The sequence below is a fragment of the Pristis pectinata genome, chromosome 11 (genome assembly GCF_009764475.1).
Source record: "Pristis pectinata isolate sPriPec2 chromosome 11, sPriPec2.1.pri, whole genome shotgun sequence".
NCBI lineage: Eukaryota > Metazoa > Chordata > Chondrichthyes > Rhinopristiformes > Pristidae > Pristis > Pristis pectinata.
The window spans coordinates 73,722,449-73,866,627 of record NC_067415.1 but is presented as its reverse complement, the minus strand read 5'-3'; positions in this window follow the sequence as shown (position 1 = coordinate 73,866,627).

Sequence of the window (144,179 nt, the reverse complement as noted above, 5' to 3'; positions counted from 1 at the left end):
AAGAGCTTCAAAATAATAATGCATATTTTGTTGCAATGACAATGAACACATGTACTTATGCCACCTGTATAGTATGTTATTACCTTTGCATACAAGGTTCACTTACATATTTACACACAAGTATATCACAGAGTTTTTCCTCTTTGAAAAAGTGTTTCACATCTATACTCCCATTGCAGGATCACTCTGTTAATCTGCTTTCTCAAGCATGTAGACATTCTCTGGGTCTCTTGTGTTGTTCTTACTTCTAGATCCAAAGAATGTGCAACAGCCTGACTACAGCCATTGTTGACCTGTGTCTTCTCTTTAGTGGGTGGATCTATATAATTTTTGTAGTAACATCAAATTCACATATTTCTTCAAAATATCCCAGTGTGTCTCTCATTGCATTCATTTGGTCAATACGGATAATAACATTTCCTCCAATTTGCCCAAGGTATTGTTTGATACTGCAGACTTTTATTACCTCACCAATATCTGCAATTTGTTTTGTTTGCTTCAGTCTTAATAGTCTGACTCTCTCATGTTGTTTAAAATACATCTCCTGAATACCTTGGTACAATGCAATTATGAGTTTTTTTTCTGTACCAATTGCCATTTCTCTTTCAAACTCAAACATATTCAAATTCTGAGATGCATCAACAGCCCTGTTGGAGTGAATCCTGTGGTAAAATGTGGCATTGCATGATACTTGAATAGTCAGCTAGCTGAACGATGATACATGGTTAAACTGGTACAACCTTGGAAAAGTTGTCTGAGAAGATGGACAAGGCTCATCAGTTGCACTGGATGGTGTGGAAGAGTTGAGGATTTCTTGAGACCATTGCACCTCATGAGTTATTGCAACAAATATGACATTAATTGAGGTCTATTAACTGACATCATCTACTCAGGTACTTACCATACACCTGGGCACAAATTCCAACCTCGGTTCTTCAATTGTACTTGCTATGATCCTTCATGATTGTACTTGTCGAACTTCAATCCAGTACCAATAAGGACTTGAAAATTATCATTGTTGACTCTCTGAAGTGGTCATGTTATCTACCTCTATGCCATTGGTGGGGTCATTCTGCACTCTAAATATTCCAGATCTTTACCAACAAGGGGGAAGTTTCTGGCAATAGCCTTCATGTTTACAATGCCAGTATGTTCTGGGTGTAATTTAACTAGGATTCATTTTCTTGGTACATCAGCGATGACTATTCTATGTCCCCAGTACAGGCACCATGGATCAGTGGACAATTTGAACTTTTTTAATGCAACACATCATTTGGACACTTCTCTCTCAACCCCGGAGAGCGTAACTCATTTACTAGTATTGTTCTATGTTGTCTCAGCAATTTTTGTAGCTTTGACTGGAGAGTGACTATCTGTGGGCTATAAGGTGAAAATCATGTTCTTGTGACCAATATTAGAATCTTCATATAGTAGTCTGGATAAAATATCAGCAATTGCATTCTGTTCAGGAAACCAATGTTCAATAACAAAATCCCTCATCTCTGCAATCTGCCATGGTTGGGAGACAGATATTGGACGAAGAATAGGTGAATGGAGTTTGTAACTTGTGACTATAATAATGCTATATAAACATGAATGTTGGAAGAGATGGTCCAAAATTTAAACTAGATTAGCTAATCCATCTCTTCAAAAATCATATTATGTACATTCTCTACAAGTGTAAATTTAAGGATATGTATAACTATTACAATGATTAACATTAATAATATTTTCTCACTTCCATCATTGTCACAAAATGGATTTGCAAATTCAATAAGCCCTTGTACAAATCTACATGCTGATTTTATAACTAATCAAAATTTTCTAAACATTTTGGAAAGTGATGCTTTTCCTTGAAAATTCAGGTTTGGAAGTGATAAAGAACGATGATACTTCTACCAATGTTAATATTCATTGTCAGCTTTGATCTGATGTTCTTGCATATGGCTAAATTCAAACTAATGAATAAGATAGATGAGAATCATGTAATAAGGTATTTTGGGTATAATCTTCAAGTTTGTAGCCTGGATTTTTGAGCAGGATGTAGATTAGATTGGTTCCAATGCGGCATTCAATTTCTGTGCACACTTGTGTTATGAATCATGGAGGTCCCTACATTGGTGAAAGCATTTTTAGTGTGTATGCAGCTAATGGGTATCTGATTAATGCATGTTTTAGAACAATTGGCTCTTGCAGGATCTTGAAGTCAAGTCAAAATCCTTCAACAGCACTGATTGTGCTATTAGCCAGCACACAATGCTGATTTGCAGCAGTGTCATTATGGATCTCAACAGTCCATCTAATGCTCTCTCTTAATCTTGCAAAGCTGAACATAGTTACAGAAAAAGGGAAGACCTTTCAATAGAAATATTCAGAAGGGGCCAGCAAGCATTTGCTGTTTAATTTCTGCTGACTGTTGCTGCAACCTAACTAGTTTCTGGCGCATTCTGAATTTCCTTTTAGTTGCTAATGTCCAGTTAGAGTGGTATGACTGGTGCTGAAAAACTTGGTCCTCATTTCAAGTTGCTCCAAGGTACGGGTTCCTCAGCAGACATTTCACCTGGAAAATAGAATGACTTGGGGGAATGAATCAAGGGCAAACAGACCAGAACAAGTAATTGGGAGAGGGTCAAAGAAAGGAAGGATAAGGCAGTATTTTTCTTGGATGTTCAGTGAGCAATAGGTATGTGAGATGTCTGTGGCTCAATAAGGATGTTCCCTGTCATTTGCCATTTGCCTCAGCTGCAATCACATCGTCACAGCAGTGTGAGGACTGTATTGCCAGTAGCTGCCAAAGTCATCGTGGCTATTATGCTTTATACATTGGTTTTCATTCAGGGTAGGTAATTTATAAGATGGGGCATTCCTTCCATCATTTACACTGGGCTTCAGTGTGCTCCTGACTCAAAGTTCTCAATGACATTCCAAATCCTCCATTTCCAGTTGGAGCAGTCATGGGTCAGGAATTCCTAGGAATCGGTGGGTTGTTATATTTTTCAAGGAGAAGATGGTAGAACCCTTATTGAGAAAGTAACAAAGATGATGGACAAAGGTTGGGCAGTGCATGTTGTCTACATGGACTTTAATAAAGCATCTGACAAGGTCCTTCCTGGTAGTCTGGTCCAGAAGAGTAATCCACATAGGATCCATGATTAATTAGATGTAAAACTGGCTTATCATAGAAGGTAGAGGGCAGTGGTGGAGGGGTATTCTTCTGACTGGACATCTGTGACCAGTCGTGTTCTGGAAGGATCAGCCTGGGACCTCTGTTTGCGATAACATACAAATGATTTGGATGAAACTGTAGGTGGTCTAATTATTAAGTTTGCAGACAACACAAGAATTGGTGGAGTTGTGGATAAGGGAGGAAGGTTGTCAAAGGATAGAGTAGGATATAGATCATTTGGAAGTGGCAGATGGAGCTTAATCTGGACAAATGTGACTTGCTGCATTTTTGGAGGTCAAATGCAGTAAATTGCAGGACACTTAGGAGCATTGATGTACAGATGGACTTTTGGGGTGCAAGTCCATTGCTAGATGTCCCTGAAAGTGACAAAACAAGTTGAAAGAATGGTAAAGAAGGCATAAAGCATGCTTACCTTCATCAGTCGGAGCACTAAGGATAAAGGTCGGGATGTCATGTTGCAGCTGTATAAGATGTTTTTTTTAGTCAGACCACATTTGAAGTATTGTGTGCAATTCTGGTCACCACATTACAGGAAGGATGTGGAGGCCTTGGAGAGGTTCACCAGGATGTTACCTGAATTAGAGAGTCTTAACTTTAAGGAGAGGTTGGACAAACTTCGATTGTTTTCTCTGGATTGTCGGAGGCCGAGGGACAACCTGATAGAAGTAGAATTATGAGAGGCATGGATAGGGTAGATGGTCAGAGTCTTTCTCTAAGGGTCAAAATGTCATATACTAGAGGGTATAGGTTTAAGGTGAAAGGGGAAAGTTTAAAGGAGATTTGTGAAGCAGGTTTTTTTACAAGGGTGCCTGGAACATGTTGCCAGGGAAGGTGGTAGGAGCAGATAAAATAACAATGTTTAAGAGGTATTTTGACAGACACATGGACAGGCAAGAGATAAAGGGATATGGACCATACACAGGCAGAGGGGATTTGTTAGTTTGGTATCAGGATCAGTGCAAGTATGTTGGGCCGAAGAGCCTGTTTCTGTGCTGTACTGTTCTTTGTTCTATATGTTCTATGTTTTCAAGAAGTCAGTGCAGGGACTGAATCAGAGAAGTGCATGCTAACACTTTACAAATTAGAAGAGATATTGGGATGAGGGGAAATGGGATGTGGAAAAGAGGATTAATAATAAGATTAAGCCACAAAGGATCCATGGTGAGTCCCACTTTGGAATTCCCACCACTGTAGGATTCACTGTTTGAAGATACACTCATTAAATTCAACAAGTCCTGTGAGACCACTGATCTGTCAGTGGAACTGCATCCTGATCCTTGGGTTATGACTTTTGGCATTGGCCAGCACTATTAACAGTCCACACTGTTTTGCAGAGCTTGCCTGGACGGGTTCCTATCCCTTGCAATTAGACCACATCTCTTCTCTCTCACCACCAAGGTCTCCAGGGCAAAATCCAACAACCATGGCGACTACTAGCTCCCATCTAATTCTATACCTCACAGTTAGCTTAATCATTTAATCGTAGTACAACCAGCAACACCACAATACCCCTCACCTTTAAGTAGTCCATTACCTTTACCTTTAAATAGTGCCATTCTCTCATGGAAGTGGTCCCCGGCTGAGGTTTTCACGTTGGCTGGCCATAGCAATTCTGTTAGTGAACAGGCAATATAAATTTGGCATCTTGTCTGCATCGGAAGGAACTCGTTAACTGTGCATAACAATCCTTGCCCATGTTTCTGGGGACCGTTGAACTGAGTCCTCATTGAAACATAATTATTAAATGCACATTTCCCTGCATTAATAATAATCCCTGAATTGTGAAAAATAATTTCAATTCTAGAATTAGATTTTAAAAGCTTGCATATTGGATTTCTTCTCAGCAGCAAAGTGAACTGATTGCATTTTTGTTATTCAACAGTCTCATATTTACATAATTTATTCAGCCCCATAAGTTCCAGCTATTTTCCTGTATTTTACTCGGCTATCAATCAGTCAACAGAACACTTTAATATTCTATGATGTGGGTGAGTTAAAATTCTGTCATAATGAGTCATTTGCCTCATAAATGTTACACAGCTACAAACAAATGTTAACACTGAGGTATAAACACTAATTAGTGTTCTATTTCCAAAGGTGATGAATGGCTTGAACAACTTACTGCAGATTCTGTGAACTTCAAAATCAAAGGATAACCATCAAGAGCATTTCCGTCACCATAGTGCCTCAAAGCCAAAGTCAAAGTTGAGTTTATTGTCACATGCACAAGTACAAGTGCAATGAAAAACTTACTTGCAGCAGCATCACAGGCACATGGCATCATATAAGCATCATACAGAAGAAAAATGTAAATTAAACATAAATTATACACAATTTTTATAGGAAAGAACACAGTTAGAACAAAAAACACAAACTGATCAAAGTGATCATAGTGATGCTAAACTGTGGTGATTAGGGTTGTGCCGGTTTGTTCATAAAACAAATGGTTGAAGGGAAGTAGCTGTTCTTGAACCTGGTGGTGTGGGACTTCAGGTACCTCCTGCCTGATAGTAGCTGTGAGAAGATGGCATGGCTCAGATGGTGGGGACCTCTGATGATAGATGTTGCCTTCTTGAGGCAGTGCCTCCTGCAAGTACTACCGATTGTGGGAAGGGATGTGCCCATGATGTATTGGGCTGAGTTCACTACCCTCTGCAGCTTCTTACATTCCTGAGCATTCAAATTGCCATTCCAGACCATGATGCAACCAGTCAGGATACTTTCAACAGTACATCTATAGGAATTTGTTAGAGTGTTCAGTGACAAGTTGAACCTCTTTAACCTCCAAAGAAAGTAAAGACACTGGAACGCCTTCCTTGTGATTGCATCTATGTGCTGGGCCCAGGACAGGTCATCTGATGTGTTAAAGCCCAGGAATTTAAAGCTGCTGACTCCCTCCTCCGTAGATTTCCCCCAGTGTAGACTGGCATATGTTCACCCTCCTTCCCCTTCCAGAAGTCAACAATCAACTCTTTAGTTTTATTGGTGTCGAGCAAGAGGTTGTTATTGTGGCACCACTCAACCAGGCGTCCCATCTCGGTCCTGTACACTGACTCATCACGACCTGTGATTTGTCCAATAATAGTGGTGCCTGCCTCTGCCTCTGGTGAAAGTACAGGGATTACTTAAGTCATAAGGAAGAGGGAAACCTGCACAGTCACACAAGGATGTGCAGCAGCTGTCTCAGCCACTGGGAAGTGAGGCAGCAGGTGGGCGGCGGAAGGAAGGGAATTGATGTGAGTGCCTATTTCTTCAGCCACTTTCACCTCCTTTCACTTCATTCAGCTCTCCTGGATGACTGCAAGAATGAACACTTTATTGCACATTAGTAGGACAATGAAGTGGTGGCATTCACGGTCTATTGGAACCTGTCGAGTGCCTACACGCACTTAGTCAATTGCTGTGTTCCAATCTCTGCAAAAGTGTAAAGTATAGCCATGACACTAATGCAATCAGTGTTCTTTTAAGTATCCTGCTGCTCTGAGCTGTGCCCATCTCAACAAAGATTGGACAGTGCTGTGCTCTCTGATACAGGCTTTCCAGTGTTATCCCTGCCTTCATCACCTTATCTTGCTTATTCATGATCTGTGAATGACTTCTACTAATTACTTATCAGGCCTATTGAAGTGAAGGTAGCTGAGCTGGTTGAATGTAGGCATGAACACTGCAGCAGAACACCCTCAGAGCAAGAAAACTCCTGCTATGAGGAGTCATTGTTATCAACCTGCTGCATTTCCTCCAGAGTGTATGGGGCCCCCCGTAGGAGATTAACCACAGAAATTAGAAATGCCAAGGACATCTAGAGCTATTATTATGTACATTATCATTTTTTCACTCACAACTGACTTATTCACATGAATATATCTGCATGCAGTTTGTCAGGCTGATATTAAATTCCATTACTGGGTAGCTGCAATGCCCTCATTTTCCTTCCTCTGATGACCATAAGTTTTGTCATGTTGTTTATCCCAGGATCTCCCCTTCTGTGGCCAATCATTGTGAAATATCTGGAGGTTCCCATCATCTTCTCTGCCTCTCCCTGGCATTGCCTGCTCCCTTCTCTTGCCAAGATGAAGAGGAAAACCTGTGCAATAGAAGAAAGTGATGCTTTCAGCCAAAAAAGTGGAGTGTTTATTGATGCTGACCAATAGACAAAAGGCTTGACCTTACATAAAGGTGGTTGCAAATGTTACAACTGGAACTTCAAGTTCTTTTCAAGTTATCCCTTGCTTGAGGCATTGTGTGGACCATCGATACTGGGATGTGAAATCTGCCCCAGCCCATTATACTTCAAGAGCATAATTATGCATTTAATATGATACCTACAACAGAATCTGTCAAAATGAATTGCAGCAAATGAATATTTGATACTGTCATTATTATCAATAATTTTCCTATTGTAAATACAGAACCTCAAGATTGAATAAGTTATTTGATATATATGATTTTATACTCAGGAAATAAATTCTCCATTAAATATTTTTTCTCTCTTGCGGAAGACCTCCCATTGTTTATTATGGAGAACAGAAAATTATCTTAGAAAATGAAAAACAATAGAACTGCAACCTAAGAAAAATCTGACTGTATATAGAGCAGATTTTGAGCACAAAGCACACTGCAAAAAAAAAGACTGCGTCAATTGAAATAACACACTGTAAATATGAGAAGAGAAGACAAGTCTGATGTTGGGTGGAAATTAAACATTGACCTACCACTACAAGACTCAAGAGTTCCTCACAAATAAATCAGCAATGTAGTTCTGAAAATCTTTCTGTCACACAAGAAGCTGTTTGGTTCAAAAGCCTTGAATGCCATTTTATTTCGATCTGAAGCATCACCATCAGATACTTAGTTTGGGTAACTTATCTTCCATCTATTTAGCACTGCAATATGTTTAAATGTTTGTAGCATGTGAAATTCAAATCAATTAAGAGTAAACTATTATTATGGAATATTTCCCCTAACAACCTACTTTTTCAAAGTCATTTTTTTCTTGTTTTACGTCAACCAAACACTGTTTTGGCAATGTATATCACAAAATCTGTGAAGCATTTGGCTTTAAGGACCCAGCTTTCAAAATGCAGATTTGTGTTTTGACTGTTGACCAATGGTGTTTGTTTGTAGAAACAAAATAAGTTAGTTGGCAGCATGAATGTGTAACTCAGGAATAACAAATATGCAGGAAATATGAACAACTTTGAATGTGCAGATATTATTATTTTCCTTACCAATTTGATTGAAATTTATTATAGAAACCATGATTTGACATGTTTATCTACTTTTTAATAACAGAAAATACCTGCTTTTATTAAATGATGAAATAATTGCAAACAAAACACCCCCAAACCAAACTGAAAATTAAAATTTCAAGCACTAACCATAATTCATTTGTGTTCAATCCCCAGCTGGATAAACTAGAAATTATTGTCACTAATTAAACACCTACTGGTAGCCACAATTTTAAGACTTCTCGCTCTGAAGATATAAATATTTGCTTGAAATGGCAGAAGAGGAACTTAACAATTAATGCTACCACAAAATAATTACTTGCTGGATTACCACAATATTTTTGAGATATTTTAAAATGTAATTTGAAGTGAATAGTATTCAATAATTGTTCTAATAAATAAATATAAATCAGTGGAAAGATACTAATTAAACAAATTCTGACAAAACAATGCTTTTTTTTAATACAATGCTTTTCATATCTTTAGGTCTCAAAATGCTTCATAGCAGATGTTTAAGCTATTATAATTTATTGTAATTATAATAACTATTATAATTTAGGAAAGGCAGCTCAACCTGTGTACAGCAAGATCCCACCAACATTAGTGAAATAGTGTTCAGATAATCTGTAGAGAATTCTACTATTCACCTATCCACATTTCCACAAGGCCAAAGCAGGAGCCAGAAAATGCACAAATATACCTGAAATGCGTAGATTGGCCTGTTGGGTAAGGACAAACAAGAGATGTCCTTTAACTTTGACGAAAGTCTTTTGCAATTAACATACTTTGCAATACAGCTTTGTGTTGAGTGGCCACAGACCAAACTCTGGTGATCTGTAGTGATAAAGGAAAAAAAACAATTTACTTATCCATAAACAGTGCCCCTTCTTCTCAATATTTAACTATCTGCTTAATCACAACTGATTCTTATGCTGGTTCCCAGCTCTAACCGTGACTGGTATCCTGACTGGTTGCATCATGGTTTGGGTCGGCAATTCGAATGCATAGGAATGTAAGAAGCTGCAGAGAGTAGTGGACTCAGCTCAATACATCATGGGCATATCCCTCCCCACCATCAGTAGTATTTGCAGGGGGTGCTGCCTCAAGAAGGCAACATCCATCATCAGAGATCTCCACCATCTAGGCCACGCCATCTTCTCGCAGCTGTCATCGGGCAGGAGGTACAGAAGTCCCACACCACCAGGGTCAAGAAAAGCTACTTATCTTCAACCATTCAATTCTTGAAGCAACCTGTACAACCCGAATCATGACAGTTTAGCAACACCATGACACGTTGGTCACTTTGCACTGATAGGGACCTTGTATTTTTTTCTTCTAATTGTGTCCTATCTTGTAAAAATTGCATATAAGTTATGTTTTTTTTTGTGAATGATACCTGTGATACCTGTGATACTGCTGCAGGTACGTTTTTCATTACACCTTGCGTACATGTACTGTGCAGATGACAATAAACTTGACTTTGACTTTAATCCCAATTAGTACTCTCATATTTCTGACCATCACTCGATACCACCCCAACCCCTGTGAGAAATCACAGTCTTCCTGTCCTTGAACTTAATAGAGTCATGGAGAGATATAGCACGGAAACAGATCCTTCAGCCTACCCAGTCCACACCAATCATCAGCCACCCATTTACAACAGAACACAGAACACAGCGCATAGAACAATACAGCACAGGAACAGGCCCTTCAGCCCACGGTGTCTGTGCAGAACACGATACCAGATTTAACTAAATTTCTTCTGCCTGCACATCATCCATATCCCTCTATTCCCTGCATAAACATATGTCTATCTAAAAGCCTCTTAAATGCCACTATCGTATCTGCTTCCATCACTATCCCTGGCAGCCCATTCCAAGCACCTACCACTCTCTGTGTAAAGCTACTTGTTCCACACATTTACGTTAGACTTTGCCCCTCTCACCTTAAATGCATGTTCTCTAGTATATGACATTTCTACCCTGGGAAAAAGATTCTGATTGTCTACCCTATCTATACCTCTCATAATTTTATAAACTTCTATCAGGTCTCCCCTCAGCCTCTGATGCTTCAGAGAAAACAACCCACCTTTGTCTAACCTTTCCTTATAGCTCATACCCTCTAATCCAGGCAGCATCATGGTAAACCTCTTCTGCACCTTTTCTAAAGCCTCCACATCCTTCCCGTAATAAAGTGGACAGAAGTGTACACAATACTCCAAGTGCTGCCTAACCAAAGATCTACATAGCTTCAACATGACTTCTTTACTCTTATACTCAGTGCTCCGACCAATGAAGTCAAGCATGTTGTAAGCCTTCTTTACCACCTTATCTAAATGCATAACCACTTTCAGCTATGGATTTGGATTCCAATGTTAAGGGTCCTGCCATTAACTGTATACTTTCCCCTTACAATTGACCTTCCAAAGCACAACACCTCACACTTGCCTGGGTTAAACTCCACCTGCCATTTTTCTCCCCAAATCTGTAACTTATCAATATCCTGCTGACAACCCTCTTCACCATCCACAACTCCACCGATCTTTGTGTTGTCTGCAAACTTACGACCCACCCACCTACAGTTAGTTATACGTAGAACACCACTGGTCATGGACCTCCAGCCAGAATAACACTCTTCCACCACTGCCTATAGTCTTCTATGGGCAAGCCAATTCTGAATCCAAACTACCAGGTCACCATGCATCATAACCTTCTGGATCAACCTTGTCAAATGTCTTACCAGAGTCCATGTAGACAGTATCCACTACCTCATCAAACATCTTTGTCACCTCCTCAAAAAACTCAATTATCTTTCCCAATCTTCTTCATCCACTACAAATCCAGTTCCTTAACCTATTCAACAATAAAGAGACTGGACCTTCTCAGTGACACAATAAACCCAATCGAACAAAATAGCAGTGTTGTAACAGAACATAGAACAGTACAGCACATTTAAGGTGACACAGGAACAGGCCTTTCTTCCCACAATGTTGTGCCAAATTAAATTTATGACACCTAATTAAACTAATCCCTTCTGCCTGCATTTAGTCAATATCCTTCCATTCTCTGCATATTCATCTGCCTATCTAAGACCCCCTGACAGTGCATTCCAGGAACCCATCAATCTCTGTGTAAATAACTTGTCCTGCACATCTCTTTTGAACTTTCCCCCTCTCACCTTAAATGCATGCACTCTAGTATTTGACACTTTGACCCCAGGAAAAGATCCTGGCTGTCTAATATTTCTTATTTTTTTGTGTGTGTGAGCAGTAGAAATTGCAAATCCTAATGCATTTTATAAATGACATGCATTCAAATGATGAGATTTTAATAAGTGCAAAATGTAATTAACAAGCTACATTCTGAGCTTATAAACTATAACATCTGTAATTAAGGAACAAACAGACAAACCCTGAATTGCAGATAACAGTTGCTCTCAGAAATGTATGCTCCACGAAAAGAACCTCAGTGGAATGGATGGCCTTGTATAGATTAAAAAGGTTCTTCTTCACTAGTTCTTACATTAACCAACAAATCAGGCTATAGTCACAAACAATTATTTCTCATATATTCTTACAACACAGGGAGGCCATTTAGTTCATCAAGCTTATGTTGGCTCTCGGACTATCAGTCCCATTCGCCCACTTATTTATTGCTTCTGGTGCTCCCGGTGCGGCCTCCTCTACATCGGTGAGACCCGACGCGGCTTGGGGGATTGCTTCGTCGAGCACCTTTGCTCTGTCTACCATACCAGCCGGGATCTCCTGGTGGTCAGCTATTTTAATTTCACTTCCCATTCCCACACGGACATGTCTGTCCACAGCCTCCTCTACTGCCAAGTGGAGGCTAGACACAGATTAGAGAAACAGCACCTCATATTCTGTCTTGCTTATCTCCAACCTGAAGGCATGAACATTAATTTCTCTAACTTCTGATAACTGCTCCCCTCTGTCCCCCTTTTTTCCCCTTATACCACTGGCCACATCTCCCCATCTATTTCCCCTCCCCTGCCCTCTCAATCTGCCCATCACCCACACATCCCTCCCTCCAGTTCCCCTCCTCACCTCTTTCCTTTTATTCCATGGTTCACTGTCCTATCAGATCCCATTTGTTCAACCCTTTGTCATTTCCACATATCACCTCCCAGCTTCTTATATCATTCCCACTCTCCGTGCTCCCCCTCACCTGGATTCACCCATCACCCGCCAGCTCTTGCTCCTCCCCTTCTCCCCACCTCTTTGTACTGGCTATCTCCCTTCTTTCTTTCCAGTCCTGATGAAGGATCTCGACCCGATATGCTGCCTGTTCATTGCCCTCCATAGATACTGCCTGACCTGCTGAGTTCCTCCAGCATTTTGTGTGCTGCTCCCACTTATTTCCCTCAGCCTGTTCTCCCATCAATTTCCCCTGGTTCTTCTGCCACCTACCTGGGATAATTTGCAATTGTCAATCACCTTATAAACACACTAAAACATGTATTATCACCTTCCTTACATATCAGATTCCAGCACTGGTAGCCTTTGTGTTCCTGCTCATCACCCTCCAAGCTATCTCCACCTTCACACTTCCTTTTCTCCACCTGGATCCATCTGCCATTTGTTTTTTTTTCTAGTCTGCTTCCACCTATCACTAACCTGCCTCTGTCTTCCAACTAAAGCCCTCCTGCCCTCTGACCTGTTCCATTTACCCACCATCCTTCTCCTTTCTTTGGTCCACTTATTACTCACCTACCCCGTCTTACCTCTCCCCCTCTTCTCTTTCTACTAGGTATCTCCCCTCTACACTCTCAGTCCTGATGCAGGATCTCGACCCAAAACGTCGACAATTCCTTTCCCTCCGCAGGTGCTGCTCAACCTGCTGAGTTAATCCAGCATTTTCTTTTTGCTCCAGATTCCAGCAAGTGCAGTCTCCTGTGTCTCCAACCCATAAACATATCTTTGGGAAGTGGACGAACTCCAGAGTACCTGAGTGAACCCACACAGTCACAGGGCAAATATGAAAACACCTAAGATTAGGAATCGAACCCAGGCCTCTGGATCTGTGTGGCAGCAGCATGATCTGGACATAGAACATTACAGCACTGTACAGGCCCTTCTGCCCACAATGTTGTGTTGACATTTTATCCTGCTCCAAGATCTATCTAACCCTTCCCTCCCACATAGCCCTCCATTTTTCTATCATTCACGTGGCTATCTAAGAGTCTCTTAAATGTCCCTCATGAATCTGCCTCCACCACTTCTGCCAGCAGTGCATTCATGCACCCACCACTCTCTGTGTAAAAAACTTGCCTCTGACATCCCCCTATACCTTCCTCCAATCACCTTAAAAATATGCCCTCTCGTGTTAGCCATTGTCACCCTGGGCAAATGTCTCTGACTGTCCACTCGATCTATGCCTTTTATCATCCTGTACACCTCTGTCAAGTCATCTCTCATCTTCCTTCTCTCCAAAGAGAAAAGCCCTAGCTCGCTCAACTTATCCTCATAAGACATGCTCTCTAATGCAGGCAGCATCCTGGTAAATCTCCTCTGTACCCTCTCTAAAGCTTCCACATCCTTCCTATAATGAGGCGATCAGAGCTGAACACAATACTCCAAGTGTGGCCTCACCAGAGTTTTATAGAGCTGTAACATTACCTCGTGGCTCTTGAACTCAATACCCCGACTAATGAAGGCCAACACACCATTTGCCTTCTTAACAACCTATGAACCTGCACGGAAACCTTGAGGGATCTATGGACGTGGATCTCAACATCCCTCTGTTCCTCCACACTGCTAAGAGTCCTGCCATTGACCTTGTATTCTGCCTTCAAATTCAGTCTTTCAAAGTGTATCACTTCACACTTTTCTGGATTGAACTCCATCTGCCACTCCTCAGCCCAGCTCTGCATCCTATTAATGTCCTGTTGTAACCTACAGCAACCTTCTACACTATCCACAACACCACCAACCCTCGTGTCATCTGCAAGCTTACTAACCCACCCTTTCACATCCTCATCTGTTGCACATACTTTCTACTCAGTATACTTACTGAATTTTAAATGAAGACTAATCCTACCCACCAAGTAAAGTCATTGTGTACTGCAGGATGTAATGAAGGAGGTGAACAAACTGGAACTCATTCACTCTTAAATGTCCTTCCAGTGAAATGACACAGCCCACATATTAGAGCACTAGCAAATGACGCAACTAATCTCTCCACCTGAACTGTGCAGCTTTGCAGTTTATGCTGAAATCACATTAAAATGATGTGAGTGGTCTGGTGTCGCATTATGAGTAAACCACCCACACTCCCAAACACAGGTGAACTCAACTTCTTGCAATTGCTTTTGGTGTCAAGTTGCATTATTATTCCAAAAGAGTTTTGTCTTCTTCTACTTATACAAACTTGAGTGTTTCAAAGCCAAATATTAGCTGACTAGATGCACTGCCAGCAACAAAGACTAGGTTTTGTCGCACGGCACCACAGGATATCTTAAACAGCTTCCATGCTCCATCTTCTTTTCCTGTCCAATTCCATCATCTGCGGCCCTTTCTTGCCTCTGCCTATCATCTCTCAGCCTCTGTCGCTATTCCCACTCTTCCCTCCCCCACCTGACTCCATCTGCCAATCTCCCCTCCTCACCGGGATCCACCTATCGCCTGCTAGTTCTTGCCCCACCCTCCCTCCTCACGTCTTCGTACTGGATATCTCCCCTCTACACTTTCAGTACAGGTGAAGGGTCAGTTATCTACTTCCCTCTGCAGATGCTGCCTGACTCATTGATTTCCTCCAGCAGCTTTTTTTTTAACTTCATAAATTATGTAGCCAAGAAAACGGCCTGATTTTCATGCACAAATTATGTGTAATGGGTACATTGCCCAGGTTAGATCACACTGGCAATCACTTCCATGGAAGTTGGCCCAGGAATTTCAGGATACCATTACTGGCCTTCCCTCATCAAATAAGATCACCAGTTGGATCACGGGAGGATCCAGCAGAGACAGCCATGCAGTGCTGCTCTGAGGAAATAGATGAGCTTCTGCATGACTGCATTGTGTCAGTGGACTGGTCCATGTTCAAAGACTCAGCTGCCAGCCTTGATGAGTATGTCACCACCATCACGGATTTTATCAGCAAGTGTGTTGAGGACTGTGTACCAAAGAGGACAATACAGGTGTTCCCAAACAGGAAACCATGGATGAACTGGGAGATCCAGTCCTTACTGAAGTTGTGGACTGCTGCATTCTAATCAGGTGACCCCAAGCTTTATAAGAAATCAAGATACGACCTCTGTAAAGCTATCAGGAATGCCAAGAGACAATACTGGTTCAAACTAGAGTCCCAGACCAGTTGTCAGTTCTGGCAGGGCTTTCATGCTATAATGAGCTACAAAATGAAGTCTGGCATCAGAGTCAACAACGGTGCATCCCTTCCTGATGAGAACGCATTCTATGTACATTTTGAACAGAAGAGCAGTGGATTGTCACCACCCACCCTGACAGCCTCCAATGCAACTGAACCTGTGGTCACCATTGAGGACATAAGATCAGTCTTCCAGAGAGTGAACCCGAGGAAAGCATCTGGCCCAGATGGTGTCCCTGGCCATGTGCTCAGATATTGTGCTAATCAGCTGGTGGGGGCATTTGAGGATATATTTAAACTCTCCCTGCTTCAATCTGAGGTTCCCACCTTTTTTAGGAAGACCATTACCATCCATGTACCTAAGAAAAGCAAGGTAACATGCCTTAATGACTACTGACCGGTGGCTCTGACATCCACCATCATGAAGTGCTTCAAGAGGCTGGTCATGGCACACATCAACTCCAGCTTCCCAGGCACCCTTGACCCACTGCAATTCACCTACCACTGTAACAGGTCTACAGTGGACGTCATCTCACTGGCCCTACACTCAGCTCTGGAGCATCTGGACAGTAAAGGCACCGACATTAACTATTGTTTATTGACTACAGCTCTGCCTTCAATACTATAATTCCAAGCAAGACAAGCTTTTCACTGTACCTCGGTACAAGTGACAATAATAAACCAATACCAATACCAGACTCCGAGACCTGGGACTCAACACCTCCCTCTGCGACTGGATCCTTGACTTTCTGACCAACAGACCGCAATCAGTGAGGATAGGCAGCAACATTTTCAACACGATTATTCTCAACACTGGTACCCCACAAGGCAGTGTCCTCTACTCTACTCCCTATACACTCATGACTATGTGGCCAGATTCTGCTCTAAATCCACCTACAAGTTTGCAGAAGATACCACTGTAGTAGGCTGTATCTCAGATAACAATGAGTTGGAGTAGAGGAAGGAGACAGAGAGCTGAGTAAAATGGTGTCATGACAACAACCTTTCCCTCAATGTCAGGAAAACAAAAGAGCTGGCCATTGACTTCAGAAAAGGGGGTGGTGTACATGCACCTGTCTAAATCAATGGCGCTGAGGTCAAGAGGGTTGAGAGTTTCAAGTTCCTTGGAGTGAACATCACCAATAGCTTGTCCTGGTCCAATCACTTAGATGTCATGGCCAAGAAAGCTCACCAGCACCTCTACTTCTTCAGGAGGCTAAAGAAATTTGACATGTCCCCTTTGACACTCACCAACTTTTATCGATGCACCATAGAAAGCATCCTATCTGGATGCATCATGGCTTGGTATGGCAACTGGTCTGCCCAGGACTGCAGAGAGTTGTGGACACAGCCCAGCACATTACAGAAACCAGCTTCCCCTCCATGGACTCTTGTCTATACTTCTCGCTGCCTTGGTGAAACAGCCAGCATAATCAAAGACCCCACCTACCCAGGTCATTCTCTCTTCTCCCCTCTCCCATCATGCAGAAAATACAGGAGCCTGTGGGCACATACCACCAGGCTCAAGGACAGCTTCTATCTCATGGTGATAAGATTATTGAACGGTTCCCTTACACGATGAGATGGACTCTTGACCTCACAATCTACCCTGTTATGATCTTGCACCTTATTGTCTATCTGCAATGCACTTCCCTGTAGCTGTGACACTTTACTCTGTATTCTGTTATTGTTTTAACCCTGTTCTACCTCAATGCACTGTGTAATGAATTGATCTGAATGAACGGTATACAAGACAAGGTTTTCACTGTATCTGGGTACAAGTGACAATAATAAACCAATACCAATACTAATACCAGTTATGCACCACACCTTTGCTGCCTCCTATGTAAAATGAGGATGTTGCCAGGACTCGTGGGACTGAGTTATGTAGAAAGGTTGACCAGGTTGTGACTTTATTCAATGAAGTGTAGGAGAATGAGGGGTGATACTATAGAGGTGTATAAAAGCATGACAGGCATAGACAGGGCGAATATACACAGTCTTTTTCCCAGGGTTGGGGTGTCAAGAACTATAGACTTAGGGTAAAAGGGGAGAGATTTATTAGGAACCTGAGGGGCAACATTTTCACCCAGGAAATGGAATGAGCTGCCAGAGGAAGTGGTTGAGGCAGGTACATTAACTTTTAAAAGTAACTTGGACAGGTATATGAATGGGAAAGGTTTAGTGGAATATGGGCCAAGTGTGGGCAAATTGGACCAGCTTAGTTGGGAATCTAGGTCAGCATGGATCAGTTGGGCCAAAGGGCCTGTTTACATGCTGTATGACTCTGCGACTTTAAATGTTGGAGCTGTTTGGGTGAAACTTGTAAGCTTTGTAGAGCACTTACAAACAACCAGTCGCACCTTGTGCTAAAATCACAACGAGATGCCAATTAAGTGATATCCACTCTGATATCGATGTCTTGAACACAGCATCTGCCAGTCTCTTTTTCTATTATCAGCTCATGATAATAGAAACACCATCACTGGCTGTTCCATCACTGATTGCAGCTTTTCTACACAAATATCATCAAAGCTGCATGCTGCAGTCTCTGAACCCTTGACAATCCAGCACCTTGTAGTAGCACTTTGTAATTCATTGTCAAAGAGGGCCGTGGAGGCTCAGTCACTGAGAAAAGTCAAGAAAGGTATCAATAGATCTTTCAGTATTGAAGAAATCAAAGAATATGGGGCTTGTGCGGGAATGTGACACTGACGTAAAAGAAACAACTATGAACTTATTGATTGGCAGAGCAGAGGCAGAGGACCAAATGGCCTACACATATTTCTTATTTTCTTAATATTCAGGAACGCTGGAAAGATCAGAATTCATGGCCCTTCCCTAATTCCTGGGAACTGAATGGCTAGTTGTTTCGTTTGTTGCATGAGTGACCATTGGTATGAGAAATCCGAGAACTAGTCCTTGAATTTGTTTAAGGTCCATTACTTTGAGTTTGGAGTCAGGTCAACCTGAAGCATTGCTCCACTGCACTTTGTAACTGTAACACCTTATTCTTCATTGTGTTATTGTTTTACCTTGTACTTCCTCAATATACTGTTGTAATGAATTGATCTGTATGAACAGTATGGAAGTCAAACTTTTCACTGTACCTCGGTATATGTGACAATAATAAACCAATTTACTAATTTAATTTATTTCTCTTTTCACAGATCCTGCCTGACCTGCTGAGAGTTTCTACATTTTCAGGTGAACTCTACATAGACAGATTTTTAAGCCAATTAAGAGCTTTATGCTTGCCGTGAACAAACTTCAGATTTAGTTCATTAATTCAATTTCAATTCCACAGCTGGTAGAATTTTATTCCACATCTGCAGATCATTAACAAACAGACCACTGGCAACTATCATTCACTCACCAATATCCACATCCAATGAGAAAGTGTGTAATAATCTTCTTTGACATTGGATGGAGTTATTGTCTGAGCTGCCAAAATTCTGGGGGAGTCAATTTAAACCAGAAATTTACTGAACAAACCAAGTAAAATTTCAGCAACAAACTTATCTCGATGACTGAGTATCCTGTGAATAATTTAAACTGTCGAACACACATCCATCCACCCACCCGTCCTCCCACCCAATCCAACAAACTGCTTTTGCCATCCGCAAGATGTGAGTCAGGAATGTGATAAAATATTTTCTGGTGTAGCTCCAGCAACAAACAAAGTTTAACGTCATCTAAGACAAAGCAGTGTGCTTGATAGACATCCCATTTACCACTTAAACATATACTCACGACATGGCCTCTTCCGGAGGAGGTACAGGGGCCTGAAGACCCACACTCAACGATTCAGGAACAGCTTCTTCCCCTCTGCCATCAGATTTCTGAACGGTTCATGAATCCATGAACACTACCTCATTATTCCTCTTTTGCACTATTTATTTATTTCTGTAACTTGTAGTAATTTTTATATCTTTATGTCTTGCACTGTACTGCTGCTGCAAAACAACAAATTCACGACAAATGTCAGTGATAATAAACCTGATTCTGATTATGATTCTGACACTTCTTTCACCACAACTTCTCCAAGTCCTAAAATGCCCTGCAGCCACTTGTCAGGGATCTTTCAACTGTTTGTCCCAAGCCTGCAACTTCTACCACCTAAATGGTCAAGGCCCTGGGTTAAGATCCTTGAACTCCCTCCATAACATCATGATGGAAGGATTGCAAGGAGGCAGCTTACCACTACTTTCTCAAGGACAATTAGAAGCAGTCATTAAATTCAGGCTTTGCCAGTAAGACCCCCCTTCCATGTATGAATATAACACAAAGCTACCATCAGAATGGCCTCTCACTTACATAGCTTCATTTCTACCGTCCAGAATTGTTTGGACACTTGGAGCAACAAACAATCACCTGGAGGAACTCAGAGGGTGGAGCAACATCTGTGAAGCAAAAAGAATTGAATTAGGACTGAGAATGGAGAGGGAATATAGCCAGAATAAAGAGGAGAGAGAGGGTGGAGAGACAGAGGAGTTCGAGGTGACTGATGGACTGACGGGGTGGGGGAGTGAAAGTTGTCAGGTAGGTCAAGCTAGGTAGGGGAAGGGAAGGGTGGAGTCAGGAGACAGAGGCTGGTGGGGCAAGGTAAAGAGAGGGGAGGGTAAAGGTGGAGACAGCTGCTGGAATCTGATGAGTAAGGGAAGTGATATGAGAACCATTAGGGGAGAGGTGAAAGGCACATGGAACCAGAACCAGATGGGGTGGTGGTGGGGAGGCTGGCGGGAGACCGTGGGTGAACTGTGTGTGTAGGAAGGGGAGGGAGACAACAATGGGTGATGGGGTCTGGAGAGGGGGTGGGAAACGATACAGAAATGGGAGGAGTGAAGGAGAATCAGGAGGAGAGAAAGAGGGTTGGGGGGGGGAGGGTTAACTAAAACTGGGAAACTCAAGCTTCATGTCATCGGGCTGTAGACTACCCAGGCAGAATATAAGGTGTTGTTGCTCTAGTTTGCATTGGGCCTCACCCCAGCAGTGGAGGCTTGAAGATGGACACTTGCTGAGCTTACAATCAGTCTGCTCATTGAACCGCCAGGTTCAAGAACAGCTACTTCAACCATTCGGTTCTTGAACCAACCAGTACAACCCGAATCACTACAACACTATGGCCACTTTCTTCATTTTGCATTAAAATGGATGATTTCTTGTTCTAATTGCATTCTTTCTTGTAAAAATAGTGTATAATTTATGTTTAATTTATGTTTATCTTGTGAATGCTGCTTAGATAATGCTATGTGCCTGTGACGCTGCTGCAAGTAAGTTTGTCATTGCACCCGTGTGTGCATGTACTTGTGCATATGCCAATAAACTTGACTTTGACTTACAATAATTCCCCTGAACACATTTTAAAATATTCTAACTTCTATGCCTTGCAGACTGACTTTGTTCCAGTTAGTGATAATTAACGCAGTTAAAATCTTCAATTTTAACCATCCTATTGTTATTTCACTTCCCAGAATTTGCTAACATGTTTCTCTTCTATCTTCGTCTGACTGTCTGGGGGTCTATAGTACATTTCCAGCTGTGTGATTGGCCCTCCTCTAGTTCTTCAGTTCAAGTGACATGGCCACATTATCCTCCTCACAGCTGTCTTTGCTTATTAAACCAACGCCACTGGCTTTTCCTCAATCCCCATCCCCCAAACTGTTTCATCCTCCTCTCCATCTTGTCTGAAAATCCTGCAGCCAGGGCTGTCACTCTTGCCCTCCTTTGCAATGTGTAATAACTGTGACTTTATACTTCCATCTGTCCGTCCATGCCCTCAGAAAACTTGCTTGATTCATGAGGCTCTTTGCATTGAAGCCGACACCATTCATAAATGCCAAATGCCTTTCTTGTCTGTTTGCTAATCTTTGTTTCCTCTGCCTTCCAGTCATGCTTACTAATTCTCTGCCTTGCATTTCCAGCTTTGTTCATCTCTTTTATGAATTTATGTAGGGGATGGGACTCCCCACAAGCATTTTCTTTCAGTTTTATATTATCCCTTACCTCTATAGTTATTTAGAAAGATCATTCACAGTCTGTCAAGCTCTTAATCATCTTGTGAATCCTTCCACTGCTTCACAATATTCTCCAATGAGTGAGTATGAAGGTGTGTAAAGCAAATGAACTTCTACCAGAAAATGGATATTTCATGCTCATTGTTTCTTCATACAGCTTCAAATCTCCAAGGTGAATGCTGCCAAATCTCTGCAAATAGACACATGCAATACAGAATAACAACTCTCCTGTTTTCAAATAAACAGCACCTTAGTATGTACAATCTGAAATAAATTTTACATAAATTTAAGGTATAAAGTAACAAGCACCTTATACTGAATCCCAGTGGGAAGCACAAATCAATTTAAATTTACTAGAAAATTCTCCATTATGCAGATGACTGAATAAGCTGTATGACTGATACCAGAATTTTATTAACGTAATGAGTTTCCTTCGGATAATTTTAAGACGTTATAAAGATTTTGTAAAGCATGATAAGTCTGTTATTCAGTTCAGTATTTCTTATAACCTCTGACGTCAAACCACAACTTTCAATCTCAACCAGTTAATTTTTTTGTATGGGAATAACTTAATACCCCTTTATTTTGAAATAAGTATCACTGATATGTTTATAGCACATAGGTTTTGAATCTTTATTTATGGACAATACGCTACAATAAAGAGATTTGCTTCTGAATATCAGTACCTGCAATGAAAATGCAAGTTTTTTCTCCTCTGCAGCACAAACAAGAGACTATTTATTCTGGTAAAAGTGGTACATGAAATGAGAAAATGCATTTTCTACTTCCAATCTACCGGAATGTTCTGACTGTTGGAGTTCACCTTCATGATAAGCTCTCGCTAAAAGTCTCAGCTTCATTCTTTTACTCAGCTACCATTCCCAAACCTTGCACCACCCACCCCCACCCTCCATACACATCTCAATGAATTTTAAAATAAAGAAAGAGACTGCTGGAAATGCTCAGCCAGCATCCGTGGAGAGGAAAGCAGCTTAAAAGTTTCAGGTCGATGGACTTGCAAAAAAATTGAAAAGAAGTTCGAAATCAAACAAATTGCAGGGAAAGGTGGGAGGGGAGGGGGGTGGAGAGAACAAGGACCAGAGGCCAAGAGAGACTGAAGGACATGATGTTTGATATGCTGGCTGCATGTGGCTGTTGAAGTTTGTTTAATGGCAGATTATTTGTCTGAAGGACATGTTAGTGGAAGGAGACAAAGGAAAATAGAAGAGGGAGAGAGTAAAAACTCTATCAGTTTTGAGCTTGACAAAATGCTGAAATTTTGCTCTGTTGCCTTCACCTTGAAGCCTTCTTGTTCTGCTGCTAACCTTCCACAACTACTAGTTCGCAGTTCTTTCCTTTTTGGATCCATCCCTTTGACTATTTACTGAGAAATTCCGTCCTTAGGTGTAATCCCAGGCTCTGGTTGCTGTTGCTTTGATTCTCCATCTTACATTCATTCTGTTCTCAATCTAACACATTGTACCAATGAAGCTCAGGTAACCTCAAGGAATAGTACCTCATCTTTCCTTTTATGCACATTAGCCTGAAAAGTATGGAACATTCACTATTGGTTCAGTAGAGAACTGCCAATGTAGTCTTCTTCATGAGTTAGCTTGTCTCTGTCAACCACAACTGCGCATTGCAGTGCAGAAGTCAGGGGTGAGCTGATGGTCAGATGTTGGTCGATCTGATCTCTCGCTCTGCCTCTGAGCTCTGCGCAGAGTTCTGAGCAGAGGAGCTGGATGCAAATCCAGCCACAACTGCCATGTGTAGCACGGCCTCAACCATCTGAATGGAAAGATTGACTTGGATTGAAAAGGGTAAGTGTAGACTTTTCTGCCTTGTGGAGCAATCAAGGCCTCCAGTTACAGTCAGACTTGTGGGGGTGCAGTAAATGAATGTGGCTGTCGGGATAGCATAAGAAGCAAGAGCAGACAATGGGCCAGATCAAGCACAATCTGGACATTCTACGTTCTACACTGAATTCAACAGTTGTAGATAATTATTCTGCTATTACCAGTTATGTCTCCTCGAACCTGATAATTAATTTTATCAGTTGTTCAATTATCATCAGTATTACTTTTGTCATTTAATTTCTCCCTTGTGCTGCACTATTGGACACCTTCCCTGTTTACCTTTCCTTCTTTCCCTTATTTCTTCAATCTTGAAGCCTATTACAAAAAGAACACCAAACATAGAACAGTACAGCACAGGAACAGGCCCTTCGGCCCACAATGTTATTGCAAACTAATTAAACGAATGATGCCAAATTAAACAAATCCCTTCTGACTGCACATAGTCCATATCCCTCTATTTTCTGCATATTCATGTGCTTATCAAAGACCCTTTTAAACACCTCTATCACATCTGCCTCCACCACTAGTCCTGGCAATGCATTCCAAACACCCATCACTCTCTGCATAAACAGCTTGTTCTGCACATCTCCTTTAAATGTTCCCCCATCTCACCTTAAATGCATGCCCTCTGATATTTGACATTTTGATCCTGGGAAAGAAATACTGGCTGTCTACTCTATCTATAACTCATATAATTTTATAAACTTCTATCAGGTCTCTCCTGAGCCTCTGCCACTCTGGAGAAAACACCCCTAGTTTGTCCAACCTCTCCTAAGAGCACATGCCCTCTAATTAAGGCAGCATCCTGGTAAACCTCTTTTGCACACTCTCCAGAGCCTCCCCTGAAAAATTTGTATGTTCTTCTAGTTCTTATGAAATGTCAATAAGCTACAGTTCTGGTTCTCTCCTGATTGATGCTGCTTGACTAGTTGAGAATTTCCAGCACTTTGTATTCTTATTTCAGATACCAGTTCATTTTGTATTGAGTTAGTAGCTGTTCAATGGGCCAATTGGGATATTTTAAGAGTGGAATCTATTGCTCTTGTTACTTGTACAAATGTTTCTGTTGAAAATACCACAGATGCCATTGTCAGTTATAGGCATGGATTAATATTTTCATTTAGTATTGCAGCACGAAACAACTTGATTTTGATAAAGAAAACAGTCCCTTGTTTACTTAATTTCTGTGTAACTTTAATCATTTTCAGCTGTCATTTCCAGGAGTCTACACTGTTTAATATTTCAGGTTATGATTGGGGAGATTAATGAAGGAGGCTGCAGGTTTCCATTCTGTCTCAACACAGCACATTTTTGTGAGGTTTGAAAGGATTCACTGGTAATGAGTCCCTGTCCATCCATATACCTATCACTGCATGAGTAATCGCCCTAAGTGACATTTGTATTAAATAAAAATTGCAAACTTACCTCAGAGTAGCTGAAACACCGACACAGAATGCCTGTCAGCCAACACATTACAGGGTGGTAATCTAAGTGAAGAGTGCCAGCTTATAAAGTGCTCAAGTGTACATCTAAGTGGCTGTCAGGCATCAGAATTTTCTGATTATCTCTTCACAGAAAGGATCAGAAAATAATTGTTGCTTTTATTTTTTTTGGAACCGCAGTGTATCTGGTGAGTCCGGTTCAATCTAAATCCAAAGAAAAAAAGCAATCCTTGCAATAGTCTTTCTTGAAAGTTTATTCATCTTCAAAATACCTTCCTCTGCCAACTGCAATGATAACAGCAGGGCCTCTTCTTTTCATAGATTCTTAGAGCAATACAGCAAATAAACCAGACAGCCCATCTTACCGAGGCATCTCTTAGAGAATGCTATCCAATTTGTTCCATTTCCCGCGGGTCCTGCAAATATTTCCTTTTGTGTATTAATTTTATCTGAGGGCACTCTTCATACAAATACATATAAAGTAGAACTCCAGTTCCAGTCACCCCCATTACATAAATTTAGATGGTGTTCCATGAACATGAGTACACAAAACAAGTAAAGGCTTCAGACTTCAATTACAACTGCAACACAGCAACAACTGTACAGAAGGCAGAGAGAAAACAGAAAACTATAGGCCACAAAGCTGTCATTGGGAAATTGCTGAAATCTATTAATAAGGGAGCAATGACAGACATCTTGAAAATCATGAGATGGACAAATAAGGTCGACATGGAAAAGGGAAATTGCATTTGACAGACTAGTTAGAGTTCTTTTAGGATGTAGCAGATCGAGTAGATGATCGAATTTTGACCTGAAATGTCGACAATCCCTTTCCCTCCACAGATGCTGCTCGATTTCCCCCAGATTGAGTATATTTTAGTTTCCAGAAAGCTTCAAATAAGGTGCCATAAAAAAATGTTATTGCACAGAAGAACACACATAGCTGAGGGAAATATTTTGGTATGGATAGTGGATTGGCTGTCTGACAGATAACAGGTCATTTTTGGATCCATTCATTTACATTAATTACTTGGCTGGAGGGTCTGAGTGTGCTATTGCCAAGTTTGCTGATGACACAAAAGTAAGTGGGTTGGCAAGTTGTGAGAAAGACACAATGAGACTGCAAAAGTATAGGAATAGGATAAATGAGTGGGCAAGAAGATTTCAGATGAAGTACAATGCAAAAAATAAATGTGAGGTTATCTACTGTGAAAGGATGAATGAGAAAGCAAATTACTATTTAGATGGAGTAAGATTATAAAATGTTCCAGTATAAAGGGATCTGGAATTCTTGTACATAAGCCACATAAAGATAGCATGAAGATACAGCAAGTAATTAAGAAGTGATGAACTAATGGAATGTTGGCTTTTATTGCAAGGGATATGGAACATAAAAGTGAAGAAGTAGCAAGGAACTCGATGGGTTGAGCCGCATCAGTTGGGGGGGGAAGGGATTCTCAACAGGTTGCATCAAAACCCTGCATCAGGACCTGTCAGGAAACCTTGCATCAGCACCAGTCCTGATGCAGTGTTGTGACCTGAAATGTCAACAATCCCTTTCTCCCCACAGATGCTGCTCGACCTGTTGATTCCCTCCAGCAGATTGCTTGTTGCTCCAGATTTCAGCATCTGTCGTCTCTTGTGTCTCCATAAAAGAAAGAAAGCTTTGACGTCACTTTACAGAGCACTGGGGAGTCTGCACTTGGAGAGCTACATGAAGTTTTGTCTTCTTTATTTAAGGAAGGATATACTTTCATTGGAGGCAGTGCAGAGAAGGTTCATTGGCTTGAGTTCTGGAATGAAGGAGCTGATGTATGAAGAATGATTGAGGAAATTGGGCCTTTACTGATTGAAATATAGAAGAATGTGAGGTGATTGTATTTCAAAATTCCTTTTGGCATTGAAAGAGCCCATTTCAAGCCATAGAGGCACACAGAGCAGTCCCATTCCCCCACTAATTCTTCATGTAACCTATTTTTCCCACATTCCCATCAACTCTTCCCAAATTCTACCACTCATCTACGCAGCTAGGGTAATTTAAAGTGACCAATTAACCTACCAACCCACAAGTCTTATGGATGTTGGAGGAATGCAGAGCACCCGAAGGAAACCCCTATGGTCACAGAGAGAACGTGCAAACTCCACGTAGTCACTGGAGTTGTGATACAGCAGCTTCACTAACTGCACCATTATGCCTTCCATTGAAACAGATACACTGAGGAGACTGACAAGAGTGGATGCTGAGAGGATGTTTTCTGTGGCTGAGCTATCGAGAACAAGAGGGGGAGTATCAGAATAAGGGGCTGCCTAGTTAAGATGAGGATGAGGAGGAACTTCTCTCAGAGGGTCGTGAATCTGGGACAATCAGGAACAAGGTGACTAGCTACATATAGAGGGCCAGCATAGACTCAATGGGCTGAAATGGCCTCTTTGCACGTTGTAAGAAAATATACCATAGAACCATAGAACAGTACAGCACAATACAGGCCCTTCAGCCCACCATGTTGTGCTGACCTTTAAACCTCACCTAAGACTATCTAATCCCTTCCTCCCACATATCCCTCTATTTTAAATTCCTCCATATGCTTACCTAGCAATCTCTTGAATTTGACCAATGTACCTGCCTCCACCACCACCCCAGGCAGCGCATTGCATGCCCCAACCACTCTCTGGGTAAAAAACCTTCCTCTGATATCTCCCTTGAACTTCCCACCTATTACTTTAAAGCCATGTCCTCTTGTATTGAGCATTGGTGCCCTGGGAAAGAGGCGCTGGCTGTCTACTCTATCTATTCCTCTTAATATTTTGTATACCTCTATCATGTCTCCCCTCATTCTCCTTCTCTCCAAAGAGTAAAGCCCTAGCTCCTATAGTCTCTCCTCATAATCCATACTCTCTAAACCAGGCAGCATCCTGGTAAATCTCTTCTGCCCCCTTTCCAATGCTTCCACATCCTTCCTATAATGAAATACCATCACCTCTCACTCCTCTATATTTCAATGAGTAAAACTGAAGTGGGTGGAAATTTCTTCTCTAGAGAGTAGTGAATCTCTGGAATTCTCTGCCCTTGAGGATTGTGGAGGCCGGATCATTAGAGATATATACATAAGGTGGAGAAAGATAAATATTTGAAAGATCCAGGAATTGAGGGCTATGGGGAACTGGCACTGAGAAGTGTTGAGGCCAGCATAAATCAGCCATGCTATTGAATGGTGGGGCAGAAGTGGGGCTAGTGCCCTACTCCTGCTCCTATTTTCTTGTGTTATTGCAGAATTCATAATCCCAGAAAGCTCTGGAGGTGAAGTGAATGAATGGCCATAAACGATGACTGATTGCCATTTAACCTACAAGAGATTCAAGGGGTATTGGAACTAGAATTGGAATTAGTATTGTTTAATTATCATCACATGTGCCAAGACACAGTGAAAAGCTTTTGTTTGCATGCTATCCAGGCAGATCATTCCATACATTGAGGTAGTAACAAGGAAAACAGAATGCAGAATATAGTGTTACTGTACAGAGAAAGGGCAGTGCAGGTAAGCAAATAAAGTGCAAGGGTCACGACGAGGTAGATAGGGAGATCAAGAGTTCACCTCCTAGTGTATGAGAGATTCATTTGAGAGTCTGATAACAGTGGGATAGAAGCTATTTTTGAGTCTGATGGTACATGCCCTCAAGCTTTTGTATCTTCTACCTGACGGGAAGGGGGAGAAGAGAGAGTGAGCAGGGTGGGAGGGGTCCTTGATTATGTTAGCTGCTTTCCCGAAGCAGCGGACTGCAGATGGAGTCAATGGTTGAGGGGGGGGGGGGGGGGTTGCTGGTATTTAAGGTATGTGGAGAAAGTGGTTTGGAGGTCAAGGTTGGATCATCAATGATCTCACTGACTGGCAGAGCAGAATCGGGGAGCTAATTGGCCTTCGCCTGCTTCTGTTGCTTATCTTCTTATGAAAACATTTGGCCTTAGTTCAGAATTAATGTGCCAAATCTTAAGAAAAGGATCCTGCTTCAAGGGAAATTAAAACCACTTACTTCCGATTTATCAAAAGTAAAATACTGAAGATACTGGAAAGGAGCAAATGGTGAAACTGCTCAGCGAATCAAGCAGCGACTGTGAAGAGAGACTGGAAGAGTTAATGTTTCAGATCAATTATGTGTTATTAACTTGAGATGTTGTCTCTTCTCCCTCCACTGATGCTGACTGACCTGTTAAGTATCTCCAGTGCATGCTCAGCTTTCCATTAAAACCAAACAATCTGCAGCCAATTTTACTCACATGAGCCTCAAATCTATCTCCGGATGGTGGGAGAAAAGAATATTGGTAAATTAAGGAAGTTTCCTAAAATTTTATGCATACCCTAATTATCACACTTAAACATTTATTTAATTACCATATTTCTTTATTATTTCCACAGTCCAGAATAGCCTTCCAAAGGACAGCAGCCAGTGAAGTTTAAAAGGGGTTAATGCAAGAACACATGCTAATGAACAATACGGAAAGAGATGGGCACAATCATTGGGCAGGATACTGACTAGAAACTGTGTTGCTCTCTGGTAGAATATTTTTGTGTCATTTTAGGTACCAAGGGATTAGACAAATGAATGAGAGAACATGGCCATTAATTTTCCAAGACAATGAAAGAAATAAAAGACCTATTAAAAATATTTAAATTGAAGGGAATATGTATTTGAGCAGCAACATTTTGAGGTAGTTATTATGACTAAGGAGGCTTATGAACTGTTTGAGTCAGATCTAAGCCTATTATGATTAATCCAATCAAGAATAATGGTTGAATATTTTGAAAGCAAAGTTGGCAAAATAAACTTTAACAACAGCATTAACGTCATTGCAGATGGTATTTACATAAGGACACACACAAAATAGAGCATTGTACAAAAGATAAAAGAAATACCAGTAAAATTAATGAAAGGTAAAATAAAAGATTTATAAGCATGATTGTCAAGGATGTGTCATTATTATGGTTAATAAGGGCTCCTGGGCAGTAAAAATATATTCTGCTGAGTAATATAAATGACAGGTCATGCTAATATTGTGAAATGTGGATAATTAGATAAATACTTTTCTATTCAATTTTTATCATAAAGCAGAATTTTTGAACAAGGTGTGAAAAGAAAGGCTGGTGAAACTAGATTACAGACTATTCATCCATTTGTAGATGCTACTTTAAATCCTTACTCCTAGGAACACAGAAATTGGCAAATAGATTTCACATGCATGAGTCAGTGAGTCTCATCAAGATTCCTTTCATCTTGGAGACAGATGAGACAAAAGGCTGAATTGACAGGAGCTCGCCTTGAGGAATGCATTTAAGTTCTGAGCAAGAAAATACTGATGAGGAAACATAGCTAAAGGTACTATAAATAAGTGTCAACAGTACTAGGTAGTTGGGAACAGCCATTGCTGGGAAGCAGACAAAATATGAATGGACCAAGCATAAGGAGCAAAGACATTTGAGAATTAAGGCATCTGACACCATCATAACGTGGAAGTACCAAGAGGAGTCCTTCTTCTCAAAGTTATGGATACGACAGTTGAAGATCCTAGATAGCTACCTGTCTATCAGACCAACCAGCAATGGTCATAGTCACATCTCATGGGCTGTCATTCACCTATCACACATAATGTATTTAGATCCTTGAGGAGACTTTTTCACTTAATATCTCCTGCCTGTATGCTTGTATTGAGTTTGAATAGAGATTTGTTGTATCCACTGCTCTGGGCAATGAGTAGCTCTTCACATACAACATCATTTGCAGAATATTAGATGTACAATTACCTCAGTGTTCAATCAAGGGTTTGTATACTCAGACTTATATTGTGAGTTCGGCCAATAAGCTACCTTGCACTCCATAATTGATTTTCCTCAATGATTCTTCAAGTAAGGGTTAATTCATTCACTTCATAACTTGAGAATTTTGTAGATTGAACTAAAATTTAATCCAAACAAAATCAGTGAGATGATTTAGACATCATTCGTTCCTGACCAGTACTAAGAGGTAAATCACTGATCATTCCCAGTTGGTTGGAGCAGGGGAAATTTATTGATTAATTTTAAGTGTAATTTTATTTGCCACTTTCCTGTGCTCTACTTCTAAAGGCCTTGATTTCTTTTAGAGTGATAGTTTGATTGTTATGTTTGTCCCTCTTGTTATTCATTCAAATGACAAATATTGACAAACAAACCTTGACTGTCTGCAGACTATTTAACCAGTTGAAGCCCAGCTGATTTTACCTTTATTTGTTTATGAGGATTCACAATAATTGTTAATTGCTGAAATCTTGCTTGCCCAGGACAGATCAAGGAATGTTTCTGGGACATGTTGAACTTAAGGCTTATTTTAATGAGCTATGGAAGATGGCAAATTTCCACTGTTTGAAATTGCCCCATTCCACCCCATTACCACTTATGCATAAAGTTTTATGTCTTGAAACCCTTCAATGCAAGAAAACATATGTGGAAGTGATGCTCACTCAGTGAGGTTTTGGGAAAATGACATTGACATGGAAAACATCAAGAGTGTTTGAATTGATCTGATGCACTCGAGCCAGCAAGAATCCCAAAGCCAGATGCAAAGACCAAATTTGCCTTCATAATTTCTTGCCATGTAGAAGCTCTTAAAGTGGCAGTTCCTGCTGAAACCCACTGCTTGAAGCAGCCAGGTTGTTTGGGAAGATAGGCCTCAAATAACAAGACAGTGAATAAATGCATGGCTACCACCTCTTCTGATGTCCATGTTCCAACCACCATCAGGGCTATACACCCATGACAGGGATGGAGATTATTGCACTGCCCCCCAACAGGAATCCAGAAAAAAATATACCTTTAACTAAAGGAGGAACTCCTTATCTGTGTCAAATTGTCACCATCTGACTCTCTAAGCAAAGGTTCATTAAGTAAGACAGGAACAGATCTTAATCCTTTGGTGAAAGCTTGCTGTGACAGTTGAGACCCACACGACTTGCATATGAGATTTTTGTGGTAGAAACCAGTGAGAGTGATGACAATCATTTATCCCGATTGATGTTATTAAAGTGTGCTTATTAGTATTAGTACATGTTATGCTTACAGAGCACTATGACTGCATATCAAAAGTGCACATCAGCAAGCAGCTTTTATATAAAATTCCATTATTTAGCATGGAATGGAACCTGACTTATGTGTATATTTCAGTGTTAGACAGTCTAAGAACACATCTAGCAGTTCAGAATGATGCATCTATGAGGCAGAGGAACTGTATACCATCCCATCTGCAAAATCATAACCCAGCCTCAATCCCCATTACTTTCCAGCCATGGGACCAAACATGCTTGAATGCCAATTGCTGCAGAGTTTCCAAGACCTGCACCTGGAATACCTTAGTGCATTGTATGAACTTATCTGCAGCGTAACATCAACTGTACCTGGTTACAGACACTTTAAAAAAAATTAGTTATTTATACAGCACGGTAACAGGCCCTTCAGGTCCAATGAGCCTGTGCCACCCAATTACACCCATGTTAACCTACTATCCCGTATGTCTTTGGAATGTGGGAGGAAACTGGAGCACCCGGAGGAGACCCATGCAGTCACGGGGAGAACGTACAAACTCCTTAAAGACAGCGGCCGGAACTGAACCCTGATCGCTGGCTCTGTAATAGCGTTACGCTAACCGCTATGTTACTGTGCTGTGGTGATTCCATGGCAATTGACACAACAAGCTCCTGCAGCCTTCCATATCCAGTCAAAAACGATAAAAGGCTATTAGGCAATTAATGTCAACCTATACGAAGGCAAAGTCCAATTTTTTTCAGTACAGAAGGTCAAAAATAGTGTCAGACATCTGAGAACATTCGATTGAAGGGTGAGATGAAGCAATGCTCTTCCTCCCATCTTCCTGCTTCTTTCATGTAAAAATGGAGGGTGTCTGGACAAGATGACTACAATGACCCCTGGAAATAGCAACAATTGTGCTGGAATCCTGAGCAACAAATTATTACCCTTCTTCCAGTTCCCAGCAGATGTCTTCTATAGAACTGTCATATGACATCTCCTTCCCAATAATCCATTCATTCCCAATTATGTTTCTACCAGGATTACTTAACTCCTGATGACATCACAGCCATGATTTCCAATATAAGTTGTCAAAATATTCTCCCAAGGGACATTAGCGAAACTGAAATCAATTGCAGATAAAAGGTCAAACATTTCAGTCCCAAACATTCCTGCAGGAGTTCCTCACTTCAGGCTCCTTGGACCAGTCAATTACATTATCTGTGACTTTCTCTCAGGCATGAGGTGACTTGCATATAATTTCAGTGTTCAGCCCCATTCACAACTTCTCCAGTGGTGAAGCAGCTTGGGTAGGAAATAGCAATGCTGCTTAGAAAATCATCTTTACTTTAAAGTGCTTAGAAAATATAATGCTACAGTGGAGGATAGCATGATACTTCAGTGTGCAACCAATGTATGTCACTTGCAATTGAATGTAAAGATGCACAGGGAAAAGTCAGATAGGAGGGACCATACTGTATGCCTATAACAGAGACCATTCTATTTTCTGTTAATTGATGAATTTTAACGGACAATAAATCAGTTAAACTCATTGTGTAACCCGCTCTGCTTTATTTTTCTTCACACACTCCGCTCAGGGGATTTTTGTTATGCTTTCTCTGTCCCATTCTATTTTATTTTATAGAATTAACGTAATGAGACATTTTAATTAAAATTGGGCATAAGACTGTGAGAGGTCCTGAACCTCAATTTCAATTGAACCGTTATGGCTCAGGTTTAGCAAACAAGAGGTGAAGGGGCCTTACACATTTAAATAAAACCTGGCCTCAAATACTTGAATTAAATTGGTGTTTACATTAATGTGTACTGCTTTATATCAAACAGATAATGCAGATCAACAAACATTACTGGATGACTGGCAATTGTGAAGAGAGATTGCATATAAACACTTTGACACACATAATATGAGGTAATCTTCCAAATTTCTCCGTCATGAAAAGTATTTACTTTTGCAGAGTAATTATTGCATGCAAAATAGCTATGTTAATGTTCCTATTTAAAATATTATAATTTTACCTTGCATGTTGGACTAATTAAGTGAAAACCCAGGAGAATATTCTAACATATTCTTGTATCTTCATTGCAGCAGTTTAGATCTGCTTTGTTCTTTTCTGTCATTAGCAGTGGTGTTGTGTTTTAGGTTATGGAGACTGGATTCACCGAAAGACAAAGGTTTGTTCTAACATTACTTTAAATGACTCAAGTCTTACCCGTGCTTCTGTCAGGGAGTCCGGCTGTGAAGAACCATGAGGACAAGCAGTTCATCCTTTAAGTAATAAGCCGTCATCTTTCTTTCTGGATGATTGGAGAGGGTGGGGGTTGCCACTGCCAACCATCCCACTCCTCATTGAACACTGCTAACAGCCAATGCTTTAAGTTGCGCTCAGTACATGACTTTGGGATGGTCGTGTAGCTGGTATGCAGAAGGCCCATGGTTGTCTGTTCAAACACACATGGTACAATTGAAGATTGATTTAGCACCAAATAAATTGTGACAGTTTCAGGGGAAAGCAGGCCAATCATGACGTTCAACTGGGCAATTTTGATCATGAATCACCTTTGTAAACCCAAGTGATCTTTATGTTGAGGATGCTTGCAATGGTGTTGGTCCTCACTCAACGCTCCTTTTGGACAGTTCTAGGATAATATGGTCTTAATCCCACCGTGTTGCCCTGAGTAACCAGCAGGTATGTGACAAATTTACCCAAGCATCCCGCACTCCAATCCGCAATCCACAACACTGGATGATCTCTCCAACAACACATTTGATCCCCCAGCTTCCCTCCCTCTGGTAGCCCTACATTTCTCCATGCTCTTACAGCTGACTCCCATTCCCATTTTGATTCTGGCCTCTTCATTCTCCCCTTCCCAATTCTTCTGGCCAAGCTACCTATTGTGTCCACAATGATGTGGCCAGTATCCCATAATGAATGGTCAGACTCCCTCTTCTATTCTCCATGCTCAGACTAACTTAACTCACCCACCCACCCACAAAATACTGCACATGGTGGTAAACATTGAAGGCTGTAAGTTTCCTAATAGAGAGATGAGGTGTTGCTCTTTGATCCTACTTCGGTCTTTATTGGAACAGCACAGGAGACTGAAGGAGGAAAGATCAGACTAGGAGTGGGATGGTGAATAAAAAGCAGAAGCAACTTGATCCTCAGAGATCATGCTTGTACATTAAACAGCAGAGTTCTCAAAACAATCATCCTATTTGGTTTCTCCAGTGTAAGGAGTTGATATTATGAACAATGACTGCAGGGAACTAAAATGGAAGAAGTACAAATTGTCTCAGATCGAGGTAACTATTGGGTTGCTGAGTGGAAGGGAGGAAAGCGGTAAAAGGGAAAGCACGAGTACACAGAAAGTTTCAGTGAAAAGCTGCGGAGGCCCGATCATTGGGGGTGTTTAAGGTGGAGATTGATAGGTATCTAATTATTCAGGGTATCAAGGGATATGGGGAAAAGGCCAGGAACTGGGGCTAGATGGGAGAGTAGTTTAGCTTATGGTGAAGTGGCGGAGCAGACTCGATGGGCCAAATGGCCTACTTCTGCTCCTTTGTCTTGTGAAAAGGGAAGTGGGTGTTGATGGAAAGTGAATCAGGAAAGACTCCCTTCAGAAGGCCAGAAGACGAGAGGGAAGAAAGATGTGTCTGGATGTGGATCACATTGAGGGTGTTGGAAATTATAGAGGGTGATCTATTGAATGTGGAGGCTAGGGGTCGTGATGGGGGAAAGGTGAGGATAACAGGAACTCTATCCCTGCTCTGCGTGTGAGGAGATGGGGTGAGAACAGAAATGTATGAATTGGAGCAGACGAGGTGTGGGATCTGTCAACGGTTAGTGAAGTAGGAAGATACATCAGAAACACCACAGAAGCAGATAGAATTACCAGAACAAATATGATAGAGATGAAAAAGAACAGGAGAATGGAATGGAGTTATTTCAGGATTTGCCATCAAAAATCTGAGTTTTCTCAGGGACCTGACAGATGTTAAATCAGAAAATAAATTAAAACACACCCATTCTTAAACTGAAATTTCAGCCCAGAAATAAATGAGTCATGGTTGAGATGTATGTGGTCATTATTGTTTACCTGCAGCCTCATTTTTTAAAGCAATATTCCAAATGTTTTGGAATTATTGCAGAAAATTGAAGGATGCTTGATTGCTATAAATTGGTACAGAATATTATTTTATTAATGTATGGGATCCTGTAGTTGTATACATTTACATCATGAAATAGCTCACCAAAAGTGAGGTTAATGTTAGAACGCAGACACAATTATACTGGTGTGCAGAATCCTGCAGTTGGTTCAGAATAGTTCAATACAAAAAGAATTTTGTTGAAATTTTAATCATTTATTTTTTGCTCTGAGCTCCACAAGGATTGGGCTACTGTTTACTCCCAAGTTCATCCCTCTCCCCCACTGAAAACTTCTCAAAACCTTTCTCCATCATTCAGGGCTTACCCAACTGCCCAACTGTGGTCTCTGGGCTATCTGTGGGCAAAAGAACAGCAAGCTGTTCCAGATACCTGATTCAGGCAAGCAGTGAGTCAAGAGAATATTAAGAAAGCTTAACCATTTCAAAGGACAACCATTTCAAAGGACTAATACACCAGGTGTTTAAAGTTCTCCTGTACAATGTCGGACAGCTTTGACTTGTCATACTATTCATAAAACCAAAAGAAATAGTCTGTTAATGACCACATCAGTTGTGAAGGAAAACACCAGATCACTGGGATAAGTGTCTTCAATTAGTCATAGCAGAGCAAATAAAGATCTTTAGTTAAATTTGGCATTGAAAAATTAGCATTAATGAATGAGAAGAAGTCAACAATGGCAGGTGTTCATATATCAGGAGCACAGCGGAAGAAAAAAATTATTTCTTTGTGGGCAACCCAAGTTATTAAATTTCTTTTCAACCAAAAGTTCTGGGAATAATATTCACAAACCACAGTGCCACACATTGAGTGGAATCAATAAAAAAGACAAACAGTGGAATGCAATTGAAAAAGAAAATCCTGGTTTGTAATTATTTCATTCAGCTCTGCAGCAGAGGCTGTTTATTATCTATCAGCATTTGTTGTGTTCACCATATGAGGTTTATTCATCAGGGTAAACAGAGTAATTATATGATCAATTTTTTTAGGAAAACTAATTAAAATAGGAAACAATGTCTTAACTGGTGTGCAGCAGCGTCTTAGACTGATTGCCTGAAATTAGAACAAGTTTCTTAAATGTTATTCCACCTGGAAAAATGTCAGGGAGTAGCCCTGGGAGTTTTGAGCATGGATTGCAGACAATGTAACATGTCATCAGATTCAACATATACAAAGAACATCTTCTGGACTACCACATACCATCCTCCCACAGCTGATGAATCACTGCTCCTGTATGTTGAATGACTCTTGGAAGAAACACTGAGAGCAGAGGGCAGTGAAAGTGCTCTTGCTGGGGGACTCTTATGTCCATCACCTGGAGCAGCTCTGCAGTACCGCCACTGACTGAGCAGGTTGAGTCCTGAATAACATAACTGTGAACCTGTGGCTGGAGGTGAACAAACCAACATCAGGGATAAACCTACCAGACTTCATCCTCACAACTGTATCTGTCTATGTGATTCGTGGTAGGAATGACAACTGCACAGATCCTGTGGAGACAAAGTCCTGTTGTGATTCTGGGAATATCCTCCAGTTTGTTCTGTGGCAATACCATTATGTTAAAAAATTAGAACAGATCTGGGCTCACTTTTCACTCATTTTCCTCTTACCTGAGATTATTAAATGAGTGTATCTGCCAACATTTTACTCCCATGTCATTTGCAGAGATGGCATGTTAGCAACATGCAGATGAGATGGGACTGCAAATTCTGTTGGTATCAGCCCCACAAGGCATTAAAATGTACTCTATTTGTGGAATTATGGAAAAGAAAGGTTCAGTGAAGATTTATGCCGCCCTTCAGATAAAAACTGCTTGATCAAGATCCCAACTACATGATTGGATAATGGATGCCTTGAAGATAAACACTGAGTTGTCCCTGTACGCTGGGCATTAGAGTTATTGACAACGCTATAATCACTGAGAACTACAGCAAATAAACCGTCCCTTCAGCCCAATGGGTCTGCACCAATCATCAACCACTCATTTACATGAATCCAACATTAATTCCATTTGTTTTAGTCCCCCACAATTTCACCAACTTCTCTCTAGATGTTACTACATGCATGCACAGCGGGAAATTTACCACAGTCAATTAACCTGCCAACCCGTGAGACTTTGGGGTGTGGAAGGAAAGCAGAGTACCTGGAAGGAACCCATGTGGTCACAGAGAGAATGTGCAAACTCCACATAGACAGCACTCAAGGTCAAGGTTGAACTGAGGTCTCTGGTGATGTCAGCTGTGCCACTGTGCCACCAATGGCTAACACGGCATTATTGTTCTCTCAGTCAGTGCACTAAAAATAACTTGGACCCTCTCTTCCTTACGGTTTGTGTAAGAAATAGCTGCTTGCTTGATTATTTAACAGTCACTGCACTGAAGAGTAATAAGTTTTGCTCTGAAGCATTTTGACAAGAAAAGGCACTATTTAAAAGCAAGACATTCCTTCTAGCCACATAGAGGAATAGTACACATCACATTCAAAGAGGGTGTTACTCAGTGCCCTGGTTAATCTAATGCGTAGTGTTCTTCATATATGGTCGCAGATCTTTATCCCAGAACTATCTATCTCTCAAATCCGCCTGCCAGAGTTGGAATGAGCTTTGTCACTTCTTGCTCAGATGCTCCACAGAATGCCTCCTGTCGGCTGAATTGTGATGGAAAACAAAAACAATCGCAACAATTCCCTTCTGGAAAGAAGAGCTTATACAAGTTTCATTAATCTTTTCCTATGCCTTAGAGCTCCAATGGATTCTGTGGCTCCAGAAATTTGCATTGTAGCAAACTGTGAACAACAATGATACAGATGATTTGTTTCTGATTCATTATTCAGGGTTTGAGATTCACAGGGAAGACCCGCATTTTTTACCCATCCCTCATTGCCCTTGAACTGTGTAGCTTGCGAGGACATTTCAGACTCAATCATATTGAGTCTAAGGTCACAGAGATGACCATTACAGATTTCTTCCTCTGAAGAATATTAGTAAACCAGATTTGTTTCTGCCATTTGGTAATTGTGATTATTTCTGCATTCAACTAGTGTTTTTTAAGTAACTTTTACAGCTTCCATGGTTGGTTTTCAATTCACATCTCTGGATTACTAGAGTGGTAAAATAACCTCTGCACCATGCCTACTGGATTCAACTCCACTATATTCAATTATCCCGTTCCACCTGATGCAGGGTTTTGACCTGAAACATCGACAATTCTCTTCCCTCCACAGATGCTGCTCAACCTGCTGAGTTCCTCCAGCAGATTGTTTTTTGCTGCAGATTCCAGCATCAGCAGTCTCTTGTGTCCCCATATTCAATTATATTATTGCACAGATCTAAATGTTAGAAAAGGAGATATGGCTGATCCACCAATCAGCACTTAATCAAAGCATTCTATGTTCCAGTGTTTTTATGTTTCTGATTAGAAGATTCCCAGGAGTAAGTATTTTGGGTTCAGCCCCCTCCTGTAAAGCATTTGCATTTCCAGAAGACATAAGAGTCTGATGCACAAGCTAGGAGCTCAAAGGATTGAGGAGTGGTTTTCACATAGAGGAAAGAGAGTCAGAATAAATTAACATGCTGGTGAGGCAAGTAGGAAGGCAAATGACATATTGGCCTTTGTTTCAAGGAGGTGGAGCGTAGAAACAGAATAATTTTACGAATGTAAGGGTATTGGCATTGCCACTCCTGGAGTACTGTGTACAGTTTCACTTTTTTAAGAAAGGATATACTGGCATTGCAGGCAGTTCAGAAGAGATTTGCTTGGGTAATTTCTCAGATAATTGAGGCCGAACAAGTTAGATCTGCATTCTTTGGCAGTTAGAAAACTGAAAGACGATCTTATTGAAAGATATAAGATCTTAAGGGGGAATGACAGGGTAGACATTGAGATGTCACCACCAGTGAGAGAGTCTCAAATGAGGGAACATAGTTACAAGGTTGGGGACAGATACGTAAGACTGAGGTGAGTATGACTTCTTCATGCAGAGGGTGGTGAATCTCTGCTACTCACTAAGTCATAGGGTTAAGATATCTTTATTAATAACATGTACATCGAAACAGACAGTGAAATGCATCTTTTGCGTAGAGTGTTCTAGGGGCAACCTGCAAGTGTCGCCACGCTTCCGGCACCAACATAGCATGCCCACAACTTCCTAACCCGTATGTCTTTGGAATGTGGGAGGAAACCGGAGCACCCGGAGGAAACCCACACAGACACGGGGAGGACGTACAAACTCCTTACAGACAGTGGCTGGAATTGAACCCAGGTCGCTGGCGCTGTAAAGTGTTATGCTAACCGCTACACTACCATGCCTGCCCTGTGGGCTATTATCATTGGAGGCATTTAAAGAGGGGATAGACACAGTTTTAAAAGATTGAGGAATGGAGAGCTATGCAGGACTGTCACAGAAGAGGAGCTGAGAACTGGGGCAGATCAACCGTGATGTATTGAATGGTGGGGCAGGCCTGAGGAGCCAGATGTCTTTCTCCTGCTCCTATTTTCTTGTGTTCTTGTGTTGAGTGGTATTTTTCAGTTATATTTCATTGATGTGTGAAGAAATTATGATTTATGGCTACTCTCAGCGTACTCACATCAGCAACATTAAACAATTAAAATAGTGTCAATAAAACACTGACTTTGCATAATCCTTCTTTAGTTCCTTTCCCCTTTCTTCTTTGGAAACCAGTTATTGTTGCTGAGGTAAAATTCAATAGGTTTCAATCAACGCCTTGCTGACTGGCTGTTATTCAAGAATGAGCCTTGACCAGGACTGTTAACAAGATTTTCAACTCATTGGGGCAAATCATAGCAAAGACCCATTCTTAACTCACTTAAAGGCACATGAAATTCTGCAGATGCTGGAACCTGGAGCAATACACAAAGTGCTGGAGGAACTCAGCAGGTCAGGCAGCATCCATGGAGGGAAATAAACAGTCGACGTTTCGGGCCGAGACCCTTCATCAGGACTGGAAGAGGGCAGAAGCCAGAATAAGAAGGTGGGGTGAGGGGGAGGAGCACACGCAGGTAGGGGATAGGTGAGTTCAGGTGATAGGCGAGTCCAGGTGAGGGGGGAAGGTAGTGGGTGGGGGAGGGGGAGAAGATGTAATAAGCTGGGAGGTGATAGGTAGAAGAGGCAAAGGGCTGAAGAAGGAGGAATCCGGTAGGAGAGGGCAGTGGACCATGGAATAAAGGGTGGGGGAGGGGAGAGGAGGGGAGGAGATGGGCAGGTCATCAAGGCGGGGGAAGGGAGCTACGGGAATAAGGGAAGACAAAGGAGTTGGGGGGGGGGGTGAGGAAAAAGAAGGGGTGGGGTTACTGGAAGTTAGAGAAATCATTGTTAAGAGCAGCAGGTTGGAGACTCCCAAGGCGGAATATGAGGTGTTGTTCCTCCAACCTGTGCCCGGCCTCAACGTGGCAGTGGAGGAGGCCGTGGATAGACATGTCATAATGGGAATGGGATTAACTCACCTAATATGTGCAACTAGCAGCAGGAGTTTGACTGAAATTATTATTATCAACCAAAGAGGTCAAAAGTCAGCTGCTGCACTGCAATTGAGATTAGTTAACTTGTGACAGACTAGGGATGTTTAATATTCTTAGCACTGAGTTACACACGAAGTTAATGTGTCAAAACATGGAGAGGACAGAGAGGACAGTTTTAGCATGCCCAAAGTACAGCATTACTTGTATTCAAATAACATACTTCTTCCGCTTGAGAGCTTTATGGTAAATATATAACTGGATTCTCCCACTATGGAATATTCCCAGTGAGAACTTGATCTACTCAGTTTTTACTAACACTTGAGAAGGTTGATGGGGAAGACTGCAACAAATACCAGGACTTCTCCCTCCTGAATATCACTGGAACCACTGTGGCCAGAATTATCTTAAAAAGGGCTCGTCTGATAGGTTAGCATGAGTACAATGCAGCACAATGTGGCTTCACAGTGGCAAAGTATATTGTAAGCACATACTTTTCCCCTACATCACCTCCAAGAGAAGCCCAACCACCATGCTACCTTGGAGACACAAGAGACTGCAGATGCTGTAAGATGGAGCAAAAAACAAACTGCTGGAGGAACTCAACAGATAAGGCAGCACCTGCGGAGGCAGAGGGATAGAGACCCTGCATCAGTCTCGACTGGAAATTTCAACCATCCCTCTACCTCCACAGATGCTGCCTGACCCACTGAGTTCCTCCAGTAGTTTGTTTTTTTATACTATACCACCTTGTTTTTGTGGGTCTCATCACATCAAACTGTTTGACACCTTGAACAGAGCAGGTCCTTAAAAGATATTTTGGAAAACTGGCTTTGGAGCAAAACCTTTCTGTCTCATTCACTCTCGTTCTCTGGCCCTACTCTGTTTGGCATCTTCTTCACTGTGCTGCTGATTTCTACTTTCTCTGCAGACCTGGTTGGTGTACACCTTCACACATGACCAGACAGAAATCTTTTCAATCTGTTCAGACTGAAAGCTAAAAGAAGTGTGATCAAGAAACTTCTCAGTGTTAATGAAGTTACACCAGTTGCCCAGTCAATGTGTCATGAATAACCTTTCCCATGTCTGCACCATGTTCTCCTTCACTATTACTGTAAAAAAATGTAGTTATGGGATGAGAAGTTGTGTCTTTGCCTCAGCACAACATTCCACTGGAAATTCTCCCTCATCTATAGTAACATTGTGTTGTTCATTTCACTCAATGAACAACACAATATGTGCATTGGAAAGGCAGCCACCAACTTTGGTTGATCAACAAAATGCTATGGAAGAATTAAGAATGGATATGGATGAAGAAGGTGATATATAAATTCTGCTTTCTGAGCAGTGGTAAATGGACTGCAGGCAGCTGCCAGGAAAGAAGACTCAAAGGTTTCCACCTTCAAGGTTTGTGGCATATTATTCTTAATTGGCAGGAGGGAAAGTCTCCAACACAATAGTCCCCTCAGTGGAAGGCAGCCCAGCATTCATCAAGCCAAACAAGACCTTGATTCTTGGACATGTACACAGGATGAACAGTGGCTGCATCCTTGAGGATATTTCATATGTGGACGTGGCCCAAGCCAAAGGACTAGTACGATAGAACATAGAACATAGAGCACTACAGCACAGTACAGGCCCTTTGGCCCACAATGTTGTGCTGACATTTTATCCTGCTCTAAGATCTATCTAACCCTTCCCTCCCACATAGCCCCCTGTTTTTCTATCATTCGTGTGTCCCCCAATGTCCTGTTTTGAGGATGATACTGAGGTATGAATAACTTCAACATTGATTAAAATACGTAAAACTGGCCAATAACAGAAGTGATTAACGGCATTGACTGTGGGAAAGGATCCATCACATGACAACCAGTGGCTTCAACAGCATTATGGTGATGACATCACTTCAATCAAGACTGTGGAACTATAGATCACTGTACATGATCAGCCAATTAAACTTCCACTTTTGACACAGGTTCAGACTCCAGCTTTCTAAGATGAACTTATCTAATCATCCACAAAAATGTAGTGCATGATACGGTTGCTCCAATTTGATAACTGCGTGTAGAGTCATTGATTCATATAGAGTTATGTAGTCATACAACACGGAAGCATAAGATCTTTGCCCCACCCCCACCCTCCCCCTCACCTGCGCTCCCACAACCCGTGGCCAGTTCAACCATCAAGTACCCATCTACACTTACCAGTATTTGGTCCATTGCTTCTATGCCTTAGCAATTCAATTGCTCACCTTGCTACTTCTTAAATAGAGTGGCAATACCTATCTCCACCACCCCTTCAGGGAGTGCATCCCAGATTCCAACCATCCTCTGGTGAAAAAAAAATCTTCCTCAGATCTTTTCTAAACCTCCTACCCCTTACCTTAAATGTATGACCTCTGGTTTTAAACACTTCTGCAATGGGGAAATGTTTCTTCTGCACAATTTTTGTATAATTTGCATACTTTTATACAATTTTGTACACCTCAATCAGATCCCCTCTCAATATTTTCAACCTGAAAGAAACAAACCCAGCCTCTTCTCATAACGGAAGTGCTTCAGCCTAGGCAATCTTTTGGTGAATCTCCTTTGTACCGTCTCCGGTGAAATCATGTCCTTCCTTTTGTGTGGCACGCAATACACCAGCTGTGACCGAACCAATGTCTCATAAAGTTGTGGTATAACCTCTCTTCTATTCTATGCCTCAGCTAATGAAGGCAAGTATTCTGTGTAGCTTCTTCACCAATCTATCTACCTGTGCTGCTCAGGGGTCCTTTGACTTGTACACCAAGGTCCCTCTGTTCTTCAGTACTCCCTGGAGCCCTCCCATTTATTGTGTATGCTCTAGCCTTATTAATCCTTCCAGAATGCGTTACTGCACATGCATCTTCCCACGTAGATGAAAAGATGCCAGCCAACCATTCAGTTTTGCAGAGAACATGTATTCATAAAATTTGACCTCTTAACTAATTGCTGCTGCAACATGCCGTTGGATTGGTGATAGGACACCGGCAATATACTTCTGTTGTTTACAATTAATAATGTAGCATTTTGCAGCATATCCAATCACCACAACAGCACTTCTGGCTACCACATTTACAGCCCTCTTCTTAATTTAAAAAAAATCTGTTGTAAATGGATTCTCACCTGCATTGACACATGCAGTTGGCTTATAATACTTTGAAAAGATGTGATATCACCATAACACTCCACTGTTTTCGTTTTTTATTGCCACTTGTGTACTGCTGCAGATTGGCTTCTGAGGGCTTTGTTGTTGAAGTCACCTGACATAAGTCACAGATGTCGAGAAATGTAACCCTGGCCTGCAGCACTGAATATGTTATATGGTAACATCAGTGCATTGGAATTCATAAATGGAATAAACAGGTAAAACACTCTGATCCAATTACTTCCCTTCAATCATTCGGTTTTTGAACCAACCTGCACAACCTTAAACACTACCTCTGTATAGCAGCATTATGACAACTTTCATCACTTTGCACTACAATGGACTTTGTTTTTTTTGTTCTAATTGTGTTCTTTCTTGTATAATTTATGTTTTTATCAGTTATAAATTTATCAATTTTATCAATTTATGTTTGTGTATCTGATGCTATGTGCCTGTGATGCTGCTGCAAGTAAGTTTTTCATTGCACCTGTGCATATACAGTATATATTCATGCATGTGACAATAAACTCAACTTTGACTTTGACTTTTATACATTGCATTTAACGAGGAATAAAGTTCCAGGCAAGAGGTTTGTAACTTGTTAGTACTCTCTCTGCAGAAAGCAATTGATTTTTGGGCAATTGTTAATATTAGAGCTGTAACTGATAGATTTTTGTAAAGCAAATATCTTTAGGGAAATAGAGAGAATATGGGTGCATGGTGTTAAGTCACAGAAACATTGTGATCTAATTGTTCGAATAAGAGTCAATCTTTCAATCTCTCTGTGATCTGAATGGAAAGGTGACATGACCTTCTCTGCTTCACATGCTTCTGTGTTTTGATATTTTTGGAGCTTGACAGGGATTTCACTTTTCTCTCAGCTTTCTGTCAAAAACATATGATACTGTGACCAGAGCTCCCTTTTGTTGTTGAGCCTTCCATTCTTCTTAACCATTCTTTTAGTCAGCATGCATCTGGAAATTTTCAGATCTCTGCCCTCCAAAGCTTTCAGAAGCTTGAGGAGGTGCAACAGCCTTTATAATGAGCATGTTGTTGTCCTGTATAAAAATAAGCATGGAAGAGGAGCAGCAGAGTGAAGAGGCTCTGAGTATTAGCCAACAAGACAGAAGACAGCAAATCCATCCCTTCTGCTATTGGGTCAACTGTGTTTATTCACTGCTGGTTTTTACTTCCTTGATGACTAACTCATAACCTCCACCAAGAAGAACAAGGGTGATAGGTCCATGGGAAGACCACCCACCTGCAGCTTTCTCTCCAAGTTGCACACCATTCTGACTTGTAAATATATCACTACTACCTTATCATCTCCAGATCTAAACCTGTAATTCCTTACCAAACTGAATAAGGACACCGGCAGTTCAAAGGGGTAGCTCACCACACCTTCTCAATAGCACTAATAATGGGCAATAAATGCAAGTTATACCTAGGTTCTGAAAATGAATTAAAAAATAAGCTCTTTGTGAAATTGCACTGTAAATTCCTGTCAACAATATAGGTGCAGGAGACAGTAATTTGGTGTCTGATTTCAAGCACTAAAATTATTGGCTAGTGCATTGCTATTTTTATCAAGCTGACAGGTTACAAAACTTTATCTTCAGTGAACTAGCAGAAAAATAAATGAATTCAAACTATCCATTTCTTGGCAACCACTTGCAGAATCTCAAACGGCTGGTGCAGGTGACAATGTGTTTCTCCTTAACACTGACACTAATGGTTGACCTCATAAAGAAATGCAAAAAACATTCTTTTTAAAAATTGCTTGAATGGGCACAGCTCGTTAACACTTTGGAAAGTATATTTTTCTGTTGTAATTTGCATTAATATGTTTTGACTGGAACTCTGGAATTCTACTTAATTACAAGATGTTCTCTTTTTAAATGGCAGATAAAAACTATAAGCATTCATAAGATTGTGGAACATGTTTAACAGAAGAAATTCCCTCATGACTTAAGTGCACTTGATGCAGGATGCAAGATACTTCGTCATACTTTCTAATGAATTTAGATTAGTTTACTGCCATATACACCAGGGTGTAATGAAAGTCTTTGCTTGCATGGTGCTCACAGAGTAAACAGCATACATGGTAATAATAAATACAAAAACAAATACGATGACAAGTGCAACACAACAGAGTAATGCAAAGATAGCAGTGCAATTTGAAATAGTGCAAAAAGAAATGCTAAAGTGATAAGAACAAAAGACCAAGAGAGGTAGAATTAAGAGTCCGAGAATATGGCAACACCATTGAGAATGGGATGTGAAAGAGGTGATTGGTTCAGAAGTCTGAAGTGGGGAAGAAGTTGATCTTAAGCCTGGACATCCTGGCTTTCAAGCTCCTGTATCTTCTCACAGAAGGCAGAAGTAAGAAGGAAATGGCCAGGGTGGCAGGCATCCTTGATGATACTGTTAGCCTTGTTGAAGCAAAGCACCATGAAGATGGACTGGATGGAAGGAAGAGGTGATCCTGTGATGGACTGGGCTGTGTTTAACACTCTCTGTGCAGGTTCCGTCAGTCTAGAGCAGAGCAGTTGCCATGGCAGGCTGAGATGCAACCTATCAGAGTACTTTCTAAAGCACACCTGCAGAAGTTCAAGAGAATTAATTACAGACATTGGTGAGAATTGCAGCCATGATATACAAACCTATTTGCTTCAAGATGTTATTCTCGGACGGATCACATATGTGAAGAAACTTAGAGGAGGAGGATTTAACAAAAGCACCCACCTTAATAAATGCTGTTGAAATATGTTCAGCATGTTTAGATCCACAGGAAACTAGTCTGGTGTTTCGTCTTTCTAATTAATTGACTGTAGTGATTATGTGGTTAATTCACTGCTAAATATCAATTCTTCTGTCATTTGGTGAGTGACATAGGAAAACTGAACTGGAAGTTGACTTTTCATTTGTCCCATGCATTAAAAAGTCATCTTAATGATATTGTAATTCACAATTTTATTAACAGCAACTACAATATTTAAATCAGTGTTAAAAACATTGCACAGCTTTTAGAAGCACAGCAAAATGCTCATCTTGCAATTTAAGTGTAACGTCAACATGACAAAAATACTGCACTGTGGTCTGAGTCTTTTGTTTGTGAGTACAATACCCTTAAGTATACCAACATGCAGCAAGCACTTAAAACAGATGTCTTATTTGCCCATCTGTAGACTTACCTGAATAAATAATGCCAATAATCTGGTGCTTGAGCTGCAAGGGGCACTGAGTGTCAGTTGTGCCTTGATGAAAGTATTCTTGTCTCACAGTTTAGGGATTGAAGGTTCAAGACCACCTCAGGAACCTAACTATGTCACCAGATATAGATGTCAGAACCACACCAAGAGAATGGTGAGATATTGCTTTTTTAGGTGAATCTTTAAACTGAAATCTTGTCTGCTTGCTTAGCAGATGTTAATGATCCAGGAATTGAATACCTGCATTAAATGTTCATTCAGAATCAAATTTGTTATCACTGACGTATATGACTTGAAATGTGTTGTTTTGTGGCAGCAGTACAGTGCAAAGACATAAGAATCTATACATTACAGAAGTAAATACAGTAAATAGTGCAAACAAAAGGAATAATGAGGCAGTGTTCATGGGTTCATGGACCTTTCAGAAATCTGATGACGGAGGGGACGAAGGTGTTCCTGAATTGTTGAGTTTGAGTCTTCAGGCTCCTGTACCTCCTCCCTGATGGTAGTAACAAGACAAGGGCATGTCCCGAATGGTGAGGGTCCTTAGTGATGGATGCCGCCTTCTTGAGGCACCGCATCTTGAAGATGTCCTCGATGGTGGGGAGGGTTGAGCCCCTGATGGAGCTGGCTGAGTTCACAACCCTCTGCAGCCTTTTGCGATCCTGTGCATTGGCAGCTTCATACCAGGCTGTGATAAAACCAGTCAGAATGCTTTCCATTGTACACCTGTAGAAATTTGCAAGAGTCTTTGGTTACATACTAAATCTCCTCAAACTCCTAATGAAGTTGAGCTGCTGGTGATTGCGTCAATGTGTTGGACCCAGGATAGATTCTCTGAGATGTTGATACCCAGGAACTTGAAGCTGCTCACGCTAATTCTTAAAAAATTGTTTTCATTAACCTCAGGACCAATTGAGCATGGATCATAAATGAAGCTTTCCCATTGTGAGTAACTGAGTAGCAAGTCTTGCAGTGCATTTACTCTTTCAGATTTTGGGGGAGCTCACAGTCTTTATACTGAGTTAAACATGATTTCATGGTTCATTTTCTCTCCAAGATAATGTATTTTAATGTAACCTCTTAGTCATTCCTGCCGTTTTCTTAGTTTCCTAATATGCACTAAATGAATTTGTTTTAACCCCAGATATATGTGGAAATTGATACCTTGTTACTTCTCATTAAAGAAAAACACAGCAAAGTAGTAATCACAAGTGACAAGTAACCTTCAAGTGGGAAACCATGATCATTCAGTGAAGAAACCAGCAGTACAACAATATTTCTTCTGCAAGGACATGTTTTGAATTCAGTATTAAGTATCAAGCTGAATGAGATGCTGCTGGTTCTGGAAGTTCAGGCCACACTGGTTACTAACACGTCAAAGAAATAGCTGCTAATTGACATTTCAATCTTTGACAGAAATTAGGAGACAAATCATAGCCAGGGAAAGAAAACAAAATGCAAAAGCAATGTCTAATCCTGACAAAAAATATTGTCATGTATCTTTGACAGTGGCTGTGTATTTGTGTGTGCAAGGAGTCAGTGTAACTCTTCTTTATCTCATTATAAAAAGCTGCCAAAGAAATGGTGTTAGAACTGTTTATGCTTAAATAAAACACTTAATGAAAATGCAGCGCATCATTAGCAGGTATTTCACCTTTTTATTTCTGAGGTTAGATAAGCAGGATTGACAGACTGACCATTCATTCTGATTTTGTGTTAAAAACTGACTCAAAATATTTAATGTTCACATATAACAGGCTAGATTCTAAGAATTATCAATTTACTTGTGCACAATCTAAATTCCTTATTTATTCTTTATTCATATTATAAATATAAATTTTTTAAAGATATTTCCATTCAAACAACATCTTAAATGAACAAATAGCACTGCGAGAAGAGAGCAGAACTAGAATATAGAGTGTGGAGAGAAATTCTGGCACAGCTTCAATTGGTGGAGGGGTCTCCAAGGGCAACCTCACTATCCCAAGTGTCAGTCTGGTGAACAGTTCCTGCACTCACTCTATTACAAGTAGATCGTCCCTTAGGTAGGAAGACCAGACCCTTATACATTAATCAACATGCAGTCTCACTTTAAATGATTGGAACAAGATGTCTCCAGAATTATGCATGAGCAAGCAAATGCATGGGAATAATTATCCCTGTTCGTTGAGTGAAAACTATGTGTTCAGAGGACAAATTTCAGGGGATATGAGATTGTATTCAATCCTCTGTGTCGCCAACTATGGCTCCTTGTTTACCATTGCATAATACAGAAACTTGCTAATGAATTGGGAGGATGGGACATGGTGATAGGGTGGGGCAGGGGCACATCCCACCTGAAGCGATGCATTGCCATGTAATCACAGCTTCCTAGTTCAATAGATGAGAGTGGAGTCTCAATTGTCAGCGTGGCTCAACACTGTAACTTTGCTGGCATGTCTCAGAGATACGTGTTGGCACAATATGTGCTTTGCAAACCACATATCATGTGACTTTTAACTTAATTTCTTAATAGTGAACTAAATAATATATTTTATCCACTCTTTCAAACCCCTCTCTTATTTAATATTATTAAATCTAAAGTCAATAACTAATTTTATATTAATGGCAAGTAAGAAATATTGTTTCAATTATGTAGTAATTCATCAGTTGCTCCAGAAGGGTGGATATTTACTGCAAAGTTTTTTTTTATTAAGTGTGCATTATGGCAAATTAAAACTATCTTAGTTGTAAAGCAAAACCAACCATGATAAACTGGTATCAATAGCAAATGTTTTAGGGTGCTATGAATTGCCTTAAATCAGCAAAAAAGGCATGGGAGGCAGATGGATACATTGATAGAGTGAATTTAATCAGCTGCCATATTGTTGAGGACATCAGCATGCATGTGATACAGTTCCCCGAAAATATACAGAGAGCAGATAGATTATTGCATCAATCAGTATGAAGCTTGGTGTTTCAACCAACCCTCTCTTAAGCTTTTGTGGCTGAACACGCATTCAGAAAGAGGGACGACTGCACCAGATCTATTAAAGGAATCAGCAACTACTTAAAAATTAGTTGTTGGATGTACTTTTCTGCCTGTATCTATGATTCTGCTATGTTTCAGTAGTTTCTTTGGACATTTATTAATACTATTTGAAAATTTAAAGTCTTTTGCCCAAAATATGATGTCCACCAGATATTGTTATATTAACAGGCATTCCCCTTGTAACACAGCATGAATGGAAGCGAGAGGAGAAGAAACCAAGGACCTTATGCCTCAAGTCTTGTGTTCAATGTTGCATTGAGATAGAAAAGATATTCAGGTGAGTCTCAAAGAGAGGAAAATGTTAATATCTTTTCCAAACAGTATTGACCTATAGAGCAGCAGTGAGTGAAAGTTGTTATTGATCATTTTATGTTGAGCCAGTTCTCCTTGGTCACTTTTCTTGCCTTGGAGAGGGTTTAACACTTCCTCAGTTGTTTCTTTTCCTTACTGTAGGTGAAGACTCTTCCTCAGATACAACCCAGGACCCTACCAGCTGCCAGGGTCCTGCACTGCATGATGCCTCATGGATCAGCCCAGTATTGGTCTCCCGTCGATAAATTGTATCCAGGTTACCACTGAAAGAAGCAGTATTCTCCTAATGGTGTGTGAGTGGTGAGGTTCGGCAGCTAGAAAATCTGACACATTCTCTTCTCAACTTCCCTCCCTCTGATTCTGCACTGAGGGCTCTTCAGCTTCAGTAGCATTAACTTATCCACTTTTCTGGCAATTCATTGTTCTCATCTCTGCCATACACCTTGCTTTCTATTTAAAATCTACAAGCAATTTTCATGCCCGCATCTTGTTTTTGCCACATCTTGTGGACATAGAGTCATACAGCTGTTATGGGATAGAGAGCAGCACCACTTGGCAGGTTTGGGGGAATGTATCCTCATTTCTGTGATATTACTCCAATCCTGGAATCAAAAGAACCATTCTCCTCTGAAACAGAACCTTTCTCCTCTAAAACCTCTTCACTAGAAATGACCAATTGATCAGTATTCTGGGACATGCAACATATTTTCATTCCCAATTTTATGGTACAGGTGATGAGATGGAAATCTATCCCCTCAGATCGGGCTGACTGAATGAAGATGAGAAAACCTGTGAACCTTTAACAACATTCTCACTCTGCATACATCCTTACAGATGTAACTTTGAGGATCTATTCCCTGAAGCACATGGCCTTGCTTGACCTGGGAAGAATTTTGAAAAATTGTCCTTAAAGAGATCCTGTTTCATGTGAAAACGTACTCAGTAAACTCACATTTTAGATCAGATTTGTCATTGGAAATTGCTTTGTCCGGGTATAACAGATGCATGGTCCATACAGAACTTTGTGGGATATAATGGGGATTGTCCAGTTTTACTGTGTTATGGTGCATAGTTCTGCCCTTCAAAACTTTTGATTCTGATAAGGTTCTTTGAGGTTAGCTAGAAACTTAGCTGCTTGGAAAAGTGTTAATGAGTCAAGAGCCCTGATTGGGGATGCGGGGGTGGGGGGGGGGGGGGTTTGGTGGAGGGATGGTTCTGTGATAAGAGGACTCAGTCTGGAACAAACAGAATTGTGGGTAAAATGGAAGTGCTCCGGAATTGAACCAGGGCACCTTGCTTGCCTTTTGTTTTTTCTCAAACAACAAGTCAGATGGAGAGGACAGATGGCTATCTGTTTGTCTGACTGTAAACCCTGCACTGGAAGAGGAGCAAAGGACAGAGAGGAAGAGATTACAGGAGAGCAGAGGGTAGAACCGGAAAGGAGGTGAGTTAGTTGCAGGCAGACATCATATGCAGAGTTATTGTGGATTGGAGAAGATAATGCAGATTAGGATATTGAATAGCTCATTTCGTGGAATTAGAAGTGGTGATTGGCAGATTAGGAAGAAGGAAACAGGTCAGATTATGTTGATTGAGAGGCATAACAGACCACCTCTTACTTTCCAACAAGCACTGCTAGAAGTAAACCTCTTACCTGTTGAACCGGATCTCCTTTGAGCTTCTGTGCTTTCCATGTCCTTTAAGACTTGATCAGCAGTGACTAAACTGAACCATGTTTACAATCTGAGGAAAGCTGTTCACTTAAGTAATGATCCAGTCCTAACTCTTGATTCAGGAGATGAGGAGATTAGACTGTGAGGAGAGATTGAGTCGTCTGTGACTATACTCACTGGAATTCAGAAGAAAGAGATGTTGTAGAAGCATCTAAAATTATGAAAGGGGTAGATAAGAAAGAGGCAGGCAAGTTGTTTCCACTGGTAGGTGAGCCGAGAACTAGGGGACATAGCCTCAAGATTTGTGGGAGTAGATTTAGGATGGAGATGAGGAGAAACTGCTTTTCCCAGACAGTTGTGAATCTGTGGAATTTTCTGCTCAGGGAAGTAGAGGCTACCTCATTAAATATACTTAATACACAGTTAGATAGATTTTTGCAGAGTAGCGTAATTAAGGGTTATGGGGAAAAGGCAGGTAGGTGGAGCTGAGTCCACGGCCAGATCAGCCATGGTCTTATTGAATGGCGCAGCAGGCTCGATGGGCCAGGAGTCCTACTCCTGCTCCTATTTCTTATGTTCTTATGTTCTAATGCAGGGTTTCGACCCAAAACATTGGCAATTCCTTTTCCATCACAGATGCTTCTCAACTCATTGAATTCCTCCAGATGATTTGCTGCAGCTGTTTTATTTAAAGGCTGGAATAATTGCTATGCCATCTTGCAAGCGGGTAAGTCATCAGCATTTAGCCTCCACACCAAAAACCTCAAATGAGCATCTTCAAGACAGGCTAGGATAGGCTTTCAGAAAAATCTGCTTTTAAAACATAAACTATTGTACTATAAATAAATAACTTTTATTTATATAGTGTTTTTCATGACTTCACAGCATCCCAAGCCACACTACAGTCAAAAGTTTCTTGTGGGCACTGTAGCATACTGGTTCCTGGACCAATATCTAGAAACTTAGTGAGTCAGGAGGGGGCAGGTGGTAACAGGCAATCTGACTGTCATAGGCCTAAAGGGTGACAGATCATTTTCCTTTGCAATAGCATTCTCGAACTTGGCTGGCCTGGTTCTCCTCCTGAAAGCCATTATATACACAAACTGTTGGCACAATAAAGTAAAAGAAAACCAATGTAACCTCATATTCATGCAGAAATAATCTAAATGATGACTAAATTTAAATGTAATTCAGTGTAAATTGAATCGGTAACATTATTTATTCACTTAACTGTATTCTTCATTAATAGGCGATAGTTTTGGTTGTGAGGCTATGAGAACCATTGGAGAGGATGCAGATATTCACCAGGATGTTGATGAGGATAAAACATCTTTGTGAAGAGGAGAGATGGATTAGCTGGGTTGGTTTTCTTGGATCAAAGGAAACTGGGGATGGGGGAGGGTGTTCCTTACAGAGGTATACAAAATTATGAGGACCATATATACGGTAGATAGAAGGAACCTTTTCCCCATAGCCGAGGTATTTAAAACTAGAGGGAATATGTTTAGAGGAAGGGGTAAGAAGTCAGAGAGGATCTGAGGAAGAACTTTTTTCCCTACAAGGTTGTTGGAATCTGGAATGCAATTCCTGAGAGGACGATGGAGGCAGGCACTCTGAGAACATTTAAAAGGTAACAAACACTTGAACTGCCAAGATATAGAAAGTTATGGACCAGCTGCTGGTAAATCGGATCAGTATAGATGAGTTGCATGGCTGTCAAAATACTCTCTGATTCTATGCTGTAGGACTCTATGATTCTATGACTATGGTCTGTAATGTGCTATTTCAACACTAGAACAAGCACAGCCAGCTGCATTTCCCAGATAGGAGCATGACATTTATTCACAACATCTTGCATTATTATGATTAAATGTCAATTAGCATCTGGTTTAAAGTATATCTGCTACATAAATGTTACAGATCAGAAATATTAGAAGCCACAGTGACAGCACCTGGTTTTGTTGAAAGATGAATTAACTTTCTACGTGTCTGTAGCCAAGGCGAACAAACCTATGTCAACGCAAGTCTTGAAAACTTCACAGACAAACTGCCCACAGTCTGAGCACAGTGGTTGCTCCATGGTTAACAAAAACTTTTCTTGCCACTATATCCTGGCAGATTGAAATATCCTTAACTTATAAATAATACAACAGCTAAAATACTGTGACTATATGTTTTTTTAAATAGATCTTTTGATAAACATCCAAGTTACTTTCACCTTGCACTGACAGAGAGCAATAAAGTCCATGTATGATACAAAAAGCATCAAGCATTTCATTCTGATTTCTTCTTTGCCATAGAGGTTGCAGAAGTGTTTGTGCTTAAATAAATGCTCTCCACATAGAGAATCTTTTTTCTGAAAAATGCTGAAATAATTCCCTACTTTTCTTTTTTCTTTTGGTCAATACAAAAGAGGACAGTCATCTGTCTTTATGGTGTGAACATATAAAATGCATTAAATGAAAATCAAAACCAAAAACTGTAATGCTGGAAATCTGAAACAAAAATATAAAATGCAGGAAATAATCGAAAATGTTGGAAATATTCAGCAGGTCATGCAGCATCTGTGGAAAAAGAAACATAGCTCGTGTTTCAGAGTTAACAATGGATCTTCAACCTGAAATCTTAACTCCATTTCTTTTTCTACAGATGCTGCCTGACCTGCTGAATATTTCCAACATTTTTGATTTTTATCACAAAATGCATTAAGCTGGATCACATTTCTGGAGAAAATAAAAAGAATAAAAAATACTTAATAAGAGTACTATGGAAGCAAATATTCTGAAAAACAGATGTCTTTTGGAAAATTATGTGTCACATTGTGAAAAAATGATCCAAATAAAAATCATATTCAAGTATTTCAAGAATATTTATATTCTTAAAGACCAATATTTAAAAAAAAACAAGTTTCTGTCAACCTGTGGAGGTACATACTAATCAGAAGCAATCTATTTAGTAAAATGGATCCGTTTACAATCGTCCAATTATCTCAAAAGAGCATTGCATTGCTGTTATTAAAATGTTGAAAATTTATAGCATGGCTTTTGCTTACAGATTTTTTTGTTATCTGATATCAGTTCAATTATTGGATGCATGTTACCTTTGGCCATTTTTAGAGACGTATCAACTCATTATCAATACAGTAGATATTAGTGATTAAATACATTGTTTCCAAAATAGAACAAAACAAGTATGACACATCTTTATTAATAATCTTTTAATTTTCCTTTGCAACTATTGAAACACTAAAATAATACAGATTGTCTAAAATTCAGTAATCTGGAGAGTATATCAGTATCAGAGAAGGGACAACTCAGCAAATCTATTATTGTCTTAACTGTGTGAGGTACTATCTGCTGTGCAATGTCCTTCTGGACTGGAAGTTTAACCGCAATCATAAGGAAAGTTGAATGGAAACAATTAGTGGATCGTGTAACCTCAAGGAAGTATGCTGCGAAGAATGGAAGGGAGAACAGAACAAATCACAGTGTATCATCTAGTGCTTGCTCTCTTCAAAGAGCAAAAGGAATCAAATAATCTTCAGTGCACATATGACTTTGAACCAGTGTGCCAAATGTCACGATGTACATGTGCAATGACAGTAGTCCTGATATAGGCATTGTGACAAATATACAGAGAGATGAGACCGAAAGTGCAATTGAAAAGGGGCCTCTGATGATGAAGTGGATGTCAAGGATGGGCATTAATGAGGGTTCAACAGGTACAAAATCATCCACTGGCATTTTTGCTATTGTCCTGGAATATCATGACCAATCCATCTTAATAGGCCTATAATTATTATTACTATTGCATTTGACTGCAGAGCAAGTATCCTGCCTCAGCGACCCATACGGGTAGTTAAGTGAAACGAAAGCCTCCACCTGCCCTGACATATCTCTCAACTTCATTCTCCCTGATGAACATACACAGCTTTCCTTTAGATGTATCTCCGTCATTGGTATCAACCATATTGTATGAAAGCAGGTTCTGCATTTTAAGCACTTTCTGGGCAAAGAAATCTCTTCATCATTCCAAGTGGAAGAAGCTTCAACACGCACAGTGAGACCTGTGATAGTTCATACACATTTTGTGAGTGCTATGAGTATCCTTAAAGCATAGCATTAATTGTGCATTTGTGAGGTGAATCACATCAAAGCATTTTTTCACGTATTGAAGAATTTCTAGGCAAGATGCCGCAAGAAGTTTGATACAGCCAAAATCATGCACTTGCTGAGACAACGTTTCTGCTGTTTGAACTGATGGCTTGTTGCATGTAGCACAACTATAGCTGCCCTTGCCATCAGCTCTCAGACAATGAGCTAAAGAGCAGGTGTGGAGCTGGAGGAAGAGGGGAAGGCATTGGCAGAAGAGGAAGTGGACAAGGAAGATAAAGACCTAAGGAGGCAACTTAGGTAGCCCTTTCTTCCTGGGCTATCCATAACCAACTTGCCCAAGGGCAATACCAGTAACCACAATCACAATTTCCCATTCATCCACTGTCCCATGGCACACTGAACAGTGTTCACTCCCCATCACTCAACATGCCTGGCTACTGTGCAAATCAAAAGGAAGCACAAAGTGAACATTGCAAATCAAACTTATAAGTGAAATAATGTGGTTTGCAGCAGTGCTCAATGTATGAGGGTGATGTGAAGCATGTGAATGTCACTGCAGGTATATTCTGATCAATAGAGGTTCTTGAGAGGTGAGTAATGGAAGCGTGTTGCACTGAGCACTGTGTCAGGTCCTCATGTACATCTGGAAAGCTATAGCCTTTTAATGCTAATTCACAGACTTTAACTGCTCCTGCAAAGTCATTGAACATCCTACAGCTGTGCATCCAGGTTTGAATCCTAACATTGATTATCATTGTTATCTCTCTGACATGCTCTTTTGTCTATTTTGCATGCTCTTCACTTGGGTACTCGGCCGTCTTGAAGACTACTACCTCTCCATTGTTTCCCAGGTGAGATTCAGTTCGAGCATCACTTCCAGTCACAGCTCTCCTTCAGTTTAATCAGTGCAGGCTGACGTTCAGCAGGGCAGACCAGCCACTTATAACATTGGTCTCCTGTTGATCCATCCAGTCAAACAAATGGGCTGTTTAACATGGCTGGATGCCGAAATCATGACCTGTGCACATATTGTGTCTTGTGAAGAGTGTCCTCCATCAGTACAGATGGCCCGTTGCCTGCAATGTCAGTCAGTGTACACCATCAAAATCATTCAGTTAGTTACAGATGGAACCTCAAAAAACAATGAGCCATGAGAAACACTAGTACTTCGACTATTGCCATTAATTTAGGGTATCATCATGGTTCACAGATACAGCGAGCTGCATGTGTCCCATCCAATTCACCATTGCCAGCCAATCTCTCAGACAGAAATGTACACAAGGGCTACACAGATGTTACGAGCCATAGTAAGCAATTACCAGATGGAATAAAAAGCCAATATATTTATGTAACTTGCATTCAAATATCGGGTCTATCTGCCTGCTTCCTTACTTTTGCCAAGGGATTATATTGACAGTTGCTCACAGAATAGAGGTGCAAATCTTAGGAAAGAATGCTGTGCAAAAAAAAATAAGGTTAACAAGATCAGGTCCCTTCAATGATCTAAAACTGATGCTTCTGTTTCTTTCTTTATTATTGCAGTTACCAGTTTGCCAGGAGTTAGTTAAACAGAGCAGCTGAAACACTCACATTGATATGTGGATTAGAATTGCCCTCCATCTTATTAGTAGGGAACACTTTGGTGTGTTAAAATCAGTTCTTCAATACTCCAACAGAGGAAGTTTTTGTTCAAGAAGGGGAAAGAAGATTTCAAGCAACTGCATTGGTGGGTTTAATAATACCATTACATGAGTCAAATTCAGCCTGAAAGTCCATCTAAAACCTTTTCATGTATCTTGTTCTTCTGGAATGATGTCAGGTTTGATCAATCAGTGTAACTTTTGCCAATAAGTAAGAAATACTAAACTTTGAAACTGGTTTCCTAATGTCTCTGTCCATTTAACTCCCACTCAGCTTTAAAACACCTCTAAAAATCTAATAAACCAAGCTTTTGATGACATGTTTAAGTATGACCTTGGGTAGCCTGGTGTTAGATTTTTCCTGAAAATGCTTCTGTGGTGTCAGTGAAAATGCATCACCAGTCCATTTTATATCCCAGTGAATTTTCATTTACATTGATATTTTGCAATGTCATTCAAAGCCATTTTCACTCACAAGTTTTTTTTAATTTGCACCCTTTTAATGAAACTCTTATGATGTTGTTCTTCCTCAATGAAAAATCTGCAATGTTCCACTTTGACCATGGTAAAGCTATATACTTTTTTACTGAATAGTTTTGTATCCATCAGTTGTTATGGAGTGAAAAAGTGATACAGCACAGGAACAGGTCCTTCTGCCCATTATGTCAATAAATAAGCCCTTATCTGTATTAATCCCATTTGCCAGCACCTGACCTTTATTCTTCTATGTTTTGGTCATTGAAGCACTCATCCAGATACTTCCTAAATTTTGGCAAAGTACCTGTCTTCATCACCCCATCAGCAGTGTGTTCCAGATTCCAAAGACTTCTTCCACAGATTTCCTATAAATCTCCTGCCCCATACCTTAAACCCACTTTCCCTAGTTTTGGACATCACGACTATGGGAAGAAGATTTTACCATCTACCCAATGTATGCCCCTCATAATTTTATATTCCTCAATCAGGTCAACAGAATATCCAGGGAATAGAATATACAAATTATTTATGTGTATTTGTTACATGAATAGTCTGAGGTGGACACACTGCACAATGATCTGAAGGCCTTACTTCTGAGACATTGCAACATTAAGTTTACACTGGAGCAAACCTTCACATTCCAGTAAAACCTACTCATGGATGTGAGACCCAGATGCACCTGAAGCATGTATTAATGTAAAAACATTGCTGCAACAATGTCATTCATCCTTTACAAAATGATTGACATCACTACTACATCCTGAGCACAGCCACACATTTTTTGCTTGGATGTCTACAATGTAATATATTATCTCATGTCCGGCATGCAGACAGGTATCAATTGATGCTAGTGATCAATTTTGGTTCCAAAACTATCGCCTGGTGTATAAAATCATTGTGCTATGTGACAGAATTTCTAGTCCACTGTCCTTAGGATGGATGTTTATCCATCAAAATAACAACATTGTTATTAACACTTTGATTGTGGTTCAATGAACATTGCTTAATACAAAGTAAAATACAATTGGATTCACTGCAGTACTTTCTAAATTTAATTTAAAAATTTAGGAATGTGCTTACAAAATCCAATTTTATTTCTCTCCAGTGACAGTTGCCATATTCCAGCATTATGCCACTACCATCACTGTCAATATCATTTTGTTTTCTTCTCTTTCATGGTTTCTGTGGGCGTGAAAGTGTGAAATCCTTATGAAGTCAACTGAAACAAGATAAATGGAAATATTCCAGAGGTGGGGATATTTATTTAAATTGCAAAGATTAACTGTAAGCCCCAATGTAATCGTTTCTACTATCATTTCAAAGCTCAGGTTAATAGGGTTGTTAAGAAGGTGTATGGTGTGTTGGCCTTCATTAGTCGGGGTATTGAGTTCAAGACTCATGAGGTAATGTTGCAGCTCTATAAAACTGGTTAGACCACACTTGCAGTATTGTGTTCAGTTCTGGTCACTTCATTATAAGATAAAATAAGATACCTTTATTTGTCACATGTACATCGAAACACACAGTGGGGGTGTAGTTTGAAGGGCGGCACAAATTGGTGGGCCGAAGGGCCTGTATTGTGCTGTATTGTTCTATGGTTCTATGGTTTTGCATAGAGTGTTCTGAGGGGCAGCTCGCAAGTGTCGCTACGCTTCCGGCGCCACCATAGCATGCCCACAACTTCCTAACCTGTATGTCTTTGGAATGTGGGAGGAAACCGGAGCACCTGGAGGAAATCCACGCAGACACAGGGAGAACGTACAAACTCCTTACAGACAGTGGCCAGAATTGAACCCGGGTTGCTGCTGCTGTAAGGCGTTACGCTAACCACTACACTACCGTGCCTGCCCTATATGAAGGATGTGGAAGCTTCAGAGAGGGTGCAGAGGTGATTTACCAGGATGCTGCCTGGATTGGAGAATATGTCTTATGTGGATAGGTTGAGTGAGTGAGGGCTTTTCTCTTTGGAGAGAAGAAGGATGAGAGGTGACTTGATAGAGGTGTACAAGATGATGAGGCATAGATTGAGTGGACAGTCAGAGACTTTTTCCCAGTGTTACGGACTCGGTGAAAGTCCCTTTAAGATAGAGTGTGTGTGTGTGTGTGTGTGTGTGTGTGTGTGTGTGTGTGTGTGTGTGTGTGTGTGTGTGTGTGTGTGTGTGTGTGCGTGTGTGTGGCTGGCGTGTTTACATCAATAGAAGATAAAGGACGTAATGACTTTGTTGAAGAAGTCAGTCGAAGTCGAAGGGAGAGAGAGAGAAGGGAGAGAGACACCAGCCTGCTAGTTTTCTCTATCGATGGATGAGAAACAATAACTGTGTCTGCCATTGAAATCCATGTATGGAAATTGGAAGTAATCTGGTGGAGTTCACTTTGTTGCTGACCTGTAGAAGGAAACAGGTATTTGTGTGGACGACCACGATTCGGATGCTTTTCGGGGTGAGGAAGTCACTACCGAGTAAACACTGAAGTGTTGTTTGGGTTCCATCGTGGAACATTTGGATTTCGTATTGACTCTCCCTATGTTCTCTACATCTACGTCTTATCTTCAGACAATGGTGGTTGTTGAAGAAGCCTTTGCTCATGTTTCACCTTATGGCTTGCGGAACTGAACTTTAAGAACCATTCCTGGATTTGGAGTTTGGGACTTTGCCACACACACACGAAGAGTTTAGTTTTTGGGGTTAATGTTCAAGGTTTAACATTTTTGAATTCTAACGTACTAACATTTTTATTATAAGTAGTGATTAATAAAATAGTTTTTAACACTGAATCATGACTCAGTGAGTTTCTTTTGTTGCTGGTTCGTAACACCAGGGTGACAGTGGCTAACATGAGGGGACATAATTTTAAGGTGATTGGAGGAAGGTATAAGGCGGAATGTCAGGGGTAAGTTTTTTTACCAGAGAGTGATGGGTGCATAGAGCGCCCTGCCGGCAGAGGTTGTGGGGGCATATACATTAGGGACATCTAAGAGACTCTTAGATAGACACATGAATGATAGAAAAATAGGGGGCTATGTGAGAGGGAAAGGTTAGATAGATCTTAGAGCAGGATAAAGTGTCAGCAGAACATTGTGGACCGAAGGGCCTGTACTGTGCTGTAATGTTCAATTAATTTCTCTACAATTTACATTCTTGAGATCATAGTGGGGTGAATGAAGAGCCTTCAAGACTGAAAATACTCAAATATTATAAGCAAAGATAGAATTGCAATACCTTGTTAAATAGTTCCTTGGTTAGTGAAAAATTATATCTCTGGTTGCAGTAAGTCTTCCATGAATATAATGGGCCATAGTTCAGAGAAAACAGAATATTTTGTGCAGTGCTATTTTCTTTTAGTTGAATATTAATCTTAAGATGATGACCAATGATGAATCTATATGATGAACCAATAAGAAAGTGTAAGAACATAAGAGCAGGATAGGCCATTCAGCTATTCATGCCTGCTCCACCATTTTTGAAGATCATTGAATCTCATACGATGTTTTCTGGTCATTGACTTCAAGAAGCAGAGCGGACCACACACCCCTATTTGTATCAATGATGCGGAGGTGCAGACAGTTGAGAGTTTCAAATTCCTAGGTGTAAATATCACCAATAGCTTGTTCTGGTCCAACCTCATAGACACCATGGCCAAAAAAGCACACCAGTGCCTCTAGTTCCTTAGAAGTCTGAGGAAATTCAGCATGTCCTCCTTGACCCTCACCAATTGTAAAAGATGCACCCTGGAAAGCATCCAATCTGGATGCATCGCAGCGTGGTATGGCAACTGTTCTTCCCAAGACCGCAATAAATTTAGAGAGTTGTGGACACAACTGAATCTATCACGAAAAGCAGCCTCCTCTCCATAGAGTCATAGTCATAGAATTATACAGCACAGAAACAGGCCCTTTGGCCCAACTGGTCCTTGCCAACCAAGATACCCCATCCAAGCCAGTCCCATTTGCCAGCGTTTGGCCCATAACTTTCTAAACCTTTCCAATCCATGTACCTGTCCAACTGTCTTTTAAGAGTTGTTATTGTACCTGACTCAACCACTTCCTCTGGCAGCTGACTCCTCATAGATACTAACTTCTGTGTAAAAACATTGCCCCTCAAGCTCTTCTTAAATCCTTCTCCTCTCACCTTAAACCTGTGCCCTCCAGTTCTTGATTCCCCAACTCTGGGAAAAAGACTGAGTGCATTCACCCTATCTTTGCCCCTCATGATTTTATATACTTCTATAAAATCACCTCTCAGCCTCCTATGTTCTCAGGAATAAAATCTGAACACAATACTTCAAGTGCGGCCTCACCAGTATCCTTAAAACCACACCGTTACCTCCCAACTGGCCTTCAATGTCCTGATTTATGAAGTCCAGCATGTCACCATCTTGTTCCCCTGTGACTCCACTTTCACTGAACCATGTACTTGTACTCCAAGGTCCCTCTGTTCTACAACATTCCCCAGGGTCCTGCCATTCACTGTGGAACTCCTACCTGGAAATGCCTTTCCAAAATGTAACACCTTGCACTTACCTGAAATAAACTCCATTTGCCATTCCTCAGCCCACTTATTCAGCTGATTAAGATCCCCCTGTAATTTTTGATAACCTTCTTCATTGTTAACTATACCAATAACAAAGACCCCTCCCACCCTCGTCATTCTTTCTTCTGCCCCCTTCCCTCAGGCAGAAGAAAACAGACACCACCAGACTGAAGGGCAGCTTTTATCCTGCTGTTATAAGGCTCTTGAATGGACCTCTTGTACAATAAAGATGGATGTTTAATCTCACAATCTACCTCGTCGTGGTCCTTGCATTTTATTGTCTCCCTGCACTACACTTTCTCTGTAACTGTAACATTAACACTGTATACTGCATTTTATTATTGTTTTTCCCTTTGTACTAACCCAATGTACTTATGTTTTGAAATGATCTGTATCAATGGCATGCAAAACAGTTTTTTCACTGTATCTTGGTACATGGACAATGAAAAACCAATTACTGATTCTCAGTCCAAGCCAGTATATTCCCCCATATTCCATGTGCTGGCTCTAATCTTGTTGATTAACCTTCTATGCAGGATCTTATCAAATGCCTCCTGAAAATCCAAATCCATCACATTCCAGTTACATCCACAAAGAACTCTAGCAGATTAGCCAAATGTGATTTTCCTTTTATAGACCTGGTTCTGCTTAATCCCATGATTCTTTTTAAAGAGTTCTGTTATTGCATCATTCATTATAGATTCAATAATTTTCCCTTCCACTGATATTAGTCGAACAGTTCCCTGTTTTCACTTTCCTTTATTTTAAGTTGTGGGATCACACTCACGATTCTTCAATTCACTGGAACAATTCAAGAATCTGTAGAACTTTAAAAGATGGTAACCAGAGGATCCATTATCTCTAAAGCCACCTCCTTCAAAAATACCAAAATGTAAATAATTGGGTTCTTGATACTTATCAGTTTTCAAGTTCACCATCTACTCCAATATATTTTTGACTAATATTGCACTCTTTTGGTTCCTCATTCTTGTTAGACTATTGACCCTTTAATATATATGGCAGCTTTAGAGTGTATTCTGTTCTGTAGGCAGATGGAAGATAATTATTTAATCCTTCTGCCATTCTCTTATTCGTCATTGTAAATTCTCCATCGCTATACGTAAGGGATGTTCACTTACCCTCACTAGCTTTTTTCTTCGTAGACCAGAGTTCAAGACATTTAAAAGTAGTCTGTTGCATCTTCTGTATACAATATGGTGTTTCATCAGGTAAGCACAAGTAACAATTATAATTTGTTGTTATGAGCTAGTGCTGTAAAGTCGAAATGGGGAAACACCTGCAGAGCACAGGAATAACCGGGTGGATCTTTCATGCTATGCCTCCTGTTTGTGCTGTATCTTTTTTTGAGATTTTGTGAAGTGTCTGCATGTATAGAGCCATTGAAAGTGTGAATAGCTTCTGGAAAAGTAATAGATCTACTTCTTATCAGTCTGATTGCAACACATGGTCTTTTGGAATTAATATTAGATGTATAGTTACACTACTGAAATAATACCTGGACAGAAATTGTGGTCCAGATGTTCCTTAAATCTATGATGCCGAGGTAGGACTGTCTGAAGTCTGTGTGTTTCTTTAGTGATATATATAATTCATGTTGCTATATACAATATATATGTTCATGGTTGATATTGGTTTCCCTCCAAGGCAGCTACGGACATGATGCTTAGGGGGATAATGTCAATGGTTTGACCTTCATCAGACACTGTTTTGGTTGATCTCCGTAAGTGCTGCATTTGCAGACACGTGAACATCAGGCCTGAAGAAAATAAATAAACATTCTGAAGAATGAAACTCAACTTCCATCTTTTTTCATATGTTGAGATGTAGCATATGGAGGATGAGGAAAATTGTTTCTGATGTCAGATAAAACTGAAGAGAAACTCTTGTTCAAAACAGAAGAGGAGAAAAGAACCAAAGTCAACAACTGACTGTTATGAAAAAAAAATAAGGATAGAAAATTAGCTATAATAGGCTTAATGCAACACACACAAAATGCTGGAAGAACTCAGCAGGTCAAGCAGCATCTGTGGAGGGAAATAAACAGTCAACCTTTCGGGTCATGAAGCTTCATCAAGACTGCAGTCCTGATGAAGGGTCTCAGCCCGAAATGTCAACTGCTCATTTCCCTCCACAGATGCTGCCTGACCTGCTGAGTTCCTCCAGCAATTTTTGTGCATTGCTCCAGATTCCAACATCTGCAGAATCTCTTCTGTCTCCATAATGGGCTTAATTGTAGCATTTGACTTTCAAATCCAGATGAGGGAGAATATCATGAGATTTCTTTGCTGCAAAGAACATTGATGATGAAAATAAACAGAGGATTGTTCTAACTGGTGCCGTAGTTGCCACTCCTTCAACTCAGCAAGTGTCATGGTGTTTTGGGGAATTATCATTTGTCACTGTTTTGATCATTTGTATGTCCCATTTTGTTCTCTATAAAGGCTATGTTTACAGCTATATTTACCCAGTCGGCTTGAAGGAAACAAATAGATGTGCTGAAGGAAAAAACATAGCCTCCACCTTTTTGTATGTTGAGGTATATCCGGTGCACTAAGGTTCTCCACAGAATGCTTATCTGACCACTAAACTACAATCTTTTTCATTTTGGTTTGTATCTTGTATGCAAGCTATACCAGTTCCAATTGTTCTGTTAGCTCACAAATGGAGTATCTGTACTTCGTAAGTAGTTGAGTGGCATTTAAGAGGCCTGAACAGCTGGGAGGCTGAAGATAAAGCAATTCTTTGGTCACACAGCAGATTTATTTTCATGCTTGAAATGCTAATTGGCTACCTGCATCAAAGAAGTCGAAAAGCATATATGGAAAACCAATCCATTATGAAAAAACATGGTACTTAAAAAGACCTTTAAAAACACATGGGTAAATAAATTAACTCCAGACATAAGTGTTATTTATCTCAAGAACACAATCAAGTAGTGTTGAGATAATTAAGTGCTTAGATGTTAACTTATGGAAATAATTCCCCCAAGGGCAATCTCAAAAGAAAATAGCAATATCAATCACAGTATTAATCAAGTGAAAATCTTCTTCACAGGCAGTGTCTCAGCATACAGGATGACTTGCTTCTTGTGCATTTCAGTGGATTCTGAGGTCGCTGATGCAGACTCTGCCACAGGTGGGGTAAGAGGACCTAAATGAGGAAGGTAGCTCTGCAGCCAAACAGAAAGGTTTTAGAGGCAGTTCACAACTTCCTCTGATTATGCTGGGCTTCCATGTGCTCCTTCCCCAAGTTGAGTGGTCATGGGTCAGGAATTTTCATGAGTCAGTGGATTTGCCACACTTTCTCAAGAAGGCTTCAAGAATATCCCTGTATCTTTCCTGCTATCCACCCGTCAATCTCTTGCCGTAATAGCTTAGACAAAAATGTATGTTTTGAGATTTGGGTGTCTGACACACAAGTGATGTGGCCTGCCTATTGGAGCCAACTGTATGTAATTAGGGTCATAGTTCTGGTGATATTGGCCTTGAAGAAAACACTGATGTTAGTGCAATGGAGTATTTAGTGAAGATAGTATTGGTGGTATCTCTCCAGTGCCTTGAGGTGCCTGTTTTACATTAGTCCATGTCTTGGAAGCATACAGGAATGCAGGGAATTATTACTATTCAGTAGACCAGCAGATATGTACTGGGTTTAAGGTCCTGATGTTCATGCATTCTTTTCCTCAGACTGCTAAAAAGCTGTGCTGATGCACAAGAGGCAATGGTGAATTTTTTTATCAATGTCTACCCTCGCTGGGAGTTGGCCCCTAGGTATAGGAAGTAGTCCACATTTGCCAGGTTCTTATCGTGGCCTTTATTGAGTAAAAATACAATGTTACCTCAGGATGCATTTCCAGGAACAGGAGTGCTGATCAGTGCTTAATGGGGTCATTATAGCATTTTATACATAGGGAGATGGGTTACTTACAATGCAGCTGTACCAAGAACCTGGTGTAAACACCTGCACTCTCCACTGCTGCTTGCCAGGAGATCTCATTGTAGTGTGTAAAGTGAGCACTAAGGATAATGTGCAGAAGCTGCTTGTGAGTGCTGGTATTTTTGAAAGATAACTCAATGGTCAGTGACCACTACTGTGTTTGTCACCACATATAAAAAATCCCTGGGCTGGAGAGAGTTGTACAGTCAATCACATCCAGTCCAGCAGGAGGTGATGAGAGAGACCATAGGATCTGGAAGTAAATGAAAATAACAAAAAAACTGCAGATGTTAGAAACCTGAAGTAAAAACAGAAACGGCTGGAAAATCTCAGCAGGTCAAGCAGCATCTGTTGAGTGGGAAATAGTTAACATTTCAGACCCAGGACATTCCATCGGAACTGAAACAGAGAGAAACAAGTTTGTCTAGGTGGTAGAGAAGGTGGGGAGGGCAATGGATAGAACAAAGGGAAATTTTTTGGTAGGCAACTAAGAAAATTGTAGGCAGGGCATTAGACGTGGTATACATGGACCAATGAAACTTTTGACAAGGTCTCACATGGTAGGCTGGTCCAGAAGGTTAAAGCACATAGGATCAGAAGGGTGTTGGCAAATTGGATCCAAAATTAGCTTGGTGATAGGAAGGAGTGGGTACTTGTGGAGGATTGTATTTCTGACTGGAAGTCTCTAACCTGAGGTATACTGCAGGGATCAGAACTGGGACCTTTGTTTTTTGTCATCTGTATAAGTGACTTGGATGAGAATATAGGTGGTGGTGAGTTTGCTAATAACACAAAAAATTGGTGGAGCTGTAGACAGCGAAGAAGATTGTCGAAGGATGCAGAAGGACATAGATCAGCTGGCAGTTAGGCAGAGCAGTGGCAGATGGAATTTAATTCATAAAAGTGTGAGTTAATGTATTTTGGGATGTCAAATACTGTCAGAACATAGACAGTAAATGACAGGTACATTAGGACTGTTCATGTGCAGAGAGACCCTTATGTGTAAGTTCAAAGTTCCATGAAAAATGACAACGCAGGTGGTGATGTAGCATACTTGTCTTCGTAAGCAGAGGCAATGAGTATAAGAGTTGGGATGTCACGTTGCAGCTGTACAAGACATTGGTTGGGCTGCACTTGAGGTATTGTGTGTGGTTTTGGTTGCCGCACTGCAGGAAGGATATGGTAGCTTTAGAAAGAGCATGGAAGAGATTCAGCGGCATGTTGCTTGGAATGGAGCACTGTGGAGATTGTTTAGACTGGGGTTGTTCTCACTGGATTGTAGAAGGTTGAGGGATGACCTTATAGATGTTTATAAGATTATGAGGGACATAGAGACAGCAGATATTTGGAGCCTTTTTCCCAGGGTTAGCGAGTCTAAAGGTAGAATGCATGGGTTTAAGGTGAGAGGGGAGAAACTTAAAGAAGATCGGAGGGGTTAAGTTTTTCACACAGAGAGTGATGGTTATATGGAATGAGCTCCCAGAGGAGGTGGTAGAGGCAGATACAATCATAACATTTAAAAAATATTTGGACAGGTACATGGACAGGAAAGGAGCAGAAGGATACCAATCTAATGCAGGTAAAGGTGATTAGCTAAGATAAGCATCACAGTTGTTAAGGACGAGTTGGGCCAAAGGGCCCACTTTTGTGCAATACAACTTGATGACTCTATGAGGGTGAAATAATGTGGCTGTTAAGATAAGACTAACCTTCCTTGTCTGTGTAATGGGTTGTTCATGTTGTATCGTCTGTATAATGTTGTGTAGACCAACTCTACAAAAAAAAGAGAAAAATGGATGGCAGAGAAAAATCGCCAGTACTCCTGCAAACAGAAAGAAAGAGCAAGTTCTCGGAAGATTTTTCCACCATTTTGTGTTTTTATCTCATTGGATCTGACAATCAGAACACGGAGCAGCCGTCACTGGTCCCTGCTCTCACTGTGCCGGCCACGGAGCCGTACTGAGCCCCACACCTCACACGCAACCCCCATCTCGCACGACACCAGCCCTCACTGAGAGCCTCTGCACATTGCTTCAGTGACTGCCTTCACACAGAATTGTGTGGAAATGAGATCATCACTTCATCATTGTGGGAGCACCAGTGGGGGACAGGGTTTAGCACCAGGTTCCTGGCATAACAGCACGCAGGCAGGGAGGATGTTTTTTTTAAATATAAGGGGCTGCCCACCTGTGACGTTCAGACTCCAATACCAGTGATGCTATAACAAATCAGTGCTTTCGAGGAGAGCAAAGTAAGGACCAGTGGAAAGGGATTGAACTGGCATTCAAATGAGAGTGCTGCCTCCAAAAATGGATAACTGAAGGGGGATCAACATTATTTGGAGTCATGGTCAGCTTATTTTAAGCAATAAACCAGAAAATGCTGGAACCATCTATGGCAGTCTCTGTGGAAAGAGAAACAGAATGAACATCTCATGTCAAAGACCTTTCATTTGAATTGGGAAAGAGCTGAAACATTAACCTTGTCTCTCTTGCCACAGACATTTCCTAACCTGCTGAGTGCTTCCAGAATCTTCTGCTTTTGTTTCAGATTTCCAGCATCTGCTGTTTTTTAGATTTTCATTCTTTATAGACAACTTATTCTGAACATTAAAAGCAGGCAACAAACACGTCCTGAGGAAAAAGAAACTGTACAAATACCAGCACAATACAATAGTTAAAACAATTACGCACATGTACTTCTTCAGGACTTAGTGAAATATAAACCACTAAGTAATATAAAATTATTTATTTCAAAGACATGAAAAGATATAGTTGGCATTGATGAACTATCGCCTGAAGTGCTCCTACATTTTAAGCACAAGAATAAAGAAATGTTTTTTGCTTCAGTCTCTAACCCCTTGTAAAATACCTAATCCAACAAAACCTCCATTACTATGTAATTTTAGACCATATAGGAAACCAAACCTATTGACAGCTCCTTAAAGCTCCAGCCTTGTTTAATGATTATTAGAAATGAGTATTCCAGATCTTAAACAAATTAATAAAGTAATTAAAGAAATGGGAAATGCTATTAATCCTCATCAGGTCAGGCAGCAACTCTGGAGAGAAGAACTGATAACATATATTAATATTATAGTGAAATTAATTTAACATGAGGCAGATATTGGTAAATATATTGAGTCAACAGGCAGAATCTGAAAAATAACTGGTATTCAAATACAAGATCTTGTATTAAAATTAAACAGTGTACTTTGACAGGTATATAGAGACAGTCATGGAAAATACTAAAACTATTCAGCAGATCCTTCAGTGGAAATATATCAGGTAAAACAGGTTAATATGAAAGGTGAGCAAAAGAAAAATTTAAAGATTAACAAATGTTTTGTATGGTAGAAGAAGGAGGAAAGAAAGAGGAAGGGCAAGAGAGAGATATTCTCCTAACTGGGAGATTATTAATGAGGTGAATAACCTATTTACTAAAGAAGCAAAGGTTGCTTAGAAATGTGACAGATCATTTCAGTAAGGCAGTGACAAAATATGGTATTGGTATTGGTTTATTATTGTCACGTACCAAGGTACATTGAAAAGCTTGTCTTACAAACTGATCGTACAGGTCAATTCATTACACAGTGCAATTACATTGAGTTAGTACAGAGTGCATTGATATAGCACAGGTAAAAACAATAACAGTACAAAGTAAAGTGTCACAGCTACAGAGAAAGTGCAAGATGGTGCCAAAGCGTGGCGACACATTGCAAGCTGCTCTCTACAGATGTGAACAAAAAGAATTCTATCAACTAACATTTATGTTGGACTTTTAAGATGCAAAAATTCCCAAGCGCTGTAAAGAGAGAAAATGGGCAGTGGGCCAAAAAAAATGTTATTTGGGACAGCGAGCAAACATTTGATGCACCAAGTAAATTCTTAGAAAGATCTTAAAGAAGTGAAGATGGAAAGTTTTGGAGCATGTGACCAAGGTGGCTGAAAGCATGGCAATAGTGGGGTGAAAAAGAAGAACAAAGTACTTTTTATTACTCAATGCTTTTGCAACTTAAGGCCACCTTTGACTTTTGTTTGCCAGTTCACCATGGTGAAGAGATGGCTACAGTTTTGAAGGACTGACCTCATCAGCATTGGACCTGAGTGTCGTGAAGTCTCATCCCAAAGTAGCCCACCAGATCAGTGTGGATTACAGAGGAGGCGGGTAAACCAAAATCCCACCCGTTCTATAGGGTTTGGTGACCCACTCCTGCAACATGTCCAGTTACTTCCAGGCATATCTTAATTAGCCTATTTGGCTTATATTTATCATTAGCATTTGATCAGAACTTGAAAGTCTGCTCAGCTCCAAATGGCAATAAGTACATAGGTGCTGAAATAAGTGAACATTTGGGCAGTCATTTCAAAGTCCCATCCAAAATGTCATTAACGTCTTTGTTATTGTCAGTGAGGTCATGTGACTACTCACTTCCCTGTGGAAAGCCATAAATCCCACTTGACCACATATAAGACCAGATGATAGATTGCAAGATGAGAACTGATGCTTTTATCCAAGATTTTCTTCTAATAAAGTTAGGACTAGATTAGTTCTTAGAACTGGGCATGGTAGTTTGTTATTTTTCTGACAATCATCAATTTCAACAATGTCTTTCTCAGAAGCAGAGTTCACTTTTGCTCTGTTCAGTTGAAGATTGTTGTTTAACAACAGTGGATTTGTATGTTGTAGTTATTCCATATTTTATATGTGATATATGTGCTGTGTCACTTAAGTGTTATTTATATTGCTGCTGCGTTGATACCAAGGATACAAAACTTCACTGTTTGTTTTGGAAATCCTCGACAAATTCACCATTCCAACCTGAATGCTGGTGCTTGAGAGATCATAGAATCATAGAACAGTACAACACAATACAGGCCCTTCAGCCTACAATGTTGTGCCAACCTTTAAACCTCACCTAAGACTATCTAACCCCTTCCTCCCACATATCCCTCTATTTTAAATTCCTCCATATGCTTATTTAGTAATCTCTTGAATTTGACCAATGTACCTGCTTCCTCCACCACCCCAGCCAGTGCATTCCATGCCCCAACCACTCTCTGGGTAAAAAACCTCCCTCTGATATCTCCCTTGAACTTCCCACCCATTAATTTAAAGCCATGCCCTCTTGTATTGAGCATTGGTGCTCTGGGAAAGAGGCGCTGGCTGTCCACTCTATCTATCCCTCTTAATATTTTGTACACTTTTATCATGTCTCCTCTCATCCTCCTTCTCTCCAAAGAGTAAAGCCCTAGCTACCTTAGTGTCTCCTCATAACGCATACTCTCCAAACCTGGCAGCATCCTGGTAAATCTCCTCTGCACCCTTTCCAATGCTTCCACATCCTTCCTGTAATGAGGTAACCAGAACTGGACACAGTACTCTAAGTGTGGTCTAACCAGAGCTTTATAGAGCTGAATCATTACCTTGCGGCTCTTAAACGTGATCCCTCGACTTATGAAAGCTAACACTCCATAAGTATATTTTCCTTCCAGTAACCTTTCTCTATTTACATTCATCCAATACATCAAATATAGATTGAAAAAATTTCCTTGTCTTAGATATCACCAAGAGCAATCATCTCACATGGAACCCTGGTCTCCACCCTATCACAGATTTACCTTTGTTCTCTCTACGCCTGGCTCTCTGCAATTTAAAATACACCTGTTTGCTCGATTTTCCAGTTATTGGTAAAGGGTCGTCAATCTTTCTGTACATTGCTGTTGGGCTCAGTTAGTTGATATCTACACCTCTACACCAGATTTTTTTGCAGTCAAACATCATTTAGGCATGGTATACAATTTTAAGCCTGTGCAGTGGTTCTTAAGGAAGAGTCGGAGGTGCTGAATTCAAGTGAAACAGCCTGAAGACTTTCAGCTCTTCAGATGCACCTTCAGAAACAATTTTAAGATGAAAAAGAGCATTTTGCCTGTATGCTTGTCAATATTCCTTCAGAAACATCAGAACTGAAAGCAAAGATTAGCCAAATCTTCAAGCTTACTGAGGAGATAGTAGAACAAAAAATGGCTATCACTTTTATCCATGCAATAATAATCACAATGACAATAATAGTAGCAACTACTTTAAAATAACTTATTGTATATAGAAAGTTCTGTGATGTTTAGATGTGACAAGACTTTACGTTCATCCAAGAGAGCATTGGGTTTTAAAGGAGCTACGTATGGAAAGGTGAAATAATTTACTTAACACAAAAATACTGTTATGACATGGAATGTGCTATCAGATTTAGAGGTAACACAAAATCCTATTAGTCTTTAAAAGAGATGTAGATAAATAGTTAAAAATGAAAATAAATTTGAAAGGTCAGGAGACTGGGACTAAATGCTCAGCTCTTTTAAAGAGTTGTCTCTGTTCCAATGGGATGAACAGTTCCTATCAGTTCCATGTTTCTTAAAGCACAATGGTAGGTGAAAATTAGCGATGCTGGGTGAAAGTGGCTGTGCACTGCCAGCAAGAATATAAATAACATGAGCTGCTGAAGCCAAGAAGAATTCATAGGCACATCTAATCTGGAGCTTAAAACGTAAATAGTGGTCAAAATCCTCTACCTCCAGCACTGGGACAATCACAATTTGAAAAATGTAATTGGTTTCAGCAATCTACAAGCTCGGACAAAGTCACTCTCAGAACTGTTCTTTAAATCACCAGGCTTAACTACAGTTATTTTATCAATCACACTCTTCTTTTCGCAATGTTGGTATCATTTCCACAGCCATAAGGATATTTTCCTTTGATCTTTAGTTTTCTCCATGCAGTGAAAATTGGGCCACCTTTGGAGGTTTCCATTAAATGCAACAGAATAATTAGCTCATTGATCTTTCTCATGTGGTGAAGAAGAGCTTTGACTTTTCAGCATAATACTGCAGTAAATAACTCTCACCCGGAGCTTTCAGAGTTTCATTGTATCCCCAAATTTAAGACTGCAGATATCAGTACTGTATCTGACACTGCTTGGCTGCAATGGGTGATAAATTGATTTCAAATTGTGTTTGATACACCATACGCCACAATAATGGTGCATACATCCATTGCCAGAATCTGCCAGAGTATGCAAACTAAGCTGATTATGACATCATTCAGCACTTGGCTAGCACCCCACAATGCTGGACCCCTGTTCTAATTAACATGCTTTCTTAACCCCAGATCACTGGAAATGGTTGTGATTCCAATGCTACTTAAATGAATCACCAACTCCTTGCAGGTTTGCTGTTCATTGATTTCCGTTGGATGTTTGTTGATTCCAAAAAAGTTCAATTTTTTTTTCAAAAATTCATTGTCATGAGACACCACAGGGATATAGTGTGGCATGTTGAAGGAATTTGTCTTGTCCTCAAGACTGCTTCACAAATTAGGTGCTGCTGGAGATGGATGCAACATTCAGCTTCCCTTTGGAATCCAGCATGACTGACAGAACGAGCAGAGGACACCCAGAAGTGGGTAGGCTGTTGGAAGAATGAAGCAGAGGAAGAGAACTGAGAAAGCCTTTTGACTGCAGTATTAATGAATATAACTCCAATAAGACATTCACTTACAACTTCTCTCAGTGGCAATCGCAGAATCCACTCAGCTACAATTCAAATGCAAACATTACCACAAAATAAAAACTCAAACTCAAATTTATTAATCAAAGCAAGCCATATTACATAGAAAAATCAACCGTGCAACCTTGTACATCTCCTTACAGTTCCTTGTCCCTTTGCCTGGTACTTCTGAACAGTGTGACTTGAATTGGGACAATATGGCTGGTGGAAGGCTGTTGAAGTTGTAGCTGGTCTTGGTTTGAAATATAGAAGCTTGTAAGGGCTTGACGGGTTGAATGGCCTCTTTCTTTTCATTCTGTAACCATTCTGCAATGCTGTGAATTTTAATTTGGACTGGACACCTTTGGGCTGGTTGACTCACATCTGCCAGTAACAGTAATGAGACCACAAATGCTGTTATACTGAGAGAGAACAGATTCAGGTCAATGATATACAACCCTTACCTTGGGAAGGTGCCTCAGCAATCCTAGTAATATGCTGGAGGACAGATTGACGAATCATTATTAATTTAAATAGCATGGCTTTCCCAACTATTTCCAACAATCTGGGGTTAAGAAAGCATGTTAGTCAGAACATTGGGGTCCAGTATTGAAAGTGCTGGCCAAGCTCTGAATGATGTCATAATCAGCCTAGTTTGCATACTCTGGTGGCTTCTGGCAATGGATCACAAGATCACAAGACAAGGGAGCAGAAGTAGGCCATTCAGCCCATCGAGTCTGCTGCAAGAAAAAGGGAAAAAAAGAAAAAGAAATGAGAAATGGGGGGGAGGAACAAAAATCTATTCCAATTCCAATTCCAATTTCTGGCCTTATCCCCATATCCCTTGGTACCCCGACTATTTAGATATCTATCTATCTCTTCCTTAAACGCCTCCAATGATCTGGCCTCCACTGCTGTACCTGGCAAGGAATTCCACAAGTTAACCACCCTCTGGCTAAAGAAATTTTCCCTCATCTCTGTTTTGAAACTGTACCCTCTAATTCTAAGATTGTGCCCTCTGGTCCTGGACTCACACACCAAGGGAAACAACCTAGCCACATCTACTCTGTCCAGTCCTTTCAACATTTTAAATCTCTCTATGAGGTCCCCGCTCATTCTCCTGTACTCCAGTGAGTACAGTCCAAGAGCCGACAAACACTCATCATACATAAGCCTTTTCATTCCGGGAATCATCCTCGTAAATCTCCTCTGAACCCTCTCCAACCTCAGCACATCCTTCCTAAGATATGGGGCCCAAAACGGTGCACAGTATTCCAAATGAGGCCTCCCTAGTGCCCCGTAGAGTCTCATCAACACTTCCTTACTTTTATACACTATACCTCTCGAAATGAATGCCAACATAACATTCGCTTTCTTTACCACTGATCCAACCTGGTGGTTAACCTTTAAGGCATCTTGCACGAGTACCCCAAATTCCCTTTGTACTTCTGTACTTTGAATTTTCTCTCCTTCTAGATAATAATCTGCCCATTTATTTCTGTTTCCAAAGTGTACAACTGCACATTTCTCAATATTGAATCTCATCTACCATTTCCTTGCCCATTCTCCTAAACTACCTAGGTCTCTCTGCAACCTTCCTGTCTCCTCAATACTCCCTACTCCTCCACCTATTTTGGTGTCATCTGCAAACTTAGCCACAAAGCCATTTACTCCATCATCCAAATCGTTAATGTACAAGGTAAAAAGAAGTGGCCCCAACACCGACCCCTGCGGAACACCACTAGTAACTGGTAGTCAACCAGAACAAGATCCTTTTATTTCCACTCTTTGCTTCCTGCCATCCAGCCAATGCTCCACCCATTCTGTTATCCTACCTGTAATTCCATGACCTCTCATCTTATTAATCAATCTCTTATGTGGCACCTTGTCGAACGCCTTTTGAAAGTCTAAATACACAACATCCATAACCTCTCCCTTATCCACCCTACCTGTGATTTGTTCAAAAGGCTCCAGTAGGTTGGTCAGGCATGATCTTCCCTTCACAAAACCATGTTGGCTAGGACATATCTTGCCTTGCACCTCTAGGTATTCCATAACCCCATCCTTGAGGATAGATTCCAATAACTTTCCCACCACTGACATCAGACTAATAGGTCTGTAATTTCCTTTATGCTGCCTCCCACCTTTCTTATACAGCGGAACTACATTTGCAACCCTCCAGTCCTCCGGAATCATGCCGGAGTCTATCGATTCCTGGAAAATTATCACCAATGCCTCCGCTATCTCTAAAGCCACCTCCTTCAGAACCCAGGGATGCACCTCATCCAGTCCGGGAGACTTATCATTCTTTAGCCCATTTAGTTTTCCTAGCACCTTCTCTCTAGTAATCTTAACTGAACTCAGTTCCATTCCGTGAGACTCCTGACTAACCGGCACATTGCTGATGTCCTCCACAGTGAAGACTGATGCAAAATACTCATTCAGTTCCTCTGCCATCTCTTTACCATCCATTATAATCTCTCCTTCACCATTATCAATTGGTCCTATATCAAGCCGTGTCTGTCTTTTATTCTTTATATATTTAAAAAAACTCTTAGTATCCTTACGAATGTTATCCGCCAACTTCCTTTCATAATTCATCTTTTCTTTCCTAACAACCTCCTTAGTTTATTTCTGCAGGTTTTTAAATGTTTCCCAGTCTTTTGTTTTCCCACTAATTTTTGCTTCCTTGTATGCCCTCCCTTTTGCTTTTATTTTAGCCTTTACCTCTCTCGTTATCCACATTTGTGCCTTTTTTCCATTCAAAACCTTCTTTTTTCTTGGAATATATCTATCCTGCATTTTCCTTATTTTTTGTAGAAATTCCTTCCATTTCTCCTCTGCCGTCCCTCCAGATAGCTTACTCTTCCAATCAATTTGGGCTAACTCCTCTCTCATACCATTGTAATTTCCTTTGTTCCACTGAAATATCGATACACCAGTTATCAGCTTCTCTTTCTCAAATTTGAAACGGACCTCAATCATATTGTGATAACTGGTTCCCAATGGTTCCTTTACCTTTAGTTCCCTAATCACCTCCGGTTCATTACACAGCACCCAATCCAAAACAACCGATCCCCTGGTGGGCTCATCAACAAGTTGCTCCAAAAAACCACCCTGTAGACATTCCACAAACTCACTCTGCTGAGTTCTACTGCCTTGCTGGATTTCCCAGTCTACCTTCATGTTAAAATCCCCCATAATTATCTTCACATTGTCATTCTGGCACGCTTTTTCTATCTCAAACTGCAACTTATCGTCCACTTCTTGACTGCTATTTGGGGGCCTATATATAACTGCTATTATTGTCCTTTTACCCTTGCTATTTCTTAGCTCCACCCATAAGGATTCCACCTCTTCTGACCCAATGTCCTTCCTTTCTATTGATTCTATATCACTACTAACCATCATGGTCACACCCCCCCCTCTGCCTACCCACCTATCCTTCCTATACACTGTGTACCCCTGGACATTCAGTTCCCAATCACATCCATCATAAAGCCATGACTCGGTGATTGCCACAATGTCGTATTTATTAACCTGTAGTTGTGCCTCTAGGTCATCTACTTTATTCCTAATGCTACGTGCATTTAAATATAGTACATTTAGTCCAATATCTGCTATTGATTTTGTTGTACTTCTATTGTTCAGCAAATTATCCTGACTTTTCACCTGTCTATCCTTCTTATCCTCCTCACTATACACTATCTTAGACATGTTTCTATATACCTCATCCTCTATCCTAACATCCTGTATCCTAACATCCTGATTTGTTGTACTTCTATTGTTCAGCAAATTATCCTGACTTCTCACCTGCCTGTCCTTCTTGTCATCCTCACTACACATTGTCTTGGACTTGTTTCTATAAACTTCCTCCCTTACCCTGGCATCTTGTATTCTAACATCCTGGTTTCCATCCCCCTGCCAGATTAGTTTAAACCCTCCCCAACAGCTAAATTAAACATTCCTGCCAGGATATTGGACCCTTTGGAGTTTAGGTACAACACATCTTTAACAAATATGTCATGCCTCCCCCAAAAAAGTTCCCAATGATCCAAAAATCTAAAGCCCTGCCCCCTGCACCAGTCACTCAGCCACACATTCATCTGCCAGAGCTGTCTATTCTTTCTACCATTGGCAAGCGGCACAGGTAGTAATCCTGAAATTACCACCTTTGAGGTCCTACTTCTCAACTTTCTCCCTAACTCCTTGTATTCCTCCTTCAGGATCTCTTCTCTTTTTCTACCTATGTCATTGGTACCTACATGTACCAAGACTTCTGGCTGCTCACCTTCTCCCCTCAGAATATTCTGGACCCGGTCCATGACATCTCGTACCCTGGCACCAGGGAGGCAACACACCATCCGAGATTCATTGTCAGTTTCGCAGAATCTGCTATCCGTACCCCTTACTATAGAATCCCCAATAACCACTGCATTTTGCTTTTCCCGCTGGACCACAGTACCAGGCATGATGCCAAGATCCCGGTTGCCGAGGTCTTCCTCTGTCAGGTCATCTTCTCCAACGGAATCTAAAATGAGATACTGGTTTTCGAGGGGGACCGCCACAGAGGTACTGTCTACAAACTCTTTATAACTCCTGTCTATTTCCTGCTCGCTCTCCCTAATCAGCCGAAGGTCATCGAGCTGCTGCTCCAGACTCTCAATACGTTCCTTGAGGAGCTGCATCTCAGTGCACTTTGTGCAGATGTAGTTATCATGGAGTCTGGTAGTCTCCCAGGGTCCCCACATCTGACACTCCAAACATAAGACCAACCCCACATGCATACTGCTAAATACCACTGAGATCAATAAATAAACTAATAACTTACCCCCTCGCTATAAATCTCACCTCTTACCCGGTCTCACCGAAGCCAGTTGAGTCAAAGCCCAAACCACTTTTCTCCCTCTCTGTCCGCTGCCTGCTCCGACGCTGCCCACTGGATATGGCAGTCTTCTTTTTAAATTGCCTGCGTGCTTCCGAGTGACGTCACACGTCTAAGCAGTCACTTGCCGCTATCCCGAACGCTGGAAAGAAAAAAACTCGCTCCTTGTTAATTTCCTGCACTCTCCGCTCTCTCGCCGCTATGCGAATGTCACCATTATTGTGGCATATGGTGCATCAAACACAATTTGAAATCGATTTATCACCCATTGCAGCCAAGCAGTGTCAAATACAGTACTGATATCTGCAGTCTTAAATTTGGGGATACAATGAAACTCGAAATGCTCCAGGTGAGAGTTATTTACTGCAGTATTGTGCTGAAAAGTCGAAGCTCTCCTTCACCACACGAGAAAGATCAATGAGCTAATTATTCTATTACATTTGATCAAAATCTCAACATTATCAATGACGTCCACAGCCATGAGCTTCTGATCATCTGAGCTTGCAGGGGAGAAGTCTGAGTTTCAATAAAAACTGAGCTGATGGAACTATTCAGCTAATCTGGCTCCACCGCAGGAAGAGAAACAGGTCAAGGAGAAGAGAGAAGCTCATTGAGCCGCAGGGAGATTGGAGGAGAGAGAATATATGCACTAAGATAAAATGGGGTGACCATGGGGAAAAGCTATAAATAAAGTTATCTGGTCAGTGAGTGGATGGGAGCAGTTAGAGAGTGAGAACATAGACAAAAGAACATAGACAAAGGAATGTAGGAGTAGCAAAATGCAGAGCAGAAAGACATACAGGTATATCAACATCTAATCAAAGAGAAGAAGAGAAACTGAGGGTGAACAAGGCAAGAGAAGCTGTGTGATGCTCTCTCCCTTGCCTGAGTGCAGGCTATTCATGACAAACATTTCACCACATGCAGATGAAGACTCTAAACTAGCATAGAATGACAGAAATTTACAACACATAATGAGATTATTCATGCTATCGTATCGATGCTGGACAAGAAAGAGCTGTGCAACATAATTCCACTTTACAATGCCGAGTGCATAGCCTTTTAGATGCCTAAGTGCTCATCCATTTACCATTTTAATGATACGAGCGTCTCTGCCACCACTAACTTTCAGATAGTGAGTCCCGGCCTCCTGCTGTTGTCAGGGTAAAAAAAAATATTCTTTTGATCTCTGCTCTAATTCTTCTAAATGTGTACCCCCCATTATTGACATTTGCCTAAGGAAATAGGCCCAATGTAACCTTACGCTCCTCAGTTATAATTCCTCCTCAAGGGTAGGCTGACTGGTCTGATTACTCAGCCTATCCCTTTCTCAAACTTTAATCATTGGTATAACTTTCCCATTCTTCCATCACCACTCATGTAGCCAGAGAACATCAGAAAATGCAGCTTCAACTATTTCTTCTTTTGTTTCTCCCTAAAAGTTGTGGTGTGGTTTCAAAACTGGCATCTCATCTACTTCTCCAAAATCCAAGTTACATGTAGTGCTGGTATCTGAGTTGGCACCTGAGGCTGACTTACATCAAATGATTGAGAGTTTGCATCTTCACTGTCTTCACGAGCTTCTTGCTCTTCAACCACGAGCTGGCCAGGTTGCAGTTCTTTTTCATTTGAGAAGAATTATGGCACTGGGAGGTGGAGGAGGGGCAAAGGATTTAGAGGAGAAAGTAAGAGGTATATCAATGGGCCATCTGCAGTTTGTAAATCTAGAAAGATGAAGGGATAAGGGCAAGTAAGATATGCAAAGAAGGATTAAGTATGAGGATCCCACAATCCCCGTCCTGTTCTTCCCTTAACAGGCTACCAAAGGCCAGTTCCATGAAGACCAGGACTGTTGCCTCAATGCCACTCACTGACTGGTGATTGGTGACTTCGATAATGTATCACCTTATTCTGTAAGAAAGGGTGAACTGTAGCAGTGAGTTTCACATGAAGAGCTTGACTGTTGTGTCTGTCAGAGTTCAATAGTTGGCAAGGAGTGCAGGCTGTAAGATGTGGGTACAAGACTCAATCTGTGCCAATGATTGAGGATGAGGTGGATCAATGAATATTGGGTATGAGTCCTGATTGATAAAGAGTATTGGTAGGTGAGTGATAGAAGTGCAGTGAGTTAAACAACATCTGAAGATGCATTCACTGAATTGGAATTGGTCTATGACAGTGAAAAACTTGTCGTGCATTGCATTCATACAGATCAACTCATTACACAGTGTGTTGAAGTAGTACAAGGTAAAACAATGCAGAATGCAGAATAAAGTGTTATAGTTACAGAGAAAGTGCAGTGCAGGTAGACAATAAGGAGCAAGGTCATAACGAGGTAGATTGTGAAGTCAAGAGTCCATCTTATTGCACTAGGGAACCCTGACAGTCGCCAATGGAGATAAACCTGTGATCGTAGAGGAGGACATCTTCCGGAGAGTGAACACGAGAAAGCACCTGGCCCAGATGGTGTCCCTGGCTGTGTGCTCAGATCTTGTGTTGATCAGTTGACAGAAGTATTTGCGGACATATTTAACCTCTCCCTGCTTCAATCTCAGGTTTTCACCTGTTTTAAGAAGACCACCATCATCCCAGTACCGAAGAAAAACAAGGTAACATGCCTCAATGACTACCGACCAGTGGCTCTGACATCCACCATCATGAAGTACTTTGAGAGGTTGGTCATGGCACGCATCAACTCTAGCCTACCAGACAACCTGGACCCATTGCAATTCACCTATTGCCGAAACAGATCTATAGCGGATGCCATCTCCCTGGCCCTACACTCAGCTCTGGAGCATCTGGACTATAAAGACACCTACGTTAGACTATTGTTTATTGACTACAGCTCTGCCTTCAATACAATAATCCCAAGTAAGCTTGTCACCAAACTCTGAGACCTAGGACTCAACACCTCCCTCTGTAACTGGATCCTTGACTTTCTAACAAAGAAACTGCAATCAGTGAAGGTAGGCAGCAATTCCACCAGCACGATTATTCTCAACACTGGTGCCCCACAAGGCTGCATCCTCAGCCCTCTACTCTACTTCCTATACACTCATGACTGTGTGGCCAGATTCTGCTCTAACTCCATCTACAAGTTTGCAGATGATACCACTGTTGTTGGCTGTATCTCAAACAGCAATGAGTTGGAGTACAGGAAGGAGATAGAGAGCTTAGTGAAATGGTGTCATGACAACAACCTTTCCCTCAATGTCAACAAAACAAAATAGCTGGTCATTGACTTCAGAAAAGGGGACGCTGTACATGGACCTGTCTACATCAATGGTGCTGAGGTTGAGAGGGTTGAGAGCTTCAAGTTCCTGGGAGTGAACATCACCAACAGCCTGTCCTGGTCAAATCACGTAGAAGCCATGGCCAAGAAAGCCCACCAGTGCCTCTACTTTCTCAGGACGCTAAAGAAATTTGGTTTGTCTCCTTTGACTCACACCAACTTTTACAGATGCACCATAGAAAGCATCATATCTGGATGTATCACGGCTTGGTATGGCAACTGTTCTGCCCGGGACTGCAAGAAACTGCAGAGAGTTGTGGACACAGCCCAGCACATTACGGACACCAGCCTCCCCTCCTTGGACTCTGTCGTTACCTCTCGCTGTCTTGGTGAAGCAGCCAGCATAATCAAAGACCCCACCCACCCGGGACATTCTCTCTTCTCTCGGTACAAGTGACAATAATAAACCAATACCAATACCAATACCAACTGTTAAATAGTCTTATAACAGTGGGATAGAAGCTGTCTTTGAGCCTGGTGGTACGTGCTTTCAGGCCTTTATATATTCCTTGACTCTTTTGTGAGGGTCATTGAATATTTTGTGGCATCTCATGCAAGGCTCTGGAGTTTGATTTTTGTGTTGACCTCTCCTGCTGGCTTCACTGATAATCCTTCCGGTTACTGCTGCAAAGATAAATCACATCTCTCCTCCTCTCCACCTTCTTCATTAAGGCCCTTATGGCAGCATCAAGGTTTTAGAAGCCCTTCTGTCATGCTGTGCCATTCCAAAATGTCACCCAATCAGAATACACTCCCAGTTGCCTGTCAACAATTTTTATAGTCACCCCTCCAAAAAACTGTCTTTAATTGGCTGTTCATGAAAATGGCCGTTGCAGAGGCCAGCAGCTATTGAACACACTCGTTCATGCTGTCTGCAGATACCAACTCTGCAAATAAATGGACAGAAGCAATTCTGCATGTTGCCAACGTAGAAATAGACGTGCTTATTATGAGTAGTACTTACCATAGTAATATTCAGGTTATTGAATTTAGCTCTCAAAATTGTTTCCAATATAATTCCATGAAGAACAAATGAAATACTTAAAACAATTCCAAACCAAGTCATGGATGTATTTTCTGTATACTCATGATAAGCAGGTTATCAATAAAAGAGACTGGTTCACTGCTTTGGTTCAGTCTGCAAGGGGGCAAAGTAATCTCATTAAATGTCTGAAAAGCACCACGGTGAAAAATGTCATCCCATGCTTTGTTCAGAAGGGTCAAAATACTAATTATTCCATCACAACTAATGCAGAAAACATCAAAGTATCCAATTTCCACAACAAGCATAGCTGGTAATGAAATTTACCAAATAATGAAAAATGAAATTTCTAGAACAGGTCCTTGTCTCAATCACCTACCAATCAGGGTATTGAATCCAGCTTCACTCTCAGTCCTCACCCAAAGCTTTCAACGTTAGCCAAACATATACTTGTGTCTGGAGACTCTTAGACTTTTATTTATAATTTTTATGTGTTATAAATCATGATATTTCATTTACCATTATCGATCCAAAGCACCTGAAACGTGGAAGAGTGGATGGATATGAGGAGGGTGGGGCTATGAAGAGGGGTGATATATCTCTGAGTACTAAGCATGTATGTGGGAATCAGCCTCAAGTTGTATTCATATTGTAGAGTTTAATTCCATTGAGTTAATAGACCAGAATGTAGGAAAATGAGGACAATTAACAGCCAACACTCACAAACATTTCTACCACAGGTAACATTAAGTAATTTTCACCCTTTGGTCTTTGAATTGTGTTGCTCACTCATTAAATTCACAAGTCGTTCTGTGTTCATTCTACCATTTTGTCTTTTGTTGTTGTCGTCAAAGTTCCAATTCATTGATTTTTCCAATACACTGCTCTTGTGATGTTGGCATGGGCTTTTTATCTGAATGGTCTCTTGGAAACCAGCCAAACTCCAGCACTTTTGTCCGTGACCTCATGTTAGTTTTGTAAATTGTAACTCTGTCTGTGGACACTGTTGAAAATAATCAACACAGAGGTAGTATTGATGGTGGTGGTTACGTAATGGATGGAGAGGTCGGAGGGAGTGGTTGTGCTGGAGATGGTGGGTGTAATTTCAAACAGGTATCTAGATGTCTGACTCGATCCACACAGCATGTGATTTTTTTTCTCCTCTGACTGATTCCTTGTCCAGATGTCTGGCTGGAAGATCAGCTTTGCTTCTGGTAAAGTAGAGAGCACTCCTGTGCAGGCTACATCCAGAGGTAGAAAGACGGTAGTTGTTGATGAGAGTGTTGAGGAAGTGGTGTTATCAGTAGTTCTGGTGGGTCCAAACCCAGTGAGGGGGTAAGGGAGTCTGATGCATGAGCCCAAAGAGTGGACTCTTAGACCACACGGGATCTGATTTGCAAGAAGAAGGTAAGCTTGGATGGCAGCTGAAGCAGTCTGATAGGTCCTGACTGAATCTTAACTATTCTGCAGTCCAGTCCTTGCCTCTCTTAGACTGTCAGGTTTTCCAGCTTGGGAAATCTTCCCAGCTTGGGTTAAACATACAAAGCAGTTTAAATCTAATGCTGCCTCATTAGTTACATTTCAGACATGGCTCCTGGTTTTGTTTCAGTGTCTTCTCTATGTACCACCTCTTCTTACCTTAAACCACTGCCCTCTGGCTGTAGACTCTATAGCTATGGGGAAATTTTCTCACTCTCCACTCTAGCTACGCCCCTAATGATTCTGTAAAACTCAACCAGGTCCCCCCTCAGCTTCCTCTGCTCTGAGGAAAACAACACAGCCTTTCTTGTCTAAGGAACATCCTATTAAGTCTCTTCTGCACCCTTGCCACTGTGATCACTTCCTTATAGTATGGAAATGAAAACTGCTCCAGCTGTGGCCTATCCAGTGTCCTATATAGTCATATTATAAGCTCTTTGCTCTCATATTCTATGCCCTGGCTAATGAAAGCAAGTAAGATAATATTTCTATATTAGTCACATGCACATCGAAACACACAGTTAAATGCATCTTTTGCATATAGTGTTCTGGGGCCAGCCCACAAGTGTCACCACACTTCCAGCGCCAACATAACATGCCCACAACTTCCTAACCCGTACATCTTTGGAATGTGGCAGGAAACTGGAGCACCCAGAGGAAATCCATGCAGATACAGGGAGAACATACAAACTCCTTACTGACAGTGGCTGGAATTGAACCCGGGTCGCTGGCCCTGTAATAGCATTGTGCTAACTCCTCTATGCATCATGCCATATGCATCATGGCCTGGTACTACAATTTGAAAGCACAGCAACGTAAGAGGCCACAGGGACAAATGGACTCAGCCCAATACTTCACAGGCATATCTCTCCCCACCACTGGTAGTATCTACTGGAGGCACTCCCTCAAGAAGGCAATATCCATCATCAAAGATCCCCACCATCCAAGCCATGCCCTTTCTTGCAGCTACCACTGGGCAGGAGGTACAAAAGCCTGAAGTCCCACAACACCAGGTTCAAGAACAGCTTCTTCCCTTCAACCATTTGGTCCTTGAACCCTAATCACTACAGTTTAGCAACACTGTGACCACTTTGATCACTTTGCACTAAAATTACATTTTTTTTTGTTCTAATTGCATTATTTCTTGTAAAAATTGTGTATAATTTACGTTTAATTTGTTTTTCTTGTGAATGCTGCTTATGCGATGCTATGTGCTTGTTATGCTGCTGCAAGTAAGTTTGTCATTGCACCTGTGCATACATGTACCTGTGCGTGTGACAATAAACTTGACTTTGCTTTATTAACCAGCTTACCTACCTGTTGCCTACAGACATCCTTGCACATTTACACCAAGGTCGTCTGTTCCTCAGTACAATCATAGAAACAGGCCCTTGGCCCATCAAAACTGTGTGGACCATCAAATACCCACTTATGTTTGTTCTACACTAATCACATTTTATTCTCTTGACATTCTCATTGAATACTCTGGAACCTCACACGTGCATTAGGGGCAATTTACAGTGGCCAGTTAACCTACCAACTGTGCATTCATTGTGTATATCCTAGCCTTATTAATCCTCCCAAAATGCATCACTTCACATTTTTAGGATTAAACAGTAAACCAGTCTCTTTTTATCACTAATTTACAGTATATAAAATTCTATTTCTGTCAATCTTTGTCAATCTTACCAACTCATGATGTACCCTCATCACTATCAACAGCATTACCAATTTTTTGCATCAGCTGCAAGTTTACCAAGCAAACTTTCTACTTTCACTTCCTTATTGTTAATGCATGTAACCAAAGCCAGCACAGCCAATCAACAGCTTGTTTGGAGTTGGTTGCATTGAGAAATCATGTAAGCATTTTGAGAAAGATTGGAAGCTATTTCTTCCAGATGGAGTCTAGTACCAAGGGTAAGGTCTCAGGATAAATAATCAGTGATCTCTGATAGAGGAAGAGACACTTCTTTCCACAGGGATTTGTCAGTATGTGAGATTATCAACCCCCAGAGGGATGTAGATGTTCATTTGTAGAGTATATTCAACACTGAGATTGTTAGATGATTTGATATTAAGAGGATATGATGATATATGAGGACAGGGCAGCAAAGAGTACTTGATGCACAGGACTAGGTATGATCTTATTGCATTGTAGAGGTGACAAAAACTACTTCCGTTGTTGCTTCTTACATTATGTTCTTACCTTGACCTTGGACAGCATGACGTCTTATTTTACGCAAATCATAAAGAGTAGAAAACATTGTAACTTAAGTGCTTCAAGTGAATAGTCAACCACTACCATGACTAGTGGAGAAGGTCTACTATATAAGCTTCCTTCAGCAACAGGGAGTCTTGCATGATCTAGTTATCATTCAGAGCAAGAGCTGACTGTGTCTGTTTGGAGATATAGTTGTAAGGGGTATGGAAAGTGAAGGCAGAGCATTTCCTATTCAGTTTGAGCTAACTGATGGCTCTGTTTCTCTTGAAACGCATCAGGTTGGCAGACTCCCACAGGTGTAGAGTAGGCTTCAAGGGATTAGTAACTATTCTGGTTTGGAATTATTAAAGGACTGAGCTATGAGTTTCCAAAAACTGAGAAGGCAAATAAAAAGTAACCCAAGTGCTTTCACTATTTAACCAGTGACCAATATTTTGTTTGCTGAGTACTTTATGGGACACTGGTCTGTTGATTTGACAACTATTACAATTGATTGTTTAGTTGTGTGTTTTAAAGTAAGTTCCTACTCCAGAGGCCTATAATGTTCTTGCAATAAGAGCCTTTAATAATGACCTTTAGTCTTCAAAGAAGTTTGTGTTGTGGAATATCTTGGATGAATGCACTTAGAACAGATTTGGGAAAAAAAGTACATTTTGTTGAAAAGAAGATGATATAAACATTAGATAATCTTCTGCTCTTCCATGAAATGAGCTCTGGATGACAACTGAAAATTAAATGGAATGTAAAAGAAATAGCATAGAAGCTATTAAGCTGGGAGGAGAAGTCTGCATTACTGTCATCCCCTACAATAGAGAAGCACGCATGTGTCAAACCATGAAGGATGCAGTGAGTGTCACACAGCATCGTGTTCTTTTCGAAGGAAATATACTATAAAACAGACTAGCATCATCATGTCTACAAGAAACTTAAATAAATTCTAAACATCATTTTTATCTTTAAATGCTGGTGCCAAAAATAAACAGCACATGAGTTTATTGCTCCATTTAACAAAGTTTCTTGTGGAAATCTAATTTTGTTGTGTAAAGAATTCCAATTTTGATATTTTGTGGCCAGAAAGTTGGAGCACGGCAGGTTTATCAAACTGCGATCATGGGATGTGATGCACTTTAAACAGCTGCCTTTGTAACAGCATCACACTCAATCTCTTCAAAAACATTTGGTAAATCTTCACTTGAGTGAAAGTAAAGTGAAGAGAAACAAAGAGATCTGAACATTGTCCCTTTGTCTGCTTGGTCCACACTGGGAGACCATATTGTGAAAGCCTGCTCTCCATTAAAAATAATGATCAGATAAACACTGGCAGGGGTGCTCAAACTCTCAGTTGTTTCACCTGGTTTGTTTCAAGAGTGTTGAAGTGGGAACAAAATTAGCCAATATAAGGCTGCAAATTAAGTCACATTTCTTAAAATACAGGTATCTATTGTTCCATAAGTGTAGTAATTCTTTTCAATAGAGCCTCCAGAGACAAATTTCAGAGACAAATTCTTGCTTGGCTGATGGAGCGAGAGTCCTGGGGACCCATCTGCACCATGCCTCATGTATTCCTGCTGATTCTAATTTAATTTGCTCTTCAAATTGGGCAGGATGGAGGCTTTCCATGAATTTACACATAACCAGTCCTTAATGAACAATTAAGTGGAGTCACATTGCGCTTGTACAATGTCTTTTCCTTAATACACATTACTCCAAGGCAGAAATGAACTGATTTAAAAACAGAAAATGCTGGAGACGGTCAGCAGGTCAGAGAACAATTGTGCAGCAAGAAATAGAATGAATTTTCAAGTAAATGACCTTCTATCAGAACTGAGTTCCAGCATTTCTGCTTTTATATCACATTTCCAGTATCTGAACTACATTGCTTTTAGAAAAATGAGCTAATATTCCACTACTGCTGATACATCAAATTATAACATACTAGCACAGTTAGCTTCAATGAAAAATAAGGTGGAACTGTATATTAAGTAGTTACTAGTTGAGGTACTATACCATATCCTACAAAAGGCTGGTGCTGCTAAAACCTCTTACCTTCCTCTGTGAACATGTTGATTATATTGTGGTCTTTTAATGACATATAGAAGAATGAGGGCACCACATTACAGATATGAACCATTTCCAGGCTGGAGAGATAAAACTGCTTCAAAATCACCTATTGCCCATGTTAATAAAGACTTCTATTATAGTCAATGGTTTCTGAACAGGAATATTTTCCCTGATTGTATTGAACATTCTCGGAAAAATTTTGGACCAAGTTTGAATACAGGCCTTTACATTTACCAATAGTTACATACATTACCTGCATAGATAGAGCCATAGAGTTATACATCACAGAAACAAGCCCTTCGGCCCAACTGGTCTATGCCGACCAAGATACTCATCCAAGCTAGTCCCATTTGCCTGGGTTTGTGCCATAACCTTCTAAACCCTTCCAATGCATGTAACTGTCTAATTGTCTTTCAAAAGTTGTTACGAGTTAGAGAGAGAAGTTGGACAGGCTAGGACTTTATTCCTTGGAGCACAGAAGACTGAGAAGTGATCTTGTAAAGGTGTATAAAACCATGATAAGATAAGATACCTTTGTTAGTCACATGTACATTGAAACACAGTGAAATGCATCTTTTGCGTAGAGTGTTCTAGGGGCAGCCCGCAAGTGTTGCCACACTTCTGGCACCAAACATAGATAGGGTGAATGCACTCAGTCTGTTTCCCAAGGTTGGAAATCAAGAACTAGAGGGCACAGGTTTAATCTGCCTCAACCACTTCCTCTGGCAGCTGATTCCACAAACATGCCACCCTTTGTGTAAAAATGTTTCCTTCAAGTTTCTATTAAATCTTTCCCCTCTCACCTTAAACCTGTGCCCTCTAGTTCTTGATTCCCCAACCCTGGGAAACAAGACTGAGTGCATTCACCCTATATACGCTTGGCACTGGAAGCGTGGAGACACTTGCGGGCTGTCCCCAGAACACTCTATGCAGAAGATGCATTTCACTGTTTGTTTCGATGTACATGTGACTAATAAAGATATCTTATCTTATCTTCATTATCCTGATTTAATACACCTTTATAAGATCACGTCTCAGTCTTCTGTGATCCAAGGAATAAAGTCCTAGCCTGTCTAACTTCTCCCTGTAACTCAGTCCCTCATGTCCTGGCAACATCCTTGTAAATCTTTTCTGCACTCTTTCTTATTTAATAACATCTTTCCTATAGCAGGGTGAGCAAAACTGAACATAGTACTACAATTCCTGCATCCTTATATGCAGAACCCAACTTTCTTAAATGTTGCTGTTGACAAATTGACAAAATAAAGTATTGGATTTATATCAGTTTCTTAGCACTCAGCATCTATAAAATCCCAGGGTCCTTTTCAGTGAAAAACCGTAACTGGTTTTCTCATCTTTGATTTCCCGAGTTAGCCTAACTTCAATAACAGGTCTGGTGCTTGCATACTTGACTAAGAGTCCCATTTCATAAAAAATCCCAGGGCAAAAGAAAATTGTGGAGAAACAGTCTCAATATCTTGATTTGAAAACATTGTCTCTCAAGTGGGCTGGAGGAAGAAAGTCTCCAAGAGATTAAGAAGGGATTATGCATCCCAAGAGATATTCTGTTTGATATCTTATGAGAAGGAAGTTTAAAAATGGCCATATATTTACCCACCACTTATGTCAGCTAATACAACAACAGTAAACACACTGAATAAAAAATTCTTTTTTTTGTGAAATACACTTAAAAGTGACAAAGTTTGATGGAAGCATTATTGGCATTAATGTTTACGGACAAGTCAATTCGTTATCATATTTCTGCTGGGAGTTTGACAGAACTTTTTAGAAAAAGGCAAATATGTGATTGAGGGCTCCAATTTGGCTTTTTAAGTGCTTATATCCACTCAATACAAAGTCAAAAATTGTAAGGTGGTGGAATCCTGAAAGTATTTCCATTAGGGTCCTGCTTCTAAATCCCTTTCCTAACTCCTAAAAATCTGCTTTAAGGACCTTATCCCTTTTTCTGTCTAATTCTTTGACATAGGGACGGATGATGATCTCTGTCTGTTCTCCATGTCCATTAGAATTCCCTGCAGCCATTCAGAGGTAACTTTGACTCTGGCACCAGGCAGGCAATATTCCATCCTGGAATTACATCTGCGACTGCAGAAATTCCTGTCTGCTCCCCCAAGATTTGAACTCTCGACCTTTTTCCTCTCTTCTTGTACATTAGAGCTACCCATGTTGTTATGGTTTTGAGTCCCCAGGGTGGCAGAGTGGAGCAGTAGGTAACACTGCTGCCTCACAAGCCCAGTGGCCCAAGTTCAATTCTGACCTAGCGTGCTATCTTTTGGAAGTTCTCCCTATGAATGTGTAGGTTTTCCCCAGATGATCTAGTATCCTCCCAAATCCCAGAAGTTAATTGGTTCCTATTAGTTAGCTCCAGTATAGATGAATGATAGGAGAATCAGAGTGGTGTTGATGGGTATGTGAGAGAGTGTGGATTGTGGGGAAATTAGTGAGAGAATGGGATTGACAGAATTGCTCTGAAAGCAGCCATATTCTAGATGGGCTCAATGGCCTCATCCTTTGTTGTAAGAAAATAGGTTAATAGGTCAATTGGCTACTGTAAATTAGTCCTGGTGCAGATGTGTGGCAAGGGAATTGGGGAGAGTCGATGAGCACATGAGAGAGAATAAATGAATTGGTCGCAGGAAATGTATGGAGTATGGGACTGATGGGAATGCTCTGAGAGCTGCCATCAACTTGATGGGTCAAATGGCCCTAATTCTATGCTGTGAGAAAATATGAAATTTGCCACCACTCCCTTATCAGGATCAGGAACTGAATAATGGTTAGGGAGCGAGATGACCTTGGGAATTTCCTGAATGGCATGCCTGGTATTTTGCCTGCCTGGAAGTCGTCCATTACCACTTTGCCTTTACTCCCTTGAGTAGTAAGGGTTGAGCACTTCCTGAACCATACAACACTTAGCCTTACGATGGACCACAGTGATGTCAGCTGCTACTGAATCTCCATATTCCAGAGCTCAAATACCACCAAGTGATGTCCCTTCCTGGACCTGTAACTATCCTGGAGGACATGGGATGCATCCTGGAGTTTCCATATGACATTGGCTATGAATTCCATGAGTTGGAGATACCCTGTTTCTGCATCTATTTGTTAGATTAACTGAAGTAGACCATTAGAACAGCATGCTGATGTAATGGGGTTTTGAGAGCAATTTTTATTATTACCTGACGCTTGTTCATCCAATTTCCCTTGCAACTACCTGTATTTTATTTGACAATAACTTCCCATGTCAGGTACCATCAGCTCATTTAATTATGTAAGTCTTTTTCCTTGAATATTGTGGTTTTCTAAGAATGGAGCATAAAAATCTCAACTACTCTGCAGTAATAATGGAGCACTGTACTCCCATCCTTCAGATGAAATATTTAACCACCCTGGTATAATTCTATTTTTTACTGCTATAAACATAACATGCTTCTGTTTTTTTTCCAGAAATTAACCTTGATGAAAAAATGCCTTCAAAACACCAGATGAAGATTTTAGTTATCCATTCTCTGATTAATACTTAACCCCACCTGCTTCAATGGATGAAAATAATAGGTTCTATGATATGATTTCAAAGAGGTAGTGGTTTTAGGGTAGGTTACCCTTTGTCCTAGCCAATATTTATCTCTTACACAGTATCACCAGCGGATGTTTGCCCAAAAAATTGGACTTTAGGCATTTTTTGTGTGCTAAACTGTGTTGAATATAACACTGCGGCTGATCAACAAGTACAAAAAAATCTCAAAGTTGGGGCATTATTGATTTAAGAAATCATTGTCCTGGTTCACTTCCCTTTGAGTGATTTAAAAATCTGGCCTGCTCATTTCACAGATGACAACCACTTTGTAGACAAGCAGCTTCTGCATCATTTCTGCACTGACCTGGGGGAACTTGTTCAACACTTTTAAATAGAACACCCATGCCAGCCTGTGGAATATGGGTCTCCCAGGGGAAAATCTCCTGACATATGGAATAGGTGGAGGACGGCTATGACCACAGATGGCCTGAACTTTTATGAACACAAGAATCTTTGGGCCACAGAGCAAGTGGTTTGTGAGCCCCTTGATTGAAGTTTTTAATTTTTAGGGATCTTTTCTATTTTGTATCATTTTTTGCTTACCAGCTTGAACTTGAGTTTTGGAAGTTGGTTAAAAGTTGGCAGAAAAATGGAAGGTGGTAGACACAAGTTTATTTTTAATAAAAACTACAGTGCATGCTATTTTACACAAAAGAGTAATGTCCATGGTAGTGCAGTGTTGTCACTTAAATTCACATATAGTTCACTACTTCTACTGTGATGCACTCTTCATTTTATTGTTGTTTCTTTGCAAAGATCTTAATTCACATCTTTTTGATCCAATTCTTGTCAATGTGTGGTGTGCAAGATAAGCCAAGGAAATAAAGCCATCACAGCAAGAAGTTCTCAGTCTAATTGCCTGATGGTGGGACCTCAAAAAGAAATGGGTGCGCACTCTTCAAAGCAGCCACCAGTGCTTTTTAGGTGAGATATATGCACAATAAGCAGGTGAAAATGAGTCTAATTTACAGAAAATTATCTGAGCATTGTCACGTTGTTGATTGGAGGATTGCTCTATACAAATTGGCTGGTACATTTTGTAAATTACAGTGAATATTACATTAAAAGAACCAAAGAATTGGCTGTAAGTGCTGAGGCAGTGAAAGTTCTATCTGCCTTTTATCTCCAGCTTCACTCGCTGACATCAGCCTCTCAGTTTTTTTTGTTTCACATTGTTTTCTTGGGCTTAGTTTTCTCATTTTCTGTTATATCTACATGGTTTCTTTTTGTCATGGTATGATGCTTTGTCTTCTTGTTCTTTATCTGACACTTCCAGATTCCTTTCTGATATGATTCAACTATTTATAAAGTGCAGTAAAACCAGGCACCATTCAGGGGAAATGTTTCCTTCCAACAGATTGAATGTTATCTACTGCTCACCTGGTAATTCATTCTCCTATCATTTCTCTTGTAATCAATTGTATGAATTTGATACAAATATACTCTTCTATTTCGTAAAAATTATCCAGCAGTGACATCTAACAACTTATGTTCTTTTGTGTTCATTGCTCAATATGCATCAGTGCCTTCAGAGAGAAAGTAATAAATGACATTTTGTACATGGCACCATACTCCTGCAACAAATGATTAAAATAATCACTTCATATGTTAATCATTTTATTCATGTCCTATCGTCACTTCATCTATTCATTATTAATCATCACCATTCAGCATCACTACCTTTTCTTTCTTATCATTTTGGCATGTAAATTAGGCTATAAATTGAAGATGGATTTATTCTCCTTCATATTCAACACAATGCACTGTCCTTGCTGTATTACATTCATCATCTTTCTGTTTCTTCCTTGTCCTCTTGATTGAAGTTTTTAATTTTTAGGGATCTTCACTATTCTGTATCATTTTTAGCTTGCCAGTTTGAACTTGAGTTTTGGATCTCACACCAAGTGGCCATCAACACTACTGGACGTAGTGCTGTTGGCTGGATTTACTCCCAGCCCCATGTTTTTTTTTCTGATTCCTATCAACATTTTCACCTTTTAATGTACTTCTCTATGTTCCTTCACTTCTTCCCTTCCTTCCCATTGAACTATTTGCTTTTCAGACATTTTAGTTTTAGATTTGTGCTTTGTATTGATCAATTTATTTTTATTGTGCTGCCATGACATCTGCCTTCATTCCATTTATTATCATCTCATTGTATCAATTTGCTTGCAGTAGTCATTCTTCCAATTACTGCCAGTTTAAGATCTCAGTTGCTTAATGATTACTATCTTCATATCCAGTGCATTATCATATCCCTGTCCATAAATGATTTCTGTATACAATCTTTCTTACACTTTATGAGTAACAATGTGAGGTGTATTAAGGTTTTGTTTGCTGTTACAAGCAGTTTTAAATATTTTTCACGTGTACCAATATTGTAATTCCTTATTTGAGACTTCATATTACATTCCCATCACTGGAGGCGACTTGAACTTTGGGTAATATTAAGTTAGCCACTTATTAAATATCCCGCCCATCTTCTTGTCCATTGAAGTAAACAGAAGGGAAAATAGGGTAAAAGATTCAAGTCCCACTCCTTGGATTGTGCAAATGATCTTGGCTGAGACTCCGATGTACCCCATTCTCTGAAGTGTGTTTTGGATGAAGCACTTGGTTTAAGAGCTTTCTGTCTTCACAAATAGATGTAAAAGATATAATAATTTTCACAAGCAATGTTTACCTGTTATCTGTCAGTTGAGTCAGACAAATTAGCTGAAAATGATTTCATGTGCCCAAATGCATGCCAATTAACAGCCAACTTTTCAACTTTAGAAGTAATTTGTTGATTGTGTTGGGATAGCCTGAGGTTGTGAAAGGCACAATACAAGTGCAAGCTCCAAATCATGCATAATGAAAGTAAAGCTTTAATTAATGGCTATTAAACAGTTTAGGTCAGCTGGACTACACAAATACAGTACTCTAATATATGCTGAAGCAATTTACTTAAATGAAAAATGAACAGATAAGGATCTGTCAAATAGATATCTGGGACTAATTAAGCATTGTGTTCAATAACAGCAAAATTATATATCCAAATCAAACATTACACTGCTTGGAAAGAGCCTTGTGGTAATCAATTGAGAGCAGTTTTGACCTTCAAAACTTTCATCTTTCAAGTCACCTACTGTTAACTAAATTATAGTCTGATCTGGTTGACACTTATATGCATTTGCACAAGCATTTATTAACGGAACTTTTTATGGACCAGCAACAAAAGAAACACACCAAGTCATGTACAAGTGTTAGAAACTATTTTATTAATAACTACTTATGATAATAAGAAAAAAAGTAAAAATGTTAGAATGTTAGAAGTAAAAATGTTAGATATTAAACATTAACCCCCAAAACTCTAAACTCAAAGTGTATGTGTGTGGCAAATTCCCAAACTGCAAGTCCAGGAATAGTTCTCAAAGTTCATTTCAGCAAGCCATAAGGTGAAACGTGAGCAAAGGCTTTTGCAAAACCACCGTTGACTGAAGAGAAGATGTAGAGAAAGAATAGAGACATTACGAAATCCAAATGTTCCGCGATGGAACCCATACGACACCTCAGTCACTGATGATCTTCACTGCTTTGTTTCGAAGTATCTGCCACCTCAAAAGGCATTTGAGACGTGGCCGTACACACAAGTACTTGTTTCCCACTACAGGTTAACGACAAAGTGGACTCCACTGGATTATTCCAAAAACCCATACGTGGATTGTAGTGATGAACACAGTTATTGTTTCTCATCCATCGATAGAGAAAACAAGCAGGCTGGTGTCTCTCTCCCTTCTCTCTCTCTCTCCTTCTTCTTCTTCTAACTTCTTCAACAACGTCATTACGTCCTTTATCTTCTATTGACGTAAGCACGCCCCACACACACAAACACACACACTCTCTATCTTAAAGGGACTTTCACTGAGTCCGTAACACAACTGATCACTGCTTATTGAAGACACAAGAGAGACTGCAGATGCTGGAAATCTGGAGGAACTCAGCAGGTCAGGCAGCATCTATGGAAGGAAATGAACAGTCAACGTTTCAGGCCAAGACTCTTCATCAGGACTCATACTGTTATTTCATCTTAATAAAATTATTTATTCAAAGCACAGAATGTTGTAGCAATGTCTTTCATGTTGAATTTCAACTAAAGTCTTCCTTAAAGATCTTTCTTTTCTACTTATACTCACTGAACAACTTCAAGTCAGATGATGAATTCTATCACAAGGTGCATCCAGTAAATAAACAGACATATCTTCACTCAGTCAAGGTTGGATTAGTGGAGCTACAAACAAGGTGAATAATGCATCTGAAGATGAGGCACTCTTCTCCTCCATTCAAATTTTTTTTCCTCATTCTGTTGACAATAATTTATGGAGGCAAAGGTGATGTGCCAGATGTTTCTCAGTTCGTTGTAGTTACTTTTTATGATGACTTCAAATGACTTGAATCATGACTCTACCACACTTCATAACCATGTTAATCTGAAATTCTATTTCTGATTTACCACTCATTATCTGTTTATTGTTCAAGTTTTCAGCATGGGCAGTATTTTGTCTTTAACTTAAGTATCTCAGCTCCACATAAATTGCTTTAGTAAATCCATTAATATTACTATCATTCGTAAAATGGCAATATTTCTTATGGAAGCTCTCAGTACTTAAATCTGATGAGCAAGAACAGCCATGGTGCTTCAGCAGATATTTGATAACCTGGAGCTTTTACCTATTGGTTCCAAAATGGCCAGTGACAGCCAAGTTCTTCACACTTGAATAAGAAACTCTGCTTTAATATCAAATCCCAAATGCTCTTACAGAAGAAAGTAACATTGGTTTCCAACAGCTCACCTTCAATTTCTTAGTGTAGTTACGTTCATTCTATCTATCAGTATGGATATATGATTGAGAGAGATAAAGTTTTGTTTCATCATGTCTTTCTAAAATATTGGAACTTCTGAAAGATATTATCACAGCTATGTTTTGTAAAATCCATTATTAATGTTGGTAATCTAGTAAACTGTCTCTCCAGAGTTCAATATAACTGGATAACATTCAATTGAAAATATTTATTACAGTCCAGTACTTATTCTTCAGTTCTGAATTGAGCACCTGTGAGGGTACAGCATTGTCTCCATGGCCAAAGTGCCTTGCTATTCTGAACAGTGGCAATCTCCTTACCTATATATTTTGACTACTGTATCTACTTTTCTCTTATAATTGAATTCTCAATGTAAATATAATAACCTGTTGAATGGTATGTTTAGCTACAAACTCCTTATTATTATATCATGGCATTACCAAGATGGTCATAGAGAAATCAAGATGGAACTTGGTAGTTTTTCATCTATGAGTTCTTGTGATGATAGAACTTAATAGGTTTCCTCACCTTACCAGTCAATGTGAAATCTGAATCGAGAATGGGAAATAGTCCATTCTGTATGTGAAAGGAGAATAATAGTTTATATGATTGATCAGTAGTCACTGAGCGATTCAAAGTACAGCTTTGGATAACACTTGCTAATTTATTCTGATTTGATTCTTGCACTCCAGACAAAATTATCACTTCTCATCTCTGCAAAGCCAAAGGGTTTATTACAATTTTCTAATATAAAATTTAATTAATATCATCAGCATGTGGTATTCCTGAATTTTATTTAAAGGTTCATTTACAATTCTTACAGCCATTAAGTGAGCACTGGTTTGAATTAGACCCAACTGTTTCTACAACTGGAAAAGAGATTCCCAAACCTGTTTCTTTTATGTAATATAAGGAGAAAGTTGTGACCAAATGATAAAGTCATTTATCCAAAACCACATCTATTCTGGTAAATGTCTTCACCTGGTTCTACTTAACTGCAATGTCTTGTGCAATAGTTTTTCTCAAAACATCATTAAAATTTATAAGAACCCAAAAGGAATTTTGTCACTTAATCACAGGCAACAGTATTTTGGATCACTATTTTCACCCGTCTGTTGGAGAGCGCATTCTTATACCTTAAAAACAAATGTTTAGAACTAATAATATCAGTTCCATTTTGGCTGTGTGCAACTTTCCACCTCACAGATTGAACATTTATAATTAGTTTACACCCAAAATCTGTTTCCTTTGAATTGAAGTCACTCAAAGTGAAATGAGTCAGAATGTAACGTAAAGTCTGATGCAATGCTATTAGTGCCTGGCTGAGCTGGTCAGATTAAGGTTACTTTCTACATGGGCATCAGCTATAATCTAGTTTAAATACACACATTGCCCTTGATAAATTCCTATATTTCTAAATATGCACTAACTTTATCTTACATCATTGGATTCTGTGAAGCTGACCCTCAGATGATCTTTAATGAACTATTGTTAACCAGTTTCTGTTTCTCTTCCTCCTTGAACAGAACCTTGGAAATATGAGACTGCAGAGACTGGAATCTAGAGCAACAAACAATCTGCTGGAGGAACTCAGCAGGTCGAGCAACATCTGTGGGAGGGAGAGGAATTGTTGAAATTTTACGTTAAAACTCAGGACACAGAGATTGATGCAGGGTTTTGACATGAAATGTCAACAATTCTTCTCCCCCCATGGATGCTGCTTGACTTACGGAGTTCCTCCAGCAGATTGTTTGTTGAACAGAAGACTGTTCTTTTATACAACCAGAAACTTCCAAGTTAAAGGGACAGATGTTCTACTGACTGGTGGACTGCCCGATTTTACAAGTCACCTGCCCTGTTTCATTCAGCATGTTCTCAGGATTCTTACAACATAGAAGGCCATTCAGCCCATTGAGACTATGCCAGCCATCACATCAATCCTATCAATTCCATTCCTCCACTTACTTCCTCACATCTCTCTCTCTCTCTCTCTCTCTCTCTCTCTCTCTCTCTCTCTCTCTCTCTCTCTCTCTCTCTCATGCCCATCTATTCAGCCTGATTCTCCTATCATCCATCTACACTGGGGATTATTTAGAGTAACCAATTAACCCAGCTACCAGCGTGTCTTGGGATGTGGGCAGAAGCCAGAGCATGCAGGGGAAATGGGAACAGGGAGATCATGCAAACTCCACACATCGGCCAGCATCAAAGTTGGTTCATTGGAATATGAGGCAGCAACACAACCTTCAAAGCAAAATACAAAATAATTAGGCACAATTATATGAACTGATTTAAATCAAATAAAATAATTTGTTTATGAGGAGCTGGGAATCTGAACATGTCTGTGCAGCTCTGTTGGACCCCAGTATTCAGCTGAAGAGAAGGCTGCACCTCAACCTGTGCTTGAGAATCCTAAACTTCAAGTTGGTTGAATGCTTAAAATCCAACAGGCTCAAGTGTATCTGTCAGCTTTTGAATAGGTCTGCCCTGATATCTTCACTAATGCAATATAACTAAAATGGTTTCAATGGAATGAAATTTCAGAGACGCAGTACATTTGAGGACAACTTCCTATTCTCTGGTTTTTCAAATCACTCTTCACAAGTATACTTTTCAACTCATAATATAAATCTGGTGAATTCAAGCCATCCATTATATAAACCTCTAAATCGTTCTTTACAACTGTTGCTTAACCATTACTTCAAACCATTGTATCAAATTTATCATTGCCTCCTTACATTATTATAGTTTGCATTTTTTTTATTAAACCCAAAATATTGTTGTCAATTTTATGGCTTCATCTATTTACATTTAAAATTTCATGACATATTTTTGACCTCCTAGATTTCACTCTTGAATCAAATCGTTCAGAATTTTCTGAGCATAACCATTACTTATTTTTCCTTTCAGTCCATATTATCTTTCGCATTTCCATTAAAAATTGCACTCCTCAGCTACGTTCCACGCTGGCACACTGCTATTCTTTTTTCTGAAGTGTTTTGTAAACCTATCGGCTTTCCTTCCAATTTATCCAACATTTGTATTGATATTTTGCACTCCCCAAGCCACCTCAATGCTAAAATCCCTGTGAGATTTCAGTGAACAAGAGTATACATTATTTTCAACACCTTTAACTTCCTGAACAACATCCACCACAACTACTTTTGTGTTTTATATTTGACCTCCCAACTTTAATGTTACATTTCCCTTTCGATCAAACACCTGCCATTTTGAAGTAAGCTTCTCCAGAGGTATTGTGTTGAAATCTAGGATGGTGAGAAAGGAATACTGTACTCTCTTTTATGTGCACAATGAATCATTTGATCACAAAACCACATTAATTATGACAAACATGACTTCCCATTATCAAATCCACATTGGCTATTCTTGAATCTTTCATTTTCTAATGATGCACCAATCTGACCTTGTCATGAGGATGACAAACCAGTAACAATAGTTAGTCAAATGTATCTGAGGCCAAGCCTCCTATATTCTCGGAGGCTTGGCCTCAGATATATTTGACTAACTATTGTTTCCAGTTTGTTGTCCTCATCCTCCTTGAATGGAGGATTGATTTTCACCCCTCTTAATTAATAATTTAGTTAAAAGTAATTGGTAAAATAATTAAAATACTTCACTGTAATCAACTAGAAAACGTAGTGAAAATGAACATTTCTGCCTGAATGCACCAGAAATATACTGCATCATTTCTAATATGCTGCAACAGAAAACAATGACATTATACTGACTGATGAAAAATTTGTTAGGCTCATAATATATGTGTTCCGTATATTAACCAAGAAGTGTGATGCCATATGTATGTACAGAATAATTAAATATGTGTGTTCTGCACTTGTATAAGAATTTTATTGTCCCCCATGCTACCTAATACAACATGTATTTAATTAAATGGAATGACTTAACAGCTTAATTTTGCCCCAAGAGAGCATTTGGTTCTTTAGTTCATACTCCATTAAATAGACAGGGACTCTTAGTCCATTTGGGAAATCCTGGATTCTGCACACTGCAAGAGATATCATTAACTGATACATATGTGGGGGAATTCAGGGTGCTTCTTACATCCGGGATAGTGATGCAAACAAGAAACACCATCAACCAGATCCTGAGCAGCAGCTGGCATCCCTGCAAATGCATCCATGAGACTGACAACTACATGCATTGCATGTTTCAGGAAGTAGTCATTCCATAGCTTAAGTATCTGCAGACAGAGAGGGAGTGGGTGGCCAATAACCAGTCAAAGCAGTCCAGGTCAGTAGTACAGGTGTTTCCTGAGTACATCTGACTCTAACCAGTATTCATATCTGAATACTGGGGAGGAGGACAGTTTGCATGCTAAGTCAAACCTCAGCCAAGCTCATGACATCATGGATGGCTCAGCTCTATCACTGGCATAGCAAGAAGGTCAGGAAGACCATAGTGACAAGGGATTCAATAGTTGGAAGTTGGGGTGAGTTGGTGGGGATGGTTTTGATATGATAGGACTGCAGATGCTGGAATCTAGATGAAAAATATGATGACGTTGGAGGAACTCAGCAGGCCAAGGGTGGGGGTGAGAGCGGAGGTGCAGGAGATGGCAGAGGTACGGGTGCGAGCTCTCGCAACCACATCCGGAGGGGAAGTCCCAGTTAGAAAAGAAGTTGGACATCTCGGATGTCCTGGAGTGGAAAACCTCATCATGGGAGCAGATGTGGTGGAGGCGGAGAAATTGAGAAAAAGGGATCGCGTCCTTACAAGAGACAGGGTGGGAGGAGCTATAATCGAGGCAGCTGTGGGCATCAGTGGGTTGTAGAAGACGTCAGTGGACAAGGAATCTCCTGACATGGAGACAGAAAGATTGAGGAAGGAGAGCAAGGTGCCAGAGTTGTCAGAGGTGTCCCCCACCCCTCCCAGACCCAACAGGGATAAGGTCCTCTTTGTCCTCACATTTCATCCCACCAGCCTACATATCCAACACATCATTCTCTGCCTCTTCTGCCATCTCCAACAGGACCCCACCACCAAGCATATCTTCCCCCCCCAACCCTTTCTGCCTTTTGCAGGGACCGCTCTCTCCACGACTCCCTAGTTCACTCATCCCCACCCCCCCACCCATCATGCTCCCACCCTGGGAACTTTCCACTGCCCCCGCCATAGGTGCAACACCTGCCCCTACACCATCTCCATCACCTCCATCCAGGGACCCAAACAGTCCTTTCAGGTGAGACAGAGATTCACCTGCACCTCCCTTAAAATCATCTACTGCATTCGGTGCTCCAAGTGTGGCCTCCTGTACATTGGTGAGACCAAACGCAGACTAGGTGATCGTTTCACAGAATACCTGCGCTCTGTCCGTAACCGTGACCTACATCTCCCCAGTGCCAGTCACTTCAACTTCCCTTCCCACACTATCACTGATAATGACAGTCCTCGGCCTCCTCCACTGCCAGGAGAATTCCAAGTGCAAACTGGAGGAACTGCACCTCATTTTCCGTCTTGGAACCTTGCAGCCTAATGGCATGAATATTGAATTTTCCCACTTTAGGTAATCCCCACACCCCCCCTTCCCCAGAAACCACGCCCCTCCCTCCACCATGCTTCTTCTCTTCTTCCCTTCTTCCCTTTCCTCGACCTTTGTTTCCTCTCTCTTTTTACCTTTAACCCATCCCCCGGTGGATCTGCTCTCCCCTCCTCCCCCGCACCTGCCTATCACTATTTCTTACCTGCATCTACCTATCACCACCCTGTGCCCACCCCGCCTCCCCTCTTTTGTTCACCTATCACTGCTCTGCTTTTCCCTCCTATATATTGGGCTTGCCCTTTTCCTATCTTCAGTCCTGAAGAAGGGTCCTGACCCGAAACGTTGTCCACCTGCTTTTCTCCATGGATGGTGTCTGGCCTGCTGAGTTCCTCCAGCATCATTGTATTTTTCATGGTCTTTATATGGTTTTGGACATGATTGTAGGATGATGGGTTTTCTCTCCAGCACCAGAACGTTACTGAGCAATCCAGAAAATCCTGAAAGGCTGGATCAACAGCTAAAGGCCATAGTCTATTTTGGCGCCAATGACAAAGCTAGAAAAAATATTAATAAGGTCCTGGCAGCAGGATTTTGGGAGCAAGGAAAGAAAATAAAATGCATAACCTCAAAGATAGCTATTCCTAACTAACTACTGGTGCCACAGTGTAATGAGCATGGGTATGGGAAGGGAGCAGAGATAAACGTGTAGCAGAAGGGATGGTACTAGAAGTAGGCCTTTGGATTCCAAAGCCATTGAGGCCATTTCTAGGAGAGGTGGAAACCGCACTTTCATGGAGTTGAGATCTCACAGAGAGTCGATCTGGTATTTTTGGGGAGGATTAAGTTATGTTAGGAATTGTGAAACTCCAGAATTTGTTGGGCAGCTTACTTTGCTCCATCATATGTGTCATACAAATGGCACCTTGCCTTTCACTTCCCTGATATTTTTTTCAGAAAAACTTCGATTTTCTGACAATTTCTCCATTAAATGCAACACAAGAAGTTTGGTGTGTTAATTCAGTGCTTAAATACCATTTTATGATACTTTGAGAGGAAACAGCTTCTTGGTATCTTCCCTCAAAATCTCTTTCAGAATATTGTGTATGTAAACAGTACAGATTTAAAATGAGAGTTTTCTGTTTGTATTATTTGTGGGGGTAATTTTAGGGAGCAACAACATAATAGCATTATTAGGACAGACTTAGAAAGAGAAAAAAAATTGGCTTCTTTTAGTATGCAGCAAAGGCAGATAGTTGACTTTTTTGTTGAAAAGTTTATGCATAGTTTATACAGTTAACATAAAAGGCACAGAATTAAATTTAATGACCCCAGAAATCCAGGGTACAACAGGGGAGCTTGTTTAATGTGTGATCAGAAAGATAAAAATGAAATGCAGTAAATAGTTATGAAGTGAAAGTCTTCTGTTGCCTGCACCTTGATCACTCTCTTAATCAAGTTCAAGTTCAAGTTTATTGTTGTCATAGGCATACGTACAGAGTATAAATGTCATGAAAATTAGCATTTTGCAGCAGCAGCACAGTGCATTATTATATTTATAATCTAAATAATTATATAAAATAAATTGATATATTATAATCGATATTTGTTGTGTGGGTACTATATTAATACAAACAGAATTTGCCAAATTTAATTATAATGCTCTAGTGACAAATTAGTTGTGATTGAAGATGGAAGAAAAGAGTCACATTTGGCCATAGACTGGCTATGTAATTGGATAGGCTATAGTATATTAAATTTAATACTGATACATGTGAAGTATTATAGATTGGTTAAAAAAAGGAGACATTACTACACAATGAATTGAATTTAATTGGCAGTGAAAGCTTTAGCAATCTGGACGTCATGGTAAACCTATTACTTGCATTTCTAGACAATGTGACGAATTAATTTAAATGGTGTCTAATTACAAATTTGAAGGGTTGATATTAATGCTTCATAGTTCATGTAAAAGACACAATACAGTTTTTCTACTCAGTTCTGGCTACAACCCCAGAAAAAAATACATATATGTCATGGAGATGATGGGTAAGGACTGATACAAGCATTAAAAAATGAACTGACAAAGCCAATGGTGGGATTTCTCATTGAGTATATGAAATCTTTGCCAGGAAATGCTAATGCATCCTCGATGCTAGATAGAAATGGCACTTGAGCAGGAACAACTGTGTTAGTCTTTAGATCCCCTTAAATTTTAGTTGGAGCCAATGTCCAGTCCCTCAAGTGCTACTGACTGATTTTGCTACTTGTTTGACATCGAAAATGTACAACCCAGTTCTCTCTTTAGAGGCTGGGTTCAGGATGAGCAGCAGCTGATTAGGGCTGTGATGAAGCAAAGGTTTTGTTTGAGGAAGCAATTAGAGGATCATTAGTGATTGGATAGTTATGGTGGTGAGGATGGGACCCAGAAAATGGCAATGTTTGTATGGCAATGGAGAATTCACAGCGAGGGCCTGGGACTCAGGTGGTTGGGTTGTCCCATCTATGGAGCAGGGGCTGAGACAGAACTGATTGTAAGGTGAGAGCAGGAGGCAGATGGTAGGTAGGTAGGTGCATTGCCAGCATTTGGAGAAGTGATCCAAGGATGAATTTAAATTATTGCCTACCTAGCAGGCATCACTGTCCTGGAGAGTTCTGGGATGAACATGTTGTTGGGGAGTGTCGAATAACAAGTTTGTCCAAATTCCCCTGTAATGATTCAAGAAGGGAGTTGCGCATGAAATTATGTCATTCCCTTTCCAACGATACAGATATCATGTCAAGGATGGCTCTTGGCCAGTAATGCCCATCTGGAGTGATGGGAAGGGATTTGGTCATTTTTGATCATTACTGTACTTTACTCCCTTAAAGAATCAATTTGCAATTTGATAACTCTGTCAAAAACAACGCGATGCAATTGAATTTCCAGGGAACAGAATGGAATAAATGTGGAAAAGCCACTATTTTTAAAAAAGATAGCCATGAGAGAACTTAAGTTTGAAATGAAGGAAAGACAAACTCAAGACAGATATAAGAAAGACTTTCACTCTTTAATGGATGATAAATTCAAGGAAAGATCTGCAAGATAGAATTAAATCCATTCAGGTTACTTAGAGTCATAGAGTTATACAGGATGGAAACAGGCCTTTTGGCCCAACTTGTCCATGTCAACCAAAATGCCCATCTAAACTAGTCCCATTTGCTCAGGTTTGACCCATATCCCTCTAAACCTTTCCTATTCATGTACCTTTTCAAACATCTTTTAAATGTTGTTATTGTACCTATCTCAACCACTTCTTCTGGCAGCTCATTCCATATACATACTACCCTCTGTGTGAAAAAGTTGCCACTCAAATTCCTATTAAATCTTTCCCCTCTCACCTTAAACTTCAGCCCTCTAGTTCTTCATTTTCCAACCCTGAGAAAAAGACTGTGCTTTCACCCTAAAGTATGCCCCTCATGAATTTATATACTTCTTTTTAGATCACCCCTCAGTCTCCTTGTCGTCGTGGCTATCCCTCGAGGTCGAGGATGACGGTCTTCATTCCGTTGATCTATTTATGGGCTGTCAAGTGGCTTATGAGTCCAATCTTGGCTCTGAAAGTTCTTCCACATTCAGCACAGGTAGTTCCAGGTGGCAGATCGGGCTTTGGTCGTTGCTGCCTCTCTTCCATTTTCTTCTCTTTTCTTCTAATTCTGCACATCTGTTGACTTTGAAAGTTACTGTTCCTTCTCAGATGATGGTTTGCCAGAGTTTCCTTTCCTTCACATTGGTTTCCCAATTGTTGATGTCAATGTTACATTTCTTCATGTTGGCTTTTAAGACATCTTTGAATCTCTTCTGTTGTCTGCCTCTTTTACGTTTGCCTACTTTAAGCTGGGAGTTGAAAACTTGTTTCGGCAGACATTCGTCTTTCATCCGAACAACATGACTGCTCCATCTTAGTTGGTTCTTGATAACATAGGCTTCAATGCTTGTTGTTTTTGCTTCATTTAGCACACTGACGTTTGTTCTTCTATCTTCCCAGCTGATATTTAAGGTGTTTCGAAGACAGCGTTGATGGAACTTTTCAAGTGATTTCAAATGTTGTCGGTATGTTGTCCAAGTTTCTGATGCATACAGGAACGTTGGGATCACCACTGCTTTGTACCCTAATATTTTAGTGTCTGTTCAGATGTCACGATCATGAAAGACTCTTGTTTGGAGACGTCCAAAAGCTGTTCCAGTGCATTTAAGATGATGTTGAATCTCGTCATTAAGGTCGACTTTGGAGGAGAGGTGACTTCCAAGATATGGAAAGTGGTCCACGTTTTCCAGGGTTGCTTCACCAAGTTGAATTGATGGTTCTATCCGATTTGTCTCAGTTGGTGACGGTTGGTAGATGATCTGAGTCTTCTTGGAATTGATGGTAAGTCCAATTTTCATGTACGCACGGTTGAAGGCAGTCAGAATCTGTTGTAGGTGGTTTTCTGAGACAGCAGCAACACTGTTGTCATCTGCATATTGGAACTCGATGAGGGAACTCGTGGATGTCTTGTTTTTGGACTTGAGATGGGCAAGATTGAAAAGTCCGCCATCTGTTCTGTAGACAATTTTGATTTCTGGGGGTAGATCTTCCTTGATGATGTGGATGATTGTCGCAATGAAGATGGTGAACAAAGCTGGGGCAATTACGCATCCCTGTTTTACTCCTGATTTGACTTGAAAAGGCTCACAGTTACTGTTGCTGACCATGACTGTGGCAAACATGCCATCATGGAGGAGCCTCAGGATTCAAATGTACTTTTCAGGGCATCCATAGCTGGATAGGACATCCCAGTGGAGTTCCCTTGATACCAAGTCAAAGGCTTTGGTGAGGTTGGTGAATGCCATGTACAAAGGTTGAAGTTGTTCACAACGTTTTTCTTGCAGTTATCACATTGTGAAGATCATGTTGATTGCTCCACATGAAGGTCTAAAATTGGCTTGTCTCTCCAGAAGGATCTTCTCTGCTAAAGGCTTGAGCCAGTTGTTCATGCTGCGGGTGAGGATCTTTCCTGCTGTTGCTAACAGGGAAATTCCACAATAGTTTCCACATTCAGATTGATCACTTTTCCTTTTGTAGATGGTAATGATTGCTGAGTCTCCAAAGTCTGCCGGTACCCCTTCTTTTATCCAGATCTTGATGAGAAGTTGATGCAGTTGGTAATGAAGCAGGTTACCTCCAATTTTGTAGATCTCGGCTGGTATTCTATCGAGTCCAGCGGCCTTGTTGTTTTCCAAGGTTTTGATGGCTTCTTTGACTTCTTCAAGTGTTGGTATTTTACTTAGGGAGTCATCAACAGGCTGTTTTGGAATGTTGTTAATCATATTCCTGTCAAATGAAATGATTTGATTTAGAAGGTCTTCAAAGTGCTCCCTCCATTTAGAATTGATGCCAGCATTGCTCTTCAGTATGGTTGAACCATCTTTGCTTTTGAGAGGGGCTTGACTGTGAGTGGATGGGCCAAAAATAGCTTTAGTTGTGTTAAAGAAAGCCTCGAGTGTCATTGCCGTCTGCTAGTTGTTGGATTTCCTGAGCTTTCTTCCTCCACCATTGGTTTTTCAGGTTTCGGGTGCTCTTCTGGACTGCAGCCTTGCATTCCTTATAGCGTTTCCTTTTAGTAGCCGATTGTTAGTCATTTTGTAAAGTGATGAAAGCTTTTCTCTCTTCGTTGATAAGTTGTTGGAGTAGTTTGTCGTTATCATCGAATCAATCCTGATGTTTTTTTGTCTTGAACCCAATTGTTTCTTTGCAGGAGGTGATAGGTGATAGGAGATGATAGCATTCTTCAAATGATTCTAGTGTTCTTCTACAGATGGTGGGATTTGTTGATGCAATTGTTCTTGAAGATTTTGTTGGAAGTTCTGTACATTGTTGATGTCTTGAAGGATGTCAACATTGAATTTCTTAATAGTGTTCTGATTTTGGTGTCTCCTTTTGAGCCGAATCTTCATTCTCATGGTGGACAAGATGAGTCAATGGTCTGTCCAGCACTCGTCGGCACCAGTAACAGATCTTGTTATCAGTACATTTTGTTGGTCCCAAGATCGTACGATGATGTAGTCAATGAGGTGCCAGTGTTTGGAGCGTGGATGCTGCCAGGAGACTTTGCGCCTGTTTTTCTAGTGCAATAGAGTGTTTGTGATCACCAGGTTGTGTTCAGCACATATGGTGTGGAGGAATGTTCCATTGGCGTTGACCTTGCCAACTCCTTCTTTGCTTATTATTCCAGTCCAGAGCCTATGACCTTTCCCGACTCTAGCATTGAAGTCTCCCAAGATAATGATCTTGTCGTTATTGGGAACAGAGGAAATGATGTCATCAAGTTGGGCATAGAAGTTCATCTTTATTTCATCTTCAATGTCCAGAGTTGGAGCATAGGTGCTGATGATGGTGGCATGTTGGTTCTTGATGAGCTGGATTCACAGAGTCATGAGACATTCGTTGATTCCCAGTGGTTGCTCTGTCAGCTTCTGAAGTAGGCTGTTTCAGATGGCAAAACCTACTCCATGTGCGGCCTCACCAATGTTATGCACAACTGCAACATAATATCCCAACTTTTATACTCGGTAGCCTGACTGATGAAAGCCAGCATTCCAAAAGCTTTTACATCACCAAAGACTCTTGCACATTTCTACAGATGTATGGTGGAGAGCATTCTGAATGGTTGCATCACCTCCTGGTATGAAGGCTCCAATGCACAGGATCACAAGAGGCTGCAGAGGGTTGTAGACTCAGCCAGCTCCATCATGGGCATAAACCTCCCTGCCATCAAGGACAGCTTCAAGAGGCGGTGCCTGAAAAAGGCAGCATCCATCAGTAAAGACCCTCACCATCCAGGACATGCCCTCTTCATGTTACTCTCATCAGGGAGAAGGAACACCCACACTCAACGTTTCAGGAACAGCTTCTTCCCCTCCACTGTCAGATTTCTGAACAGTCCATGAACCCATGAACACTACCTCATTATTCCTCTTTTGCACTATTTATTTATTTCTGTAACTCATAGTAATTTTTACGTCTTTATATCTTGCACTGTACTACTGCCACAAAACAACAAATTTCACGACGTATGTCAGTGGTAATAAACCTGATTCTGAAGCTTACTTCACCACCCTGTTTACTGTGACATCACTTTCAGAGAATTATGTATTTGTCCTCCTAGGTCCCTTTGTTCTACAACACTCCCCAGAGCCTTACTATTCACTGTGAAAGTCCTAACCTGGTTTGACTTCCCAAATACAACAGGTTAACTTATCTGAATTAAACCCCATTTGCCATTCCTTGGCCCACTTACCCAGCTGATCAAGATCCTATTGTAATTCTTGATAAGTGTTTTCACTATCTATGACACTGTCTATTTCAGTATCATCTGCAAACTAACTAACCACTCCTTGTACATTCTTATCAAACTTGTTGACATAGATGACAAACAACAATGGGCCCAGCATTGACTCCAGAGGCACATCACTAGACATGGGCTTCCAGTCCAAAAAAACAACATTCCACCAAGGTGAGTTTCACCTTACAGAGTCAGGAGTTGGAGTAAGATTTGGAGCAGGACCTTTGAAAAGAACTAAGTCTCTATGCCTGTGCTTCTGAGTTTTACCTTGCAAGAGTCTAAATGAGGCACATTTGCAAATTGTAACCAGTTGATTGGCTTATTAACAGCAGCAAATAGAGGGAAGGCAGGTATAAGTAGAGTGGCCATTTTGGGAACAGCTCTTGTGTGAGTGGACCAGTGTTAGGGTTGGGGACTGAGGCTTTGGTGAGAAGAAGTGAAGGTAAGTCTCTGGTAAGTATCTTTCTTTGTTTTGCTGTTTTTTTTTTAGTGCCAGGCCAGAGTAGTGAGAATGGCTCCAGGGTCAGTGGTGTGCTCAGCTTGTAAGATGTGGGAGTTCTGGGAGACATCAGTCTCCCTGATAACTACATCTACATGAGGTGCATCCACAGCAGCTCCTTACAGACTGTGAGGGAACTGGAGATGCAGCTGGATGAACTTTGGCTCCTATGGGAGAATGAGGAGTACATAAATAAGAGCGACAGGGAGGCAGTCATTCCTAGGAGGCAGGTATCTGGGTGACTGTCAGGAGAAGGATGGTGAATAGGCAGGTAGTGCAGTTTACCCCTCTGGCTGTTCCCCTCAATAACAGGTATACTGCTTTGGATACTGTTTGGGGGGGTTGGCCCACCAGGGGAAAGCTGCAGTGACCAAGTCTCTGGCACTGAGCCTGGTTGTGTGGTGCAGAAGGGAAGGGGGGGAGAAGAGGAGACTGGTAGTGATAAGGATTCCATAGTAAGGGGGGCAGACAGGAGATTCTGTGGACATGAAAGAGACTCCTGGATGGTATGTTGCCTCCCTGGTACCAGGGTCAGGGATGTCTCAGAACGTGTCCACAGCATTCTGAAGGAGGGGAGTGAACAGCCAGAGGTTTTGGTACATATTAGTACCAATGCCAAAGTGTAGCAAAAGAGATGAAGCCCTGAAGGGGGAATATAGGGAGTTAAGTAGGAAGCTGAGAAGCAGGATCTCAAGGGTAGTAATCTCTGGATTACTGCCTGTGCCATGTGCCAGTGAGGGTAAGAATAGGAGGATCTGGCAGATGAATGTGTGGCTAAGGAATTGGGGCAGGGTTTCAGATTTGTTGATCATTAGAATCTCTTCTGGGGAAGGTATGACTTGTACAAAAGGAATGGGTTACACCTGAACTGGAGGGGGACTGATATTCAGGCGGGCAGGTTTGCTAGAACTGTTGGGGAGGGCTTAAACTAGTTTGGCAGGGGGATGGGACCAGAGTGATAGGTAAGAGGTTGGTTCATTTAGTGTACAAGTAGATGTAGAGTGTAGAAATTCTGTGAGGAAGAATACGCAGTTGAAAGGGTAAAATTGCAGTCAGTTGGATGGGCTAAAGTGTCTAGTTTAATGGGAGAAGTATCAAGAACAAGGATGAGGAACTTAGAGCATGGGTAAGTACATGGAAATATGATGTGGTGGCCATTATAGAGACTTGGCTGTTGCAAGGGCAGGAATGGCTGCTGGATATTCTGGGGTTTAGATCCTTCAAAAGGGACAGGGGTGGAGGTAAGAGATGAAGTGGCTTTGCTGATCAGGGACAGTGTCACAGCTGCAGAAAGGGAGGATGTCCTGGAGTGATCGTCCACCGAATCAGTGTGAGTGGAAGTTAGAAACAGGAAGGGAGTGATCACTCTATTGGGAGTATTCTACAGACCTCCTCCACCAACCCCCTCCCTCTTCCCCCCCCCCCCCCCCCCCCCAAAAATAGCTGAGGTGCAGATCAGGAGGCAGATTTTGGAGAGGTGAAAAAATAACAGGGTTGTTGTCATGGGTGACTTCAACTTCCCTAATATTGATTGGCACCTCTGTGCAAAGGGGATAGATGGAGTAGAGTTCCTGACACAATGTGTGGACAAGCTGACTGGAGGAGAGGCTGTACTGGACCTGGTACTAGGCAATGAGTCTGATCAGGTTTCAGATCACTTGGTGGGAGAGCATTTTTGAGACCATAAACTCCTTGACCTTTACTATCCTCTTGGAGAGGGATAGGAGCAGACAATTTCTCTGGGAGAAGGGGAATTTTGATACTATTAGGCAGGAACTTGGGAGTGTAAATTGGGAGCAGATGTTGTTGGGGGAGTTCACATTGGAAGTGTGGAGGCTGTTTAAGGAATACTTACATGGGATTCTGTATAGGTTTGTCCCATTGAGGCAGGGTAAGGATGGTAGAGTGAAGGAGCCGTGGTTGACATGAGTTGTAGTATGTCTTGTCAAGAGGAAGAAAGAAGCTTACTTGTGGTTTAGAAAGCATGGATCAGACAGGGCTCTGGAGAGTTGCAAGGTAGCCAGGAAGGAGCTTAAAAATGGACTTAGGAGAGCAAGAAGGGGGCATGAGAAGTCCTTGGTGAGTAGGATCAAGGAAAATCCCCAAGGTGTTCACATGTGAAGAATAGGATGACTAGAGTGAGGGTAGGACTCATGGATAAGAGGAAACATGTCTGGAGTTGGGAAAAGGTAGGGGAGATCCTTAATGAATACTCTACTTCATTACTGAGAGAGGAGGGAGAGACATTTGTGAGGATGGCATAAAACAGGCTGATGTGCTAGGGCATGTTGACATGAGAAAAGATGTGCTGGAACTTTTGAAAGCTGGTGACCAGTGGTGTTCCATAGGGATCTGTTCTGGGACCCTTGCTCTTCATGATTTTATAAATGACTTGGATGAGTATGTTGGAGGGTGGGTTAGTATGTTTGCTGCAGATAAAAAGGTGGTGGTGTTGTGGATAGTGCAGAAGGTTCCTGTAGATTACAAAATATTAATAGAATGCAGAGCTGGGCTGAGAAGTGGCAGGTGGAGTTCAACCCAGATAAGTGTGAAGTGATACACTTTGGGAGATCAGATTTGAAGGCAGAATACAAGGTTAATGGTAGGACTCTTACAGTGTGGAGAAACAGAGGGGTCTTGGGGTCCACATCCATAGATCCCTCAAGGTTGCTGTGCAGGTCAATAGGGTTGTTAAGAAGGTGTATGGTGTTGGCCTTCATTAGTCGGGGTATTGAGTTCAAGTGGCACCAGGTAACGTTGCAACTCTATAGAACTCTGGTTAGACTCCATGTATTGTTTTTCAGTTCTGGCATTTCCATTATAGGAAGGATGTTGAAGCTTTAGAGGATGCAGAGAAGATTTCCCAGCATGTTGCATGGATTGGAGAGCATGAGGACAGGCTGAGTGAGCTAGACCTTCTCTTTGGAGAGAAGGATGAGAGCTGACTTGATAGAGATGTACAAGATTATAAGAGGCACAGACTGTAGACACTCTTTCCCAGGGCAACAATGGCTAACACGAGGGGATATTTTATGGTGATTGGAGAAAAATATATAAGGGGATGTCGGGAAATTTTTTTTTTGTGGTTTGTGTGTGTGGAACTCTCTGGCAGAGGATGTGGGGGCAGATGCATTAGGGACATTTAAAAGACTTTTGTCATTCATGTGCCTATCTAAGTGGGGGGGCTATGTGGGAGCAAAAGGTTAAATGGATCTCAGAGCAGGATAAAATGTTGACAACATTGTGGGCTGAAGGGCCTTACTGTACTGGGCTGTAATGTTCTATCACCTATTGTTTCATCAAGCCAATTCTGTATTTAGTTGGCTAGCTCCCCCTGGATCCTATGTGATCTAACTTTCTACAGCAGCCTGCCATGCTGAACCTTATCAAAGGCTTTGAATGGTCTCTACAGGGCACTGTAGAGGAGAAATTAACTAGTTTATGGGAGTTGGGAAGGTAAACTGAAACAAAATGGCTTACACAGTGCAACCAAGGCTGGAGTGAGTAATCAATGTAAATATACATTTGGAGATTTAAGCCCTGTTGCAGAAATTCAACTGTGCCTGTCAGGAAGTAATGAGAATCACTGGCCACTGTTCTTTTATATACACCCTTATGGATATGATTCACCCTTTAAAAGTGACATGCTTAGTTGGAAAGTGCAAAGTAAAAGACAAATGATCTATTACAGTATACCTCTGCCACCTTTCTGTTAACTTGGAATTTTTATGACATTCCCTGGGAAGTAACATACCTGCAAGAAATATCAGTAGTTGCTGCACCTTGGATGCATGCTAATGGATTGTGAACAGTTGAAAACAAAAATTGAATAAACTATGAAGAGAAAAGGCAATAAAATTAAATGTTGGTCCCTTGGAAACTGAGAAAGGGAAATTAATAATGAAGAGTAAAGAAATGGTGGAAATGTTAAGTATTTAACTTGTTTTCACAGCAGCAAAAGCAAAAAACATAGGAGCAAAAAGAATGCAAAAGTCAGGGGTAATGAGAGAAAGGGCTCAGGGTTAATGGATTGTGGGGACAGCAGGTTAGAGGAAAGAAATGAGGGAGAAAGGTATAGGGTGGAGTTGAGGCCTGAGGCTGGGATATGGAATCAGAGGATGATGGGTGAGGTTGTAGGGAGGTCTGTGGCAGGGGCAGAGGGGGGAACACCATGGAGCATCAGTGGGGTTGGACAGGCAGTGGGAAGTCCCTGAGCAGCATTAAACTTTAAAGTTTAACTAGTCCCAGTAAAGATATAAACCAGTTTCTGGACAGTATACATCAATCAACTCTAACTGTAGATAATGTGCTGCCTCCTGAATTACGTGGAAGTTATTGAATGGACTCTTAATCCTGTCAATTAATCCATTCTCATTCAAATTCCTTCACTCTTTCCCTTACTTTCTTTCAAGTGCCTGTCCAATTGTCTTTTGAAAGCCTGATTGACCCTGTTTATGGTACCTTTATTGACCCTGTTTATGGTACCTTTATAGACAATCAATTTCAGATCAGAACCACTTGGTATACAACCCTCTGCAAACAAATACTCCCTACTGCTGTCTTTTGTACATTTTACATTTAAGTTCCCTGACCCATGGTTAAAAATTGTTTGTTTTTATGCATTGATAAACTGTCTGGACTAGAGCTATAACTGCCTTTGATAACAAAACACTTTAGAAATAATCCTTCACTTAAGATGAACAATGAAGGAATGTTTCACTTATTATTCACCTTAATGGTGCAGAAAAAAATCCTGATTTAGGAGTCTATCAATGAATTGATGCTTTATTTTCTTTAATGTTGAATAAAAAGTCTTGGCTCTGGCTCAGATCTTCCTGGAAAAATAATGATGAGTTTACCACACATGCTGTTATTAATGTATACATTTCCTCAAGTTCCGGCACAGAAGAGATATGCCTCGAATTGTAAACAGCCCAAACCGGCTGGGTGCCTTGTCTGATTATCTGTCTCAAAAACAGCTCACCCTTAAATACCCTGTCATTTTCAGAGATTGCTGGATTTGTGGTTGAGTGAAGTATGCCTCCCACTTTACTTTTCTGATACCAGCACAGCTTTGAACATGATACTCTACACTCTCACTTTTTACAAACAAACCACTTTAAGATCAAAAACTAGTCATTATCCCCACCAAAATAGATCCTACTTCTTGATCTTTTGAGCCAAGATCCTTTCCTGCTACTGTCCTAATCTCTATTCCTGACACAAAGGCCATCAAGTGCATACCAGCTCCAATTTGTCCCACTCTCCTTATTTCCCTGTAATTGGTTTATTGTTTTCATGTACTGAGATAGTGTGAAAATTTGCTTTGCATGCTATCCATATAGATCATTTCAAAACATGTACATTGAGGTAGTACAAAGGGAAAAGCAATAACAGGATGCAGAATGTAGCATTGCAGTTAGAGTGCAGTGCAGGTAGACAATAAGGTGCAAGGGCCATTACAAGGTAAATTGTGATGTCAAGAGTTCATCTTTGACATACAAGTAGTCCATTTCAAGAGTGCTATAAACAGTGGGATAGAAGCTGTCCTTGAGCCTGGTGGTTTTTCAAGCTTTTGTCTTATGCCTGATGGGAGGGGGAAGGAGATTGTGGAGATGCCCAGGGTGGGAGGGGTTCTTGATTATGTTGCTTGCTTTCCTGAGGCAGTGGGAAGTGCCCCCTTCAAATTACACTCTCACATGCCCATCAACTCTTCTTTGATCCTTTTGGCCTTTAACCTCCACTAAAGAATATTTTACAGTAGTCAGATACCTACCAGCATATATTTGGGACAAGGGAGGAAAGTGGAGCAAGATGAGGAAAGCCATGTGGTCACAGAATGTGCAAACTCCATTGACAGCACCAAACAGATCAGGGTTGAACCCTGATCCCTGGAGCTATGAGGAAGTAACAGCACTACCTGCTGTGTCACTGCTGCCTGGCACCTCATTCCCCTCTTACTAGTTACCTTCCTGCCTTCTCCATTCTTCCTATCTCTGAAATGTCATTTCTCCACACCAGCCACCTTAGAACACAAAAGTACAACACAGGAACAGGCCCTTTGGCCCACCATATCTTTGTTGACCATGATGCCAATCTAAACTAATCTCACTCCTGTGCAGGGTCTTCACCCAAAATGTTGACAATTTCTCTGCCTTCAGATGCTGCCTGACCCATTGAGTTCCTCCAGCAATTTGCTTTTGCTCCAGATTAAAGCATTTCTTGTCTCCTAAACTAATTCCATCTACCTGCACATGATCTGTATCCCTGTATTCCCTGCCTGTTCATTTGTCTGTCTAAATGCCTCTTAAATGTCACTGTTGTATCTTTTTACCACCTCCCCAGCATTGTATTTCAGGCACCTAATCACTTTGTGTAAAAACTTGCCTTGCAAATCTCCTTTAAACTTTCTCCTTCTCGCCTTAAATCAGTGCACTTTAGTATTTGACACTTCCACCCTGGGAAAAAGACCGAAATCTGCTCTATCTATGCCTCTCATAATTTATGATCCTACTTTAACCTTTGCAAAGATGTGGTTGCAAAGTATAATGTGTCAAGGCCATTCATCTCCACTTATGGCACTAACTAATTTATTTTATCACAAATTTTGTGCATTCAGAGTCTTTAATTCTGGCTTTTTAACTCTATTACCCTAATTGACTTTCTGTTGCAGTGTTATTATCAAACACTCTCTCTCCCTCCCTGTCACACTGTTTATAATTATTCAAGGTGTTGCTTCACAATAGTATCTTGGTCTTTAAGTTTTTAAGATTACTTCATTTCCCCACCTACTTGCTTTAAAACCTTAGCTGGAGCTTAACATCTAACCCTCTATCAATTCCTTAAAACTCGTCTTCCACCTGTTCTGTTAAGATTGCAGTTTGTTAGCTGCCTTTCGCCAAGAGACCAAAAGTTTCTCCTTTGGTATTGGGTGAATTTTAGGGGTAGTGTCTAAATTTAAATTTGACTACTTTTGGAAAGGCACTTCTGACAGTGTATAGAGTATATACAATAGCAATGTATGTCTCATGTTTTTTGTGACTGGGGATACCTATGCCCTAACACTACACTGCATGTAAGATAGTAAAGGTAAAGAATTACCAGAAAAAAATCTAAGGAAAGAAACCTGAATGTAACTTTCTACAAGGAGCAATGTAGCAGACTGCTCCCTGAAGGGTGTAGCAGAACTGATAAGGAAATACCAGTACAGCATAGTCAATGGAATGAATTTGAGGTAGAGTAGCTTGTTTGTATGTACAACACAGGCACATTGTTGTGAACTGCCAGGTCTTGTGTTGCAGCAAAATGAGGTTCTGCTGTATGACATCCACAGGAGATGTACAATAACACTTGAACTCTGAAGGCAACCTCCCAAAGGACAACCTTGTATGGTAACACTGAAATGCCTAACAGACATTAGTCTTCAATGACCTGCTTGATCTTCTCTACATCCATTTGGCTCTCAACATAGCTGACACTTGTAATGTTGCCCTGGAAAATGAGGTAAAGATGCTGAGGCAGAGATCAGCTTGGCTGCCAGCCTTGATTTACTAACTTTCTAAAATTATCCTGGGGTCTTCAGAAAAATGCACTTACAGGTGCACTGCATTTTATTTTCATTTTCTTTGAACATTTCTATTGGTTAGAAATACTGAAAAGTTTTGACTGTATCAAACTCTATCCAGTTTGACAATTATTTGCTCTCCATGGTAACCAGTGAAAAGGTTATCTTAGTGATGGATGGAGGGCATGAGGGAATGGTGAAAAGGGGCACAAAGTAATGAAACCTCCAGGAATATGTGCAACCAGTGCTGACAATATTATGTGCTGCTGGAAGTTCTGTCATCTCTGGTCAAGTGACTGCAGGTCTGCACCCAGCATTTAGCAGAGTTCCACAATGGATTCCTGCTAAATGTGAGCCTGCAGTAGCAGATCATTCTCCTAAGCTGTTATGTCTTGTTTTTCCCTAGAGGTCTGCTTTTAATTACACTTTAAGACTCAAATCTTTGGCTTGCATTGTGTTTTTAATCAGACACAGGCCATATGCTCCTGAGAGATTCAGTACTTGAATGTGGCACACTGTAGGGTATACAGTAAAATGAACAAATGGTCAATATTGTGGCAAGGATACTGTTGATCTCTAATTACAGTAACATAATTCATTTCTACAAAACTAATTCTATGCTTTATCTTCCAACTTTAACTCGGATGACCTATTCAAAGACTTAGTAAAAAAATAAGCTGTTATTACTTGTCACACTTGGAGAATTGTTCAAGGGGTAAAATGTGTCTCCATTTTATGGATTTTGATTCAGCCATCTTTCTCTGCAGTGAGTTAGTGATGTGTTGCCTGTTACTTCTGCTGTTAAAGAAGTTACACAAAATGTTATTGGTATTGCTACTGTTTATACTGATAACATCACAGATAAGGGCCATTCAGCTCATCAAATCCATGCTGGCTCAAGTCCCACTAGTTGCATTTCCTCTGTCCCTATTGTCCTGTACCCCTGCAACTCATACATGCCTATCAACTCCCTTTTATTCTTATTTGCTAGAAGTCTACAGAGGAGCAACTTGCAGTAACCACTTATCAGCACCTCTTTGGGATATGGGGGGGAAAAAAATCAGAGCATCCAGCAGAAACCCACACTCATGGAGAAGATGTGCAATCTCCACACAGCCCTCAAAGTCAGGATTGAACCTGGTCCCTCAAGCTGTGAGGCAACAGTGTGAACAGCTACAGCATTGTGCCATACTTTTTCATTACTGTATTGTGGCTGATGTTCTCTGTTCATCATTTCTGCTACAGGCTGGAGATTTTCTGATAGATCTCATGTTCTGGCCAACTTCAGTCTGAATAGTTCATGCCCTGTGACATGGATGATATCGATTTTTTTGGGTTCCAGGGTTTTCTAACTTGATCTTGTACATGCACTGCTTTCCCTTTCAATAACTCAGTTAATGATTCAGTATTGCTGCAGTAGTGTTGGCTTTGTTTTACTTTTGCAAAAGTCAGTCATTATCTTATTTCCTCTTGGTTTAATGGGGGATAGATTTTTGCATGCTAAAGTTGCCTTGTATTTTATTACATTCAATAGCTTGGCTGGAAGCTTCATGCAGTCTTAAGAGGTGTAGCAAAGTGATGAAAAGGCAAGGTTCTTTTCAGTTTATAAGAACCCTCTTGACTAAACGCACATCCTCTTGGATAATATCAGGAGGGAGTGACAGTGATGAACCTGTATCACTGCAAGCTTTCTGAAATGTTTGGAGCTAAATTGGGTCCCATTGTCATGCACCATCTCCTTGGGAATTCCATATGTTGCAAACAGGATCTGAACTGCTGTGCCCATTGTTATAGCTACCCAATCTTTTTGATGAATATTCTACAACTATGAGCTATCAGTCTTGAATGTTTGTGAACAAACTTTGGCTTAGACAGTATCTCAGTTGCCTTTATCTCCTTCTGCAGTACATTTGTGTTTCAGGCATGTGCAGCATGTTACCATTCTCTCTATCCAGAACACAGGTTGCATTTCTCTTTACCTATGTGATCTTCATCTGAGTCAGTTATGGATATAAAGCACAGAAGTCTGTGCTAACCATCAAGCATGCATTTTTACACAAATCTGACCCTAACCCATTCTATTGTGCCCACATTCCCATCGACTTCCCTCTAGATTCTACCATTTATCTAGATACACAAACAGAAATTTACAGTGGACATTTTGTTTAAGATATGGGAAGAAACTGGAGCACTTGGAAGAAACCCACACAGTCAAAGAGCATGCAGATTTTACACCCATCTTTGGAGGATGGGATTGAACCCAGACCAGTGGGTCTGTAAGGCAGCAGCTCCACTAGATGTATCAATATGCTGCCCTCTTCTGGGGTGAATTTCCTTTCATAGAGTCATAGAACAATATGGAAAGGAAACAGGTTATTTGGCCCAACTGGTCTGTGCTGACAATGTTGCCAAACTGAGCTAGTTCTCTCTGCCTACATTTGGACCACAGCTCTAAAACTTTCCTATCCATGTAACTATCCAAATGCCTTTCAAATTTTGTAATTGTTCCCACCTCTACCACTTCCTCTGGCAGCTCATTCCATATACCCACCACCCTGTATATATTTTAAAAAAAGTGCCCCTTGGGTCCCTTTTCAAATCTTCCCCCTCTAACTTTAAACATGCCTTGTAATTCTTGGACTTTCCCACCCAGGTAAAGATTTTGGTTATTCTCTGTCCCTCATGATTTTATAAACCTCTAAGGTCACCCCTCAGCCTTTTGCATTCCAGTGGAAAAAAGTCCTAGAATACAGTTGATATGGAGGTTCTAGAACCAGTATGTGGAACACAATCTTCCAGTGAGATGTCATCCCCAATTGACTAATAACATTTGATTGCTTCCTATGTTTGTTTCATCATTTCAGGTCACCCTGGCTCACTTTGAGAATGTATCTGTAACTCCTCATCTTTGTCACTCTGCTCTTTAATCTTTGTTGTTGTCCCATTTACTAGCTCACAAGTTTACCCCAAGATCCACTGATGGGGTTACAGATGAGATACTGTATTTACTAGCACTATTTCATTATTGTTTCATACCTCAGTGAAATTGTTGCTCTGAAGCCTCAAAGCCACAGTTTCCTTGTTCATTATTCTTCTGGTCAATGACCACAAAACTTCCTTCTGTAACACCAACATATAACAGTTAATAGCTCTCTGTCAGTATATTTTGCTTTTGTTAATGTGAGTGTTTTCAACAGTATTTTGTACTAGGACTGCTCACAACCCTTTAAAAGGGATATCTGCCCATAATGATGGGTCTTTTCTGTTAGGTTTGCCACAGTACATTATCACCAAGATTTTCAGGGGATTGTGCCCACTCATTTTAACACTTTCTCCTGTTTGTGATTTGATCTGGTATGTGAGGAATAGAATTTAAGTACTGGATTTGCCCTAGAAAGCTTTTCAGTTTTTTTTTGTTCTTTGGTATATTTTCATCTCGGTAACTGTTAACCCTGCCTGGTGTGTTTTATCTGCAGTTTGATCTGTATTCAGGCCTGTTTTTTAAACTTTGTAAACTTGTATGTTCATCCACTGTTCCTGCTTGTTCCATTCTTTTGCTCATGTTTTCTACTTTTCTCAACCCTGCTTCCTTTTCCTGGACTGTCCTGGAAAGTTTCCTGAGTCAACATAGAGTACCCTACTCAGGAGGGTACCATATTGGACCTTGGGGAATGAGGTAGGGCAGCTAACTGAAGTGGCAGTCAGGGAGCACTTTGGCTCTACTGACCATAATTCTATTAGTTTTAAGATAGTGATGGAAAAAGATGAGACAGGTCCACAGGTTAGGGTCCTAAACTGGAGCAAGGCTAATTTTGGGGGAATTAGGCACGATCTAACAGGTCAATTGGGTGAGCCTGTTTGAAGGGAAAGGAATGAGTGGCAAGTAGGAGGCTTTTAAGGGTGTGAAATCAAGAGTCCAGGAGCAATATGTTCCTGTTAGGGTAAACCTGGCAAGTTTAGGGAACCTTGGCTGATGAGATTGAGGCTCTGGTCAAGAAAAAAGAAAGCATACATTGTGTTTAGGAGGTCAGGGATGAGTGAATCCCTTGATTATAAAAAGATTAAAAAATACTTAAGTGGGGAATCAGGAGAGCAAAGATAGTATGAGATGGAAATTGACATTTTCCCTAACATCATCTGCAAGAGGTTCTATAGCTATATTAAGTGTAAAAAGGTGGCTATGGAGAGAGTAGGTCCCCTTCAAGATTAGCAGGGTTGTTGATGTCTTAAGCCACAGGAGATGGATGGGATTTTTAAACAAATATTTCTCTTCAGTGTTTACTGAGGAGAAAATCATGGTTGCTTGAGAAGGTTGTTATGAACTGGGTTACTATTGGTGAATGTCCCTTTAAGATAGAGCATAGTGGTGTGTGTGTTGGCATGGTTATGACAACAGAAGATAAAGAATGTAATGATGTTTTTGAAGCAGTCATTCAGAGACACCAGCCTGCTAGTTTCTCTATTGATGGATGAGAACAATAACTGTGCCTGTCGCTACAATCCATGTATAGATTTTTGGGAGTAATCTGGTGGCATCCACTTTGTTGCTAACCTGCAGAGTGAAACAGGTATTTGTGTGGATGGCCATGTCTCAGGTGCTCTTTGGTGTGGCAGATACTTCAGACCAAAGCAGTGGAGTTCACTTTGTTGTTGCCCTGTAGAAGGAAACAGGTGTTTGTGTGGACAGCCACGATTCGAGAGCCTTTCAGGGTGAGGAAGATGCACTGGAGTGGTCACTGCTGAGTAAACACAAGTGTCGTTTGGGTTCCATTGTGGAACATTTGGATTTCATAATTACTCATCTTCTCTACATCTGCATTGTCTTCAGTCAACAGTGGTTGTTGAAGCCTTTGCTTATGTTTCACCTTGTGGCTTGCTGAACTGAACTTTAAGAACCATTCCTGGACTTGGAGTTTGGGAATTTGCTACACACATTAAGAGTTTAGTTTTTGGGGTTAATGTTTAAGATTTAGCATTCTTTCTTCTAACATTCTAACTTTTATTTTCTTATTATCATAAGTAGTTATTAATAAAGCAGTTTTAAACACTTATACATGACTCAGTGTTTCTTTTGTTGCTGGTTTGTAACAAGGGAAACTAGTAGAGATGTTTTGGAGTACATTGATATTACCAGGGAGGAGGTGATTGCAGCCTTACAATGCATTCAGGTGGATAAATCCACAGGGCCTGACCAAGTGCATCCTAGGACTTTGTGGGAGGCTAGAGGAGAAATTGCAGAGGCCCTTGTGGCAATCTGCTTCATTATTAGCCACTGGTGAAGTTCCTGATGTCTGGAAGGTGGCTAATGTTCCATTGTTTAAGAAAGGTAGCAAGGACAAGTCAGAACTACAGGGTGGTCAGCCTGACATCAGTAGTGGGGAAGTTACTGGAGGGAATTGAGGGACAGGATCTACCAGCATTTGGGTAGACAGTCTGTCTAGGAGGAGTCAGTATGGCTTTGTGCATGGAAAGTAGTGCTTGATGATCCTGTCAGAATTTTGAAGTGGTAATCAAAAGGTAGATGAGAGTAGTGCAGTGGATGTTGTCTATTTGGACTTTAGCAAGCCTTCAAGGTCCTGCATGGTAGGTTGGTCTGGAAGGTTGGATCCCATGGGATCCAGGGAGAACTGGTTAGGTGGATTCAAAATTGGCTTGGAGGTAGGAAGCAGAGTGGTGGTTGAAGGTTGTTTCTCAGAATGGATGCTGGTGACTAGTGATGTGCCACAGGGGTCAATGTTGGGACCCTTATTTGTTATTTATATAAATGATTTGGATATGAATGCACAAGGTTTGATCAGTAAGTTTACAGATGACATGAAATTAGGCATTGTTGATAGTAAGGAAGGTTATCATAGATTACAGGGGATCTTCATCAGTTAAGGAAGTGGGCTGAGGAGTGGCAAATGAATTTCAGTACAGATAAGTGTGAGGTGGAATTTTGGAAACTCAAACCAATGCAGGACTTGTACTAAAAGGGCATTAGGGAGTGTAATAGAATGGACTTAAGAGTACAAGTTCATTGAAAGCAGCATCACAGGTAGATGGTGGTGAAAAAGGTGTTTAGCACACTGGCCTTCAGTCAGGGCGATGAGTATAGGAGTTGGGACATTATGATGCAGTTGTATAAATCATTGGTGAGGCTACACTGAGTAGTTTGTACAGTTTTGGTCACCCTGTTTTAGGAAAGATGTGGTTAAACTGGAAAGAGTGCAGAGAAGATTTGAGGATGTTGTCAGGACTAGAGGGCCTGAATTAGGGAGAGGTTGGCCAGACTAGGTCTTTATTCCTTGGAGCATAGGAGAATAAGGGGTGATCTTGTAGAGGTTTATAAAATCATGAGGCATAGATAAGGTGATGGTAACAGTCTTTTCCCCAGGGTAGGGGAGTCCAAAACTAGGGGGTTTAGGCTTAGGAGGAGAGGGGGAAAAACTTAAAAGGGACTTGAGAGGCAACTTTTTCACACAGGGTGGTGAGTACATGGAATGAGCTGCCAGAAGTGGTTGAGGCAGGTATAACAGTATCATTTAAGAAGAACTTGGATAGGTACATGCAGGGGTGGGGCTTAGAGGGATATGGGCTGAATGCAGGAAATTGGGACTATCTGGGTGGGCACCACTGTTGGCACACTGATTGGGCCAAAGGGCCTGTATCCATGTTGTATTGCTCTGACTGATTTGGAGTTTGACTCAGTAATCAAAGTCTTAATCTGCCTGGTTGGGCTCCAGCTCTACCTTTGCCTGTAATATGCTGAGCTCCTCTTTCCAGATCAAAGCTTTCTGCAATATTAGTTGTACTGAGCCTCAAATGAATTGGTCCACTAACATTTCACTAATTCCTGGAATTTGCATTTACTGGCTGTAATTCTTGCAAGGATTCATCACCAGACAGCAAGCAACATGTCATGTCTAATGCTCTGAGCTGTTTCTAAATTGCATGTTAAGACTCAAACTTATGGCTGACATTGTACTTATTCAGACTACAAACCTTGTGCTGCAGAAAGATGAAACTGCAAACATTAGTACCTGCTTTTCATGCATGAATCATGCAGGAAACCAATTTGACCCAAAGTAGATTGTCCCAGTGATCATTTCCAAGTGAAATTATACACTTCAGGACAGTGTTCTGAGCACTTCCATGAACAATTCCCCTTGGTCTGCCTGACATCAGTCATACACCTAATGAAGTTACGAATCATATTCCATGAGATTCCTCCATGACAGCATAAATTGGAGCTTTTGGTGCAACCTACTATCTCTGGTTACTCAATACTATTAAAGGACATTGTTCAAACAGTGGAGATTTGGCTGGGCAGCTTAAACTTTTGTGGGCTGTTCAAACACAGGGTCCACAGTGTGCTTGAATTAAGTGCTGAGATAATCAAGCAATGGGTGGTTCAATGGTGATGTCACTGGCAGTACTTCATTAGCAACTTTTCTGAAACAGTAAGGTATGCAAGCAGCTGCCACACCAGTGTCAATTATCTGTGCACAAAGAAGCACATTGGTTGCTCTGAGGATGTTTCAACAGAGCTAGTGTGTTCAGATTTTGTAACAAAAAATCATAATGGCAAATCATACCATTTTCCAGTAAAATAGCTCACTGTCTTTCCCCTTTCTCCACTGAATATGTAGATTTTGAAGCCATAGCACTACATTACATTGTCCTGTGTTGCTGCACTCTGGCTGAGAATGTTGCTCCTCCTCCCTTTGAATCTACAGAGATGACCTGTATGATTGATGAAAATCACTTGTCTCAGAATGGATGGCTTCAGGTGGCTGTCCAGAGTTTGGGATACTGGTCATGGGACACAGAAGAATATGCTGCCTGAGGAAGAGAAAGGGAGACATTGAGGAGAAGTATCGATCTCCTGATCATTATCACCTTCATTCTCCTCTTCCTCTATCTCTGCTTCTCCTGCTCCTTCCACTCTTACCTCCTTTAGAGAAGGAGAAAACATGGTTTATCCCATTATCTTGCAAAGCCAAAGTATAAAATAGTTATAGTTGTGCCTAAAATACCTTTATGGTAATGCAACAGCTCAGATGGTAATGAGGGTGAATAGAAATGCTCAGATAAAATGAGATTAAATGTTTCATAGTAATCATTATTTCACAAGCATACCTTGAAGATTGTATATTTGGTGGCTTGTGTCTCTGGTCCCTCTGCCTAAGAGGCATAGGTTGTCTCTTCCATATGGGTCTGGCACTACATGTATAAGGTCCTTCCTCCTGAGTGTATGGTATTCCTTTTACTCCTCACTGTCTTTATCAAAATAGAAATGAAGAGCATTGAATGACATCTTCGTTATCGTTTCATTGGTCATTTTATTTATGAGAAATTGTCTATGGTTATGTGGGATTGAGGTGACATCGGAGGGGCTTGGGGGAAATGGCAGGGTAGGCTGTAAATAGATTCTCAATTGGTGTCAGTCGTACAGCACAAATGGGCCCTTCAGCTCATGTATATGCTGATCTTTCTGTCCATCTACACTATTCCCAATTGTCCACCTTAGGACAGAATCCTTCTGCATTTGACCTATTTAAGTGTCTAACTGCTCCTTAAATGTAGTGATTATATCTGATTTCACCACCTCCTCTGGTAGTGAGTTCCAGATATCAACTTTGTAAAGTTGTGACATAACGTCTCACCTCTATCAACAGTTCTCTGTAAAATGTTAACCTTCAAATCCCCTTTAAAACTCCTTCCTCTCACCTTAAACCTATGCCCTCTTGTTTTTGATACTCCTACCACAGGAAAATGATTCAGACTATCCAACCTCTCAATGACTCTTATCTTGTGTACCTCTGCCTGATCACCCCTCAGGCTCCTTTTTCTCTGGGGATAACAAGCCCAGCTTATCAAATTTCTCCCCATAACTAAAGTCCTTCAATCCAGGCAACATCCTGGTGAATCTTCTCTGCACCCTTTCCAGCACAAAACCGAACAAAACAGCACAGAACTGCACACATTACTCCAAGTGTGGCCTAACCAGTGTCTTAAGTCCTAACTCGTACATTCTATGCCTGTCCCACAAAGACAATGTCATATGCTTTCGTCATGCCCCTATCAACCAGTGTTGCCACTTTCAGGGAACTATGGACTTGGACACCTAGATCTCTGTTCATCAACATTCCTTAATACCCTAACATTTACTGTGTACTACCCCTATCTGACTTCCCTAAAGACACCCTCACATTGATCACCCATGATCAATTGTGTGTGCGTGACAGAGCATTAGTTTTAGGGCTTACCTTGATGTATCATGAGATAATAAAATTGTCTGCACTTGCTCCAGTATGCAGTGTTCCTACTCCATGAGACTACTGTAGCCACCTCCTGCAATACTCTTCAAATGACAGTGCTGACTGATCTTCTGGACTTTCCTATACACAGAATCTCCTTCCTATACTTCTGCAGCTCAGACTTCAATGTCTCTCTGGGGAAAACTGGAATTCTTCCCCTCTTCTGCAGCTCATGTGTTGTTATTGTCTGGCTGTCCTAGTGAGTGTTCCTTTAAGGTCTGATGTCCTGTCATTAGTGCATGGCAGTGTTTCCAGCTGTATTACACTGGATGAGGTCCTCTGGAACTGCAAGTCCCATTTTAGCATGCAGTTCTGTCTGCAAACCACTAGCATTGTTTCAAAGCTATTAGTCTAATTTTTTTGAGTGATCTGTTTGGGCATTAGTACTTTATGAAGCGCACATTAGGCTCACCAGGAAAGGGTAAGATCTAGTTCAGACTAGCATGTTCCCTACACAATAGTGTACCCTGTGAGTGATCTAATACAACAGTATGAATAATATTCATGCCCCAATGACAACACAGATCCTGATCCACTTTTGTCCTGAAAGCTAGAACTATGGAAATGAATATATGGCAAAAATGAATGAAATCTAGGACCATTGGCAACCTTCTTACTGTAACACATGTAGGTGTGCCTTTAAGAAATAAGAGTACCCTGTGGTGTAACTTCTGATACATTGTTGTGTCAAGCACTGCATTGAGAATTTACTACCTTCAAGAAAGGGTGTTCTGTTGATAGCTCTTCCTCTAATGAAACTGCTTGGAAAAGAAGTCACCAAAGAGCCTACAGATGTGACAATTATCATCCCTTATTCAACTTACTCACACCACTGAATGTGTTTTCATCTACCTCAGCTTTTCATTCAGGGATTAAAATGTTAAAGATTGTATTTCCAAAGTTTCATATTCTAATTGGCCAATGGGAACTTTAGGGAAAATTGCAAGATTTGCATTTAGCAAGAAAACAGTTAAATTCTGATCTAATTTAGCTACAGTGGTAATAAAAAAAAAAATCCCAGTCATTGTTTTTGAAAATTGGCCCATTTTTCAACCTCATCGAGCACTGCCTGAAGGAGAAGTGTAATTCTCAGATACTGGCTGTTTTAAGTGTTCTTTGAAGCTTGAAATGCTGAAAACAAACCAATCAATAACACTAGACCACAATAGCCAAATGAGTTGAAAACAAAAAAGGTCTGACAGGAAGTGTACACTTTGTCATTAAGCAGATCTATTGGTAATAAATGTGACCAATGCAACGACTGAGCATGTGGTGTGATTTTCATTCAAGTACAATGTTTGCAATTGAGCAGAATTTGTTATTTTGACAGCATCACCATATCAGCATTAGAGGAGAGATCAATATTTTCACGGTGGCACCATGTTGTGAATAAGCAGAGGTCCCCATTTTCAGAGTACATTAACATCTTAGTGCTTTTCAAGCAGCAGTGTATCAGAAATCATTATATCACTGCATTTTAACAATTACTTCTGATCTTTTTTAACAACTGCCACATTGCGAAATGAAAGCAATGTCTGTAGACAGACAACATAAGCTTTTATGAATAAATTTCATGATCTACAATGTGTTTATAAGACTTGCTAACTTCTGCATTCTAGTTATGCCTAAGAACCATGTAGTATATAAATTGTCACATGAATATGAAAAATGAAATTGCTACAATTGAATGTATGTTTATATAATTCTGTTAAGATTACATTTGTCACAATTTTCCCTAACATCATATTGAAATGCCACAGTTTATCTTCCTCTTCACTTCAATCTTGCAAAGCACCTTGATGAAAAACTAACACAACACCAATAAAACAAGTCAGTCAAGTTTATTGTCATATGCACAAGTACATGTATGCAAAGGTGCAATGAACAACTTGCAGCAGCATCACAGGCACATGGCATCAGATACACAACATGCAGTATACAAGAAAAATATAGATTAAACATAAATTATACACAAATTTTACAGGAGAGAACACAATTAGAACACAAATGTCCATTTTAGTGCAAAGTGGTCATAGTTTTGCTGAATTGTAGTGATTTGAGTTATACTAGTTTCAAGAATTGAGTGGTTGAAGCTGTTCTTGAATCTGGTGGTGTGGGACTTCAGACTTCTGTACCTCCTGCCCAACGGTAGCTGCAAGAAGATAGCATAGCCCATGGGGGTCTCTGATGGATACTGCCTAATTGAGGCAGTGCCTCCTGTAGATATTAGCACTGGTGGGAAGGGATGTGCCCATGATGTATTGGGCTGAGTCTACTACTCCCTGCAGCTTCTTACATTCCTGTAGTTTTGAATTGCTGTACCAGACCACGATGCATCCAGTCAGGATACTTTTGACAGAACACCTGTAGAAGTCCACTGGAACTCCTGAGAAAAACCATTTCCAGGTCATTTTGTATCACTTGGAAAATTCAGCGGGGCTGTTTCCATCATGAGTCACGGTTGTGATGCTGAATCATTTCCAGTAGCAAGGGTACATTCACAAGACAAGGGAACAGAAGTAGGCCATTTGGCCCATCAGGTCTGCTCCAAAGAAAAGGGGGGGGAGAAGAGAAATTGGGGGGTGGGTAATGGGGGGGGAAAGCTATTCTAACCCCAATTTCTGGCCTTATCCCCATTTCCCTTCATACCTTGACTAATTAGATATCTACTCCAATGCTCTTGCCTCCACTGCTGTATGTGGCAAGGAATTCCATTTGGATGGTGTTATTCCTTGCACGATGGTCTTTTTGGAGCATTGGAGAGAACATTTACCAAGCTACACTGGAGGCATGCATGTGATCTTTCTCAGGACAACATAGTCTGACTCTGGGAGGTCAGCCAGGGACGTATAGAACTTACCTGCATCTCTGAATAAAAATATCCACTGATCTCCACAAAGTCCCGTCTCTTCCGCAACCCCCCACCCACAAAAAAAACAAACTGCACCTTCCATACACCTGTGATCCCTTATCCTCGAATATGCTATTCCTCCTCCAAATCTAAGGCTCCAATCACTATCAATACAGGCCATCCCGAGGTTATGAACACCTGACTTAGGGACAGGGTACTTACAAGCTCCTTTAACATTATTAAATTCAAAAGTCCAACATGCGTACACATATTCGTTCCTCCTTGTTTCCCCTCTCTCTCCATTTTTACAATCAGTTCTTTCTTATTGGTCTTATGCTATTAATGCCATTCATTGCAATACTGTGGAGGTATGGTGACCATATCAAATGATTTTTGTATATTTTCCATATTATAGACATAATGGATTTATGGACATCTGTTTCAAAAAAAAACCATAACCCATTCATTACCTGAGACAACTTGTATACACTTCCTTCCCCTCCATCTCCCCCCTCCCAAGATTATAGCCCAGTATTTCTCTTCCAGCCTTCAATCAAGCTATCCCCCATCACAGTACGTTACTGTGGACTCTGGATTCTCGAGAGTCAAATTGAGTTTATTGTCATGTGCACAAGTATGGTGAGATACAGGTATAATGGAAAAACTTGCAGCAGCATCACAGGCACATAGGTACAGACAACACACAGAATATAAATTATACATAAAATAATACCATACAGTGAGGAAAAAATCTGTGAAAGCAGGACCTTTGTGCAAAACAGAAACAAGCATACATTTGAAAGTGTAAATTTGCAATCCTTGTGACTGAGGATGAATTTTGATACTCATTTCCTTGAAGTGCTAATTTTATGGGATATGCACATTGCTGGCAAGGCCCAACATTTCCTGCTTGTCCCTAAATCTGTATGGTCTGTGACTTGAGGGCTATGTGGGTGACTGTGTTCCCAAGTGCCTGAAGCAGTCATCCTCTTTGGTGGAACGCATTTTCTTTTGAGATGCTGTTGGAATAACATTGGCAAATAATTGCAGTATATTTTGTAAATAGTACACACTGCAGCCCTGGTGTGCCTGTGGTAGAGGGAAATAGTGCTCAGGGTGGTGAATGGGGTGCCAATGAAGTGGACTGTTTTGATATAGTTTGTGTCCAAGCTCTTGAGTGTTGTCAGAAATGCAGTCATCCAGGCCAAGCGGAGAGTATTCCATCCAATTCTGGACACAAAAGGCATCATCGAGACAAAATAGGCATCAAGAGGTATGGGGGGACAGTAGCAATATGGTAGTAAGTGAAGAGTTAACCATGATCATATTGAATAATGGAAGGGGCTGAGAGGACTCAATGGTCTACTCCTGTTCCTATTTTCCATATTTTGATGTCCATGTTTCTACTACACACCTTACTTGTATCTTGCAGATCATGGAAAAGCTTTAGGGTGTCAGGAGGTAAGGAACTTGTGGAAGGATATCCAGCCTCTGACCTCCCAAGCTCTTCAAGTGATCTCTAATATGTTGGAATATATATTGGAGTCCAAGATGCCAATAATGCCAAGCATTATGTTAACAAGCAAAACTGCATCAGTTCTTGCGTCCACTGATCTTGAGGAACTCCTTCAGATCACTTGAGTTGTTGCTCACTTCATGATATTTCATGGGTTTCCAGAAATGCTTTGTACACCTACACACGGAGTAGTGTATTATCCACAAATGCATGCATAGAACAAGGAAGATATTCAGAGGCTCTTCAGAAAGTACTTCAGTTGAATAGTCAGGTCACATCAGTGAACTATTGCATCATGTGAATCTTGAGTACCTTGGTCCTTCCCTTCACTGACTGTCTGCTACCACCTGGTCCCTCCCTTGGTGCACCTGCATTTCATTAAGTGAATTCCTCCATTTTCTCCCATCTTATTTCCTATCTGGCAGATGGAGCTCAACCCAGAAAAGTGAAGTGATGCACTTCGGGAGATCGAATTTGAAGGCAGAATACAAGGTTAATGGCAGGACTGTTAGCAGTGAGGAGGAACAGAGGGATCATGGGGTCTACATCCATAGATCCCTCAAGGTTGCCATGAAGTCAATAGGGTTGTTAAGAGGGCGTATGGAGTGTTGGCCTTCATTATTCGGGGCACTGAGTTCAAGAGCCGCGAGGTGATGTTGCAGCTCTACAGAACTCTGGTTAGACCACACTTGGTGTATTGTGTTCAGTTCTGGTCGCCTCATTATAGGAAGGATGTGGAAGCTTTAGAGAGGGTGCAGAGGAGATTTACCAAGATGCTGCCTGGATTGGAGAGCATAGCTTACGAGAATAGGGTGAGTGAGCTGGGGCTTTTCTCTTTGGAGGAGGAGGATGAGAGGTGACTTGATAGAGGTATATGTACAAGGTGATAAGAGGCATAGATCGAGTGGACAGTCAGACTTTTTCCCAGGGTGACAATGGCTAACATGAGGGGACATAATTTTAAGGTGATTGGAGGAAGATATAAGGGGGATGTCAGGGGTTAGTTTTTCTTTACACAGAGTGGTGGGTGTGTGGAACGCACTGCCGGCAGAGGTGGTGGGGACAGATACATTAGGGACATTTAAGAGACTCTTAGCCCCCATTTCTATATCATTCATGTGTCTATGTGGGAGGGAAGGGTTAGATAGATCTTGGAGCAGGATAAAATGTCGGCACAGCATTGTGGGCCGAAGGGCCTGTACTGTGCTGTAATGTTCTATGACACTACAACAGTGAATATTTTTGAGCTGTGCTATGAGTGATTTGGAATGCTCAACAAGTGCTGCTGTAATCAGACTGTTCTGACTTCACTGTTTATGCTACCTGTATTATTAGTATTTGGCCACAGATTGTTTTGGTACGTAACTAATGCCTCTTCCTAACAGCTAAGTATTTGAAGACCCTCAGTACAGGGTTTATCTGTCCATAACATTTGCTTTCTTCACTGACCACATAACTCCATAAATATAGGGGTCATAATTTCTCATGTCCAAACTTGCTCTCATTGAACATCCATACTTCCAAACAAGGACACTTTTTTTAATCCCCTCTTTAGCACACACAAGCTGTAGTGTTAAATGACTTGAGCACATTACAGGTCTCACTTCAATAAAAGAATAGTCCCTGAGGCCAAGCTGGCAACTTCATAATGAATTCTGAAAAATAAACTACCCTGAAGGAAGGAATTTGATTGGGTTATATTTGCTTGTGCATTTCAAAGCTAATATAAATAATACACACTTTCCAAAGGCATGAAAAGACATATCTTGAGAAAATGTTGACAAAAATAAAAGCAGATTTAGTGACTGATTTTAAAAAAAAAAGCACCAAATGAATTACAAGACAGTAATCCCATTTTAAAATTCAGATTACGAAAACACTTAATATTAGTTCTTGTGATTCATTGTAGCCCTCAGCTACTTAATTGGATTATCATCTCATAAGTGGCTGCGTGGTAGATTGAATTCTATTTGTAATGTAATGTGTTTCACTTAACTGACAATGGTGAAGAAACAAGATACTGTGAGAAATCAAATTTTCAAATAATCTTAAAATAATTGTGAGCCAGATAAAAAAAACTATTTACTTCATTTTTTAAATTTGATTAAAAATCACCTTCAGTGGACTAATGTACAATGAGTGAATCATTATTCATTAACAAGTTCCTAACCAATAAATGTGATCTCAATATTCAAAAGAATTTAACTTGCGACCTTCTATAAACCCTGAGATAACATAAGAATGACATTCAAATTCAATTATCTGATGAGCAAGTCTGTCTTTCACAAAGTGGTTTGATAAATTAACCGATCTTCTGCATGATTTAGTGTTTGTATGGGCAATCACCATTTTCTACCATTTACCATTCAAATATCGGCCATTTTCTTTTTGGTGAATTAAAATGGCATTGTTAAAGGTTTGGAGGGTTCAATATCTCATTGTTCTTCCTTATGTAACAATGATAGGTCATGATCAATCCAACTTAAATTGAAAGGTTATGCCCTGCTAACAAATTTTTTGTACATCTGTCAATTAATTGGACTATTTTTGATAGGACTTAATTTTTCAAACTATATTGCTCAATTCCCAAATATTGACTTTAAATTTTAGCATCACTTTCCATTTGAACCAGCAAACAGAAAACTATGGAGACACATTTTAACATGCACCAGTAAGTCCATCCTCTCCAGTCCAGTATAACCTTGAGGATAAATGGATGGATTCCAATATGTTGTTTTACTTTTGAAGAAAATTATGCTTTTAAAATATTGGGCTGAATTTTAATGAAAGGACATTTATGGTGGAAGGCGTTAAAACTAGCTAAACTGGCGGTGACTGAGAAGTTGGATTTAAACTGGCGGTGCAAGGCTGTTCTCTCATGACTCTGGCAGGAGAGCAGGATTGTCAACTTCCTTTTGCAAATCACTTAAATACAGCAACCTTGCAATAATATTTTACTTTGCTAGGTCTGCATTTTTTTCTTAATTCTTCAAACTCTCCAATGACAAAGTGTGTGGGTGCTGCATGAATCTCAGTCAATGCCAATACTTAGTTCTCACCATTGTTTTATTGGTGGGAAAGGATTTGCTTCAGTGTTATCACTTAAAAAATATTCTCTCTGGCAGAAGATTATTTTCTATTCTTTGGGAGTTTGCTCTATCGTATCAAGGTGGATGCTGCCTTGGACTGGACTTCAGATGAAGACCAAGTAACCATACTTGCAAAAACCTGGTATTCAAAGATATGTAGATGCTCAACAGAGGGAACCAGTTACAAAGGCTGGGAGGGTAACAAAAGAAGCTTGTTAAACTCCTTCCCAGTTCTGATGAATGGTCTTTGATCTCAAACATTAACTCTGTTTCTCTTCCCACAGATGTGGTCTGACCTGCTCAGTATTTCCTGTACTTTCTGTTTTAGATTTCAAACATTTGCAGTTTTTATGATTTTCACCAACCACATCTGCCTTGACCAGTCCCCAACTGGTTCCCATGAATTTGTTCGTAGGCCATTTACCATCAAGGCTGAGTAAAGCAGCTAACATGCTAAAATAGAACAATAATTATGTGCAGCCAATAAATAATTGAAACATATTTAAGAAAAATGTTAGTCCTGCAACCATGTGCATAGCCCTGTAACCTGTTTCATTTCCTATATGGTGGAAATTGCATGGCTTCATTCTGCATTGACTGCTGAGATGCACTCAGATAATGTCCTCTGGTTCTTGGAACTCATAAAGGCCCTGGAAAAGTGCTCCTCCAGTTTCTGCTATTCAAAGGCAGAGCTGACAGGTGGGATGTGATGTCAAAGTACCTAGTGGCAACCATACTTGCCTGATTCATTTTGCTGTCAACTCCTTCTGACACAACTCCACTTCACAACTACCACTATGTTGGCAAACCATATGATTCACTTCAGTGCAGTGCTGTTACGTCAAGGTTAAGTTAGTTATCAGGCTATCTAAGGTGGCAGACACATTGGCATGCAAAGTCTGCATAGTGACATTAGATAGTCAGTCTCAAAGTTGAGTTTATTGTCATATGCACAAGTACATGGATGCAAAGGTGCAATAAAAACTTACTTGCAGCAGTACCACAGGCATATAGCATCAGATACACAACATTCACAGAAAAACATAAATTATACATAAATTATACATAAATTTTACAAAAAAAAAACAATTTGAACAAAAAAATGTCCATTGCAGTGTAAAGTGGTCACAGTATTGTTAGACTGAGGTAGTGATTAGGGTTCTGCAGGTTGGTTCAGGAGCCAAATGGTGAAGGGAAGCAGCTATTCTTGAACCTAGTGGTGTGGCTTCTGGACCTCCTGCCTAATGGTAGCTGTGAGAAGATGTCATGGCCTGGATGGTGAGCATCTTGGTTGATGGATGTTCCCTTCTTGAGGGAGCACCTCATGTAGATACTACCGATGGTGGTGAGGGTTGTGCCCATGATATATCGGCTGAGTCCTCTACTCACTGCTGCTTTTTACATTCCTGCTGTACCAGACCATGATGCAACCAGTCAGGATTACTTTCAACAGTACATCTGTCGAAATTTGTTAGAATGTTCAGTGATGTGCTGAACCAAAGTGTGCATGTAAAGCTGTGCATGGAGACATTTGACTGAAGTGCATGATGAACCATGGTGCTGGATAAACAAATCAGCACAATGATCTGAGGCAATTAATCACTTTTTGTGCTTGACTTTGGCTCTGCCAACCTCTTAGCAATCCTGTGGATTCCAGTTTGAAGTCCTGTCGCTATATTACACACTGCATGGAGATACTCACTGATCCACTAACACCATTGAGGAATAGCATCTGAGGGGGCTGATCCCTCCATTATGAAAATCATCTCCCCGTTCCTGTCTGACTCATTTGTGAGGTGAAAACTCATCCATTGGCAGTAGGAGTCTGAAAACCTGAGTTGTTGTGCAGTGTATCTGAGTCCAGTGATAACAGTGCCAAGCTCCTTGCAACAATCACCATCAGTGACCTCTACTGACCACTGCTGTATGAAAAGTCCTCTGGGAGATAAAAGACAAGAATTTGCTCTGGCACTGTAAGAATATATTGCAAATTATTCCTGTGAAGCTGATCATTTTTCACTCGCTATTGAAATCCAGTCAATATGACAGTATGGATTTTATTTCAATCCATCAAAGGGTGTGAGGAACTCCTTAAATCAACATTTCTGATAAATGACAATGATCTTCAACACCTACTTCCCTGCGCTGGTCAGCTCCATGATATTGGAGAGTCTCCTACAGCTAACTCCTCTCTTGCTCTGTTCTACTAACTTCTGTAAGGAGTAAAAGGAAAGCCTTATGATTAAGTGCAGTTAATTCATAGAGTGGATTTAATGAGTGTGACAATCAGCCATTTTGAGTCATACAGCACAGAAGCAGGCCATTCTGTCTAGGCAACGATCAAGTCCCATATATATTCATCCAATCTACCAGCACTTGATCCATAGCCTACTATACTTTGGTGATTCAAGTACTTGTCCAGATGCTTCTCAAATGTTGTGAGAGTACCTGTCTCCACCACCTTCCTGGGTAGTGCATTCCAGATGGCAACCTCTGAATGGAAAAAATAATTCTTCCTCATATCCCCTCTGAACCTTAAACCTATGCACTCTTGTCTTAGGCCTAATGGCTAATTAACCAACCAAACAGCACATCTTTGGGATGTTGGAGGAAACTGGAGCAGCCAGAGGAAATCTATGTGGACACAGAGAAAATGTGCAAACTCCACTCTGTCAACACCCAAGGTTAGAATTGAACCTGGGTCTCTGATGCCATGAGGGAGAGGCTCTACCAGCTTTGCAGCCCTTAAGAGCTAATTAACATCAATTAACCTATCGACACATCTTTGGGATGTGTGTGGCAACGAGCACGTCTGGGAAAACCCCCATAGCCACAGGGAGAACATGCAAACTCCACATAGAGGGCACCTGAGGTTAGAATTGGCTTCAGGTCAACTGGAGCTGTGAAGCAGGAGCACGAAACTGCGACATCTGTTTCAGTAAGATTTATCTTATTATTTTACAGTCCACCGTAAATAAGCTAATTATATTAATTTTCTTCTGAAAGATCAATCTCTTTTTTGATTGGATATTTTTCTCTAGCTAGGGAGATTAAATCTACTCACAGCTCTCCAGATGTGTTCTCATATAAACCTTATATAATTGCAACAAAAATTCCTAACTATTGAACTCTTAAATCCCAAAAGCACCAAGGAACAAAATATCATTTGCCTCACTAATTATTTGATTCCTATGTCCTAACTTTACTGTGTTGAATGAACCAGTATGGCAAGAACGCTCTGTACACTAAGCTTTATCAGTTCCTCATCATATAATGGAAGGATTTCCTTGTCAGGAAATTTATTATTTTGTTACCATTTTTTTGGTTCTATTGAGAGAAGCATTTGAAGAATACCAAAGCAGCTACTTTATGGATAGCTGTCTGAGGGCAAACAATCACATGGCAAACAGAAAAAAGAGATTCAAAAACTCTCTTGGAACATCCCTGGAGAGTTTCAACATTGACACATACCACTGGGAACAGGCATTGGATCGTCCTGTTTGGTGTACCTGCATAAAAAGCAGTGCTCGCTAATATGAGGAAGCTAGAATGGAGGAAGGAAAGAGGAAAAGAGAATCAAGAACCACTGATGCTACAGCATCCCTACACCTCTGTCATCTTGTGAAAGGAACTTTCGAGCCCAGATTGGTCTAATCAGCCACCTCCATACACATTGCAACACTAGATGTAATGGTCTTATTTGAGAATGAGTGACTTACAACAACAATATAAAATTATTAGAGGCATAGATAGGGTAGATGGTCAGAGTCTTTTTCCCATGACAGGTGTGTCTAAAACTAGAGTGCATAAGGTTAAAGTGAGAGGGAGGAGGTTTAATGGGTATCTAAGGGGTAGATTTTTCACACAAGGAGTAGTTGGTATCTGGAATGAATGGCCAGAGAAGGTGGTGGAGACGGGAACAGTAGCAGCCTTGAAGAGGCATTTGGACAGATACTTGAATGAGCAAGACACAGAGGAATATGGAATTAATGCAGGCAAGTGGGATTGGTATGATAGGCATGATGGTTTGCATAGACATGGTGGGCTGAAGGACCTACTACTGTGCTGTACAACTCTATGACTTCAAAATAGTATAAATCTCCAGGAATAATATTCAATATGACAAGAGTGTAAAGAAATCAGATTAGCTGTATGACTCTGACTCAATAGGATTATTAGTGACCTCTTATTTCAATGCCATTTTTCTGCAGTCCCATATCCCTTGACCTTTTTATTTAAGAATCTATTGACCTTGGTCTTCAATATACTCAGAGCCAAAGCCTTCACAGCTCTCCTGGGTGGATAATTCTAAATATTCATTATGCTCTGGATGAAGAAATGTCTTCTCATTTCAATATTGAATGGCTGACCACTTCTTAGAAGACTATTTCTGGAAATCTCAATCAGGGAAAACATTATGCCATTATCTTCATGTAAGAATTACACCTTCTTCAACCCCACTGAGCCTTTTACATGTTTCAATGAGATCACTTCTCATTCTTCTAATCTCAGAAAAGTATAGGCTCAAATTGCTTCGTCTCTCCTCAAAGGGCACACCATGCATCTTATCAAGAATAAGCCAGAGAATCTTCAACTACAATTGATGGCAGGGTAACAGTTAGACCTGGTAAAAGATGCGGACTCCAAATGGTCAATGGAACAGTAAGGTGAAAACCAGTTGTGTCAGAGAAGTGAAAAAGTGTTGTTATATGGAAGAAATCATTTTATAAATTGTGAATAGGGCACAATTCCAGTGTTGATATTGTATGTCCACAAGCAAGCAGGATGTTGGTGCACCAACAGATCCAAAATATGACAGCATTAACAATACAGAACTTCCTCAGTGCAACAATGGAGTGTCACTCCAGGTTTTGTGGCCAGGATCCTGGAATGGGTCATTATATGATGAACTATAATATCAGAAGCAGGAGTGCTACAATTGAACCACATCCAAAAAAAAAACAAAGAACTGGTTTAATATGCAATTTATGTTCCAACCCAAATGATGTCTGAAGTGAAGGCAAATGTAAGAATTTTACCTTCACTAAGAACAGAGATATATAATTCATAATAAGGCAAGCTGACATTACATGTCCCAAAATTGTCAGTATGATTCTGTGATTTATTGTCATTTCTTTCAGACCTCCCAGGTCACAGAGCAAATAGTTTGCAACAAAGGTGCCTTTCCCTTTCTCTTGACACGAAATCAAAAGCATTTCTGGTGGGGTCATCATATTAGAATTTCCAAGTATGGGGTCATGGTGAGGAATAATCCAATTAGTCAAGTAAAGATCCCTAATCTTGTCAGGCTTGCCATTAACTCTAGCAGGAACTCTGAACTCTTCCTATTTCACTTTTATTAGTCTCCCACTTGCCAGATGTCCTTTTACCTGCAAACAGCCTCTCCCAATTAACTTTTGAGAGTTCATGTCTGAAGCTATTGAAATTAGCTTTCCCCCAATTTTGGACTTTAACTTGAGGACCAGTGCTATCTTTTCCCAGGACTATCTTGAACCCAATAGAATTATGGCCACTAGTCCCAAAGTTCTCCCCCACTGACACAACAATCATTTGCCCGGCCTTATTTCCTCATAGGAGGTTGAGTGTTACCCTCTCTAGCAGGGCCACCTACAAATTGCTTCAGAATACTTTCCTGGACACATTTAACAAATTCTACCCCATCTAATCCCTTAGGACTAAGGCAGTCCCAGTCAATATTAGGGAAGTTAAAATCACTTACTATTACAATTCTATTATTCCAACCCTTACCTGTGATTTACTTACATATATGCTATTCTAATTCCTACTGACTACTGGGGAGCCTCTGGTACAATCCCATAAAATTAATTATCCTTTTTTTTTTAATTCTAAGTTCTACCTATGGGATATCCTCGTTAGATACTGCTGTGATGTTTGCCCTAACCAACTGTGCAAATCCCCCTCCTCTCTTGCCTCCACCTCTGTCACATTTGAAGCATTGGTACCTGGAACATTGAGCTGTCAATCCTGCCAATCCCTCAACCACGTAATAGCCATATTATTACAATCCCAAATACCAACCCATGTCCTAAGTTGATCTGCCTTACCTGAAAGGCTTCTTGCATTAAAATAAATGCAGTTTAGCCTATCTGACCTTCCATACTCCCTGTCCTGATCCTGCCTGGCTTGCCAACTGGACTTGCTTTAATTTATATTTGCTTCAACTTTCTCATCTGCTACTTTGAGTCCCCTGCCAGACTAGTTTAAAGTCTTCTGAGTAGCACGAGCAAACTTCCCTGGAAGGATATTGGTCCCCCACAAGTGCACATGCAACTCATGTCTCTTGTACAGGTCATCTCTGGCCCAGAGGAGATTCCAATGGTCCAATTAGCTGAAGCCCTCCTGCTTGTACCTGCTCTTCAGCCACACATTCATTTGCCATATCCTTTTATTCCTATCCCCACTAGCACATGGAACAGAGAGTCATCCTGAGATTACAATCTTAGAGGTCCTGCTTTTTAACCTTCTGCCTAACTCCCTATATTCACTTTGCAGGACCTTGTCTCTCTTCCTGCTGATATCATTAGCACCAATATGGACCAAGACATCTGGCTGGTCACACTCCCCTTTCAGAATGTCCTATGCCTGTTCAAAGACATCCTTGACTCTGGCACCAGGGAGGCAACACAACAACCTGGAGCCTTGCTCGCAGCCACAGAAATGTTTATTTGTGCCCCTGACTATAGAGTCCCCTATCACTACTGCTCACTTGGTCATTGACCTTCCCTGCTGTACAACAGAGATGGTGGTGCCACTGATCTGGCTGCTGCTGTTGCTTTCCCCTGAGAAACTACCCCACTCCCACAACAACAGTACTTGTTAGAGAGGGGAACAGCCACAAGGAACTCTTGTGCTCCCTTCCTTCCCCTCCTGGTGAGTCACCCATCTATCTGGGTGAACCCGCAGTGTGACCGCCTCCCTGAAATTCCCATCTATCATACTTTCTGTATTTCCTTTATTCCAGGAAATGTTTGGAACTGGAGATGTTCCAATACCTTCATCCAATGAAGTACAAGCCATAGCAGTTCTGGGAAAAATAATCGCCTTGAAATTCAGATGGACAGTCCTGTTATTTTTCACGCTATGGATACAAAAATTGTTCTCTTCTTCTGGGAAGGAAATTAGTTACCATGATATTCTGGGTGAATTGTACCATTCTGGAAAATTGACTGTATTTCCAGACACAAATTGTATTTGTGTGGATGACAGTCTCTGCAACAGCTATGCATTCAAAGGCATCATTTCATGTGTAACACTCCTTTGCAGCACTGCAGTGGAAGTTCATCCATGTAGCTCTGAGATGCACTGCTGTTGCACACAGGTTTCCATTGGGCTGCTTTCTCTGCAGCTGGAAAATTTAAAGGGACTTTCCTTGAATTAGGCACCCAAATAGTTACAGATCCTTTTAATTTATTATTTGTCTGCTCACCTCAGGATCTATCCTCAGTGATGTCTCCAGTTCCTTCACAATCCAACTCAAAATTCTTGGGTGAACTACTAGTTAAGTCTTGATCCTTACTCCCAGAATCTGATATCCCAATTCGGCAATCCTAGCTCTTCCCCCATTCCTTGTCTCCAATCCCTTGACTCAAACCATGATCCTCTGAAGTGACCACTCGCCCCAGGCTCCAAGCTAAT